General features: G+C 41.5%; 1 protein-coding gene across 1 annotated transcript; it reads left to right on the top strand.

Moving 5' to 3' along the window:
• Positions 1–27,843: 27,843 nt before the first annotated feature.
• On the top strand, positions 27,844–85,791 carry DKK2 (dickkopf WNT signaling pathway inhibitor 2). Its single transcript, XM_034772807.1, has 4 exons — positions 27,844–28,845; positions 79,037–79,187; positions 80,473–80,622; positions 81,192–85,791. Exons 1-4 carry the CDS (start codon positions 28,588–28,590, stop codon positions 81,440–81,442), a joined length of 810 nt encoding a protein of 269 aa, XP_034628698.1. The 5' UTR covers positions 27,844–28,587; the 3' UTR covers positions 81,443–85,791.
• The last annotated feature ends 56,352 nt before the right edge of the window (positions 85,792–142,143 follow it).

The raw sequence follows: 142,143 nt of genomic DNA, 5'->3' as shown, positions 1-142,143 counted from the left end.
GTGGTTATACTGCGCTTTTGTGATGCAAAAGTCACTTCACCACAAACATAGCAGAAGTTATCTGCACTGTTCACACCAGTACAAGGCATCTCTGCTCACTTTGGCTAAACAGAAATGTGTCCCTTTGCAAAATCAAACACTGACAAATAAGAAAGCACGACACTGTATGATTTCTAGAGCTGATATAGGGCAATTTGTTCAGCAGAGTGATGTAAGCTTCATTATGATTGCATCATCCATAACTTCTAGGAATAACCTGATGCAATTCATATCATGTATGATGCAATACCAGCTTCGGATTGCATCATTCATTGTTTTGCCTAAAAAGCAAGTACTGTCCGAACCCAGTCATAGATTTATTCATAGATCCAGTCAAAGATGTATTTGAGTCATTTCTGGTTTAAATTGAGATCCCTTCCCTTGATAACTCACTTATCCTCCGCCATTCCCAAGTCAAAGGTTGTATATACTGACCCAATAGCATATCTTGAAAACTAGAGCCAATCAACAATTTTAAGCATCATTTTCATTCACAGTGACCCAGTATTAGTAAAGTTTGACTACGTTTATTTCAGAAGCATTTTGGCTGTAGAGCAGTGTCATCAGAGAGCTGGACTAACAATGAGTCCATCACACATGAAAAATCCCTCAAAACAGGTACCTCCTCCTCCATCCTGTTGCGGAGATCACTTAAACAAGCAGCATCACTGCTAGGTCGGTTTTGTTAGGGAGACCCCATACTAAGATAAATGGGGTGGTGGAACAGTGCTGAGCCAAGAAGGCCCTGCCCCTCAGCAGCTGCCAGGCATGCTCTCTATGGAGGGCCTGCTTAAAAGGGAGTCTTGTGGGAGGAACATGGAGGAGGGAGTGGCCGGTTTTATAAAGATGTTCAGCTATAAAATCCCTCTTAGTAGCTGCTTTTGGCTGGAAGGTATGGAAAGGCCAATCAACATTTCAGGAAGGCATTTTGTTTTTTCATATGAGACGGACAGTCCTAAATTAATGTAATAAATGAACTAATTCATTTTTCTCCTTTAAATATAGAGAATTTTCATTTTATGATGAGCCTTCAGCTGGTATGCTGCTCCACCTCCCACTCAAGTGCTTGTGGTGTGGACAGGTGGGGTCTGCATAGGGTTGAACCATGGCGTCATCCCCACACACATCTGGGTGGTGGAAACAGGAAGCAATCTGTGCCAAATATCTTTTCCCCCAGCGGTAAGGGGGAAGCAGTGAGTTAACTACGACTCTGAATTAAAATTTGGCCGCTGCTGTGACCCTTACTCAGGTTGGTTTGTAATGTGCCAATCCAGCCCTTGGGAAATAACTCACCAGAATAAAACTATTACCCTGTGTTTACATTCAGTAGCATAGCTGGCTTATGTGGTTAGAGAACTGTGCCTCAGATCCTTGTAGGTGGAATTCACCATTGTGCAGACAAACTGCACAAGGACCATGGATCACTTAAGTCTGGCTTAAGTGAGGTTATGGGAAGCATATTTTTGAAATTAAAAATTGAGGCATCATTTTAAGGCATTTTTATGGTCATGAAATACACAAACAAATGTCAAAAATGCACTTTTAAAATGTGCGCTTGTGTCACTACTGCCAGCTTGTGACTCAAAGGGGCACATTTCTCTGAGTGGGGATTTTTTTCCAGTAATGTAGTATTTTAAATGAGTTTATCACAAAATACTGAACAAGTGCCATTGATGTTTACTCTGAATAACAGAGTAACTTTCATAGTCCCGGTGTTTCTCTTCACTCCGAACACTGTTCATCACACTGAACACTCATTCCACTGAATGTATGGGCCAGAACATATGATCGTTTAACTTAAACCTGCAAAATAAAGCTTTCTTGGGATTTAAGTGGTGCACAGGACTTGTGCTCAACATGCATGAAAGAAAACCATCTGTCAGAGTAAAGAAAGAAAATGTTACTTTGTAAATATGCACCTCTTCAATTTTTAGAAATGTGTTTAAATTCTTCATATGACAAGTGCAGTTGCTAGTTGGTCACTAGAGGGCGTTTGACTGTCTTGTTGCTAATGCTGGGGAAGGTCCAGCTAAAATGAATGCAGCAGAGAAGGCAGATGTAGCTGCATTGTAATTGAGAAATGTTAGATTTACACAGTTTCTGATCCTAACTCACTCACTTGGCATTCCATACAGTGGAAGGGAGCTTCAGCCCAAACTCATGGATGAGGCAGAGGTATTCTTCGTAATTTGTTCTGAATTCATTTTCTCCAGTTCTTCATTGCACATCAGTCTTAATGTTTCTGAGATCTTTCAAAACAAAACAGATGCCATACTGATCCCCTTCCCTATTAAAGCTGCCAAAACAAGCAGCCCAGATATTATGAAATATCAAGCATTTCTATTTGTAACCACTTAATCTTGTACACATGTTAAAGGAAGTCAGGTTCTTGAACAGTTATTTTAGATTTCAGTTTTCCATAGGCAACAGAGCCTAGAGAACTTGTTTGTTTTTAATATATAAACTATTCCCATTCTTTGGTGCTTTAAAACATACAGGTACGTATGGTTGTCTAATGCTACTGTCTTCACCTGATCAAGGAAAAAGCAAGAACTTCTCTGCATTTAAAGTATTTCCTCTGCTTTCATTGCCAAAAGCTTTTGGGATTAAAAAAATTTCCATCTCAATTTAAATATCAGCATGGATTTCTTTTTCCAATTTTCTGTTGCATTTTCTCATACTGTTACTGACTGCATTGGTCATTTATAAATATTTAACATCATAATATAACCTCCAACAAGAGCACTCAGATACTACTGTGGTTGATACAGTATAAAAAAGAGAATGGAATGGAATCAAATATTACAGATTTCCTTGAATTGAAAGTTCTGGGTCAAATGAAGAGGTGATACTTAATTGTTTGTTTAATCCAAACTTTTATTGATGTTAATAGGATTTACCCAAGCTTTGGTATCAGGGCCAGCTCCAGGGTTTTTGCTGCCCCAAGCAGCAAAAAGGAAAAAAAAAAAGCCGCGATCAACGGCACTTCGTCTCTACCGCCCAGGGCCGGCTCCAGGCACCAGCCTACCAAGCATGTGCTTGGGGCGGCATCTGGAGGGGGCGGTGCTCCAGCTGGCCGGGGAGAGCGGGGCCCTGGCCGGGCTCGCGGCGCTCCCGCCGGTCAGGGAGAGCAGAGCCCATGGCCGGACTCGCCGCCCTCCCCGCGGTGCTCTGGTCAGTCGGGGAGAGTGGGGCCGTGGCCGGGCTCGGTGCCCTCCCCTGCTGCGCTCCCCGCCGGGGGGTGAGGGGGGGAGGTGGGAGGCTTTTTTGCCTGGGGCAGCAAAAGAGCCAGAGCCGGCCCTGCTACCGCCGTCACTTCAGTCTTTGGCAGCAATTTGGCAGCTGGTCCTTTGCTCCAAGAGGGATTGAGGGGACCCGCCAAAGAGCCGGACGTGCCGCCCCTCTCCGTTGGCCGCCCCAAGCAGCTGCTTGCTGTGCTGGTGCCTGGAGCTGGCCCTGTTTGGTATTTTATCATTTTAAATCACCGTCATAATATATGTGGAGGCCTGTCTTAATTATATTCTAGTTCCTCCAGTTTCATCTAAAATACTGTGCTGGAAAACCTTGCAAGCCCACGGCAGCTCCAGCCACAATGGAAATTCTGTGTTGCTAGTGTACTTTTGGACTAGGCCATGCAGAGGGACTTGATGCCTTGCTGCTGGCCACAGATGTCACATCTCTCGTTAGTTTGTAAAGAGGCATGGAGTGAAATGACTGATGTGAAGTTGTACATGATGGGTGAGTGGCCAGTGAATCATGATATTTTTATATTATCCAAGCACCACCAAAAAAATAAATAAAAGTTTGACAAATACCTAAATAAGACATCAGAATTTGAAAAATTTGTGTTATCAAAGAATAATTTTTTATACTGGATAATATCTTAGGCATAGTTTTTTATAAAAGAGCTTATAATGTAAGGGCCTGCTCAACTCATCCATAGTAATTATTAAAGCTTACAAAAGAGTATTGGAAAGGAGATAAAGTCTTATGTTTTAAGGCTTAAGACAAACTCCATTAGGATTTAGGATGAGAGATTCATGGGGACAGAACACCCCACATCTGCCTAAAAAGGGGTTTCTTGCATATTTCTCTGAAGCATCTGGTGCTGGCCACTGTGGGAGACAGGATACTAAACTAGATGGACCTTGGGTCTGATCCAGTCTGGAAATTACTGTGTTCCTATACTGCATTGCTAGATCAGAACTAACTATTAAATTTACAAAGGCAAATGTATAGATTGTAAATCTTTACTACCTACCTACTTTTAGATCACAGTTGCTCATCTTGGAGACACAAAGCCTGATCGTGCTGTCCTTGTGTACTTAAAATGTCCACTAACATCTCAATGAGAGTTTTGAGTACCCAAGGAATAGCTGTTCAAAACTACAACTCCTTTTTTTTATCTGTTTAAAGATTAATATAATAAAGGTTCATAGATTTTTTTTTTTAAGAGTGTTATCATAGTGGACCTTTATGATGATGGCCAAATCCAAGGGTCTCTATTCCATCCTATTACTCCTTGACTTCTCGGTTTCTTCTGATCTCAATCACACACTCCTTAAAATATTATCTTTTCTTGGCTTTTGTGACTCCATCGTCTCCTGTCTCTCTTCCTACTCCTGTGATTGCTACCTCTGCATCTCTATCAATCATTCCTTTTCCTCCTCTCTCCTATTTAGATAATGACTCTCTCATTGAGTCCTTACTTGCCTCCTTCCATTTCTTCCTTTACAACCTCTTTCTGGGTGATCTCATCTAACATTTCTACTCCCGTGACCCACAAATTTACCTGTCCATTCTTGACCTGCATCCATTCTCTCCTCCATCTCAGCTTAACTCTCTGGCATCTCTTCCTGGATGTCTTATTAGAGACTCAAACCTTAGATGCAATGATTGACCACATTATGAAACGCATTGGTGCAGCCAGCAATGGCTTTGGAGAGCTTCAGCATTGACAGTGTTCCAGAAACAGACTGAAAACAAAAATTGGGGGGGAGGGATAGCTCAGTGGTTTGAGCATTGGTCTGCTAAACCCAGGGTTGTGAGGTCAATTCTTGATGGGGCCACTTGGGGATCTGGGGCAAAAATCTGTCTGGGAAGTGGTCCTGCTTTGAGCAGGGGGTTGGACTAGATGACCTCCTGAGGTCCCTTCCAACTCTGATATTCTATTATTTTTACCATGCCATTGTTATAACCACACTCCTCTAAGACAGTGATATGTGGACTACTGATCAATGCTACATAAAATGCTTGGACCAATTCCATCTATGGTGGATAATGGGAATTAAATGGCAAGATTTTGTTCCAAACACAGTGATCCTTGAGTGATGCACCAACACTCTCACTGACACCTTTATAGTGAGAGCGCAGCTGAGATGGTGCAGTCATATGGTCTGTATGTCTGAGAGTAGCATACCAAAGGTGGTTTCTTTTTACGGAGAATTGGAGACTGGAGTTGCTTTAGGGGCAGACCAAGAAAACATTACAAAGACACTCTCAAGGCCTATCACCAGTCTTTCAGTGTTGACCTCAACACCTGGGAGTTCTTAGCCTATGACAAGATCCGATGGCAGCAGCTCTGCCATCTTGAACTGAAAGATTTTGAGAACTTGTAGATTCTTGTAATCAAGAAGATATGTGAGGTGTAAAGTTAAAACCAGTGCACATTCATATACAATTGTCTTTACTCGTGGCACTTGCAGATGGGGCTGCAAGTCCAAAATTTGTCTTTGGTCTCCTGTTCTTTCCTCTAACATGCTTTTTGCTCCCCCAATCTCTGTCACTTATGAAAACACAATCTTCTCTCAGGCATGTTAACTAGGATTCACCTTTGATTCCTTCCTCTCCTTTGTTCCATGCATCCAGGCTGTATCTAAATCTTTCCACTTTTCTTTCTCCGTAACATTTCCATGAGCTATCCTTTTACTTTCTCTATGGGGAGTCAAAATTCTTGTCCAGACACTCATTGTTTCCCATCTTGATTAACATAACCTCTTCCTCTCTGGCATCCTTCACAAGCACATTTCCCCCTCTAATCCAGTTGAAACACAGCTGCTAAGGTCTTCATCCTTGCTTGTCTCTCTGTCATCACTGCCCACACTGAATCTTTCCGCTCCCAAGTTACACCACATAAAGTTCAAACTCCTTTTCTGGACCTACAAGGCCCTTTGCTTTGTTTCTCTCCCCCCCCCCCCCCCCGCCACACACACACACTCTTTCTTTCTGTGTCTCCCACACCCCACCTCCTCTGTTCCATCAATGTGCCAGCCTTATCTATTTGATGGCTTCTCACGCAACCTTCTCTGTGCTTTCTTCTGTGCGGCCTCATATACATGGATTTCCTTCCCTGAACCAATATCTGTAGGTAGGGTAACCAGATGTCCTGATTTTATAGGGACAGTCCCAATTTTTGGGTCTTTTTCTTATATAGGATCCTATTACCTCCCCACCCCTGTCCCGATTTTTCACATTTGCTGTCTGGTCACCCTATTTGTAGGGCCATTACCCTTTTCTCCTTTAATCTCTCCCCAAGACTCACCTCTGCCACAATGCCTATAAAAATCAGATGATTGATGAGGGTGAGCCTTAGAGACAGATGGGGATAGATGATACTTTGTCTATTTATTATCATTTAAACTAAAAATGAATACGAAAACTGATTATATATGATTGTATCCCTCTCCCTCATCTTTCATGTGTCATTTGTCTTTTTAAACTTTGTAAGCTCCTTGGGGATGAGACTGTGTTTCTGTATGTGCCTACCACAAGGGGGTCCCAGTCCTGACTGAGACTTGTGGACACCATGGCAATATTAATATCAAATAATCTGATATAGAAGACAAAGATTTTTGTTATGCCACATCTCAGAAGTGTTTATAAAATTCATTCACTAAGTTTAAACCCTTTGAAAAAATTCCTTTGACAAGCCTTGCTTGTATTAAAAAGGAAAACAGCTGTTTTTAAAGCTGAAACCCTTCAAAACCATATTCTATGGCAAACAGTGTCATTGAGGGACATGACACCAATCTTCTCCCTAAGTCACTTGATAGAGCCAACAAACTGAAATCTGTTCAATCAGGATTAAGCAGACAGACTGCCTTTTACAGAAGAAAATCAAACTTGGGGTATTGAACTAACAAGAATTTTTTAGATTGTTTTCTTTATTTAAAAATACATCTGATATTCAAGTTTGGTGGCTTAAGACCACAATAAAAATCAGGGTGGGCTTCATCAGAAAGTCACATTTCACAGAACATTTGTTATTGATATGTTGGAAAAGTGTCAGACTTGTGAGGGGATGGGAGAGTACTTGCATGATCTAGTAATAAGAAACAGTTTAGTGTACTAGATTACTAAAGCATGGCTAATTTTGAAGCCAAAACCCACACATTCTTAACTTTCTTTCCCAGCTATAGAGCCAGTATCTGCATACACTGTACAGGATTATTCTTTGAAAGCAAACCCAGTGTTTAGCAAATCTGAAATTGAACAAACAGCACAATATATTGTTTTAAGTGGTAATATAGCAGAATCATAGAAGATTAGGGTTGGAAGAGACCTGAGGAGAACATCTAGACCAGGGATCGGCAACCTTTGGCACATGGCCCGTCAGGGAAATCTGCTGGCGGGCCAGGATGGTTTGTTTACCTGCAGCGTCTGCAGGTTCGGCCGATCGCAGCTCCCACTGGCCGCGGTTCGCCGTTCCAGGCCAGTGAGGGCTGCAGGAAGTGGCGGCCAGCACATCCCTTGGCCTATGCCCGCAGCCCCCATTGGCCTGGAATGGCAAACTGCGGCCAGTGGGAGCTGCAATCGGCCGAACCTGTGGATGCTGCAGGTAAACAAACCGTCCTGGCCCGCCAGCGGATTTCCCTGATGGGCCACGTGCCAAAGGTTGCCTGATCTAGTCCAAAACAGGTTACTTGTATTCTTGCTTTAAAAGTTCTGTGTTACTTGGATGTCTAATTTGGCTTGGGAAGTTCAAGGTCTGTCAAACTGACAGGAGTTATATTAAAGATCCTTTGGAGCTCTGACAATGAGGAATGTACTGTGTTTTCTCCCAGTTTACATTCTTCCCAGAGATCTGCTGTTGAGAGTGAAGTTTTGATAATCTCAAGAGCATCCTGAAAGGACGAGTTAATTTCTATGAACTCAGTACAGTTGAACTCAAACTGCTGTACAACATTCCAAGCTATCATTCTTCCCTTCCAGAAACATTCATCTTCTTCCTATATATTAAAAAGAACAGTAGTGCAACACATAAACTTGGGTGGGTAGGAGAGGGTGCTATCCAGAGGTAATTGTAATCTGGGTTGAATAGTTATTCCAGTACAGAATACAGTAATATACTTCTGTTCTGCTCTGTCTAAATGGGCTGCCGCATTCTGTACCAGATGGAGCTTTTGGATGGCTTTCAAATTTAGCTATGAATGGATCAATCTGCAGTAGTTAAGCCTTGAGATGTCAAATATATGGGTTACCATAGTATAGTACTTCATAACTGGGAGGCGTTGGGAGGAATAGTAGTTGCATAACACTACTTTCTGTGACCTCTCTAAAAGGAATGGGAGAAAACACTTTAAGGCAACTCTTTCTAACCCACTGCTGTCAAGTAAGTAACAGATCATGGTCCAGGGCACTGAAGGTTGCAGGTAGATGTAGCAATATCAGCCTAGATGACTGATCTTTATGCATTGTCCTGAGTATGTCAACAACCACCAAGATAATGCATCTTCCATGTCAGAGCCTGATCAAAATCTGAGTGACTGGAACATAAAAATTTGAGGATACCAGGTGTTGTAATTAACTAGCCACCAATTTCTCAGTGATCATCCCCCAAAATGGTAAGGTTAAAAACTGAGTAGCAATGTAATTAAGTTATTAAAGTCAAGCATTTTCTATAGCCTGTTATACAGGAAATCCTAGATGATCACGAGTGTCTCTCTGGTCTTGGAATTTATGAAAAAAGACAGTTATTACTTTTTTTCCCCCTGAGGGTCTTGACTCTTGGCCTTCCCTCAAGGAGAAACTTTTGATTTCCCTTAATAATGAATGCAGACACTAGCCAATGGCTTTAACTACAAGAAGCTGAGCTCTACTTTGATACCTACGTAGAAATCTCCCTGTGCATATAGAATCATTTGGCGACTGTGAAACTAGGCAAAACTTAGCCAAGGAGGAAGGTGCATTTGTTCTTTTCTGTGGTGGTATTGTCTCCATTGCTCCAGTGAGATTTTTTTTTTTCCAAATCTCCCCAATCTCCTTTTTTACACTCAGCTCTGGAATCTTGTGATAGATGGTCCACCACTCACAAGAGTATACTGGTGAGATGCAATAGCAGAAGAAAATAAACCTCTTAGTCTTCACTACAGCCACAAATAGCTTCACAAAAAACTCCATGTTGTGAAGTCAATCAAATCTTCAGCAATCCGCCACCATGAAAATTCTCGTTTCCTTTCCTCTCCACAGTTGATAGTCATCTGTAAACTAGTGGGGATGTTGAGAAGGAAAGGAGTATCTAGGGGAAAGGGCATAGTCAATTTGATGACTAGCTTCTGTAAAAAGAAGACAAATACTGGTAAGCAAATCTTAGAGCAGTAAACATCCTTTTTATTTCCTTTAGGGCCAATGTAGAAAAACTAAGTCTCTTTCAGGTAATGCAATACAGTTAAAATGGAACTATACACATTTGTGATAGTTAAGGATGATACATCTGTATAAGACTCTGACAGGCTGGACTGGGCCCTGAGAGAGCCTAGAAGGGGCTGAGACCATTCAAATCAGGGTACCGTGATAGGCCCTGCTGGACTGATTGAGGAGCGAGCCCAAAGATAGGGCTGTAGATCAAGACACATTATTGCAATAGGTCCAGCTGGACTTGTACCCCAGAAGGGGTTTGCTTTGTTTTTATTTCACATACAGACTGTGTGACTTGGCCGCAGGGCTGAGCCAGCAAAGACCCTCCACAAACTGGTAGAGAGTGTGTGCAGGCACATGCACTCGGCCAGGGGGCGCTTGCAAGGTGTGAGTGCAATCCCATTACAAAGATTTGGTGTAATTTACATGGAATTGCAAAATTACCATCAAACATTTGCCTATGTGACAGGGCAGAGAGGCCCCACACTGGCGCAGCAGGGCTTAAACCTTCCTTCCTGGCAGAGGAAGCCCCACCCCAGAAGCCATACTGTACAGCTGGCAGGGCCAGCTCCAGGGTTTTGGCTACCCCAAGCAGCCAAACAAACAAAAAAGCCGTGATCGCGATCTGCGGCGGCAATTCAGCAGAAGGTCCTTCGCTCAGAGCAGGAGTGAGGGACCGTGCTCCGAATTGCCGCCGAACAGCTGGACGTGCTGCCCCTCTCTGAAGTGGCCGCCTCAAGCATCTGCTTGGTAAGCTGGTGCCTGGAGCTGGCCCTGCCTGCTGGGCATGCTCCAACTGGAGGCTAGATATAAGAGCCTGCAAAGCTGCTCAGTTGGGGCTGACCACCGGAGAAGAAGGACACACACAGCCAGCTCCCGAGGAGAAACAGCCCACGTTCCAGGCTCCAGGAGCCAGCCTACCTGAACCCTGCATCTCAGATGGAGGACCCACCAGAGGGGAATGGACCGGAACCCACGTCTCCGGAGGAGACCGCGACATTGAGGGTAGGAAGTGACCAGGGGAACTTTAGGGACAAACCATGTTAGCGCAACACTGACGTTTGTCGTGCTGCGGCCAGATCCCCGCTGAGCCAACGGCAAGGGGAATCCCGCCATTAGGAGAGCCCTGGGTCAGGACCCGGTGGAGAGGGAGGGCCCGGGCCCCCCTACGTCTCTGGCCGTTGGGCCACACTATCCTGCTACAGAGGGAGAGACGACGGATGGGACACCACCAGGAGGGGGTGCTCTGCTGGACAAAGCTAATTTCCAGAAACAACCAGTAGGAGGCGCCAGGTGGTGAGTCCCAACCCCGTTAGTCTACAATAGAAAACAGATCACACTCAATCTTTTCTTTTTTGCAATAGCTCAGTATCAGTGACCATTTATCCTCAATCTGCAAGAAATTCTTTGAGTTAATGGCAGAAGAAACATTAAAGACCATTCTAATGGTATATCACCAACAATTTATTTACATATAGTTAGGGTTGAAGAAAATATAAAATTCTTACCCATATGGGGGCCCAGATCATATTCTTTCAAAATCCTTAATTTCTTGCTCCTTAGATTTCCTCTCTCTATTCTTGGGACTTTATAATTGTTTAGGTAGGTAACAAAGCTCTAACTCCTTGCTGGTGCCAGATACTTCTGTGCTGATTCAGAATCTACCAGGGTTGAAATGAATTGGGCAATCTGAGTGATCTGAGTGCCTACCCTCTTGGGATACAAGTTAATTTTCTGGACTTTGAACTAAAGTTCCAAAACTTCAGGGAAGCCAAAGAAGATCTAGCAGGAGCTGAAAGAATAAAAAACATGAACTGGAAATAGTCTTAAAAACCCAACAATTTCAATGTTTTCATTAATACATTATGTTTTGCTTTAAAAAAATCAGAAAATCAAAGTCAAAGATCAAAGTCTCCATTGCCATCTAAACAAAAGTTAACATTTCTTCTAGATTAAACATGTAAATATAGTTGCAGTTTCTCCTAGGATTAAAAAGCAAGGGTCAAATGGTGGCAATAAAGGGAAAAACATGTAAATCTGTTTGTTCTGCATTTCTTGGCAGCTGTAATTTTTCAATATTCTGGTACTTGTTATGCAGAAACATGGAGCTGCCCATGGTGGATATTAGTGAAAAAAGCAAGGGACCAAATGTACCCTGTTGTAATTCCACTGATTTCAGTGGAGTTATCCAGGGATGAATTTGGAAGGGCTCTTCCATTGAGTGATGCTAGGAGAGAAGGAAACTGGGCAGGGGATGTGGGAGGGGGTGAAGGAGAGAAGAGACTGGATAAACAAATCAGATGAGATGTAGCAATTGCACCCTCCCCCACCTCTTAGACTAGCCAGGCATTAGCTGATCCAGTTTGAAAGACAAGCTCTTCTCCTTAGTGACCTCCCACCCACAACCACGGGTGAGACAGACAGAAGAAAGTAGCTGTGGGAATGTAGCAGCAATAGCAAATTGTGTTGGTATCCTGTATTTGCACCCTCTGTCTAGAAGATAAAAACAAAAACAAACAATCTAAAGTAAGACCAAAGTCAGAATTTTTGGACTCCTTGTACTTGCTTCATCTGGACACTGCATATAAATCCCTTAAATATATAGTTTGACACTGTCTGGTGCCCTCTTGTAACTGCCCATCTAGCTGACTTTCAAGCAGTTTTAGCAAATGTGGTATAGAGATTAAATATCTGCATGGGATGGATGGATTAAACCTATTTTATCTGTTTAACGTGCTCATGACTGTAGTATCTACTCACCAAGGAATTTTCACTTTGGCACTTTGCTTTTGATTTCATGAAAATATACTTTAGTACATTCTAGATGGTTAAGCTCACTACAATATCAATTTAGTCCTATCCTTAAAGAAAACTAGGAAACAAAATTGAGCATGATCATACAGAAAGACAGGAGAAGTCTGTGGCAAACAAGAGACACTGCTAGATCTCTATACCTGAGATGTTTCCAGATTAAACACACTGTAGATATAATGTACTACATCCAGAAACCACTGTAATATATTTCAAAGCCTTTTCAGAGTTTTGAATGCTGGGCTTTTAACCCAGTATTTTTCATTCATTTTTATATGTCCTAGTTTCAGCTTAGAAAGGATGGGGAAGAGCCAAAATCCTAAGGATGACATTATCTCTCTAACCCCTCCTTCCCCAGAAGTCCCTCGAACTTAAAATAGGACTTAAATGGTGCATAGATAAGCCTTGTGCTGGCTTTCTGCACAGCAGCAAGTTTATCCCTATGCGAATGGCTGTCCTTACAGTATTGTTGGCCTTACGAGTGCAAGAAATAATGGAAACATCATAGGAGAACCTATTCTCATAGCCTTTGTTTTGCAGAACTACGGACAGTTTCTGGTTAGGTGTAATTAAGCATTTACACATTTTTCAGAACCTTTTTGAGATGACAGCACAACTTTTAAGCCAATTATTCTGATGTGCCCTGAGCAGTCCTACTTACCTATTTGCTCTGAAATGTTAATCCTGCCTATACCCCCCCACACACCCTCCGAGTTCTAGCTCCTGGATTTGTTCTTGAAACTGACTTAACATCTTACTGCATTCGGTAGTTCTGTGAAAAATAATGGGACTATTTATTTTCACTGTTAATTTTTTCTATTTTCACATTTTGCATTTAACTCTCAAAATTGCCTTATCTAGTTTTAGGCAGAAAATATAATGACCTTATGAGTTTACTTCATCTAAAAATGATCAGATGTGATTCCACAAATATCAGAAAAAAGTGTGAAAAATAACAGTTTTCTTAGTATGTATTATAGCTAGTTTCCTTCTAACCCATTTTCCACCCCTCATAACTTTCTGAAGCTTTCATCCTTGACATTTGAGTTTTATTTAAGGTTATTTTTCTTGAGGAAGTTTGAGCGACAATGGTTTAGCTGCTTGAGTATGAGGGAAGTTGGGGTATACAGACTTTCCCAACTATAAATAATTATTCAAACTCTGCATCTCTTGCAGCTGGGGATAGACAGTTAATTTTTGGTAAGGAAACTGCCTTTGGTAAGGCTTTGAGTGTTACAGCAAAATTAAGCTTTAGTTTGACTGTGTTACGATCTTTGAAAATTGCATGTGGCACATATACACCATATTTTGCTGCTAAAGTGCTGCTCAGGCATTCTCTGTGCTCAGAAGAGCATGTGTTCAGCCATAGTCCTGCAGAGGGGTATTTGTAAGGTCAGGGAAGGAGCAGAACATGCCACAGAACCACTGCTTCTTCCCTTCTGTTCCTGGTCCTAGTCTGTTGCTTCTTTCTTCTCTCTCCAATAGAGGTAGATGAAAGAATCCACTCTACAGTGATTCCAAGAGGCCAAGGATGAATTTCTTCCTGAAGTCAATGGGAGTTTTGCCACTTACTCTATAGAGCCAGGATTTCATCCCAAGTATTTGGGCTGGATCCCTCAACCTCCTCCAGCTGCCACCAGGTCAGCAATGCCAAGCAGCTGTAAACACAACTGAGCCATGATTTATAGATACATAGAGGGTTTTTTTTTTTTTCAGACCAGAAAGCACTACTGTGATGACTAGCCTGACCTCCGTATGGCTACTTTCCATCACTGGTGCCGTGTAAAGCAAAAAAGCTAGTTTCTTTAATAGTGAGAAATGCACGTTATACATCAAATTCATCCCTGATGTAACTCCATGGACTTCAGCGCTGTTGTACTTATTCAACGTGTAAAAATATTGTCTGATCTTTAAATTGAATTACCATAGCATAGTTTTCTTTGCCACATAGTACAATTCCTTTTAGGGAATAGAAACCTTTTTCTCTGTGACTGGTTATGTCACTAAATAAAAGTGACTAAACCTTCCTATACCCTTTTATCTGCTGCTTTCCGCTCTGGTATCTAATGATTACCGTTGAAGTAAGACAGACCGTTTCAGTTTTGCATCCCCATCAATGGAAAGGAACTAGCTAGTTCTGTACCAAAATCTTTCCTTTGGTTCCTCTTTCTCGCTGATAGGATCTGAGATAAACAGAGTAGTGGAAAGGGTAATAAATACAATTTGGATTCCACTTTTAATTCAATGAATGGGTGAAGGTATATTTAAGAATGTTTCGGGATAATTTTATTTAAATTAATTAGAAACCCAATTTTAATTTCTGAAAGCAATTTGTTGATACGGATCATTTATTTTGTGTGTGGGATGGGGTATAGTTAGAAACATTTCCTTGTGATTAGTCATAGATTCATGGTTAGTGACCACAAATGATAAAACTCCATGACTGGCTTAATTGTCCTGATCTTCCTTTCATGTAAATTGTAAACTTCTACTGACCAAGTTCATCTTTGGCTGATCAAAATGCCAAATCTTAAATAGTTTCCATGTATGAGTAATGCTTGTCCTGGAAAAGATCAATGATAGCCACAGGGTGGACATTAACACACCCTGTTTCTGGCATATTCCTGGCCAACAATTTTTGCCCCAGGGAAATTCTGATTCCCAACCCTGAAAGGTTAACAACTATTAACAAATGAGCTATGTAAATCCTGAATTGTAATTGGCCAAGCCAGTCATGCTACCATGCAGTTAGTTAATACTGCTACACTGTTCTGTACTGTGTTTAATCAAGGAGGTGAACTCATGTAATGAGCAACAAGAATAAAACTCAATACACACCTGTTTGAATAAGTCAACATGGACTTTTAACCCATTTTATAAATTACTGCATCCTTTCCCTCCCTTCCTATGTGGAACAAGGTGCTAGAAATTAGACAAAACTATCAGAACATAACATCTCCTGTTCCCTTTCTGGGAGCTACATTCTGTAGCTAGGGCACATTTGTGGCACGGGGGGAATGGAACTAGGATCTCCCACAACCCATGTGTATGCTCTGATTACAGGGCTAAAAGTTAAAAAGCAGGAGCCGCCACCACCATCTCCTACTCTTATGCCTTTTGAATAGGCTGTGATCTAGTAGGCATACACTAAGCACACCTATTGGATTGGGCCCCAGAGGCAAGATAGGTGTTACCTTCACCTAGTTTGAGGATTCCTCTGACGTAGGGTTGGCAACCCTCCAGGGTTGGTCTGGAGTCTCCAGGAATTAAAGACTAATCTTTAATTAAAGATTGTCATGTGATTAACTCTCCAGGAATATGTCCAACCAAAATTGGCAACCCTACTCTGAAGGGTAGTCCTGTAATAGGTCTCCAGACACCTATTATGTCCAGGCAGAAATTTAGGGTATGTCTACACTACAGGATTAATCCGAATTTATATCATTCGAATTTGGAAACAGATTGTATAAAGTCGAATGTTTGCAGCCACACTAAGCACATTAATTCGGTGGTGTGCATCCATGTACCGGGGCTAGCGTCGATTTCTGGAGCGTTGCACTGTGGGTAGCTATCTCATAGCTATCCCATAGTTCCTGCAGTCTCCCCCGCCCATTGGAATTCTGGGTTGAGATCCCAGTCTCTGATGGGGCAAAAAACATTGTCGCAGGTGGTTCTGGGTACAGCCTCACCCCTCCCTCCATGAAAGCAACGGCAGACAACCATTTAGCACCTTTTTTCCTGGGTGAACACTGAAGACTCCATACCACGGCAAGCATGGAGCCTGCTCTGCTCAGCTCAAGACAGCAGTCATGAACATTGTAAACACCTCGCGCGTTCTTGTGCAGTTTATGCTGAGCCAGGACCAGAAAAACGAGGTGAGGAGGAGGCGGCGACGGCAGCGCAGCAACAAGCGTGATATGGACATGGACACAGAATTCTCTCAAACTGCGGGCCCCAGTGCTTTGGAGATTATACTGTTAATGGGGCAGGTTCTATCCGTGGAACACTGATTCTGGGCCCCTGAAACAAGCACAGACTGGTGGGACCGCATAGTGTTGCAGGTGTGGGACGATTCCCAGTGTCTGCGAAAGTTTCGCATGCGTAAGGGCACTTTCATGGAACTTTGACTTGCTTTCCCCTGCCCTGAAGCGCCAGAATACCAAGATGAGAGCAGCCCTCACAGTTGAGAAGCGAGTGGCAATAGCCCTGTGGAAGCTTGCAATGCCAGACAGCTACCGGTCAGTCGGGAATCAATTTGGAGTGGGCAAATCTACTGTGGGGGCTGCTGTGAGGCAAGTAGCCAAAGCAATCACTGAGCTGCTGCTACGAAAGGTAGTGACTCTGGGAAATGTGCAGGTCATAGTGGATGGCTTTGCTGCAATGGGATTCTCTAACTGTGGTGGGGCGATAGATGGAACCCATATCCCTATCTTGGCACCGGAGCACCAGCGTACTCAGTACATAAACCGCAAGGGGTACTTTTCAATGGTGCTGCAAGCACTTGTGGATCACAAGGGACATTTCACCAACATCAACGTGGGCTGGCCGGGAAGGGTTCATGACGCTCGCGTCTTCGGGAACGCTAATCTGTTTAAACGGCTACAGCAAGGGACTTACTTCCCAGACCAGAAAATAACCGTTGGGGATGTTGAAATGCCAATAGCTATTCTTGGGGACCCAGCCTACCCCTTAATGCCATGGCTCATGAAGCCATACACAGGCAGCCTGGACAGGAGTCAGGAGCTGTTCAACTACAGGCTGAGCAAGTGCAGAAAGGTGGTAAGATGTGAATTTGGCCGTTTAAAAGGTCGCTGGCGATCGTTACTGACTCGCTCAGATCTCAGGCAAACCAATATCCCCATTGTTATTTCTGCTTGCTGTAAGCTCCACAATCTCTGTGAAAGTAAGGGGGAGACCTTTATGGCAGGGTGGGAGGCTGAGGCAAATCGCCTGGCTGCTGATTGTGTGCAGCCAGACACCAGGGCAATTAGAAGAGCACACCAGGAAGCGCTGTGCATCAGAGAAGCTTTGAAAACCAGTTTCATGACTGGCCAGGCTAAAGTGTGAAATTTCTGTTTTTCTCCTTCATGAAAACCCGTCCCCTTTATTGACTCATTCTCTGTAAGGAACCCACCCTCCCCTTTCCCCCAGCTTGCTTTCAAAGGAAATAAAATCACTATTGTTTAAAAATCATTTATTCTTTATTAATTGATTATAAAAAGAGGGAGAGAACCCGGGTGGGGTTGGGAGGAGGATCGACGGGAAGGAAAAGGCCACTAAAAAAAGGCTTAAAAAAAATGATAGCCTTTTGCTTGGGCTGTCCACTGGGGTGGAATGGGAGGGTTTACGGAGCCTCTCTTTCTCTCCTCCCCCCCCCCCGCGTTCTTACACATCTGGGTGAGGAGGCTACGGAACATGGTGAGGGGAGGAGAGGGGTTATACAGGGGCTGTAGCGGCACTCTGTTATCCTGCTGCCGTTCCTGAAGCTCCACCAGACACCGGAGCATGTCTGTTAGCTCACGCAGCAGCCCCAGCGTTGCATCCTGCCTCCTCTGATCTTCCTGCCGCCACCTCTCATCTCGAGCGTCCCTCATGTCCTCACATTGGTCCCTCCTGTCCTCACGTTCACTGGCTTCTTTCCTATGCTTTGAAACAGTGTCCTTCCACTCATTCAGATGAACTCTTTCACTGCGGGTGGATTCCATGATTTCTGCGAACATCTCGTCTTGCATCTTCTTTTTCCGATGCCTTATCTGAGATAGCCTTCGGGACGGAGGAGGGAGGCTTGAAAAATTTGCAGCTGCTGGAGGGAGGGAAAAGAGAGAATTTTTTAAAAAGATACATTTTGCAGAACAATGCTTATACTCTTTCACGGTGACCAACACTATTCACATTACATAGCACATGTGATTTCTGTGCAAGGTCGCATTTTGCCTCTTAATATTGAGTGCCTGTGGCTTTGCTGCTAGAGATCAGACGCAGGTCCGGGCAACAGAATTCGGCTTGCCTGCGGCCATGGTAAGCCATTGTCTTTTGGCTTCTGCGCCCTCCTTTCCCACATACCAAGCAAAGCCCATTGAGTGCTGCAGTTTTCCTGTTAACCTTCAGCAGCAGAAAACAAACTAACCTCCCCCCCTCCATCCCATTCTCTGGATGATCGCTTTATCCCTCCCCCCACCGCATGGCTGGTATCAGGGAAGATCCCTGCTAGCCAAACGCAAAAAGCTCTGGCCAATCCCTCCCCCCACTGCGTGGCTGGTATCAGGGAAGATCCCTGCTAGCCAAACGCGAAAAGCTCTGGCCAATCCCTCCCTCCCTCTCCCCCCCCCTTGGCTAACTGCAGGGAAGGATTTCTTTTCAGCCACAGGCAAACAGCCCAGTAGGAATGGCCACCTCCGTGCCCTTAATTAAATTCCCGTATTTCAATCAGGTTACCATGAGCGATATCACTCTCGTGAGGATTACACAGCGAGATAAAGAACAGATGTTGCTTGAATGCCAGCAAACACTGGGACCATACGCTGCCAGGCTTTGTCATGCAATGATACCAGATTACTTGCTGCAAGCATGGTGTGGTCAAGTGTCCTACCATGGAGGACGGAATAAGGCTGCACTGTCCAGAAACCTTGTAGCAAGACTTTTGGAGTACCTCCAGGAGAGCTTGATAGAGATGTCCCTGGAGGATTTCTGCTCCATCCCCAGACACGTTAACAGACTTTTCCAGTAGCTGTACTGGCCGCGAATGCATCCCAAGTCCTCAGGACAAAGTAATCATTAAAAAACACTTGCTTTTAAAACAAGTTTTATATTCCATGGGGTCATGGTCTTGGATACTGGCTTGGGAGGGTTGGGAGGGTACTTCAGTCAGGCTGAGAAAAAGATCCTGGCTGTTGGGGGGGACAGAGTGCTGGGTGCTCTCCGCAAGCTCGTCCTCTTCCTCCTCTTCCCCGTCCGCAGAATCCTCAGGTGTAGCTGATGAGATTATCCCCGCCTCAGAATCCACGGTCAGAGGTGGGGTAGTAGTGGCGGCCCCCCCCCCCAGAACTGCATGCAGCTCGACATAGAAGCGACATGTCCGTGGCTCTGACCTGGAGTGACTGTTTGCCTCCTTTGTTTTTTTGATAGGCTTGTCTGAGCTCCTTGACTTTCACGCGGCACTGATCTGAGTCCCTATTGTGGCCTCTCTCCATCATGCCCTTGGAGATTTTTTCAAAAGTTTTTTGACATTTCATCTTTTCGAACGAAGTTCTGCTAGCACTGAATCCTCTCCCCATATAGCAATCAGATCCAGTACCTCCCATACAGTCCATGCTGGTGCTCTTTTTCAATTATCGGCCTGCATGGTTACCTATGCTGATGAGCTCTCTGTGGTCACCTGTGCTCTCTACACTGGGCAAACAGGAAATAAAATTCAAATGTTCGCGGGGCTTTTCCTGTCTACCTGGCCAGTGCATCCAAGTTCAGATTGCTGTCCAGAGCGGTCACAATGGTGCACTGTGGGATAGCTCCCGGAGGCCAATACCATCAAATTGCGGCCACACTAATCCTAATTCGAAATGACAATATCGATTTTGGTGCTACTCCACTCGTTGGGGTGGAGTACAGAAATCGATTTTAAAAGCCCTTTATTTCGAAATAAATGGCTTCATTGTGTGGACGGGTGCAGGTTTAATTCAATTTAACACTGCTAAATCCGAACTAAAGTCATAGTGTAGACCAGGCCTTAGACTCATAAGGGACTTTTACAGCAACACTTTAGCTGCAGAGTAACGCTAGGTGCCTACAGGATTAGGTAACAGCCAAACAGGGGTTTTGTGAATTGTAGTGGTGCCTAAATCTGGGATTTAGGTGCCTGTGTCCCTTCTGTGGATCTGAGCCCCAGTTCTGTAAGCACTGAGGGCCCAATTCAAAGCCCACTGAAGATGATAGGAATCTTTCCATTGACTTCAGTGGTCTTTGGATCAGACCGTTCATGCTAGTCTGTCATGAGAATTTTCATTGGCGTTAATATAGAAAGTGAAAGTGCACAGCGATGTTCAAATATGAAATGCTCCTAGGCAGCAAAGGTACTATGCAGCAGGGGCATTTGGAAGTCAGTTTATTTTCCTTCCTTTTAGGTATCAAGTGTTACCTCTCCCTTAACACTCTTCAGTGAGCCCAGACAAAACTGGGAACTGCTTTATGACCATGACTGTGTTTTTCAATAAGAAATTAAACTGCTGAGTTGGCCCGAGTGGGAGTGCTAAGGGAGGCACTGGCTATATCTGGACTCTGAGAGCTGTTGCAGGGAGTGGCGGAAATTCAATGCAGCTGGAGAACCTAAAAAATAAAATAAAAAAAAGCACAAACAATACACCTTTATTTTATATAATGTCTTTCATATAATCTGTATCCCACAATGCTTTACACAGAATTAAAAGCAGATAGAATAGGTAATTTTGTTTGTTTAAGGGGAATAAAAACATAGGACCGGAAACTGAACTCAAGCTGGTATAAATCAGGAATAACTTAACTGAAGTCAATTGAGTTATGGTGTAACTAGTGTAAAAGGTGTGAGATTAGAATCTGGCCTGTAATATTTTTCACATATAGGTTGTCACCTTAGCCAGTTAAAGGTTCTTTGAGATCCCTTCACTCAGTTTGCAGCTCCCTTGAAAAAGGGCTATTTCCCACTTTTGAACTAATATATATCAGAAATGACTACATCAGCTGTCAAAATACAGACCAAATTTTAATACCCGTAACTAAGCAAAAAGTGTGTTTAAAAACTTCTTTTCCTTTTTGTCATTGAGTAAAATGATTTCCAGGATTTTTTTTTTAATTTTCTTCTTTTTTTCCAATTTTTCTTCTGCCAGTCTGTAACTGTTTCAGAACATCCTCATCTCTTAAAAAGTTTCAGAGTGACAAAAGGAAAAATGAAGAGGAAAGACATGAAAAAGTGGACAAACAAACAAATTGGCCATAATGAATGCATTCTGTGGCACACAGAGGAAGAAGGAGGGGAAAAGTCAAAATTATGAAAAACTAACATTTTAAAATACATAATGCTAAAATTCATTTCTTTGAAGTTTTGGGGTGGGGAGGGAAATAGGGGGAAAAAAATCATAAAACTGGAACATTTTTTTCCAAAAGTTTCTAGTTTTTAAAAAAAGTCCATTTGATGGTTGGATGAAAAATACATGACCAGCTGTAATTAAAGCAAACACCCTAATATATTTCTAGAACAAGTCTAAAAAAGTATTTTTTATGTGCAACAGTATGGTTAAAAGCATTCACACAACAACTAAAATGGTTTCCTAGTACCCAGAGAACAAGAGAGGCTCAGTTAAAGTTGCAAACATTAATGTCCAGAGACAAACTTGAGGGATAAATCCATCAAGGAGATATCTGCATACATTTTTAGAAATAAGAGAGCTTTAGTTAATCACATTTCAACTTCTGAAGCTGTCCTCTTCCTGAAGGGGAAAATGGAAGCTTACTTTTCCCTCACTAATCGTGTGTGTGTGTGGGTGGGTTGGTTGGTTTGTTTTTAAGGTTCACTGGCTGAATCGAAAAGCAAAATATGATCTGTTTCAGATCAGCCCAAATCAGTGTTTTTGCTTTCTTGGTGAAACAAGAACATTCACTGGTCAGGAGAGAAAGTGAAAATGACTCCATAGCCTGATCGTTAGGGAACTCCAAATTCTCTGTGGAAAATAGAAACTGAAAAAAATTATTTAATTGACAGTAAATTGGGTTTTCAAAAATAGCTTTGGAAAATTTTTGACCAACCTTATTGTTAGCCCTCAGCCTAGCTTGCATCTTGCTGGGATTCACTACAGTATTTGAGTTTTCAGCTGTTTCTGTGTAGAGAGCAATATTCTTAGTATTATAGGCTGAACTGGTAGTGCCACCTATACTTAATATTCTCCCAACACTTCCCATTATAAAACACTATTTCAATTGCCTATAACTTTACCAGACTTTTCCCATTGGGGCAGAAATTTTCCATGACAGGTGTTTGCTGTACGCTGATTCAGTTTTTTGTGGGAGAGGGGTAGGCGTGTAAGATAAATCAGTTCAACTGTTATTTAAAAAATACATTGTTTCCCCCATGTTTTTAAAACATAAAGTACAACTGTTTCATTGAGAAGCTTTAGCACCTCCATGCTTCGGAGCAGAGACTTGACAGGGGTATGTGGGAAGGGGCATGTCAGAAGTGTTCCTTTTGCTGTCCCTGTGGAAATTTCCTCAAATTTGGCCAAGGTATGAGCTTTTGAAAAATCTGTTTGCACATGCTCAGTAGAGACTATCTTAATCTGGCTTCTAAATTATCTGAAGATTCCATTCACATTGAGCGTGCACCATCCTCTCACAGTTCCTGGTGCTGACTAGACTGTGCATGTGCCATCCCCAGAGAGTGAGTGAGCATGCTCTATCCTTTGCATGTGGCAACACTCTGGAATTGAGCAGGGAGACTGCAGCCTCTCCACTCCACTGCTGCAGCAACTGAATGCAGTGGGGGAAGGAACGAAGTGGGGAGAAGAGGGCAATGCAGGAGCCAGAAGGTGAGGGGGCAGCAATGGTGAGGGGGCAGGAAACTGTATGTGGGATAGATAGAAGCAGAGGAGGCTGGAAATGGTAAATAGGTGCAGATGGTAAGTGAAGCAGGAGCTGGTGGGGTTGAATAGGAGCAGAAGGGAGGGAGAAAGGACCCAGGACAGAGAGGTGGATAGGAGCAAAGAGGGAGACAGGAGCTATGGGAAGGGATGGGGGTGTGGTAGGAGCAAAAGCTGCACCCTGAGCAAGTGGAGAGCCCCTTAGCCCTCCTGCACTTAGAGTGAAACCCAGAACTTGCATCTTCACTCCTCATGGAGAAAACGAACTGTCAAGGAGAGACCATGCAGACCTTTTCTCCAAATCCTGTGAGATGCTGCAAGGCAATCCTCACTCCAAAGAATCTCATGTAAGAAACCTATCATAAAATAGTCCTAGCCTTTTGGACTGCTGGATTCTCAGTTGGTTTTCCCCCATCCTCTGAACAGTGCTTATCCTAGGTCACATTTATTTCTGATTCATCCCTCCACTGAACTTAGCCAAATACATCCTATTTCCATTCTACTATCTATTATACCCCCTTTGCAACCCCACATTTTTCTCTTTTCTTTGAACCTGTACCCAGGGGCGTAGCAGCTAATGGGAATCTTGTCATTTGGTTCATGTTCAGGCTACGTACATGATATATGCATTTTTTTTATTTAAAGACAAATCATGTTTAGAATGCAATCCAGCTAGGTGCTCAGTGCCTCCTCTGAGATATTCAGCACCCTCAACTGCCACTGATTTCAGTGAGAGCTGTGGTTACTTGGAACAGGTAATTAGATTGTAGCTTTTATTTTCATGGACTCTCTCGGTATTTCTTTTTCTCTCTCAGCCACTGTTTTATAATCCCATAAGAGGCAATATTCCAAAAAACTTGCTCATCATTGATTTGTCTATTTCTGTTGATCTTTAATTAAAATAAATAGAAAATGTATTTTTAAAAACATAAATACTAGTGAATGCTAATATGGGGGTTGATCCTGCAACCCTTGCTCAGGCAAAAATCAGGTTGAAGCCAGTGGGAATGTTTCCTAATTGAGGACAACAGATCCACAGTCCCAATAAATTAATTCATTTATGGCCCTATTCTCTTACTTCTGAAGTTAATAGGCAAACTCACATGTACTTCAATGGGAGAAGGTTCGGACTCTTATTGAGTGCTTACAATGTGTTCCTAGTTATACAAAGCATAGAGGAGACACTGTCTGTCCCTCAAGGTGCTTACAAAATAATTAAATTGTCAGTGAAGGATCACATTTTCCATCCCACATGACTGTCTAATATAATTACCCATAGCTTTCTGATCAATAAACCGAAAATCTGGTAGAAGTTATGCCATCAATTTAAGTAAGGGGCGGGGGGAAGGTTTGTTTACTTGAGTAGAGTTCTAACTGATCTTGTATACCATGGGGGGGTGATAACTGAGATGGGAAGCGGAGCCTGCAAAACCTCGCCACTTTATCCTTCTGCTCCTTTGTCACAAGGCAGTGAGCTTTGCAGACTGAGACTAAGGGAAGGCTGTTTTGTGAAATCCACTGTGAAGACTGGAAAGAGGTGTGACTTCCATGGTAGTTGTTCTCTGTAGTATCTCAGCTCCTGGTACATCTGTTTGAGAACTCTTCTGACTGCAGGAAAGAAATGCAGGACGTCTCTCACTGCAGTGATAAATTAGTGAGCTATGTGTCCGTCCATCTCAGTGCGATTTATGTTTGAATGGGGGGGCTAGTATGCCTGTGTGTGTGTCTCCAAGGGTCTCAGAGCTGATCAGGTGTTTCTATCTGACAGCGTTGTAGGGATCTTTCTGTGTGCAGTCTGTTGAGATCTTACTTCACTAGTTTTCTCTGAAATTCAAGTTTCTTTCAAATGCTTTAAAATTTTTATTACAGAGAAGGATCTTTTCAACACAGTAAATTGCCACCCAGTTCCCAATCAGACTGGTGTTTATAAGTGAAAAAGAGGCTCATCCATATGCGAACTGAATGAGTCCCTTCATGAGAAGTAGCCTTTTGCTTTTGCCCTGATAGATGATTGCCCTTGCTTTCTCTCACAGGTTTCCAATGAACCAGATCACATGCGGGAAAGGTGTGTGAACAAAACGGGGGTAGGGAAAAAATTATTTTCTCCTTCCTAAGGAAATTTCAAAGCACTTCCCTCCTTCCCTGCTAGGAACTTTCCTATAGAATTGCCTTCCATGATTATACACAGATGCAAATGCAAAAATCACCCTTCATTTCCTAACCTTATCCATGGCTCCAAAAAGGTGCAAAAGACAAATGCTGTTAGCAAGGAAAACTCTGTCGGATTGTTAATGAAGTTTCATTTCACCTTCATTCCATCCCCACTAGGCTAAGATAGGGAAAATGTGAAACTTATAAACCTTTGTACTGACCATAATAAAGTCCATTTCATCTTTAAAGTACAAAACAAGGACTTATCTGACCCTGGAATCAGACTCTAAACTACTCAACACAATTTATTTTAGGACCCTGTGGATTTAAGATCCAAGCTCTATAGTTGATCTGCTGCTTCTGAGAAATGAAACTAATTTTAAATCCATCTATACTAAAAATGAGTACTGAAGCTGATAACCTCTTTGGATAAGAAAAAAGATTTAAAAAAAATTTCTCCATGTAAAATTGGGTTTAAAAAAATATCAAAGGCTTGAGTTGAAGTTTTTATAGGTTCACTTCCCCATTACCAGGAGCTCCTTCTAGATTACCGCAAAGCCTAAAATTGGGACACGTTGGCAAAAACAGCCCTCTGTGTTCTTTTAAAAGCCTGTACAAGGCTTTGTTTCACATGAGGTCATTGCTGGAGACACAGCTCCTTATCTCCTTCAAAAGGATCTAGCCACAGCTTCACAGCCAGGCAAGAGAGCTCACAGAATTACAAGAATAAAGGATGCTGGTTCGGGGGGCTTTCCTCTCTCTGCCCTCCCTCCTCCTTGCATGCCTTAGTGATTTCCTCTCACACAACTGCTGATTTAACAGGGAGAAGGGAAATGAAATTTCATTTATTCCTCTCCCCTACCCATGTAAAGGGCTATAAGAAGTGGAAATGATTGATTCTCTTTCAGATGAGTAGCCCGGTGGAAGGAAAAGAACACGTGAAAACCCAGTTACTGAACTCCTCACCTCCCAAAATGTTATTGCTTACACTTAAGTGTGTAAATAAGCAACTTACAAGAAAAACTGTTCTCTTCCCTCCTGCCATTCACTATACATACACACACTCACTAAGGAATCAAGGGTTTGTAACTACTCCACAGCAGTACAGATGGTGAGTCTTTTGCAGTGAGTCCCTTTCAGTTAATAGGAAAAAGGTAAAAGCCGGATCTAGACAAATCCTGCCAGATCCTGCTGATTTTTGCACCCAAGTCCCCAGTTCCATTGCCTGTCTCCAGTTGTTTGCAGTGCTGCAATGCAGAGATGTGCCATACTCTCAAATTTTTTAGCACACTGGTAGCAGTTGGATGGGTTCTTAGGTGGTGGGATTTGGGGAACCAGCATGCCCAAATTACCAGAATCCATGTCCCAGATCCAGAAGTTTGTGGCACTGCAGCACTGAGATGTGCTGTGTTCAGGAATTTTTTGGTGCACTGATAGTAGTTGGATGTGTTCTTTATTTGGATAATGGAATTTAGAGGCTTGGGCACAAAAATTGGCAGGATACAGAAGGATTCATATCCTGGATCCATGTTTTTTGTGGAGCTAGTGCCGAGATGTCTCATTGTGGAATTTTTCTGCACACTGCTAATGATTGGACATTTTTTATTTAGACAGTGGAATTTTGTGCGCCTGGGTATAAACATTGGCAAGATCTAGCAGAATGCAGCATTTGCTGGCAGGATCCAACTTTTACTCGCATCCCAGATAATTCAGGCTACAATTTTTTTAGTAAATTTCACAGCACAGATGGGGGGGGGGAGGGGAAGTCACAGCAAGGTCACCCAGTGACCCTCCCAGAGCCCTTGAGGGAGCCTCTCCCACCAGCATGACCCTGCTGGAGCCCTGTCCCATCTTCCCTACAGCTCCTTACCAGCAAGAACAAGACCTCAAGTGACTGGTCCACCCTGTAATCCAGACCTGGCCAGTCCCTGATGCCAAGAGGAGCTACCGCTGCAGTTTCAGCAGCTGGAAGTTGAGTTCTACTGCAGAGTGCAGAGCGGGACCTGGCCAACATGTTACACACAGCATGACTCAGAGCAGAACCTGGGGGCAGGTGGGCTGATTGGGCCACGCTGCAGCATATTTGTTCCTGTCCAGGTTTTTAAAAGTCAGGGGCATGGCCTTTTGCCCCCCTCACCTGTCTCCACTGCCTATGGAGCTGGGCCCAAACCTGCAGGGGAGAGCCACCACCGCAGCACAAACTCATCATGGGCTTTATTGAAATTTCTGATTTATTCTGAACACCATGCCTTAGTGCCAAAAGCTTAGCCTTACAGATAGTCCAGTGAAAAGGGATATGTGTCCTTGAGTGTGCTGACCCCTGAAACACTGTGTATGTACATGTGTTCAGGAGTGTGCTGGTTGCTCAGGGGGACACAGACAGATACAGCCTGCTGTGTTCCTAAAGACGGGATACTTCTCCTGTCTCCCAGCCAAAATGGGAAGAAAGATCTGCTGTTGGGAAGGTGGGTGCAGGGTGCAAGGGGAGGATGAGAAGAGAGTCAGTTTCACTCCTTGTCACTCTGAACTGGGGGCGGAGGAAAGAGAAATCCATTGTGGAAAGCTATAAAAAGTAAAGGGGGCAGTGGGAGACGAGAGCAAAGTGAGAGACTGTCAGAGAACAGTGAGTGTGTGTAGAGATCTGTGCTAAGGACTTTGTCAGTGAGTTTGTCTAGATGTCTGTCTGTTTCTGCCTGTGTGATCCCGACTCCAGGGCTTCAGTCCCCAGGACTCACCCTGTCTGCTTGTCTGCCGGATGCCTGGAGCCCCTCACCCCAGCACCAGCTAGTCTGTAGGAGGAGAACGTGTCCTTTTCACAAACACTCTCTACAGAGGCTGAGGCAAAAGAAAGAAAAAGAAGACGGGAGGGGAATAAAAAGGAGGGAGAGAGAAACAAAACTAATCCCAGCCCTTGACGGTGCTACTTGGATTGGATCTGGTTTGAGTTTTCTCCCTGCTGACTTGTGTAGCAAGAGAGGAGGAGTGGGGGGAAATAAGTAACTGACTCTTCGTCTGAAGTTTGAGCAAACCTGCGGGGAGACTCCACTGGTGGGAAGCTTTCCTGGGTGCAATTGCCTCATAGTTTATTGCTTCCAGTCACTAAAAAATTTTCTGAACTTCTCAAGAATCTGGAGGAAAAAGCCGTCACTTCACTTGATCTGAGTGTTACTCATTTCCTATAGACTGTACTTTTTTTTTTAGGGGATTCTTTTTCCTGTCTCTCCCAGGACAGCGGTTTCCTGAGCGTGTGGCATTGAAATCTATTGAGTTGTTTTGTTAACAAACTTTGGGAGAATTTTTTTTCTTTTATCCCTCTGCTGTTTTTTAAATCCTTTTTTGGTGGGGAGGGGAGATGATGCTGCTGATGTGGAATAAGTGCTCCTGCTGTCTCCTCTTACTAGCCGTGATCCTGATGGTGGAGAGCTCCCAGCTAGACAGCTCCAGCTCCAAGGTGAACTCCATCAAGTCCACCCTGATGGGGGAGGCTCCAACGCAGGCAACCAACAGATCTGCAGGCATCCACCAGGGACTGGCACTTGGGAGCAGTAAGAAGGGCAAAATCCTAGGGCAGATGGGAAAACCTCCAAAGCACCATCATCGGCAAGGAGAGGTAGGACACATCTCTCTCTTTCTCTCACTAATGTGTAAATGATTATTTTTGTGTGATCTCTCTCCCTCTCTACTTCACATAGGTCTAACATTCAACTTTATTATTTTTTAAAAAAAGTCAGATTTGTAGTCCCTCTCTTCTTGATAGAGCTTTCCTTCCAAAATGAAATGAATTCACTTCTCCAAGACTGTCAAAGACAACATTGTTTTTAGAATAGATGTAAGAGGGGGATTTATAAGGTTTTAAACTTTTTTATTTTTCTTAAGTATCAGAAATTGACTCAAGGAGTCAGTAAGCTTAAATGATTGCCTTGAGCATTTCTCTGCTGGAATTGCTCATAAAGACAGCTGGAAATAAAACCATTAATAATAATAATAATTAATAAATAATGAAAAGAGGATGTAGTTGCTTGCTATTTATTTTAGTAAGTCAAGTTTGAACAGATGATGCTTAAAGAGAAAACGATGTTGCTAGTGATAAAATGAAACCCTTCATAAAAATCACAAGTAGGAGATTGAGCAGGAGAAATAATCTTGCATGAAAGTGTACTAATGAGGGTCAGAAGGCTTTTTAATCCAATATTTTAGCAAAATTCTTGTGCATAGTTATGTGCTTAGGGTGAGGTAGGAAAAGATTTGCATATTTCACTCTGGGACACCCCACAACGTTTGCAGATGTTTTCTTTGGTCATGGCCATGCTATGCTGGGGACAGAATGACAGCTCTCAGGATGGGGAGGGCAAAGTTGAGCTGAAATAAAAAGGAGTTACAGTTACAAAAGTAGGATGGGAACCCGATTTGGCTGTGAACAACAACTCCTTCCTCCTCCTGCTTTGGATACACTCAAATCTGACTGAAACATTTCTGCATTTGTGTTTCCTGGATGGCAAATGATAAAGTAGCATTTTAAGTCATCAGCCCTCTATTGTCTTTTAGGTCTCCACTTGAATGGCACATTGTAGTGATTGTAAAAATGGTATAGATAGAGCATGCATTATTTTGCTTTGGAAAATATTGGTTTTCATACGATCAGACACTAGTAGCACCTCCAGATACAGCTGCTTTTCATAAGCAACAGACAGTGTTGCGGCAAGGGAGCTGCCAACATTCAGCACTGGAGAGGAAACATACTGAGTGCCTGAAGGGTCCCTGTCCTGTTCACATCTTTGTTTAAAGCAAGGAAGAAGCTGCAAATTCAAGTGATTCATTGAATTCACTGAATTATTTCACAGCAGCTCCCTAATAATTGGATGTAGCTATTTTGTTATGAGTGCATGCAAAACTAGCAATTTGTGATTAGGGTTTTATTTTAAGCTAATTACATGATTTTTGAATCTCTGTAGTTTCCCTTCTCAGACACCACAATTGTTTTATAATTCACATAGAATTCCTTACCTCTGAGCAAAAGTTTAATAGCAGGTGCTGTAGCAAAGTCTCATATTACTAGGATTATTGCATTCTTGTACTACTTTTACATTTACTAGGAAACAATAGAGTATAACTTATTATAACTCACCGTTGACAAAATAAAGGAGCACTGTACATTTTTATTATTCATTCTCCTTGCTTTCTTCACTGTGTTTAATCACCAAGAGGCAGATTTTGCCACTCATTCTCGCACCCCATAATATCTTGCTCTCTGAGCAGTCCCTTAGTTTCTGTGCTGCTGCTCCCACAGTAATGTACTATACAACAAGAGTATGGAAGACAGGATCTGGCTATTTGGTATTAATATGGCCACCCTTATTCAGGATAAGATGTCTTTAGCGCTAAAGACATGTTGATACTATTCATCTAGTCCCAGTGAAGTCAGTGGAACTGCTCAGAGTAAGATTTGCAGGACTGGGCCCTTATTTGCTAATTTGAACTGTTCGTTCATATATAATGGCTCTCAGTCACTAGCACGAATTAGTGATGCCCTACTGCAAAGCACACTGAGACACCTTTATATAATTATAAATGTCCTTAGTGGGAAAGAAGATGCCACTTAGTTTACATGTCCTGTTTTCATATAATTTGCACTACAAATATATCTCTTCAGCCAAAATCTTGCTCAATTTACTCATGTGACTAGTGTCAATATTTCAATGGATTCCGTGGCTGAGAAAGGCAAACAAGATTTAGCTCCAGGAGCCCCATTCCTGCACTCTTTACTCAGGAAAAACTCCCATTAGAATCAATGGCTGTTTATCCTGAGCAAGGAATACAGGACCGGCTCCTGTTGAGAGGGTAATGTATTCATTATATTTTCTCATTAATGAAGCTTCATCCTCATTTGTGGCTACATCGTTAGGTGTGGGGTTGGATAGCCATGAAAATTGCTGAGATTTACAACCAGTAATTCTTAGACATTATTTCTTTCTCTCGTTCTTGAAGATAATTAACACAACACTTCAGTAAAAAAACAACAACAAATCTTGTGATGATAGTTCATTTTTTTTGTTGACATTTATGGTTTGAGTGGGTAAGCTGCTGAATTTCTAAACAGTGGTATAGTATATCACAAAACAATTAAAACATGACATTTTAATAATTTCTTAAAATAGAGCTTTATTAAATTAGTACTCTTCCTTGATTTGTTTAGACAATTGGACACTGTAGTGGGAACTTGATATGTTTGTTAAAAGAGCAGCGCTTCCTACATTTTTCTCGCTAATGTTTTTTCCATAGCGGGACTGATAGTGTGATAAAAATAGCAGTACCTATTATTTCCTTGGTATTAAAATGTTGAGACTTCTATTTTATGTAGAAATAGAAAATGGCTTTTCTAATAATTAGGGCATAAAGTGCAAAGAAACTAATAAAATTTAGGTTTTGGTATTATGACAGCTATGGAGTATGGGCTCAATTATTTGCTTGTGTAAACTGGCAGAGCTCAACTGAAGTGAAGAGAACACTTCCAGCAAAGAATTTGGTTCACTCTGAACAAGAGAACGATAGCCAACAATTAGTTGTTGGGGTGTGTGTGTGTGTGTTTCTTTTTTTGGTTAGACCAGTATGCCTTTGGAGCATTTCTTACATTTATTTACATCCTATGATGATCTGCGTCATCAAGATTAGGATTGACTCTAATTTAATCAATTTAAAGAAATGAATGTGTTAATAGTCCATGATTTCTCTGGAATATTGATATGTTTCCTCTAGCAATTGACACTTAATAATGCTTTCACTTAGAAGCGCAAGATCATCCCTTTCTTTCTCAGGCAAAGCTCCTATTGAAGCCAATGGGAATATTCGTATGAGTAAGGCAAGCAGAATCTGGTCTGAGATTATATCTACGCAGCAATTAAATACCTGTGGCTGGCCTGGGTCTGCTGACTCGGGCTCATAGGGCTTGGCCTGCGGGGCTGTAAAATTGCGGTGTAGATGTTCAGGCTTGGCTTGGATCTTCAGCTCTGGACCCCATAAGTGAGGAGAATCCCAGAGCCCGGCCTCCGGCCTGAGACCCCACAGCAATTTTTATCCTGCAAGGCGAAGCCCTCAGAGCTGAAGTCAGCTGACCCGGGCCAGCCATGGGTATGCCTCAGGTCTTTTATTCCAGTGTAGGCATACGCATACGGGGCAATCAGGAGGAATATGATTTTTGAATAATTCTTGAACACAATTATGCCTATACAATGAGCATTATTTCTTTAAAAATAGCTATAACATAATTTAGCAGTTTTTAAATTACAGAGAGTGAGAGATCATAGAATTGCTAAATTATTTGGATTTTGGCTGTCCTTTCATTCCTCTTCTCATTTTATGGTTGTTTATCCACTTTCACAAAAGTGCAAAATGTACAAGCAGTCGCACTAGGGAAAATATATAGACATATGGGGCCATATGCACCTCCATTTACTCAGTAAGGGCCTGATTCTGTGTTACTGACTCACATGAGTAATCCCACAAGGAAAGGCAGCAGAATCAGGCCCTAGGTTAGTTGCTGCTCCGTGAGGCTCAGTGAAATCAATGGCTGCTTTTCCTGAATCAAGTGAGCAGGAATAGTGTAAGAATGTGCTATTCTAAGAGGGCCTGGTGACATGTCATCACCTCCACTCACTATTCTTTTTAATTTTGGTTTAGACGTGTGAATTCTAGGAACAGCTACCATTCTGGCTTCTTGAGAGAAAGTTTATGGAGTTATAATCTTTTAAAAAAAATTTAAGGTTAATGAAAAATGCCACATTAGCAGCACTGCGAATTGAATTTTTCTAGCCGCGTATCGTGTATAGTTTACACAATTGCAGGGCAAGCTTTCCCATGCTGTCCCCCACTGTTCTGAAATGATCACTTTTATGGGCAAAATTCTTACTCCTGGTTGAAAGTAATGAAGATTCCCTTGACTTCAGTGAGACTATTTGTATGCTGTCTCCGTACCTCACTTCACTGCAATTTGCATTTACCCCTCTTCCCTAGAGACTCTCCACTCTCTGTGCTTCAGCCTTTCCGAGTTCCACTGTAGGTATAGGTCCCTCCCGTTTTCTGACTCCATCCTCTCTGCTGTGCTCTATCCACCTACTATCTGCAACTACTTTCCTTTACTAGTGCATGGGTCCTAGTACTCCCCACACACACTTTTCCCTAACCCCAGCTACAGGTCCCTTCTCCCACTGCAGCTGGCCAAAAGAGCAGATGCTGAGTAACTGAACTGGATCTCCGCTCCTCAATGGGCCTACCCTTTCGTGGTGGTGGTGGGAGTTGTTGAGGGAGTGAGCAATAGCTTTCAGTTGGGCGAGAGAAAAGAACGAGGGGTTAAGAAGTTAGAGGAAAGAGCAAGTGAGAAATTGAGTGGGTAAAAAAAGGCTAGTTAAGGGAGAAACAGAGTGAGGAAAGTGGAGAACATAAGACGTTGAAACCAGCAAACCTTTGAGTTCAGATGGGGTTTTTTTTGTTTTGGTTTTGGTTTTTGTGTGTGTGTTTTGACTATAAGCTTTATCTGAGCTGAATCCAAAATGGCAGAGCTTTGTACAGCTCTAACATTCACCAGCTCATTTACATAATAGTGTTTCTCAACTGGACATAATTACCAGCATGAACTGTGACATCCTAGAAAATGCTAGGATGAGATTTCTTAGTAGCAGGAAAGTAAAACAGCATGAGATTCAGTAATTGACCACAGTATCCTGAGAACACAGCAATAAAAGGTACCAAAGACACCAAAAATGTAACCACAGTATCTTAAATTGCTAACAACCAAGACAGCACCAATTATTTAACCACAGGATCAAGAATAATTTAACTGCAATACCCAGCACTATATCCAGCCATGATAATTGTATGTAAGTAACCAGAATTGCTAGCATCCATAAAGGCCACCAAAGAAACTATTCTTTGCCCTCATCTTTAGTTGTCTGGAATCTGGACACTTACTGGCTGACTGTTAGCAATCTTGTTAAGTGGCCGAGGAAACTCTTCTTTCTCTATTGGAGAACTGGGCAGGAATTATTTCCTTTCTATGTCTCACTTTGAGCCCCCTTTAATTTTTAGTTAACATCTTAATTTGGAGGAAGAACTCCTGTAAAATAGTATTATATTTATTTATTCTAATTTGACTGTTCATATAACAGTAGCATCTAGAGGCCTTCAGCTGAGATTGGAGTGTCACTGTGCTAGAAGCTGCATAAACACATATCAAAGGACTATTCCTCTTCTGAAGATCTAACAGTCTCAATAGACTACACAGACAAATGGTGAGAAAGAGTTTGATAACATTTTTTTCCCTCTGAAAATATTTTTTTAGCACCTACCCGAGCTCAGTAAGCTGAAGCTTTGTATGTGCAAATGATGTACAGTTTTAATTTTAGATAAAACTGAGCATTTGTATCTGTTGATAGCATGCTACATCTCTATCATATTCTGTTAGTTGATTAAGCATTCTGGGTCTTATTACTGACTGCCTTACAACTACGTATCCCAGGACATATAATACAGTAGGTATTTAATTCTGCCCAATAGGGCCCCTTGAAACCAGTTCCCGAGTTTGTTTTTTCATGTGTCCCTTTACTATTTTTTAAGCTTTGCCACATCAAGAATTAAGGTTTTATTCAAAAGATTTTTATTTTAAAAACAGAGGCCTGGCCTCCTCTGTGTAGACATTAAAGATCTGTGGCCAGATCCCAGGGCACTTTTTATAAGTAAGCTTTGCCCTAGTGACCTTCATCAAACTTTCCTCATCCCCACAGTACGTGTGCCATTTGGTTGATGTTTTCCATGCTTAATAGTGTGCATCATGCCCATGGCAGAAGTGTCAGATGTGTAAAGATTGTAAATTGTCTAAGGATCCTTAAGCATTAAAGGAACTATCAAAGAAAGTAAAGTCCTGTGTACATTTAGGCTGTTAATCTTAGAAGAGCCTCAGGGGGTCCTTTGAAATTTTTTTAAGGGCTAGATTGTGCCTTTGGCACCCTTAGATTGAAACCAGCTTCCCTGAGCTGTGACTCCAATGACATGGAGAGTCCCACACAACTGCCAAAGTCCTTCGAAGGAAAACTTTCATAATTTTGTTCCAGGTGATGTTTTGTCTGCAAAATTCTCCTTTAATTTTTACAGTGAAAACACGAATGTTCGTGTCTTCATTGCAGATCAATCCTTGATCAAAAAGGGGCTTAATTTTCCTCAATGACACCTGCTTTGAATGAAATTTAATTAGGGCTGTCGATTAATCACAGTTTACTTATGGGATTATCTCAAAAAAATTAACTGCAATTAAAAAATTTATCGCAATTAATTGCACTGTTAAACAATTGAATACCAATTGAAATTTATTAAATATTTTTGGATGTTTTTCTAAATTTTCAAATATATTGATTTCTATTACAACACAGAATACAAAGTATACAGTGCTCACTTTATATTTTTATTACAAATATTTGCACTGTAAAAAAGATAAAATGAATAGTATTTTTCAATTCACCTCATACAAGTACTGTAGTGCAATCTCTTTATCGTGAAAGTATAACTTACAAATGTAGATTTTTTTTGTTACCTAACTGCACTAAAAAACAAAATGATCTGAAACTTTAGAGCCCACAAGTCCACTCAGTCCTACTTCTTGTTCAGCCAATTGCTAAAACAAACAAGTTTGTTTACATTTACAGGAGATACTGCTGACTGCTTCTTATTTACAATGTCATCTGAAAGTGAGAACGGGTGTTCACATGGCATTTTTGTAGCTGGCGTTGCAAGGTATTTATGTGCCAGATATGCTAAACATTCATATGTCCCTTCATGCTTCAGCCACTATTCCAGAGGACATGGTTCCATAAATAAATTACATTTGTGACTGAACTCCTTGGGGGAGAATTGTAGTCTCCTGTTCTGTTTTCCCTGCATTCTGCCATATACTCATGTTATAGCAGTCTCGGATAATGACCCAGCACATGTTCATTTTAAGAACACTTTCGCAGCAGATTTGACAAAATGCAAAGAAGGTAGCAATGTGAGATTTCTAAGGATAGATACAGCACTTGACCCAAGGTTTAAGAATTTGAAGTGCCTTCCAAAATCTGAGAGGGACAGAGTGTGGCGAATGCTTTCAGATGTCTTAAAAGAGAAACACTCTGATGTGGAAACTACAGAACCCAAACCACCAAAAAAGAAAATCAACCTTCTGCTGGTGGCATCTGACAAAAATGAACATGCGTCGGTCCACTCTGCTTTGGATCATTATCGAGCAGAACCCGTCATCGGCATGGACACGTCTTCTGGAATGGTGGCTGAAGCATGAAGGGACATATGAATCATTAGTGCATCTAGCAGGTATATATCAGCTACAATGGTGCCATGCGAACACCTATTCTCACTTTCAGGTGACATTGTAAACAAGACATGGGCACCATTATCTCCTGCAAATTGTAACCAAACTTGTTTGTCTGAGCGACTGGCTGAAGTAGGAGTGAGTGGACTTATCAGTTCTAAAGTTTTATATAGTTTTATTTTTGAATGCGATTGTTTTTTGTACATAATTCTACATTTGTAAGTTCAATGTTCATTTGTTTTTTTTACAATGCAAATATTTGTAATAAAAAATATAAAGTGAGCACTATACATTTTGTATTCTGTGTTGTAATTGAAATTACTATATTTGAAAATGTAGAAAACATCCAAAAATATTTAAATAAATGGTATTCTATTATTAACAGAGCAATTAATCACAATTAATTTTTTTTAATTTCTTGACAGCCCTAAATGTTATCTTTGCTGCAAATGAAGAACCATTTTCCCCTTAAATTTCATGAAAACAGGGCAGTTTTCAATTTCAAAATGAAACTTGAAAACAGTGGAATTTCAGTTTTTCAACTTCATAGAGAAAATTTCACACAGCTCTAGAACTAGCTATAAAAATTCATGTTACAAATATATAATGTGTCATTACATTCTGCCTTGGGGAAGGAGACATAAATGGACATTTACAATTATACCAAATGGCCGAAATACAAATCAACAGTGCTTTCTCTTTTTTTCCCATCATAATTATGGTTCTCACAATAATCGTTGTTTTTGTGGCAGGCCCCATACCCATCTATGATTTATTAGTTCCTTTGGGTATATAGACACAGGAGTCATTGATTCTGAAACGATCATAGCTAATGTCATTAATGAAAATAAAAGGCTTCCTCATTTAACTGCTTTGGACTTTCTATGAGTAAAGACTGGAGGAAAGGAAGATAACATTTTTAAGCCCTTTGTCAAAAAATCACTTAACCACTTGCTTCAGTCCCATGGGACTTGCTTACAGTCTTTGATATGATAGTGTTCATATGACAGTTATGAATCTTTGAAAACTGCTCTTTGCACATATGTAGTGCAAATAGTACAACTTTTAATACATTTTAGCAATGACAAAGGTGGACTGTTCTGTAAATGCTCAGGGTATGAGGTGTTGCTCAACTCCACAGGAACTCTGCCTCATTCTCTCCACATAATGTAAGTGTTAACCAGGCTGTGTATGCTTTTAAAAGTAGACCCATTAGTCCAGTGAATGAAAGAATAGGCTTCAGATCTATGCATTTTATAGTTTCCATTGAATGAGCCAGTGGTCTGCAGGACTTGTGACTGCCGAACTGAAATTTTGACTTTTTTTTTAACGTAGGGATATTTTTAAATGAATGATAAAGAATACAAGCAATGGTGTGTGTATATACTCTGCACTGCAGTAGCTAGCTTACATCCCTAAAACCTCATATTCATCCATGATGTTTCCTGTATATCATTAGGACCACAGACCTGGAAGTCACAAACCTTATGGGAAAAGATTCCTTAGATGATGCTCTTTTAGAAGAGGAATTCTGAGCAGGGTAGTCTCCAGACACCCTTCTTTTATTACATCATGTTAGACTTTGAAGGTTCCCCCCATTCTGTTCAGTTTAATGAAATTCCCAAAGAGCCTAAAACTACATGGGTTGTAAAACAATTAATCTTAGGAAGAGAATGAGAAAAATCTGCATAACACAACTAGTCTGAACCCGTATGTCAAAGCTAGATGGGTACAGTTTGGATAGCTGCAATGGAAACATTTTCAAAAGTTCCTAAGTGACTTAGAAGCCAAAGTCCCATTTTCAAATGATTGTCAGTGAGGCTTAAGCTCCTAAATAAGTGCTAAGTCACCTCTGAAAATGAGGCTTAGGCTCCTAAATAATTCAGATGCTTTTGTAGAGCAGCAGGTCTGCTCTGGCTGCTTTCTCTCATAGTTTTCTTATCTCATATGTATTCATGTAGAATATGTTGGGGTTCTTTTATTTGTTCTGTTTTGTTATCTGAGCTCAGTCCAAAAATATTTACAGATTGGTGATTAAAAAACATTGTTTCTTTTACAACAGAGAAGCAAAGATGAGTTTAGGAGATCTTTTCCCTCAATTTCTCCTTCAGAAGAGGCTGCAGGTCAGGCTAAATGAAGCTGTCTTACAAGCCTCTGTTCCAGTAGTGGTAGACGGACTGCACAAATATCATCTGCTACTTGGCTTCTCCTCTTCTGGGTTGAAGATTGGGGAGAACATGCCAGTTTCTATCCAGCTGCTCTTCATTATGGAGCTAGGGAAATGAGACTCTCTCATTTTCTCTTGGCAGAGTGGTGAAAGGCATGTTCTTAGAAAAGCTAGTTTCCCTCCCGCATCTCTTCATGTGGGGGAAAGGCTCCATGGAGTAAATGTTGAGCCAAGATCATCAACTTTCCTCTCTTCTTATTCGGTAGAATCAGGCTTGGTGAATCTGCTGTTCCCTCCTCATCCACCTCCCTACAAACTGCTACTCTTCCTGAGAGAGTAGGATCAGCTGGAGAGAATCGGGTGTCAGTCCTGGCTTCCTCAGGGGGAGTGGCTCTGAGGACAGGACTGAGTTTACTTTCCTACTGGTTCTCCTTCTAGTGGAAGTGTAAATGATCAGATAGAGGATTCTGCCTTCTTTCCAATGGGGCAAAGGGGCTAGATTCTGGAAGGTCATTCACATGTATTTCCTTCACTGGAAGAAATCTGATGAAGAGACGGTGCCCCATCCATCTCTCACAGGGGAGATGATAGCTCATGGGGTTAGGAGAGAGTTGGCTCTTGGATAGGGGGATCTGCAAGGAAGGATACTTGTCTCGTGGATGGAAAGGAGCACACTGAAGTGACTTAGGGAGGGAAGAGTAAATTGTGCATTGCAAAGGAGGTAGCCCACATGGGAGCTGTGTCCTTCACCAGTGGAAGAGGTCTCTGTCTGGGGTCAGAGAATACATTCACCTCAGTTATGTATCTGGGGCATGGTTATAGGGTGACATACATGGGAGGCAGGCCTCTTGCGGGAGAAAGAAGGTGGTATTAGTAGAGAGTTAATATTAAACAAGGTCATTCAGAAATAAACAGACCAACTTCATTGTACTGCTGTACATGAGGTCATATTACATATTTGTGAATATGTGGATGCCACTAAGTAGAGGTAGCAATTATTCTGGAATCCTAGACATTTCCACATTTTAGCACAGACAATCTGAAAAGCCATATTGGAGTGGTATGCAGTGTTGGTGAAGCTGTGTGGGTCCCAGGATATTAGAGAGACATGGTGAGAGCTAATATTTTTTTTTATTGGACCAACTTCTGTTGCTGAGAGAGACAAGCTTTCAAGCTTACACAGAGCTCTTCTTCAGGTCTGTGTAAACTTGAAAGCTTGTCTCTCTCACCAACAGAAGTTGGTCCAATAAAAGATATTACCTCGCCCATCTTGTCTCTCTCGTATTGTTTTGTCATTCTTTCTCTTCAGTTTATCACCCAGTCAGGCGCAGGAACGATACCATGTGCTTTAAGTAACCAGGCACATGGCACAAAGAGTGAAGTAAACCATTTGTGATCAGCTAATGGAGCTGAAATTGTTCATAAAGACTACTGGATGAATACTTACGATTAACAAATGAATTAGTAGCAATCAGGATCAGTTTATGAATGACTCAAAGAATATTATTCACCATAAAATAACTCAGCTAGCTCCTGTCAGGGAGTCAGGACTGGGCAACACATGGGAGTTGTATCTGTATGGAAACAGCAGATCCTGATGTCTCTGGAAGGGGCCAGGAAAAAAGGTGGACTGCTATTCTCTCTCCCAACAAACTCCAGAGCAGAGCCTGATGGTGTACACAACATCATGTGCATCTTGTTAAAGACAATCTGTTCACTGAGGCCAAAGTTCTGTCAAAATTTATGTTTAAAAATCCACTTTTTATATAACGTTTTAGTGGAAGGGTTAAACTGTTTAACTTGGTAAAAATGTATCTGCAATTGTTTAAATTAATACAGTGCTTTCAAAACGCTCTTCAGGAATGCTTGTAAATTTCTGTGCTTGCGTTTTTTTTTTCTCTCCCTATTGCTATCTTCCAGAACCCCCTTCACAAGGAAATGGCTTTTTAACAAGAAGAATCCTCTTGAAATTACATTTCCAAGGGGGTCCTTGCCACAGCAGCTGCAACAAATTGCAACTGAACTTTAGTCTTTTGGTTCTCATTCTTAAAATGATAGGTGACCAAACAAATATTTGTATTATAACTTATTTATTGAGCAATGTTTTGTGCTATGCTGAATTGTCTAACCAGAAAAATCAAGCTTTCTGCACAAAAATAAATATTTCCAAGCCCTTATACCAGTGCTTGAATTGAAGGTGCCTGAGGAAATATTCCTGACACTAATCTTATTTGGTTCTGTTTGATTTAGGTTCTTATATCATGGCCATCAATTACTGTGGTATTTGAGTGCCTTTCCGAGGGCCAGATTCCAATACCCATACTCATGCTGGTGCAGCATCTTATTCCCTGAGTATTTCCATCCATTTCGGAGGGGCGGGGGCTGTCTGAGAGGTAAGATACAACTCCGCATGAGTAAGGGTGGCACAAACATTCCCAGAGTGAGGAAACTAAACAAAAGACTGTCTATTATTCAGCTCCCCACTGCTGAACCATCCCAGCCAGGGATAATTATAAGAGCAAGATGCCTCTGAAAAACAACCCTTTTGTCTTTAGGATACCAAACTGCATTAAATGGGAAGCATTTTCAGAATACTTTTTTCCAGAATCCCCTACAAAAGTTTTATGCTTGTCTTCGTGTTGCTCTGTTATAATACTTACATGGAAATTTTCTTCCTTTTGAGTCTCCCACAACACTTTGCCGACACAAGCTAATTAAGCCTCCCAAATGCCTGTGAGAGGGGTAACTCCCATTATTCCCATTATGCAGATTGGGGAGAGCCTTAATCTTGTTGACCCTCAGTTTCCCCATCTGTACTTAGTTTGTTCCCAGGGATGTTGTGAAAGTAAATTTATGAGGACTAGATACTGGCATTTAGATCCTTCCCTATTCATGGCTGCGTCACATTGCCCCAGAGCAACTCAAGAAAATACTGCAGAGAACCTTGGATTTGTAGAGGCTGATTCCCAGGTGCTCCCAGCCAGTTCTGTCACCTGGTGTGTGGATAGAGCCACGGCAGAGCCTGCTTCTCCTCCCTGCTACCCCCCTCCCAATTTTGAGGCAGTTTACATGTATGAGTCACAAGGCCCTGTGCTTCCCTAAGGCATGTGATTGACTTGGCCCTTGCACGGAGTGCACAAAGGGTTGGGGGAGAAGAGCGCTTGCTAGACCCAGGGACCATAAGAACTGTAAACATTTGAGTTGCTCAAATGCATAAAAGGTGCCACATAGGAGAAAGCATTATTATGGTTTCAGCTGTGGATATGTAAAACTCTCAACTACTGATTTGGTTGCCTAAATCCACCTAAGTGTCTAACAGGCACCCACATTTGAAATTGTTGGTCTAGATAGCATCCTCCACATGTCAGTAGCAAAGCCGGGAATAAACCCTTAAATTGCTGCACAGGTGTTGCAGGTCAGAATTTAATTGGCAGAGGCTGTATATGAAGGAAACCTAAATGTTATATACCTAAACCTGTTTCACACTTTAAAATAAAATATACAATCCTAAATTAAAAGACAACATAATAAATATAGAACAATATAAGGTTTCTTGATCACTGGATTACAATTCAAAAATAGGAGAAACAAACTGGAATGCTGAGGGGCAGACAGTTTTTGGTGGTTAAAGAAGGAATCTGTAAATAAGGCACCTGGGTTCTTTTTCCCACTCAGCTCTGTTTTGCTATGAAACTTTAGTACATCAGGAAATCTTCCTTTGTCTCAGTTTACTCCTCTGTAAGATGGATATAATCACTTTTAACTTTGCAGAGATGTTGTAAGGCTTAATTAATATTTGTAATGTGCTTGTAGAGACTCATGTGAAAGGCAACTTGTAAGTAGAAAATCTTATTTTGAAATTTACATTAATTGCTTTACTGAATACCGCTAAATAGGAATTTGCACACCATAATTCAAAACTAGAGATTCCCATTAACAGTGAGAAACTTTTTATCTGTATCCAAACTTTGCAGCTCAGGCCCATCTCTACTTGCAACATGTTTGCTTTAAAAATAATGCTTTTATGATATTACAGTGAAAAGGACCAGTGCCTTTGTATAAACACTGTTCTCATTAGTTATCAGTGAGGGCTAGATAGGAAAGTCTTTAACAGAGGCAGACATGTGCATTGCAGGTGTGAAGGGAATGCTCAAACTGTTTATGAGCACACAAGTCCTATGAACAAAAAGGGCTGAGAAGGATGTTGTAATTTTAAGGGGAAATATGTTTTAAGGGCCCATTAAAAATAGAGTGAAAAGGGAATAGCAAATGAGCTGCAGATTGTCTGTGTAACAGGGATTGTCATTAAGAAAATCCTTTATTATTCTAAACAGGCATGTACTAGAGAGAGGTCAAAATAGTTTAGATACCATTGGACACTGGGGTATCCACTAAGTCATTCAGGCTGTTGTCTGAACTGAAGCAGTTACTCATAACATTCCCATTGAAATAAACAGGGAGACAGTGTAAGATAATGCTGTCCTAACACTTCTAAAGTGTGTGGGTAGATATAGAAATGGGGGGTGAAACCCTGGCCACATTGAAGTCAATGGGAATTTTGCCATTGACTTCAATGGGGCCAGGATTTCACCCCTGACATTTGGCCTCTTTTAAGGTTTAAGAAGCCCTAATTGCATTACAGGGAGGGGGGAAAACAAGGAGAAGTAGGTGCCCTCTCTTGCATGATAGTTGTAGTTACAAGGCAGAAGCAGGCATAATGCTTCCAGGCATGCTGAGGCTCACCTGTAGAGGCACACTCTCAGCACTTCTTCACATCTGATGCACAGGGGAAGTTGACCATGGACACAATCTCACACTACCCAGATACTCCTTCTGGCTTCCCAGGGCTGGAAACAGTTCTGTGTGTTCCTTTGTGTGGACCATGAGTGAAATTCACCCCGTGTACAGAGCTGACACAAAAACTATGCACTATTCTAATCCTGCTTAAGCTCTTGGTCCCCTCCGCACAGGGGTGAATTTCAGGCAGGGAGAGCAAGTAGCTAAATTGTATCTGCTTCCTGGGTCAGGCAAGGGGGAATTGGAGGGACTCCAAGCAACTTCTTTCTTCCTTAGTTGCCCTGCAGGGAAGTCAGAATTTGGCTCTTTGGGTTATATATATATATATAATTTGGGAGCCACCAGGGCAACATTCAAATGATGCCATGAAAGAGAACTGCTGAATGAGACACCATTCATCTGGCACACTTGCACCTAACAGGCCTCAAAATTAACCCTTAATCTGCTTTCCCTAAAATGATTTAACATTTTCAGTGAAAAATTGGATTCGGATGCAGGGATGTTGTGAGCAGAGCTGCAAGGAGATCCCTTCTGGATCCATCCTATCTAAAACAATTGACACCTAATGAGATCTGCAGAAGCACTGGTACATATACAAGTATCTGAAACATGAGTTTTAATTTTGGCCTTGCTGAAGCATTGGTACCATACTTTTCTTCAGAGAAGTGTCTCCCAATGACCATGGCTATAGCAGTAGCAGCGGTAATGGCTGAGGAAGGGCTCTCTAAATCAGATTTAGTTGAGTCTGTGAGAATGGTATGAACAACAGCGGCTGAGGCCAAATTTCTGGTTTTGATTTCCTCTCTTTCCCTGTGTACTATCTTCAATGCCTTTTCTGGTCACCTTTCAGTATTTGGTATATTGTATGTGTGTGCTTGAGGGTGTGTGTGTGGGGGGTGTTTACAGGGAAAGCATTGAAATGTGGAGTTGTGAGCAAAATAATTAGAATGAAGCCTATTAATTTTAATACCTGTATGGAGTGATGGCACAAGGCCTATTTTGAGAACTTAAGTGGCGTTTTGGGCCTGCAGAAGGCCCATCTACCATCTTTGCACAGGGGTGAATTTTGGTCAAGATGATCCACTGTTTCTAATAAGGTGATCCATTCTCATGGTGGATACTGAAATGCTTAGAATACACGGCAAGAGCAGAAGAGATAAAACATGAATTTGTAGTTGCTCATCAGACTCTCGTTGCATAACACACTTCTGTGCTGTCATGATGACAGTATGTCCTACTACTCTTGATTACTATGTGTCATCATATCGAACATGGGGGACCTAATACCACTTACCTTATTCACACAAGTCTTCCCATTGCCTTCATTGGAGTCTTTGTGTTTGTAAAGTGAAAAAACTCAGCCTTTATTCAGTAAAATATCATACTGCTTTTACTTGATTTCCCTCCAAAAAATAAACATAAAAAGGTGGGAAATTAAGGTAAATTTCTGATACTTGAAGAATTTCGGATACGTTCACCCTGATTACAGTTTACTTTCACAATATGTTTCACCACAAATATTTGGCAGAGCAAAATAACCCAGATATTTCCCTCTTCCTTCCTGTCTGTCTCAAGTGCCCTACATAAGTGTTTTTAAGGTTTACTCTTAATCATAAACCGAAAGGGATCATTAAGTCTGGCAAGAAAGACGACCCTGCAAATGACAGATTATAACCACAGTGAACCCAAACATTTTTATCTCTGGCAAACTGTTTGCCACAACTCTACAAAATACTAATGTGAATGGGACCAGAATGCAAACGCTGAAACTAATAATGAGGGCCCTAATTTAGCAAGAGTAAAGTTAAGCATCTGCCTAACTTTAAGCATGACCATAGTCCCACTTACTTCAGTGGGAATATTCATGTGCTCTGAGTTAGGTATGTGCCCAAGTACTTTCCTCAACTGAAGCCTAGGATGTTGGTATCCTGTTATAAATATTTTGATATCAGGTCCATTTGGGGCCTGCTCTCACTTTCATTGAAATCAGTAACAAACCTCTCATGGACTTCAGTATGGGCTTGTTGTCCAAAGAGGCTGCTTAGCTTCTAAATGAGATTGTTAACTTTTCCAAAGAGAAGATTACTGCAGGGGATGGGGAAAAATGAGTGTGGCTAAAAAAAAAAAAAAAATAGGAGAGAGAGAGAAAGAAACAGAGTAATGGGTTTAGGGCCAAATTTGCAGAAGTGTACACCACACACAGCTGGGACCGGGTCTTTAGAAGAGTTCTGCTCCTGTTTAGGCCGTTAAAGGACATGGTAAGATTTTCAGAAGCACGCAGGTTTTCAAGTCATTAGACAGTGGGAGCTAAAGTCTTTTAAAAATCTCTCCCTGCAATTTCCTATGCTGTTCGCTGGCAGTAGTGATGCTCTTCCTCCCAAAATTTCTGCTTACAGGTGAGGATGAATAAACTTTCACAAAATAAAAAAATCATAAACAGGTCCTGTAACTCATACTGAGCATGCACAGTAAATTATTTGTTGCTCCGAGATGCAGCTATTAAGCCATTTTTGCCCCCAGAAAAGATTTCACATTTTTTTTGTGCGGCTCTTGCAGCCCTTATATGTACATAACTCCTTTGAAGTCATTTAGAGTTCTCCAGGGACAATGGCTGAAAAAAATCAGGCCTTACAGCAGAATAAGCATAGTTTTCTCATAAGTAAATAGTAGAAGTGGTCAGCACTTTCCCCTGTTTTTGATGATCCAACCCGTTATAGCTATAAAACATGAAACATTTTTGAGACAGTGTTCGTAAAATAGTACATATTCACACATTCACTGACTACTATATTAGTGCAAATTATGTTTCTTTACCATTTCTCTTTTGCAATCAGTTTGTTCCCAATATAAAGGTTACACCATTGTTTAAGTCACTGCTTAATTTTACCCAGATACTCCATGGGCGTTGCACCCATTTAAACCAGGGATGAATTTGGTTCATTATCCCCATTTTTCAGAGGGAAGAAAAGAGACACAAAGAACAGAGGCCAGATAGCAATTCAGTATCAGAGTCAGGAATAGAACTCAAGAGGGCTTTCTTCTAGACCCATGTTAAGTTTACTAGATGAGGGACTGAAGGAACCTAATAAAAGTTACTTTGTATTTTAAATGAGGTCTTTGCCCATTTTGATGTTGACTCAGGTAAGTTCCCTTACTTACTATGTGCACGCAAGAGATTGCATGTGATCTGAAAAATATTGCGTTCCCTTCGCTCCCTCCCCCAGCTGCAGTTTCCTGTTACAAGTTATTTAATAAATATTATTAATAATAAAAATATTTCCCCCCTTTGTCCTACCCTTCCAGCTGTAAACTCCCACCTTGTTTGGAGCCATGATGAATGCATATGTTTAAAATATTTAAAACAAAACAAAAAATAATCTTCTCCCCCATCTTCTACCTCCCAGCTGCAGTTTTCCAGCCCCATGGCAGTTTCTCAGCCCTTAGATTGCAAAAATAATTCACTGAGAAATCTAAACTGTAACAGTGCTTCTCCCAAGTCAACAGCCATTGCTTCCTCACACTGTTTCCAAAATAAACCAGTCATGAAAAATGATGAAGACAATGAGTCAAATGGAGCCTGATGAAGCAGTTTAAACTGGGTGCAAGTGTAATGGGAAAACTGATTTGAAAGTAATCCTCTAATGAGCCTGGCTGTATTTTTGTCACAGGCTCTGACAAATATAACAAAATCCATGACTTCTAGATTGTTTGATCAAAATCCATGTTGTCTGTCACCCCCATCTGGCTTGCTTTGAAGACATTAAGCTCTGGGTTCCCCGCCCCCACAACACAGTGAAGAGCATGCCAGCTGGCTTAGCAGACCAACCAGCCGTCACGTCGGGGCTCTGCTCCAGAGCACGTCAAACACTCTGTGACTTGGTGATTTACCTGGTGATTATTAGAAGGTTCTCAGAATAATCCATGATTCTTGATAAAAAGTGACAGAAACATATATACAGTCTTCTCTATGGCATAGATTTAAAGGAGCTTGTCTCCCAGAGCTGGATTGTCTAGTGAATGGCTCTTAGCAGCCCTAATTTTAGAATGTGCTGAAACACTGACAAATGGTGTGTGTGTGTGTGTGTGTGTGTGTGTGTGTGTGTGTGTTTTCTGCTGCTTTTTCATTAAATGTATTGATGACCATAGCTTAACTCCCCCCCTTCCCCTGAGCCTTCCTTTTCACTGGCATGCCATACCGTCTAGACTAAGATTTAACAAAATGAGTGCCTAAATTTAGGTTCCTACATCCATAGTGGGGAAACTAAATAAGTGGCCTGATTTTCAAAATGAGCTCCCTGCAGCTTCCAGTGACTTCAGTGGTTCTTCAAAAAAAACAAAAAAACAAAAAAAAAAACAAAAAAAAAAACGAGGAGTACTTGTGGCACCTTAGAGACTAACAAATTTATTTGAGCATAAGCTTTCATGGGCTAAAATCTAAGGACTTATGAGTCTCAGATCTTGCAGTGCCACAGGTGTAACACTGCAGCTGCGCTGCTGTAAGGTCTCCCATGTAGCTGCTCTATGGCGATGGGAGAGAGCTCTCCCACTGCTGCCATAATTAAACCACCATTCACAACAAGTGGCAGTAGCTATGTTGGCAGGAGAGCATCTTCTACCAACATACCACTGTCCACAGCAGTGTTTTTGTTGGTGAAACTTTTGTCAGTCAGGGGGTGTTTTTTGTCAGCCCCTGTACCAACAACAGTTTTACTGACAAAAGTACTAGTGTAGACAAAGCTTAACTTCCGGCAACTGTGTTCAAAATCTCAGCCATACATCAACACTCACCATGAGCGCCCCAGAAGCAACGTTTACTAAGTTCTTTTCTTGTGATGAGTTATACTAAAGTGAGCTACAGAATGGCTTGGAGGCATGAGAGTTCTAACTGTAAAATACTAAGGACATCACAGTATCTCCACAGTAAGGTGGGACGCTGTTAGCTGCAGAGGCATATCAAAGCTGTATCTTATCTGACTGTGCAGCCCAGCCCAAAACCATCCAGGTGGAACTGAGAGTGAGAGTCAGTAGCAGGCAGTAGCTCAGCCCACAGCTGATTGTTGCTGGCCGACTGCCGGCCAGACTGCCTGGGAGAAAGATCAAGGACTCAGAAGTGGGAGGAAGACAAGAGTCCATCTCAGAGATGTGGGAGTAGCTCAGAAGAGATGTCTGTGTGGGGTGGGAACCAGGATTCAGGCTCCATTTAGGCTTAATTCACTCCAATTAGCTGTGTGGGTCATTTCTCATTTTTGAAGGGATTTCTCGCTTGCTCTCTCAATAGATTTTTTTAAACTATAGATCTATAAATGTACAATGCCAAATAAGAACAGTAGCCTAAATCCATCTCCATGTAACTCTACTGTCTTCAGTGGTGTTACGCTAGGGATGAATGTGGCCCAATATTTTTTTTTTTTAAATCACAATTGCTGCCAAATAAACTACAAAATTAGTCTGCTGGCTATTTTCACTGACCAAGGCCAAGGAATGGCAGTCAGGAGGTAAGGCATTCAAGAAAAATAGCCCCAGTGACAGGCCTGTTTAATCCATTGTCCTACTTCAAACCCTTCTTCCTCTTTGCACTAGTTAGCAAATTAAAATGATGGAGTTGGTTTGAATTTTCAGGATTTTGTGTGGATCAGAGATTGGCTTGAACACCCCAATATGGCAATTTACATGAGTATACATGAAGAAAGTAAACAATTCCAACTGCAGTAAGCAAAGGAAAGAGCCACATTTAAAAAAAAAAAAGTAGTTTCTTTCTAAAAAGGGTCTTATTTAGTTATATCTAATACAGTGAAACTTGCACCAAGGTCCTGTTTTAAGTGATCACTTTAAAAGTAGCAATTTATTTGTCCTTTAACTAAAGGCCACTTGACTAGGCATTTACTGTTTGCTGGTCTCTTAGGTGAGCTGTTAAGATAGATTTTACCATATTAATTCCAGTAATGGGGTATGTTATCCAGACCTGATGTTCTTCAGCAACGCAAACAATTATCACACAGTAAGACTGCATGTACTGTAACACTATACATATTATACTTATATTGCAATATATTTAGTACATGTCATGTGTATTTTATATATATATATAAGCAATCTTCTTGTTCTCACGGTAGTGCCTAGAGGCCTCCACTTAGGTTGGGGCCCTATTGTGCCATGAAGAGTGTACATTCCAAAGCCCATTGAAGAATTTGAGACTCCTTCCATTGATTTCAGTGGGCTCTGGATACCGCCCAAATAAACTAGACAGACAAAGAGTGAGAGGAAGGAAGTATTATCATCATTTTACCCATGGGGAACTGAGGCACAGAAATATGAAGTGACTTACCTGAGGTTACATAGGAAATTAGTAGCAAAGCCAGCAGATAAACCACATTTCTTGAGTGCTAGTCCAGTGTTTTAACCACAAGACCATCTTTCTGCTGGATTCTAGAGATACATAGGGATGCTGCTCTATAATAGTTCTTACATTTCCAGACAGGCAGCGTATTATGGTTGCAAATTTTTTCTGCATGACAATTATGTGATTTTTTTTTTTTTTTTGGAATGCAATAAATATTAGGAGGATGATAAAAGAGAAGATCAAACTGGAGGAGATGGGAAAAGACTGGAGTAGAATCAGAGAGAGTCCAAATGAAAAAATATACAGAAAATGAGCTGTTTAAAAAAAAAAAATCCATAAAAATAATTTTCAAAGTGAGATTTTTCCTAAATGATCAATTTATATTTTGGGATTTTTCTATGGGAAAAACGAAACAAATATTTTCAATTTTTGAACTAATTTTTGTCAAAAAAATCCCCACCCTCATTTTTAATACAAAGTTTTAGTTTTGGAATACCAAAACCCCAGTAGTTTAACCAAAAACCAAACAGAAAAACAAAAGATTGTAATTGAAAAATTTTACTGAACATTTCAGTTTTCAGACCAGAAAAATTCAACCAAAATGAAAATTTTCCACACAAATGTATTGTGATTCAAAGCCATTTTCATCAACAAAATGTTTTGATGAAAAACTTTTGCCCTCCTCTGCTTTCTATAGCCTTGTAAATCAGCCTATAGAATTCTGTAGCAGGAATATCATTCTTCTCTAACTATGTGGTATACGATGGATTAAAAATTTTGTAGAAACAGTATCATTTTGTATTTACTTTCTAATCAATACCCTAGTTCTGCTGTTCATGCACAATTGACATTCTCTGTCTTTTCAATTTGGCTCAACATTTTGGATGAGAATCCAGCGTTTATCTTGAATAATTTTTGAAATATCCATGCAGTAGCTATGATTAACCCAAAGCAGGTGAGCATCAGTTTGAGGAGGATCAGAGCCATAGTTTGAGCCCTATGTGTGCAAAACACATTATAAAATTTTCATATCACATGGTATTTTTAGATAGGGGCTGTATCTCAGAAACCCTGTGCTGAGACCTCAAATTTGGACTCTAATCCTACCCTGGGCCCCAGAAAGTACAGCAATTTTCAAGACAATCTGAATAAGTATGTGGATTTAAACAGTAAGCTAGTCTCAGCCTTTATATTATTGTAGTGCTATGCTATCACACTGTTACAATTTTATTGTATGGAGGGCAGTTCTGTCCCTTATACAATAAGGCAACTGTTGGTGCTGATTTCAATTAACTTATATTTTAGGTATTAGGGGATAGTTTAATTCAATGCTACAGCTATTGTTCCTTTTAAAAAAGGATGAGACATGATTTAATAGGCAAACAAGGAGTTTGTTAATTTTTCCCTTGTCTGCAGAGATGTGCATGTTGTATAACACTTCAAGTCTGAGGATTTTTCCACTTTAACCCCTGTTCCGCACATTAACACTCTCTCCAGTGTGGTTACCACCGCCTCACTAAGCAAGATATTCTTTGCATCCCATTGACAATACAGCACCAGGACAGACTGCTGTTCAGTGACACAAGGCACTTCTTTTCTGCTAGGGCCTGAGTGGATATTTTGACTCCACAGCTTTCAAGCCTCTGTCACCCCAGGACTGGGAATCAAATTCAGGACTTCTCTGTCACAGGATGCATTGGAATGAGCCAGAAAGTTGAAAAATTATGTGGGACTTTGTATTGCTTTCTGAGAAGTAAATCTAGTTACAACCTCTACATAGCCCTTCACTAGAGTACCATGCCTGAGCAAGGAATTCAAGCTAATGTTTTCAAAAACACCCAAGTCCTGTTTTCAAAAGTGAAGTAGGCATGTAGGAGTCTAAATCACGCTGACTTTCAATTAGACTTACGGTATATTCCCAAGTTTCAGAGTAACAGCCGTGTTAGTCTGTATCCGCAAAAAGAAGAACAGGAGTACTTGTGGCATATGCATCCGAAGAAGTGGGCTGTAGTCCACGAAAGCTTATGCTCTAATAAATTTGTTAGTCTCTAAGGTGCCACAAGTACTCCTGTTCTTCTTTTTGCGGTATATTCCCAAGTGCCTAACTGCCTTTTCAGAATGGAAGTTAGGCTCACAAGTCACTTTAGAAAATTTTACCTTCATTCTTGCCTTAACATCCATAAAGACACATATTTGCTGACCAGTTGCTTTTTTGGCGGTATAAGTCACTCAACCTTTAAATCAGAAGCATGTGATCCCCCTCTAGCAGACAAATATTTTCCATCAACTTTTTGAAGAAAATAAAAATCTAAATCAATAACCTCCAAGGTTGAAAAGAGTCTATACACCAAACATTGGTAAAGTCATTCCACAGTAAAATAAATGTTCAGCAAAGGGGTCTTTCATTTGAAAATTGGATCCAGATTTTGCATACTGGGAAGGGTGAGCAACCGTGTCAAACACAGGGGCAGGACTCTGGGTCTGTAAGCAGCATTGCCACAAGGTGATACTTAGTGTTCTGCACATGCAGCAATGCAGTCCTGAAAAAATTAAGCAATTTGTTTGTATATCAGAATTGTGGTAGTATGAACAAAAAAATATAGTGTTTTCCAGCTAGTTCAGAATGATATAATTCAGGACAGATTTATTTGGCAACACATGGTTTTGAAATTGAAGATTTCTTTTCTTTGAAGAAAGATGGAAAAGTCATTATGCACCAAGTGCATAAAATTAATCACGCAATGAGATTTTCATAAAATCAGACATTCTGTTCCCTGTGTATCTTTTATTCTAACATCACTTTTGCTTCACTGAATTCACTATTTTATTTCTTGTAAATTGAATTTTCGTGTTGAAAAGCATTTGCTTCTAAAATTAATCTAAACTCCTTTATACTAATTACTATTCTGGCATAGTATCCACTCTAGAGAAAAGGAAGGAAATGTAGAATGTTCTTTTACAACTGTAAAACCAAATGTAGTGCCTAATAAACAATTAAAAACCAGTGGTAAACCAGGTGCAGGAACAATGTTCAAGCACACATATCTATTTTAAAGCTATGTATCCATATATCTAAATCGCAAAGAAAAAATAAGTTACATTATTGAAAATCCAAGGACCTGATTCCTTCTGATTTATACCAGTTTCACCCCAGTGTGCATCTACTGATTTCAAAAGCATAATTCTCAGCTTATGCCACATAAGTGAAAAATGGTTGAATACGAGCAAACAAATATATATTTGGAATGAGTGAAATTCCTAGGAACTGAACCCAAACCTTGTTGCTTCAGATTGAGGTGAATTACATGTTGAAATAGATTTAGAAAATGTTCATTTAAAATGCAGAATGATAGCTAGAAGAGGAGATAAATAAATTCATGACTAAAATTATTCAATGTTTATGAAGAAGGAGCAAATAACTTAAGAGTAGGTGTGAGGGGAGAATTTTCCCACTACAGTAACTCACTTTTTTAAAATATAAATTCTTTTGTATTAATGATGACACATGCACTGCAATTTCAGCTAAAGAATTTACATTTTATCTGGCTTACACAACTGTAATCATAGCTGTGACAAAGTTCCTCCTCTATCTTGGTGGGTCCTGTGCTTATTGGTGGATTTTCTTGCCTCAGAGATTCACCATGTGGGTTGGGGGAACAGCCCAGAAACCTTCCCCTCTGGAAGAACCCACAGTCCAGGTCAATTGGGAGGTTTGGGGGAAACCCAGGCCCACCCTCTACTCCAGGTTCCAGCCCAGGGCCCTGTGGACTGCAGCTGTCTATAGTGCCTCCTATAACAGCTGCATGACAGCTACAACTCCCTGGGCTACTTCCCCATGGCCTCCTCCAAACACCTTCCTCCTGGTGTCTGATAACACTTGTTCTCCTCAGTCCTCCAGCAGCAGCACTCACTCTCAGCTCCTTGCACCTCTCACTCTCAGCTCCTCACACCACAAACTGAAGTGAGCTCCTTTTAAAACCCAGTTGCCCTGATTAGCCTGCCTTAATTGATTCTAGCAGCTTCTTCTTAATTGGCTCCAGGTGTTCTAATTAGCCTGCCTGCCTTAACTGGTTCTAGCAGGTTCCTGATTACTCTCGTGCAGCCCCTGCTCTGGTCACTCAGGGAACAGAAAACTACTCATCCAGTGACCGGTATATTTGCCCTCTACCAGATTCCTGTACCACTGGTCTGGGTCTGTCACATAGCATTTAAATAGATCTACATTGTTTGTTTTAATTGGCTTACAAGGTGATTAAGAAATTTGTTTGAGCTCCCTCTTCAGACATATTTCACTCACCAATATGTTTCACTTTTAATATTTTATTTCAAAATATCTTTGGAAGGGAATTTAGAACCTTAGCATTAAAATACAACTATATTCTGAATAGGGACTTTGTAAAAATGGCATCATGGGCTTTCATGTTTATTGTCTTTCAGTCACTCCATATAAAATGTGCTCAGTTTACAAATAAAGAGATGCTAAATCTAACTGCTGGAGCTGCACATTCACCCTGGGAGCAGAAAGTCAAGCTGTGTTCATTTTGGCTCACACATCATCACTAGTAATAAAGATTCTACAGTTGGAATTTGGTCAACAATTCTGTTGATGATGCACAAGTCAGAAGAGAATCCAGTTCACTCTATCTGTATCCAGCTGTATTGGCTCTGCATAGCTAACAGGAGTAAAAAGTAGTAAAACATTTATTTTAGTCAGAAAAGTCCAGAATCCATATGACTCCAGACACAGACAGGGAGCAGATCTATTGAGTATGCATCTGACACTTCTATATAATCACTTGTCTCAGTAATCCACAGTTTTAGATAGACAGACTGAAAAGTACTGAAGTCTGAGTAGCAGAAAACAGTTGCTCCTTACATTGAAAATTTTTTAGCAATTACTTTTTCAACTCATTAGGCAATAGTTTTTCCTTTAAATTGAAAACTCCTGTTCTTATCATCCCCCTTTCAAACCCAAGAGTGAAGTAAAACACCTCCCTTTAGGAAATATTTGCTGGCTCTTCCATTTGATTTGTGCTGAACTGTTTGTACAAAATGGAGTTTCTGCTGAGCCCCAGTAGCATCTTCAAGGCTGTGAGGCATCCCGGGATTTTCTTTGACAGCAGCAATAGGGTTTCATATAAAGTGCCACTTATACCAGTACCTTCAGGGGTCTGAGGTGCTGCTGCCACTTAGTCTCCTTTGAAGAACAACGGAAGCAGGAAAAGAAGATCCTGGGGCAATGCTGAGATAGAATATGCCTGTGATGGTACCTGTAGCTCAGCAGGCTATCTACTTCAGAGGAGCAAGACTAGCACATACAAGACAGAAATAACTACCAAGGCACAGAGAGGGTCTGATTCAAAGCCTATGGAAGTCAGTGGGAGTCTTTCCATTGACTTCAGTGCACTTTGCATTAGGCTCCAAAAGAGAAATAATAATTAATAATAATATAATAAATAGAGCTTTGCACTTCCATAACTATAAACAATACCACTTAACTCTTAGGGCAAGCTGGTGTAATTTGGCATAGTTCTATTGAAGTCAGTGGCACTTTGCCAATTTCCACCAGCGGCGTATCTGGCCCTAAATATATAACTTTAACTTCCCTTCTTGCTCCCCAGCATAAATTAAAAAATGAACTACTCTGTCACAACCCCAGCCCATCTAAGCTGTTTTAAATTTAAAAACTCAATAAAATATCCCTTATCCTAGAGCAACATAGACCCTCAGATAGTACAGAGTTTAGGCTGTACAATGGAAAGACACCCACTGACTTAATGGGCTTTGAATCAGACCCTCTCCGTATAAGGCTGTACAAATAGATAAATAGACACATAATTGTAATCAATGGTATCCACCAAGCTTCAGTGACTAGTTTAATAAAATTGGAGGTGGAGGTCTGTTGAAATTTGCCTTAAGTATATTCTCCCAAAAACAAACTTTGGAGCCAATTTTTAAAATCAGGATATAATGGATGTGCCTATAAAGACACGTGTACATCTCAGCCTAACCTGTTACTAAATTTGTGAGTGCAAATGCCCCGTGTTTGAAAAGGTGGTCTTCAATTACAATACCTCTTCCCTATCATCTTCCTATTCAGTAAGACAAGGATACCAACAGTCTAAGTTACAGAAAAGTGTCTAGGCCTACACTTGTCTTTTTTTTTCTTCTTGGTCATTCATTGTATGTTGTCGTAACCAAATGACCAAATCTATGCAGAATATCACATGCATTTTTAAAAAATAATTCAATTAGATAGTCAGCCGTACAGCATCTTTTGTGACATTAGAATAATTTGATAAACAACTGTGGGGAAATATTCTTCCAGGGGAAATCGAAGACCCTATTTTCCAGTAGTGTGAATGCTACTATATTTGGAGAGTAAAACAGTATAGATTATAGTGCATATGGTAGAGATCTGAAGAAAAAAATGGCTAATTTCTTCTGTGGAAATGGAGCACAGCTTGAGTTATTGTGGGACGCAGAAGGAAATCATGACCTTTTACAGGGACACTTTAAAATCCCTACACCATTTGCTAGTTTTCTCCTGTCGCACCTACTTAAATTTTCAAAAAGGCTTTTTAATGTATTGAGTGTGCTCTGGATCATACTTTTTTTTGAGCACTTGTGACAGCTTTCAGAGATTGCTGGTGGCTCCCAGCAGATTGTAATTCTAGAAACAGGAGCCTGATGCTAAGCATCTCCACCTGTTCTCCATTATTTTTCTTCAGAAGAAAACAATGCTTGGATAATATTACAAACTAATGGAACCCATTTTCACTAAATAGGTACATTTGGTCATATGTGATTTGGTGGACCATAAAAGAAAAAATATATATATAATAAGCTGTTTTCAAAAGAGAGAAGCAAATAAAATGAAAAGGTTCCTAACTAAACATGTTAGATCAGGGGTGGGCAAACTATGGCCCAGGGGCCGCATCCGGCCCTCCAGATGTTTTAATCTGGCCCTCAAGTCCCTGCTGGAGAGCAGGGTCTGGGGCTTGCCCCACTCCGCGCAGCTCCCAGAAGCAGTGGCATGTTCCCCTCTCCCCAGCTCCTATATGTAGGGGCAGCCAGGGCACTCCACACGCTCCCCCCCGCCCCAAGCGGGAACCGCGGCCAATGGGAGCTGCAGGGGCAGGATTTGCGGCCACACCTCCGCGTAGGAGCCAGAGGGGGGACATGCTGCTGCTTCTGGGAGCCACTTGAGGTAAGCGCCGCCCGGACCCTGCACCCCTGACCCCCTCCTGCATCCCAACCCCCTTCCCCAGCCATGATCCCCCTCCCACCCGCCGAACCCCTCCATCCCAGTCTGGAACAACCTCCTGCACCCCCAACCCCTCCTCCCCATCCCCACCCCAGAGGCCGCACCCCCAGCCGGAGCCCCCCCTCCTCTTCCCCCCCCCCCACTCCAACCCCCTGCCTCAGCCCAGAGCCCCCTCCCGCACCCTGAACGCCTCATTTCTGGCCCCAGCCAGAGCCCGCACCCCCAGCCAGAGCTCTCACCCCCTCCCGCACCCCAACCTCCAATTTTGTGAGCATTCGTGGCCCGCCATACAATTTCCATACCCAGATGTGGCACTTGGGCCAAAAAGTTTGCCCACCCCATGTTAGATTAAACCAGGTCTTATGTGTAGTGTATACAGATGTGCAGTACATTCAGATCCCCTGCTGGAATAACTGAATTTTCAGTCTGGTGCATTGACATATCCTAGAAAGACCTTGGTTGGACCGAGTTCATCTCTATGTAAATCCACTGCAATCAATGTACTTCTATATCAGAAATGGATGTGACCTCTTCAGGCACTTAATGGAAAATACGAAATACATGTTTGTACAATGCAGAACAATGCAGCCCTCTTCTATCCTGGGGCTCTTAGGCTAAAAGAGAAATACTAATAAGAGAAATACTGATAGAATCATAATACTACACCTCTACCCTGATATAACGCTGTCCTCAGGACCCAAAAAATCTTACCGCGTTATAAGTGAAACCGCGTTATATTGAACTTGCTTTGATCCACCGGAGTGCGCAGTCCTGCCCCCCTGGAGCACTGCTTTACCGCGTTATATCCAAATTCATGTTTTATCGGGTCACCTTATATCGGGGTAGAGGTGTAGTTAGAAACAAATCTACCCTTATGATATATGTATTGTTCTTTAGGATTATTTGTTATTTATAATATGCCAGTACAGCGTAGCATGTTTATATGAAACTTTAGTATAAAACAATGATAAGTAACAAGGTGGAAGGAATTTTTAATATCATGGTAAGAGTCTGTATTGTTTTCAGTGTCCCCCCACATACATACACAATCTGTAGGAGATCAGTTTTCAGATATGGGCACAAAGCGCATGCCCAGAAAAATAAATCACCATGTTACTCTGTGACATTTTGAGGTTCACGCAGGCTAGTAAGGGGTTTGGTCAACATGTGCCTTGCAACGTTGGGTGTCTGGTGACTATGAAGCTTTGCCTCATCCTAGCTTTGCCCAACTTGGATAGTCCTTGCAGGCTGACCTTAGTATCCTTCCAGTCCCTATCATTGGACCCTCCCAGAAAAAGTATTAGGTTCACTGCCTATGTAGAAATAGTATAACATTGTAACATGTTAGCTTACTAGAAGCACACACTTTACTGAACTTATCCAGCACTGATAATTTATCATGAAAGAAAAATAAGTTTATTAACAAAAGAGTGCGGATTAGGTGATACCAAGTAAAAGAAATAAAGGTAGCAATGGTTACAAGCAAATAAAAAGTGAAAACATGCATCTAAAGGTCTAGAACTTGATCTATCAAGATGCAGTCTTTGTTCCAGATGGTTTTTCTCTCACCAACAGTCTTCTTTCCAGCTTTTTACTGTCCAGCTTGGATCACAGGAATCAAATTGCTTGGTTTCTTTGTCTTCTTAAGGTAAAGGATAACTTAGGGGTTCACTTCCCTTATCTTTGCAGTTCAGTGAACCTTTGAATACATTCTTCTGAAGGGTACCTCTAGATAAAGTTCATTAGTTCATGCTCAATAAAGGATCCATGAGGTTTGGAAGATAAGGATCCCTGATGGTTCCTCCTCTGCTGGTAGTTGCTACTATGCAAATTATCTCTTCCTGCTGCAACCTCTGATGGCAAGTAAATAGCCCATTTCATGTTTGCGGTGTCGTCCTCTTTCATTTGTCTGAAGCAAACCTTTTATCAACTCCCCTTGACATGCCCAGTTTAAACACTTTTAGTCACAGGGTTAGTCTACACTAGAAGACTACAGCAGCGCAGCTGCACCACTGTAACGTGTCTGGTGAAGACACTCTAAGTCAATGGACGAGAGCTCTCCCGTCAACGTAGTTACTCCACTTCCGCAAGAGGTGGTGGCTATGTCAGTGGGAAAAGCTCTCCTGCCGACATAGCACTGTCCACATTGGTGCTTAGGTCAGTGTAACTTATGTCATTCAAGGGTGTGGATTGTTCGCATTCCTGAGTGATGTATATTATACCAAAATCAGTGGTAGTGTAGACAAGCCCACAGACTTTAAAACATAATATTAGCAAGTGTCCATAATTTCACATACAGTGTTTTTCACATATTTTACAATGATATTATTGACCAGTGTGGCATAGGTGCCAACTTTCTCCGGCGCCGGTGGGTGCCCGCGCCCCCCTGCCCCTTTCCCCGCCCTGGCCCCGCCCCGACTCCACCCTTTCCCCACCCCTGGCCCCACCCCCATTCCAACCCCACCCCCAAAGTCCTTGCCCTACCTCCACCCCCTCCCTGCCCCTATTTTTTTTCGTGGGTGCTCCAGCCCCGCTCCTATGTGTAGGGGCAGCCAAGGGGCTCTGCTCTTCACGCTGCTCCTGCCCCAAGCGCCGCCCCCGCAACTCCCATTGGCCAGGAACTGCGGCCAATGGGAGTTGCAGGGGCAGTACCTGAGGACGGGGCAGCACGCAGAGCTGCCTGGCCGCATCGCCGCATAGGAGCCGGAGTGAGGACATGGCCACTGCTTCTGGGAGCTGCTTGAGGTAGGCGCCGCCCGGAGCCTGCACCCCTGAGCCTCTCTCCATGCCCCAACCCCTGCCTCAGCCCTGATCCCCCTCCTGCCCTCTGAAACCCTTGGTCCCAGCCCAGAGCACCCTCCTACACCCCAAACTCAGCAGCGGGGCCATGCTGCTGCTTCCAGAAGCAGCATGGAGCAGACCCCAACCCTGCTCCCCGGCTACAGCGCCGGAACAGGGCAAGCCCCAGACCCCACTCCCCAGCAAGAGCTTGAGGGCCAGCTTAAAATGGCTGGTGAGCCATAGTTTGCCTCCCCCTGTCATAGTGCCTAAATATGGATTTGGAGGCTAACCTTAAGCACCCTTTTAAAAAAAATTTGGCCACAAATACCCCACAATAAAAATATTCAGGGGTCAGAAATATAGTTAACGATTCAGTTGATGATGCATGATCTGAAATTCCTCCATCTCACTCTCAATTATGTTTACTCCACTGTACTAAATAGGAGAAAAATCGGAACACTTATTGAAGTCTGAAATTAAGGTAGATCTATGCTGAATATACATGTGGAGCAGATCCAGTGAGTCTGAAAGTGCCGTTTGGAGAGTGACTTTCCTGAATGCAATCACACTTTAAAAACCATTTATAGAGTTATAAATATCAGTTCTTAAATGATTATAAACCCAGTTGAGTTACAGAAGTGACTGCTTTTTTAGCTCTGGAAGGTTTATTTTGGATGGAAGAGATGGGCTTGTTCTGATACTGTCAGATTATGAATGACAGCTCTGTAGCTTCCCCTGCTGTATGCAGTAGGACCCAACCCTTTTGCAAAGATTAGTGGATGTGCTATTTCAGAGAAATTAATAGATAGGAGCAAGTTTTCCTGTACACAGAACTGCTTCTAAAGAGAATGTTTTTTCAATGTTTACCATGAATCATCTACCGTTCTGAAATAACTCCTTAGAACTGAACCATTCCAACTAGTAAATAAGATTACATTTCCTGGCATTCTTATGTTGCAGCATAATCTACACTACAGGCCTTTGCTCATGTGAAAGATCTTTACTGAGGAAATCCATTGAGACTCCCATTGAAGCCAGTGGGATTCTTTACATCAGTTAGAGCAACTTGCATGAGTAAGGGATTGCAAGATCTTGCCTTTAGCCTTTTTATTTTCAAAATTAATTCATATTTTTGTTCTGATTTTGGCTGGGGAAATTCCTTTATTGGCCTCATAGAGTAGGATTAGCCTACGGATGACTCACTGCTCTCTGCAGGAAGGGAGAGGGGGGGCGGGTCTGGAAGGAAGGGCAAAGAAGCCCAGGAGCTCAAAGAGGTGAGATTTCTCCCACCCGGTGCTTAGGAAATAGGTTAAAACTTGGGGAAAGTTTTGTGCTGTGGGGACACGAAATTGTAGAAGACATTGTAAATAAAGCACACTGTGTTGAACCTGCGCGGGAGTGTGTGAGGACTGCTTGCACAGTGAAACACATGGGGAGGGGGAACCCACACTGTGACAGCTGGGAAGCCACAAAATTTCCATTCATTTGTATCAATTTTCTCCAAACAGGACAGATAACAGTGGTGCTGGATATAACATCTAAAATAAACCATTTCCCCAGAGTTTCGGCATTTATCCAGTCATTAAGTAGTGAATAACTTTACTATTATTCATGAAGCACAATAAACAAAACAATGATTTGGAAGACTTATGACCAAAGTTTAAGTCTAATGGATTCTCATTAAAACAATGTTGTTGCTTTTCTTTTGAACCTTTCAAAGGCCTTCCTTGAGTTACATCTGATAAGGGTACTACTGCACATTCCTCAGTAAATCTGTAACATACAGCTGGGGGTGTCTGTCTGTGTGTGTGTGTGTGTGTGTGTGTGTGTAGCATTTGAAATAAATGGATAGGTCCTTAAATATTGTGGTTCAGGCTCATCTCTGTTACAATTTCAAATACACCTCTACCCCGATATAACACGACCTGATATAACACAAATTCGGATATAACGCGGTAAAGCAGCGCTCCGGGGGTGGCGGGACTGCGCACTCCGGCGGATCAAAGCAAATTCGATATAACACAGTTTCACCTATAATGCGGTAAGATTTTTTGGCTCCTGAGGACAGCATTATATCGGGGTAGAGGTGTACTATGATTTAGCCACTGACAGGAGAAAAATGAGAAAACACATGGGGTTTGCGTGTGTACATATAGACAAGATATTACGTGAGAACATGAAAACCAGGAGTGAAATCCTGGCACCACTGACGGCACTGGCAAAACTCCCATTAACTTTCAGTTGAACCAGGATTTCACCATAGGTCTGTATAAATAACAGAAAGACGCACAGAAGTGCATCCGGTCATTTCTGTTTTGTTCCAGACCACCATATCTTCAGTCCCACTATTCTACATAGTAGGTCAGTATTCTTGGTGTGATATAGCGCTGCCATTCATACTGCCAAAGTCAGCACTGCTATATATATCTATGGCTATATCTATATTTAATACTATTTACAGGGTTTCATAACTAGGTCCTAAAAATACAGACAACAGGGGAAATAATATTCAGGTTACTGCTTTTGAGGCCTTTGGTTTTATCTTTTTATTGTCTTTCCTATGCCAGTCTATAATGTCAACTAATGCTTTTAGGTTTTCTGGAGAAACATGAAATTAAGTTATTTCATTTAGGACCAGATTCTGTTACCCTTATTCATACTGTAGTATCCCATGCCGTGAAAAGTCCCACTGATTTCAGTGTGAATTCTCACGGAGTAAAGTATTACTCTACGTATGCCTTTAGAAAATTCAGACCTGACTCTCCACTACTTTGCAACTTGTTAGTCATTTAGGTCTATTCACATGCTACCATCCTGATCTGTTAGTGTTTTGCATCCCGTTTGCACAACCGCAAATGACTACACAAGTTGAAGGGCAGCAGGGAATCAGGTCCTTGCTTTTCTGCTCATACAATGAGTCAACAGTGTGATGCTGTTGCAAAACTAGCAAACATGACTCTGGGATGCATTAACAGGTGTGTTGTGAGCAAGACATGAGAAGTCATTCTCCCGCTCTACTCTGCGCTGGTTATGCCTCAACTGGAGTATTGTGTCCAGGGATGGTCTAGCCAGCATTTGGTCCTGCCTGAGGGCAGGGGACTGGACTCGATGACCTCTCGAGGTCCCTTCCAGTCCTAGAATCTATGAATCAAATTTCATACAGATTAGTATGCAAGATTCATGTATCCATCTGGCAAAATAATTAACATAACATAGAACTGTTAAATTCTATTGGGTCAATTGTCTGTGAACTAAGACAAATAGCTATTTGCAGCTTCTTTTAAAAATCAGTATTTTGCCATCCTCGGGATTTCAGTTTCAATTGATTTAATGTATTGATTTAAAATATCATTGATTTTTTTGTTGTTGTTGCTTTGGCAGTTCAGGCGGGAGTCTGAGTGCCTTTTTTTTTTTTTTTGCTTGGGGCGGCAAAAATGGTAGAGCCAGCCCTGTGGCGCGGCAGGGGGTACGTGCTCAAAAATTTTTTACTGATAGGGGTGCGCGATCAAAAAAGTTTGGAGACCACTGATCTATAGAGTAGGTACAGCATGGTTAGCAGCAGAATTACCTTCCCCACACTGCTCCTTCTCTGACCAAGAAGGAGAACATCTATCAGGCTAGAAGTGGGTCACACTGTGAGTCCATTAAATCTTTAGGCTTGTTTATAAGGGCATACACCTTATTTATAAAACCATCTATTGTTTTAACTCTGCAGCATATGGAACATAAATGCTATGGCCTGAAGCCTCGAATCTCCAATCAGGAAAATCTTCTGGTTGTCAATGGGAATTTTGCTTGTGTCAGAACAGAGAGGCCCATGTAGGGGATATTTTCTCTGCATTTTTCAGGTGGGGATTTCTGACCAAATTTTCCAAGGTTTTTAGGCCACTAAACATGCAGGTAGTTGCTTAGTGGAATTTTCAAAAATGCCCAAGAAAGTTTGGCACCTAACTTCCATTGATTTCATTGACACTCCCATATGGTGGGGTGGGGGGAGGGAGAGAAAGTCATGACCAGAGGACCTCCTCCACACACAGGTTTGGCGGTATGATGTTAGGACTGTGTTGCTATATATGGTAGTTTAGACTTGTAGGAGCACACACTGTACCCGTTGTGTGACATTTACTATGCTAGATTCACACAAAGGTTTTACTGTATCCATTTTGTAATACTCCATTTGTTTGAGTGCAAATTATCCTGTGGTTTTTGTATTCACCTGGGCTATTTGATGGGTACATATAAGAAAGAGAACTGGTTGAGATAGAGAAATATCATTCTCATAGATGAGGAAAGACATCTATCATTGCTTCACTGCTCCTCACTGACGGGGTAATGTCAGTTCAGTCCCCATCTGTCCTCTTTCTTTGCCTCCTTACAATGTAATTATGGGGAAAAAGTCTATCTCTCCAAAAGGCAGAGCACAATGTAACTATAATAGAAGATCATGAACAGATTTATGCTATGATCCAGTGCATAAGTACACGTGTAACTTAAGCATGCAAATAGTCCCATTGCAGTCAAAAAAGCACTGCTTTTTTTGTATTCACCTGGGCTATTTGATGGGTACATATAAGAAAGAGAACTGGTTGAGATAGAGAAATATCCGAATTATATCCGAATTCGTGTTATATCGGGTCGCGTTATATCAAGGTAGTGGTGTATTTGCACACCAACAGTCATTGGGTTAGAACAGAGCGCTTACTTGGCTTTGCAAATGCATATGGTTTCTCTCTGCCCTTGACATACGTTTTGCAAGGATCTTTCTGGAGTTACAGACTCTGGGTCTGGTTTGCATTCTGGTCCTTTTTGACCATTCCTGTGGCATTAAACAAGCCAGAGAGCATCCAGATCTCCCTGTCTGGCAGTGGAGGACTGTCCATCCTTTTCCTTTAGATTCTGGTGTAGGGGGATGCCAGGACAAGCCTGAAAATGGGAGGGGACCTGTCAGAGGGAGAAGAGGGTATGGCCAGAGCACATCCTGAGAGGTGCAGCTCAGAATCAGGTCCAAGGTTTGCCTGAGTCTATAATAAGTCTGCAATATACCATATAAATATGTTAGTGTTCATCTGTTTTTATTCACATTTTTGCCTTGCTGTATTATTTTTATTTTCTTGTTTATGCAAAACTAAATAAGAACAATGTAGGTTAGTCATACAACACCATCATCATGTTTTTTTGGGTTGCTGTGAAGGGTCCAGGCTATTTTGCATAGTGCCCCTTTAGTCTTAATTGGCCTTAGGAGAGATTGATTATTGTCCTTAATGTTGTAGTATTGTGACATGGACTTCACTGTTGTTAGTGCTGAATCAACCAGAGACCCAGGTGATACCATCATGTGACATTTCAAGGACCTCTACCTTCAACTTCTTCATGCAAGTAGTCCTGTTTGAAGTCAATGGGACTATCTATGCGTAAGAATTGCTGCATTGGGTCCCAATATTATACTTCACACTGTAGTAATAAAGATGAAAGCCCAGAGTTGCATTCAGTGACTTAATTTTGAGTCCCATTCTGCAACCCTTACTCATGCTACCAACACTGACTCACTTGTAAGGATTGCAGAAGTGGGATCTGTTTTAACATATATTCAAGTCCCCATCTATGTCTAGATCCTGAATTCTGCAGTACCATTGTGCAACAAACTGTAAATTGTGTGATATCTTGCTTTAAATATAAAAATGGGCATTTTAATCATCATAAACATGAAAATGATTAATACAGTCTGTGCAAGTGCCCTATGTTATTTATTTTGATATTAAAATCAGACTGATTCCTGCTGTCCAGTGTTTTCAGTTTTTAATACGCATCTGTGCTTTGAAGATTGATATCTGAGATTCAGTCCCTGCCAATTTTCTAGCCAGGGGAATAGTACAGATTTCACATAATAGATTTTGCATTGTCAAGTCGAATGTAACAGAGAAGGTGAAGGTTTTTGGAACTTTGGGTGATGACAGTTGTGGCCTTTGACCAGGGCCGGCTCCAGGCACCAGCCGAGCAAGCTGGTGCTTGGGGCGGCAGCTTGAAGGAGGTGGCATTCCGCCCAATCCTAGGGCGGCACGGCCGTTTTGGTTTTTTTTTTTGTGGTGTTCTGCTCCGGCTGCCCTGTAGGAGGCGGCGTCACGGAGGACGGGAGCGCCGTGCAGCAAGCCCAGCAGGGCAGCCCGCGTCTTTCCCTCCCAGCCGACTGAAGCAGAGTAGGGCTGGGGAAAGGCAAGAGGAGCTGGGGAGCTCCAGCCTGGCAACTCCCCAGGCTGCAGGCCTTGATAAAGGCCAAAGGCAAGTACTGGGGCTAAAGTGTAGCTTGGGGATAGGCAGAGGCAGCTAGCCTGACCCCCTTGTCAATGATGAGTGGCCATGACAGACTGCAGTTTGCCCTAGTGAGAGAGGGCTAGATGATGACTGGCAGTAGCCATTGAGGCAAGGTGGGTGTAGAGGTGTGGGGGTTCCCCTGGGAGGGGAGACCCAGAGTGTGAGTGTTGTGTGCGCCCTTTGATTGGATTCGATATGGAGCCCACTGGATGTATTTAGCTATTAATACACCAATTTAGCACTGAAGCTTTTGAGAAAACATCTTTTTTCCCTTGGAGGTATAGTATATATAGTCTGTATAAACTCAGGCGATTCTTGTTAAATATGCAGAATAGTTAAGAGACTAGGATAAGGACACACAGGATACAAAGTGCTGGCCTTCCACTGGGAGCCACAGTTCCTTCCCTGCTCCCCAGCAGTAGTATTTTAGGGCTGGCCTACAGTACCAGCATAAAATTGGTACCTTCTGCCCTGCATGCTGGCTCAGATGCACTGGCTTCTCCGGCTGAAAACAAGGCTCCATCCATTCCCTGCCCCTCCTATCCACTCCTCATCCACTTACTCCAGGGAAAGAGTAAGTAAGTGTGTGTGTGTGTATGTGTGTGTGTGTGTGTGTGTGTGGTCTGCTTACTCTTATCTACCCAGCCCAAAGGTCCAGAGAATTACATAGAGAGGGTCCTTATACTCTCTTACACCTCTAGATGGGTGTGTAATTGAAACTCTAACATGCCTGTTGAAACACGATACCTAACCTAGGGCTAGAAAATGAATGGGTGTGCAAAGGGAGAAAGCACTAGGAGCCCATTCTTCCAAAATGAAGCAGGGACTGGTCACAATGGCTGTCCCTATACATGTGGGTGCACACTGCACCCAATTCTTGGTAGTGTAATTGATACCACCCCTTCTTGTTCCTGAGGCCTCACTGAGACACAGTGCCTCCAATACCTCACCAGAATGGCATTGGCTACACACTTATCCTACCACAACTCACATGTAGTGTTGCCCATAGCATTTTATTAAGAACTGGGAAAACCTGGTTTGTCAAATTCAGAATCCACTGAATAGTTATATACTCTAGATTCAGAAGAGAGCTCAAAACTTTATGGTCCGAGTTTTATTTGGCTCTGGGAAAGCATGAGGTCTGGACTGCTGCATATTTTAAAAATTTTATCCCCCTGGTAGTCCTAGAAATAAGCTGAGAATTACGCTCAAACATGAATATTTATTTTCTGCTTAACACAGGTTTTCATATAGTAAGGAATACATGGTTTTAAAAATTGGTTCCCTGGGATAAACGATGCTTTAAATTAAGGGGAAGAAGGTTTTATGTAACTCAATACGTTTCATGAAACTCAAAACTTTTTTTGAAACATTCTAGAGATTTCATGTAACTCCCTTCCCTAATTTGGAGCAATTTTTTTTCTAATTTATGATCGTCAACCTTATCATCAGGAAGCTATTCACCCACAGAAATAGATACATTCTTGTAAGTCCCATTTAATGCTAATGATAATTAAACAACTACAGTGATTTCCATTCACCAACACAGCAGGAATGTGATTTTTCCCTATACGTTGAACAGGAAATGACTGTAGTTTATCAGATACTCTGGTGTCTTGTGATATGGACAAATGTCCACTAGGGATTAAGCTGAGATCACCAAACTCATTTTCACTTGTGACCTAATCAAGATTTTAACCCTGGTCTCCAGAGCTGAAGCCCTAGTACAACACCTGCATACAGCTCTGTCTATGCATAGCATGCAATTTGTTAGTTTGTTAAGATTCTTTTTAGGGATGGGCAAATTTGTGCTCTTGAAAGTTCAACTTAAAGCCAAATATTATTGTGCTCATGTTCTGCTTAGAAGAGGCAGTGAAAAAAGGAGCAGAAAAGGGGGAAAGAATAACTATAAAGATGCTATCTTGGATACACTGGGTAGCACAGGCTTCCCTTTAGCCAAAACAAAAAACAAAAAAAAAGCATAGGCGTTTTTGTTTTTAATTAATCATGAAAAATAAAGACTTGAATGTGACTGGACTGCACAGCCATATGGGGAAGTGTGAGGGGGTAAGAACAATCACACCTGTGTGGGGGCTACCTGAACATTGGAGTCTGGGGCATAGAATTAAGAAGGTGCACAGCTCTCCCCTGAAGCAGGTCAGTGAGGAGACTTGGCTCCAACCCCCCATCACCTCAGCCAATACAGGAGGTGCCATTATTTGCTATCAGAATAAGACAGAAATAAATTACTACTCCTTGGGGCAAGGAGAAAGCAAGCGGGGAATTGTCTCAATGGGCTGTCTCTGAAACACAATGTCTGCTGAGGCTCTTCTTGAGTCACTGCAACTTATTCACAGTCCCTTGCTAAAGTCCAAATCTAGCCCTAATAATTTACATTAGAGGTGAACTATGGGTGAATTTTGTGAACCCAGATAATAATTTGAAAAGTTTGAAAAACTTCAAACTCCAGTACACTTACTCATATATAATTATCTATAATGAAAATGTCTTCAAGGACAATAAAACTGCTAATTTTACAGTGCATATTGCTGCACTTCAACAGAAACATTCACACAAATAACAGAGAGAGAGAGGCAACCTGTAGTCCGTGTAATCGGTGAGTTACTAGTATGTGCCAGTTTGGGATTCAGTTATCATAAACTAGCCCCTCCTACCTTGTAACTCACTATTTATTTCTTATTAGGAGTGAATCCAGAAAAGAGCCAGTTGCTGTGCTACTATTACTGAATACTCTGGTATGGAGTTGCTGTGGTGTGTCACTTGAAATCAGTATGACAGCACAGTAGTTGGAGTGGGGGGAAAAACACCAGGGATGGTTAGACTTTTAGGATTCTTTCCTGCAATATTAAAGAGGGAACAGAGTCAACATTTGCACCAGTCCATGAGGAAGACTTGAGAATATATAGGAGCAATCCAACTTGCTTGGTATAAAAAAAGCTTGGTTACAAAGGCAGTTTGCTTGAATGACTTTTGGGGCTTGCCTTCTACACTAATGCCATAGCAAGGAGCCGGGAAAGCAGAAAACTGAAGGAAAAAGGAGATAAAAGTGGACTAGTGTGGTGGAAACAAATGCTGCATTGCTTGTTGACTGTATTGTCAGGAAGAGCGTCCCTGCAAAACATAGGCAGATATGGAAGAATTATTTCCTGCTAGTTCGCTTCTCCTAAAACTGGCTTACTTGCAGATATGGTACCTTTTTCCAGAACAGAGGGAGAAATTGTTATGAATGAAATCAGAGGGGGCAGACAGTACCATCATGTTCACAGCTGCCAGCAACTTGTGCACAGTTACTGGGTTTTTTAAATTCTTGTATCTTAAGAGAAATCCTAGATAGCAGATCAAGTTGGCAACCAGTTACTACATGCCCATGAAGGAGAGTAAGGATATAGGGAGGGGATAAGACCCACTTATTCTCCTAGTGGGCTACATGGACCTACACCCGGAATGGATGGGCAGGGAGTAGGTGGGGAGGGATGAGAAATAAGGAAAGTCTTGGCTCCACACCTCAGCACACTGTCCAACACAGCGTGGAGGGCTGGGACGGGGAGGGGGAATATTCTGGCACAGTAATGGGGTTGGGGAACAGGGAGGAACTGTGACCTAAATGGGTGTCTGTGTGGCACAAGGCTTGTGGGGTTATGGGTTGGGGGCAGCAGCTGCCCTCACTCAGGGATACACCAACGCACACAATCTGGCCCTGTGTGTGTTGGCTGTACTGCCATCTTCACAGCATTATAAAGAGAGGGCAAGCTGAGAAATTAAGGGAGTTATTGGTGCAAGAAAAGAATGAGTCAGTGCCCCCCTTCGTGGCATAGCACAGTCAGCCCCCTTGGCTGAAGGGGGCTTGCTTCAGCTGGCACAGACTGAATGTGGCCCATCTCTTAATCCTCACAACACTGCAGAGAGGTGGATAAGTGCTATTACACCATTTTACAAACCGGGGAAGAGAGGCTACATGGCTGAGCTTGTGACTACTCACCAAGGGCCCAATCTGGCTTCCACTGAAGTTAGTGGGTGTTCTGCTTCAGTGAGAGCAGGAACGGCCAATTCCGCAGCCAAAATTAGCACTCAAGGAATTCCTGGCTAGCCCCAGCCTCTCACTGAACCCGTGGCTTCTCTCTTTCTCTCACTATCAAATTAAGGAAGAAAATGAGAGCTGAACAAATGATTCGCAGCCAATAGTTTTCTTAGAGGAATTAGCCTCATTTTCTTCTTGCAAACATCTGAGAGCAAATCATGATTTCCACAGTGGAGGAGCTGATTTCCTGTCTGCTTGCACACACTGCTTAGCTTTAGCAGAAGCGTCAACTATAGCGTTGTTCACCAGCAACTGCGCTTATGTGAAGTTGAGAATTGGTAGTACAGAGAAGAAGCTGCATAGTCAATGAAGAGTTGTCACAAGCTCCGCTCTCATGCACAGATTTTGTGGCCTCGGATACTCGGATAACAGGCAGCACTAAGGAAAGCGGTACATAATAGCCATTTCCTACCCATATCCCGTTTCTCATACGGCCGCAGCCTGTTAGCCAGTGCTTAATTTGAAATGAAAGAAGTGGCAGGGCTCAAGCAATTTTTTTACTTTTATAACTGATGCAGCAAGCCTGGAGGTGCCAGGGCAATGAACTACCCAGCCTAGAGGTGCCAGGGCAATGAACTGCTCAGCCTAGAGGTGCCAGGGCTCAGCCCCGGCACAAATTAAGCACTGCTGTTAGCAATAGTTATTCCACAACAATGAGAATGCTCGCGCCCCGCTCTGGCCACTTCAGCTAGCCTCATACAGTTTTCTTAAGGAACTTCAAGTGGAGGATCTGCTTACTGCCCTCAGAGGAAGCAGCAAATAGTGAAATAGTGGAATTCCACATATGATATGCTGGACTAACTCTATGAGCAGCATGTAGCCACGCAATAGTCCTACCTGCAATGCTCCATTCATTCCTAGAAAGACAGCAGCTAGAACTTGACAGGGGCAGAGTGGCTCCTTGTTTGCTGCTTGTTTGAGCTTCCTTCACACACAGGAACTCAAATTCATTTAGGAGTGAGGAATGAGTTGGGCAGAAAGGGGGCAGTTCAGGGCAAAAATATCAAAAATGTTCAGAAAAATGTATGTCCTCTAAGGTATTTCTTATTGTTTTGTGATGCGGCGTTCACCCCATAGCAGTTCTGAACAGGGGCGGCTCCAGGCACCAGCGCACCAAGCACATGCCTGGGGTGGCAAGCCGCGGGGGGGCGGCCTGCCGGTTGCCGTGAGGGTGGCAGTCAGGCTGCCTTCGGTGGCATGCCTGCGGGAGCTCCGCTGGTTCCACGGTTTCGGCGGCAATTTGGCGGCGGGTATGCCGAAGGCACGGGACTGGCGGACCTCCCGCAGGCATGCCGCTGAAGGCTGCCTGACTGCCATGCTTGGGGCGGCAAAATACATAGAGCCGCCCCTGGTTCTGAAGAGGTTAAGGTGGCAGGATAGGCCAATTAACCATATAGGCGTACCATCTGGAAAGACAGTCTTTGCTCACCTGACTGGCAGAGCAATGTAAGAGCCTGCAAGGCTTTATAAAGGAGAAATTGCACATGAAGGAGCAGCTGCTCCCAAGTATGGTGAGTCCTGTGACAGGAAACCAGTCACCAGCCACAGGGAACACATAAAAAGGGCCCTGTGGATGATCCACATGCATTTGTGGGCAGCTTTTGAGAGGGTAGCTGTGGGTGCGGGCTGGGACAAGGAGATCTGGGCCCAATGTCTAGTGCCCTATTTGACTGGGAAGGCACAGGTGGCCTATATGGCTTTAACAAATGTGCAAGTGAGAGATTGAGTTGGTAAAGGTGGCCATCCTGGATAGGGCGAGCCAACCCACTGAAAAATATAGAAGAAATTTTGAACTATGAGATGGATGTAGGAGTCCAGCCCTGGGCTTTTGCCCAGAGGCTGAGGGACTGGACCACCCATTGGCTGAGGGAGATTATGGACACTTTGATCCTTGAACAGATTCTACAGAGCCTCCCCAAGAACACCCGAGTATGGGTCAGATGACACCAGCCTGCCACACTGGACATGGCTGTTAAACTTACAGAAGAATTCATAGAAGTGGACCTCCCCAGGAAAGATGGCTGACTCTCTATAGGGAGTCGAACCAGGGTAGTAGACAGATTGCCCCAATTTGTGACATTGGTCACAGATTGGAGCCCATTTCCATTTGAGATGTGGTATGGTGCCAGGGGGCCCAAGCAGTGGAAAATGTAACCCAATCTGGAGGAAATAAAACCTGAGCGGGGCGGAGGAAGGGGGGGAGAGGAATACTGAAACTGGAAGGATATGGATTGGTAAACACTGGACCTAGGACAACAAACCATCAGGAAGGGAAAGAAAGTGGGGTCTCCTGAGAAACAGGGGACGGATAAGAAAAATATGGAAATAGAGGGAGAAGAAACAAATACCCCAAGCCTGGTAGCCAGGGTCGAGAGGTCATCAGGTCCCCCCTCCACACACACACCAGAAGGACAGAGCCCAGATATAGATTGGAGGGTTGGGAGAAACAGGGACCCTGAGCAACCAGGTGAAGGAAGGTAGGCCCTAGGCCCTACCACAAAGTAAAGGGGTTTAGGATACGGAGGCTGATCCCATAGTTTGCCCATGATATGAGGACCTATGGGCAGAAGCAGAATTGTGGGGGTGACCTCTGCCCATCAAATGCAATTTCTGTGGGTGAAGAATGGATGGACTCCACAAGGGGACCCCAGATAACCATCCTGGGGGTGAGGAGAGACTCCGGCAGAGTAACACCTCAGGCAAGGGAGGAAGACCTGAGGAAAGAAAAAAACAGGACCTGCAGCAAGAAGGGGAGATCAGTGACAGAGAGCTGGGAACCAACAACCAAGTCAGTACTCTTGTCACTTGAATACCAATTGATTCCCCTCAGGCTGGACCTGACCAGGCCTAATTAGTGGATTAGAATGGACTGGGGGAGCACTAGTGAGCAAATTGCCCCATTAATGAAGGAGATATAAGAAGGCTCAGTAAGGAAGCACAGAGAAGAGAGGCAAGCTAGTAGAACCAGAGCTAGGAAGGATCTCTGGGTAGAGAATGATCTTTTCCCTCTCCTCTTCTTGGCAGAGAACTGAAGAAAGATTGAAACTGTAAATGCCTATGGTGTATGGATCAGTAAGGTGGTGGGATGTTTAACAAGTGAAGGTCTCGGAGTCCGTGTAGACAGAGCTGAAGACAAGAGAGGGACATTACCCTATCACAGCTTGTACTAAAAGTGGAAAAATAAGGATTAGTTTTACCACAAACTATGTCCTGATGTTTTCAGCCAATACTGCTGATGTTTTCAAAACTAAAAATAATCCACTTTTGAGGTTTTTTCCATGGGCCCCTTTGTGATTTCCCCTGAATATTCCCATGACTCATTCTCAGCCCTTGGCATTATGAATGCAGCAAAATCACTGTTTCAGGGGGTCTTTTTTTAGACTTAACCATCCATACCTCTCCATGACGTGGCTGAACAGGATAGTCTTTGAGGACTGATCCACCTGAATGCCATGACACAAACTGAGAGATGCACTTCCAGAGACACCCGTTGGAAAGCAAAATTCAAACTCTGGTTGCAGAGTCCTCTAACCCAGCTGTAATTCAACAAAGTCTTTGAAATGTGGTTTCTTGCCACCAAAATCAGCAATATCTATTATGAATAGGCTCATAACAGACTGAAACTGTGGGCAGGGGTGGAGAGGAGGAGAGCAGCAAACCCTGTAAAAACAAAGTGTCTGTTATTAGATTTAATAATGCAACTTGAGCTTCCAACTTCCTGTCGTAGATCCGATCTGCATTATTCTGTGGTTTTATTGGAATGACCAAGTCTAATTTTGGGCTGAAAACATGAAATGAGTGTATCTAAATGAAGCTGCAGTGAGTGCTAAATATTATCTATCAGTTTCATTGAGGTTCCTGTATAATCAGAGATGTGCTTAGTGGATGAACATTTAGAGCCATTGAGAGCGACATGGTGCCCCATAGCTGAGGAGTCGCAAGAGCTATGGTGAGCATGTTGCTCTTTTTGCAGCGGGTCTATCTCTGCTGTCCTAGTTGGGGAAGGAAGACTTGAAGGATGAATTAGGGCCCTGCCTCTTCCCTTCCCCTTTTGGGTTAATTTGCACCCCCAGGGACGCGTGGAGGATGCAGTCCTTGCAGTTCCCCAAATGCAAGAGCTGTGCTCATCCCCTGTCCTTGTGTGGGGTGGAAGGATCCTGGCTGTCTGCCCCCTGCATACCCATGCAAGGACAGGTACAGGCAATCTACCCCTGAACGGTTACTTGATTACCTAACCTCAGCAGTCAATGTAGTGAACCATGATCAAGGTCAATCAAGCTCACTGCTTGAATAAGTTTCAGCCTTTACATTTTCCACAAAAAATGAACTCAGCTCAGTAGAGCAGCTGTGCTAATTTACCATTGTGTGAAAAAATAGATTTTCCATGATTTGTATAATTCAGTGCTTTAAAGTTTTATTTATAAACTGGCTCAGCCACTGTTGATAATGGTAAATTTCGTAACACAGTGAAAAATTCCATCTCAGGCTTTAAATTATTCCCACTCATTTGACACATCACTGGCGAACAGCTGGCTCTCTCAAAACCAGTATCTCCAGGCAGATTGTTACAGTGAAGACAAAACTCTACCATAAAAAAGGATAAGGCTGTGAAGTGATGCAAACCAACAGAACCCAGGAAACTGAAAGCTGATGCCAATGCTTTGTTCATTTCCCTCACTGTTATATTTAAAACAAAAACAAACAAACCAACAAAAAAATGAGATGCAAAAAGTTTTGGTTAACTTCTTAATTAAAAAGATACTCTTTGGATTACCTTCACACTACGTAGTGGCATTTCCTGCTTAACTGAAATCAGGAAGTACCCTATTGGAAATCTCACAAGAAAACCAGTTAGTTCTTTAGGGCTTTATAGCCAAATTCCCAGATCAAAGGGGCTGGGATAACTTCAGATAAGTACTTACACTTTATTAAGTTTTGCCAAACCAAATCATGACATGCCTGGTGGAGGGGCTGATTTATGAGGGAATTACAGCATGATTAAGCAATGACTAAAGGAAGCATAACTGTCTACAAATACTGAAGAGGGTAAACACCAAAGGAAAAGATTTTCCCTGGTCCTTGAGTAGGAAAGTGGACACAAAGGATCCCTTTACTTTCCTCTGCAATTCCCATGGAGAGGCAATGGACAGTTGCAGTTCCTGTGCTCAAGAAGCATGATACAGAGTCCACTCAGGTCAAGTTGGAGTTTTCCATGACTTAATAGGCACTGGATTATATCCAGTAAGCCCAGAGATTGCTCTCCTCATATATCCCTGAAAACAAGTGCTTGGAGATAAGAAGGGGGCCATGGCTCCATCCCCCTCGTTGCAGCAGCTTGTAGAGCTAGATATGCTAATTGCATACTTTTCCTGCATGCTGAGAGCTCAGAGTGGGATTGTGCTCCCTGATATTCCTAGGTATGCACTGAAAGTCAAGCCAGATTGGTTTAGGGAATCAGATGCCCCATACGGTTTAGGGAAATCAGATATCCCATTCAGTAAGGAGTAGGATGAGGAAGCTCCTGGTTAAATGCATCCCCCTCATTTAAATTACCAAATTCCAGTCAGCCCCCCAAGCACCTTCTCTCCCTCCACTATCCATGAAGCAGCAGTGTCAGCTTCTGAGGCATCTACAAAGGAGAAGGAGTAAATGCCACTGAGTGAAGACTGGTAAATTCAAATGTTCAAAAATAGCCAAGTGTTTATTTGTTATTACTACATGTTCATATGTGAGAAAATGGCCTTTTTAAATACTGCACATTGTGCAGGGAGCGAATTCTTTGATTGGGAAATGGGCTTTGGGGATGTCTACACTGATGTTTGCAGCTCAGGTAGGCGTAATTGAGCTAGCTGTAATCTACCTAGATTTAAACAAATAATTGCGTTAATCATTTGGACTGTTTTCAGTGTAAATTTTGGGGAGGGGGAGAATTATTTCAAAAATTCCTCAACATTTTTTGACAGTTGTTGGGAAACTATTTTTTCTCTCAGCACTAGTTCTGAGAGACATGTTAATATCCCAAATCCAAAAAGTTAAATAGAAAACTAAATAAAACATTGAATATAATTTTAAAGTATGTGTGTGGAAAGTCTTGAATTAATTAATGTGAGATAACATAACAGTATATATTTGCTTGTGTAAGTAGTGCATATTAAATTATCCTTTCAATCAGATACAGCAGTGATGCACAATGACAGCTGCTTGGGAGCCAGTGGTAGGATTTCTGGAATGGGCCAGGGTCCTTATATGGGTCTCATGGAAGCATTATGTCTGATCTGGAAGGACAGAGCTTCTTTTTCTCTCTCCTTAGGGCCATATTCTGCTATTCTCACATGAAAAAGTGTCAAAGAGAGGTCTTAGTGGAAGAGAATTATGGTTTTGATGAGTACAGGAGTGTTCCATGTGTTCCTTCCTTAGTGGCAGTCAGGCTAGGAGGATGTTGATACTATTTGCTTTCAAAGTATCCCCTGATAGGTGTCAGTGGGAGCAGTGTGCATGCAAAAGAAGAATTTGTACCAATGTAGGAGTATTCAGTGTAAATATCATGAGCTTATGGGAAAGGTCTCTTCATCCATGTTCTTGACCATGACTTTGGAACCTTTCAAAGTAAAGATGCCACCGAAGTATTTAGCCCAGATTTTAGATAAGATCCAGTGTAGAGGACACTTTGAGAGTTTTACTCTCTTTCAGGTGGTCTCCACCAAAGATAAAACTGCTTATTCCTTACTTTGGATTACTGGGGTTTTATGTATTAATTACAGGCCTCAATAATTTGGAATACATTAAAAAACACAGGCCAGATTCTCTCTTGCACCAAGATATGCTTGATCTAAGAAGGAATAAGGCTACTAAGGAGCTGGGGTTATGGCTTCCTGATTCTTAAGTTGCCACAGCTCCAACATCAGTTAGATAGGCTGCTCTAACTTATAAAAGCTGGCCATAGGTCCCTGAATGACCATATGCCAGCTGTAAATTGCCATAGAGAAGCACACCTTCATTTAAGGACACATAAGGAGCTAATAGAGGAGGTATCTGAGCCTCTAGCTATTATCTTTGGAAAGTCATGGGAGACGGGAGAGATTCCAGAAGACTGGAAAAGGGCAAATATAGTGCCCATCTATAAAAAGGGAAATAAAAACAACCCAGGTAACTACAGACCAGTTAGTTTAACTTCTGTGCCAGGGAAGATAATGGAGCAAGTAATTAAGGAAATCATCTGCAAACACTTGGAAGGTGGTAAGGTGATAGGGAACAGCCAGCATGGATTTGTGAAGAACAAATCATGTCAAACCAATCTGATAGCTTTCTTTGATAGGATAACGAGCCTTGTGGATAAGGGTGAAGCGGTGGATGTGGTATACCTAGACTTTAGTAAGGCATTTGATACGGTCTCGCATGATATTCTTATCGATAAACTAGGCAAATACAAATTAGATGGGGCTACTATAAGGTGGGTGCATAACTGGCTGGATAACCGTACTCAGAGAGTTGTTATTAATGGTTCCCAATCCTGCTGGAAAGGCGTAACGAGTGGGGTACCGCAGGGGTCTGTTTTGGGACCGGCTCTGTTCAATATCTTCATCAACGACTTAGATATTGGCATAGAAAGTACGCTTATTAAGTTTGCGGATGATACCAAACTGGGAGGGATTGCAACTACTTTGGAGGACAGGGTCATAATTCAAAATGATCTGGACAAATTGGAGAAATGGTCTGAGTTAAACAGGATGAAGTTTAACAAAGACAAATGCAAAGTGCTCCACTTAGGAAGGAAAAATCAATTTCACACATACAGAATGGGAAAAGACTGTCTAGGAAGGAGTACGGCAGAAAGGGATCTAGGGGTTATAGTGGACCACAAGCTAAATATGAGTCAACAGTGTGATGCTGTTGCAAAAAAAGCAAACATGATTCTGGGATGCATTAACAGGTGTGTTGTGAGCAAGACACGAGAAGTCATTCTTCCGCTCTACTCTGCTCTGGTTAGGCCTCAGCTGGAGTATTGTGTCCAGTTCTGGGCGCCGCATTTTAAAAAAGATGTGGAGAAACTGGAAAGGGTCCAAAGAAGAGCAACAAGAATGATTAAAGGTCTTGAGAACATGACCTATGAAGGAAGGCTGAAAGAACTGGGTTTGTTTAGTTTGGAAAAGAGAAGACTGAGAGGGGACATGATAGCAGTTTTCAGGTAAAAGGGTGTCATAAGGAGGAGGGAGAGAACTTGTTCACCTTAGCCTCTAAGGATAGAACCAGAAACAATGGGTTTAAACTGCAGCAAGGGAGGTCTAGGTTGGACATTAGGAAAAAGTTCCTAACTGTCAGGGTGGTTAAACACTGGAACAAATTGCCTAGGGAGGTTGTGGAATCTCCGTCTCTGGAGATATTTAAGAGTAGGTTAGATAAATGTCTATCAGGGATGGTCTAGACAGTATTTGGTCCTGCCATGCGGGCAGGGGACTGGACTCGATGACCTCTCGAGGTCCCTTCCAGTCCTATAATCTATTAATCTATGAATTTCACCCCCTTTTAGCCCCTTCTTGGATCTGATAAATTCTTCCCCCTTTCCCCCCCTCCTCCTGAACATACCTCTCACATTTAGTTTTTCTTGCTTTGGTTTCGCTAATATGATGTGAACTATATGAATTAAGAATTATTGTGCATTACTACTTTATTTTAAATCCTTTTTTTCTTGAGCAGGCATACCCTTGCACTAATGATAAAGAATGTGAAGTTGGGAGATACTGCCATAGTCCTCATCAAGCTACTTCTGCCTGCATGATCTGCAGAAGGAAAAAGAAGCGTTGCCATAGAGACGGCATGTGCTGCCCTGGGAACCGCTGTAACAATGGTACTTAAGCACTCTTCTTGTTTTCCTTTTATATATGACAATGACTGGTTTAATAGCATATATTGACAACATATGTAAGCAGAGGACATGTGTAGTAGTAGTTCTGTTTGGGTTACCACAATTCCTTCTTCAGACCAATAGGAAACATCTCAAAAAACTTATAACAACACAGGGCTTGTATAAATATGTCATATTCTTTCTTCCTTGTGATTAGAAGAGATTCCGTGATTTTGCTCTGCTAGTAAGAAACCTAATACATGATTTTCAAAACTGTGTGGGCAACTGTATGCCGTGTTTGGGTGCAGTTATTTTGATTGCATGCTCAAACTGTATTTGTATGTGGCAATAGGAAGTTCGATGCATAACTAGCCATTTAGAGTTTGGTCATGCAGTGACTGGTCAAATTCACGACTCTTGTGTTAATGCAGTGCTGTTGTGTTTCACACTAATACAATGTCAAACACAGCAGGGGAATGTTTACTATTTTTTTAAATCCCCCTTTTCATTGAATTTTCTGTGATGTCATAGTACATTTCTATTCATTTAAGGTATTGTGAACCACCTCTCTGCCATCTTTTAGATTTTTAGGTTTTTTTAGATTTTTAGGGTTTTTTTTAACAAAACCTATATTTCATGACTAAACTATGGGTGGCTGACAGATTACTTAAAATATGGATTAATTCACTGATTCAATAGCAAACTAGATAATCATTCTTTTTCAGTAAATGTAAAGAAGCAAAATCATCCGTGGTGTTAGTCCACTAAAACAATGCCTTGGAAGTTATAATGTATTCTTGTTATTGTTTATATTGCTGATGCCCCACCTGAGATTGGAGATCCTGTGGTACGAGGATTTGGAGTCCCTGCTCCAAAATGCCTGGAATCCAAATAAACAAGACAGACATACGGTGGGAGGGGAAATACACAGGCATGGAGGGGGGAGGGATAGCTCAGTGGTTTGAGCATGGGCCTGCTAAACCCAGGGTTGTGAGTTCAATCCTTGAGGGGGGCACTTAGGGATCTCCAGTAAAATCAGTACTTGGTCCTGCTAGCGAAGGCAGGGGGCTGGACTCAATGACCTTTCAAGGTCCCTTCCAGTTCTAGGAGATGGGACATCTCCATTAATTTAAATTTAGAGAGGTGAAGTGATTTGCTCAAGGTCATTAGCAGAGCTGTGAATAGAACCCAGGCCTTCTGAATTTCAGTTCAGTGCCCTATTGACTGGACAACACTGTCTCTCAGCCTTCTAATAGGCCTTCCCATTTCTAACATCTCATTCCCATAGGTATTTGCATACCAGTAACTGAAAGCATCCTTACTCCACACATCCCCGCTCTGGAAGGACCACGCAACAAGAAAAATGGTCTTTATTCTAGCAAGGACTTGGGATGGCAGAATCTAGGGAGACCACAGTCCAAGCTGTCACACATAAAAGGTAGGATTGCTTTTGCAATATAGTCCAGTTCATTCACCTCGCTGTAGAAAGACAAGATACAGCAACGCAGACCAGGCTGACTTACAGTAATCTGCTATGAAATGTTGGGAGGTCTGGAATTGTCATCATCTGTATATCTCAGGAATTCACAGACCACAAATGATATTATACCAATTTGCTTGTATATGTCAGTCATAGCCTCTGTGCTCCGAATAGCATTTGTTCCTTTACTGTAAGCCATGTGTCAGATGTAGGTGGGAAAGTGTATTATCCATTTGTGTAATCTGTGCAGGCCCCATCTTACTTATCTTGTAATGATCATGCAATATGTAACACATGCCTTTGTGACCGTGAGGCTTCATTAGTTGAATTTCTCCTTATCAGGCCTTACAGTAGATTGTATTGATATCCTCCTTGCACCTCTCTAACTCCCCCCAGGCCTTGGTGTTTATGTACTTCAAATACCGATGAGTATCATATCCTCTGTTTCTTAGTCAACATTGAGCCAGACTATTCTGAATCTATACTTTCTGTCTCAGGCACTGAAATATTTTGTTTGCTTTTCTTAGGGCATGAAGGAGACCCCTGCTTACGATCATCAGACTGCATTGAGGGGTACTGCTGTGCTCGCCATTTCTGGACCAAAATTTGCAAACCTGTGTTGCATCAGGGAGAGGTGTGTACCAAACAGCGCAAGAAAGGCTCTCACGGCTTGGAGATTTTCCAGCGATGTGACTGTGCTAAAGGGCTGTCTTGCAAAGTATGGAAAGATGCCACTTATTCTTCTAAATCAAGACTTCATGTATGTCAGAAAATCTGAATGAGGATTGGAAAAATGTTACTAACAGACTGTGAATTTGTGTATTTGGATTGCAGCGTGGTCGGAAATGAGGATTGTAAATAAACACAGAATGGTTAAAGTAATGATTGTGGTAGGAATAGAAATCACCCCAAACTGCATTTGTTTTGAACAGGAGGTGAATGCGATGGCGGCTGGAGTTTTTCCATTATGCAACTTCTTTGTGTAAATAATTTCGACAGTTTGTGGAAAATGCTATTATAAAAAAGCACAATGGAAATTATTGACATTTATCAAGCTGCATGGTCCCCTGACTTTTCAAGCGTTCAGTATTAGGGGTGGGATAGGTTTCCATCATGGTAATAGACTGTTAAATAAATTGTATACAGCATGTTCCAACACAAAGCAGTGCTTTACAGGAAGACTTTTTCTGTCAACACATTATTGGCTACTAAAATATTAGCGATAAATCGCAGCTGTTAGAGATGGGAATAAAAGTTACTGTGAATGTCCATACACCTTGTTAATCAGGGCTGTCACTTGAAAAAGGGAAGCACTCCTGCAGGGCAAGAGTGCTGGATTTTGCAGGCCCCAGTGGGAGTGGCAAAATCTCACCACACAGTGATTTCAAAACACCAGTGGCAGTTCTTCTGATCAGAGGCATTTAAACAGGGTTTTTTTTTGTTTAAAATATATATATAATTCTATAAATATTTAAACTGAAATGCCTTAATCGGTTCATCAGTTACTATAATTAATAGCTTGCATTTGTCTCGGTATACTGCTAGAATACATGGGCTGAGCAGATAAAGCAAAATATGTGCATGATGCGTCCAGAATGATACCCATTCAGTTGCTCGTAGACCTACTAAATATAGTTTTTTGTCAGAACATGCTTGCATTATGGATAGTTCCATAAAGGTGATATTTTGAAAAGTTATGAACATCTGAATATGGAAGGTTATAACAGAAATTGTTTTGCAACCTTAACTATAAGAGATGCTACCTGCATCTGCTACAATTAGGTTGTATGCTAATAAATTAAAAGTTTTATACTATAACAGTAACAATAGGCTGTTAGTGTAAATCTGGTTCTTCCATGATTTGGAGAAGCTAAAATGGATTGGATTCACCTTGCACAGTCAGCAAAAAAATTAAAAAGTTGACTTTTGCAAGCATCTCATCACCTCTCCTAAAGAACAGATAGTGACATGTGATGCTATCATCTATGACATGCTGCGAGCCATCATGTGATGTGACACAACAGGTCAGACTGAAAAGAGAACAGGTTCTGGTTGAATGCATGCTAAAAGTTTGGATATTGTTGTGAACAGTGGATTCACATTGACTACAGTGGGTAAAGAAATCTGTTAACATAACTACCCTGTTCGTGAACTGGCTAAAACGAAGGATGTCCACCATCTGACTTCTCTCTTAATGTCTTTACACCTCCTCTTACTTTGCTTACTTATTTTAAAGAATGTTATCTGTGTAAACGTAAGTAAAGAGACTGGAATTTCTTTTTAAAACCTCTGATTATATAATTAACTTACTGAAATATCTGTTTCCACATTTTATAAGACAATGGCTCTCCCCTTTGCTTAATCAGTTCCAAACAGCTTGTGTACAGCAGAGTAGTTTACTTTAATTGTGAAGACCAACTTTGGACTTTTCTCCCCGTCTCCCTTTATGGCACCTTTCCCCACCCTTGCATTTCTGCACCAGTGCCTTTTGTACAAATAGTGGTTCATATACATCTTCTGACTCAAACTTTCTTACTGGAAATCAGATCTGAACTATGCTTCCTGTATCTCTGATAAGAATCTAAATTCCAACGTATATACCGGATTAAAGAGAATGATTTATAGGATAATATTTTTCATATGCAAGCCAGTTTTTATTGTTATAAAGGGAATGGTATGTAGAGATAGGCTCTCGTATTCCTTAAAAAGTGATGATCCGATTCCAATCTCACTGTCACAAGTGCTGCATTACTGCAACTCCAGTGACTTCAATGGAATTACTTCAGTGCAACTGAGAACAGAAATAAAGTCTGGAAAGTGAATCATTTCAGCAGAACAACTGAAATACAGAGGTCAATTCTGAAACCCTTTCTTACGCCATAACAGCACATGCATTAAAGATCAGTCTCACTGACTTCAGTGTGTCTACTCGATGTAAGTAGGGGGTTGCAGAATTGGCCCCCCTAGTGATTTGCATCTTACATCCTGACTTCTGCATAACCTCCCCTTCTCCACACAAAACTTAGTATTTGGAGTAATTTATTTACAGGAAATTTTTAATGAGATGTATTTTCTTATAGAGATATTTCTTACAAAAAGCTTTGTAGCAGAATATATGTGCTGCCTGATGACTTTGTAATTTAGAAAAATAATGTATAATAAGATGAAATATATTAAATGTCCTTTTTCCCAAAAATATTTACCCACATTCCTTGCCTGCTATTTAAGTGTAGGTCTTCACTGAATAGGGTGGATTGGAAGATGTACTCAGTATTGCCAAAACATCATGAGTCGGGCCCCAAAATATGTAGACTGGCTTAAAAATCATTAGATATTTTTAAAAATTGGGATTCTTTTGAGTTGTCAGCTGGTTTCTGGATTTATAGGGTGCATTTGTTTCATATTTTCATATTATTTTACAGCACTAAGAGAGCCAGAAACTTTTTTTAAAGCTGAGGTTTTCAGGCAGACTCTTGACTGCTGGAGTTAAAAAAAAAAACACAAGAAAAAAAGCCTACCAAATATTATGAAACTTTCAATAAAATCACAAGAGTTGGCAACACTGTATACTACAGGCTGGATGCTGAAGTCAATAGGAGTTTTGCCATTTACTTTAATACACATGCCTAAAGAACAAAAAAACATTTATTTTAGCTGCTCATTCAAGAAGCAGAAATTTCTACTTTTCAATTAATGGTATCTGTTCACTAATATGTGGTGTATATGCAACTGAGAGGAGAATTTGCCCCATAAGCTATCAAGAATAACTCCTTTTTAAACAAAAATATCCCCATCTGCATGCGAATAATATTCAGAGTCTAGGAAATCAAATAGAACAGCTGTTCAGATACCCAATGATCACCGTGGTAAGAGAACACAGATAGAAAATAGCCAGAGATTGTACTCAAACAATATAGCATATTGATATTAATCACAGCATGATTATTCTTGAAAACCTGTGAGGAAAAAAGTAGAGAAAACTGACATTTACCAAGGAAACTTCTGTTTCAGCAAAAAAACCCATTTTCCATCAAAAATTTTTGTTGGATATTTTTTTTTAACCAGCTGTAGTCAGTAGATGAGGCTGGGAGAAGGGAAAAAAAATTCCTCAACAGTTTTGCTCTTTCTGTTAATGGCCATTGTCAGAGTTGCTGAGCAGCGGCATATTTCCTCTCATCCTCCTAGTGCCCTCTCACTGCTCTGCCAGTCAGTGGCTTACCTGCTCAGTGCAGCATAGTAGGAGATGAGAGAGGCATAGGAAGTGATTGAAGGAAGGAGGGACAGGACCGAGGTGATCAGATGCTTGGAGTATGGATTCCGCTGCTGACACTCCCTACACAAAGGCCTAAGGACAGGGGAGAAAGGGAGCTGCTCCTGTTGCAAGGAATGTGCAGAAGAGAATCTGCTGCATGAGATCCCTGCAGATTACCCGTAAGGGTTTACAATACAAGAAGAATGGAGTGGGATGGAAGTAAAGCCTAGAGCGGGGAACTAGGATTTTCTGGGTGGGAGGCACAAACTAGGAAAAATTCTTTTAAAAAATGACAAGTCAACTCTGCCCCCGGCCATTTCCCCCGGGTGTTGCTTTCTTGCCTCGTCAAACCTCCGTGTTTCTACAGGTTGTGGATGTGTCAAAACTTTTCAGAAAAACACTCAGTTTGAGCAGAGTTAGCATAGACAACAGCCTGTTGGTGGCCTAGGATTCCCAGTCCACCTCCTTTTGCTGAAAGGCAGCTGCAAAGGAAGGAAGAGAAGAAAGCAGGAGGTGACTGCTGCTGCGCTGCAGAACTCCATCTGTTCCCTTAGCTATTACTCTGAGCACCACTGCTGTGACTGACCCTGATGGATCTGCAACATAGAGTGGATCTCATTGGAAACTTGTTTATGCTGGCAGTTCTGTGTTATTTTTGGAGCTGCTATTGTTATTGCACAAGTGTCAATGACTTATTTACAAATGTCTGGTACAAAAAAAGTCTTTGTTTTGTACAGTACCAGCTTGCTCTATGACTGTTTCGAAGTAGTTTGGTGCATGATGCATTTCCTAAAGTGGAGGAATGAATCTTCATGTAGAAATTAACATTTTTAAATATACCAAGATCATTTTTAAAGAAAAAGACAATTTAGAAACTTAGATGCTACCCTGTTTCCCCGAAAATAAGACATCCTCCGAAAATAAGGCCTACTTACAGTTTTGCCTCTCGTTGTAATATAAGGCATCCCCCCGATAATAAGACCTCCCCGATAATAAGGCATCCACCGATAATAAGGCATTTTTCATTTCTGAAAAATAAGACATCCCCTGAAAATAAGACCTAGCGCATCTTTGGGAGCAAAAATTAATATAAGACACTGTCTTATTTTCGGGGAAACAGGGTAGCAAAAAATCCCCCACCACATAATTAACATAAAAATACTTTTCAAAATGATAGGCAGATTACAGATGTTAGCCCTGGGCTCCTAGGTACACCTGGAACACACATTCCCCTTTCTTATTGTCAAAGCGGCTCAAGTTGTAATTAACAAACCAAAAATGTTATGAATTTAGGCCCCCTTTGTTTTCTGGTAATCAATTCACAAAGCCTTTCTGAGATTGCATATGTTTTTCATCCATTTTTGCTGACTTATTTGGGCTAGTGGTTTTTAGACTCTGGATGGTTTGCAAACTGATTGGTTCACGACAACTAACCAGAAATCACAAATTGTGAATAGCCTGGTACTGGTTCCACTCCCTAACTGAGTGACTGACATTTTCACAGGAGAATAATAAATGTAAACAGTCATGAATAACACACTATATACACCACACAAATACATTCACGAATGCCAATGACTGGTCAAATATTTGGAAATAACAGCCCCATGAGTGGTGGCAAATTCAGATCAAGCCATCTAGTTGCAAATATGTTTAAACCTCTTTTCCTCATTATTTGAGCAGTTCTAGCTATTGTAGTAATATAGTTATATTTAAGATGGAATAAAAAAATTCAATGTATGTGCTTTAAAAATGTGTTCAGTCAGTTTGTTGGGGGGAAGATGAAAAGTGGCTGAATTTTAACCTTTCAAATATGGCATGCAGCTAGCCAATTGTCAGGGAGGAAGAGTTGCTTTGCATAGTCCAATAAACTAGTGGTTTAAGCCATTTACAAGTTATTATTGTTTGAAAGTCAGTGCTGATTACCATTGCTACTGAATATAATCGCCCTGCCTTTAAACTGAATGAAGATGGGTGTTCATACAAAAAGTGATATAAAGACAACAAATCCTATAACTTCACTAAAGACAATGAAATTACACTAATTTTTTTGGTGTAATTCAGTGGACAATTAAATAAGCATATGTGCTCTAACAGAGGTTTTCCTTAGGTAGAAATCTGTATCTTTGGAGCAGGAAAGTCTGATTTCTGTCCCCCTACTGCCATGAAGTTCTGAGTGACCACAGCATGCATCATACTGACAATCTTGACCTATGGATTTGTCAGGTTGTTTTTAGTTTCAACACACTTCTGGACTTTCTTGTTCTGTCCAGGGTTGAAAATGGGAGCACCAAAATAGCATGAGCAAGGCTGTTCTCATAGTACTGACAGGAAGTAGAATCTTAGTACAACGATTCCCATTGGCAAGCCTGTTTTCATGAGATTTCCAGCTCGAAATTTTCATTCAGAAGGTTCAGATACTTTAGAGAAGTATCCAGAATTCTGGGTATTTATCCAAATCAAACTCCTACCATCAAACCTTTTGAGGTTCGCCTATCACAAAGCCTCTACAGGATATGCATTGTTGTACAATTTTGAATATAGTATGCCTCCAAAACCTGAAAGTTAAAACATATATAATGCTGGTAGTAAAAGTTAGAATTGACAGGCAACCATTTGGCAACGTGAACTAGTATTGTTTTCACAGTCAGTGCATAATTTATCCATTCAAGGAAAAAAATACACTCCAGTGTAAACAGGCACAACTCTAGCACAACATAACCCCAGTTCTTGAGTGAAACCTAAACTACACAAACATTCCAACACCATCTGTATATATGCTGTACTTTAGTATACCATTTGTCATCTACAACTAATGCACTTTGCCTTTTGTGTGTTTGTGGGGGTGTGACTATTTCTTGAGGCAATACGTCTCATGACACCATAAATCTGTGTTTGTGATATCATAATTTCTGTGCCGGGAATGATTTTGGTACCACCATCAGGGAAATAATTTATTTGAACAAGCAAACAGAAGGAGTCTCTTAATGAAGAGATTTTTCGGTACATACAAATATTTAAATACATTAATAATAGATTTAATAGGCTTAAAAATGTTTTTTGAAGGATTATTAAAACTCATGCTTCAAGGCTTCAGCCAATCTAATATAAGGTGTTAAGATTCATAGAAGGCAAATTATCCCACAACTGCATACTGTAGGGTTTCTTGCATGTTCTTCTGAAGCATTTGGTGCTGGCCACAGAGAGAGAGAGGATACTGACTAGATGGAACTTGTGTCTGACCCAATATGGATATTCATATGTTCCTATGTACTCTGTGGCAAGCTGTAAGGATCTAAATTATAGAGCAGGGGTGGCCAAACAGTGGCTCCTGAGCCGCATGTGGCTCTTTTACAGTTGAAGTGCAGGTCACGGAGCCCTGCATGCCCCCCCATTCTCCACCTACCAGACTGTGTTGGGGGGAGCTTGGGGCTTCTGCCCTGCGGCGGAATGATGGGGCTTCAGCCCCGGGGGAGGCACCTGTCGGGACTCGGGGTGCACCTGCTGGGGCTTGGGACTTCAGTAGGAGCAGGGTTGAAACCTAGAGACCCCGCTCTCCTCAGGGCAGAATCCCCGAGCCCCTGTACCTTGCCACAGGGCAGAAGTCCGAAGACCCAGCTGGTGCACCCTGCTCTTAAACTTCTGAAGATTATTGCATATGGCTCGGAGGGTCAGTAAGTTTGGCCACCCCTGGTCTAGAGCAATATCCCCCTGGTTTTTGTTTCACCTCAGTGCAGCAAACTGAAAATGTGATGATGGCTTTGCGTTTATTGAATTAAATATGAAAAGGAATAATACAAGTTGTACCTATCAATTGTTATTTATTTTCATATTACATTCCAGTTATACTACAATGTCCCCCAGTTTTCATTTTGTCAGATTTTTTTTCAACTAGAACATGTAACCACTGTATGGGGTGCCCCACACCCATCCCTTAAGGGGTTAAAGGTGGCTAGGCAGGCCCTTTAACCACTTAAGCTGCACCTGGAGGAGGAGCCAGGGAGCAACTAATTAAAGGATTAAGCTCATCTGGGCAGGACCAGGCAGAGCTTGTAAAAAACAGATAACTGAGAGCAGACAGGGGCTGTAGGAAGAGATCTGCAATTACTCTGTGGCTAGGGAGAGTAGGTGCAGGAAGCAGTCCATGAAAACAACAACAACAACAACAACAACAGCAGCAGCAGCAAGGGGAGGATAGTGCAGACCTTAGTTGCTGGTTGTGGGGTCCCTGGGCTGGAACTTGGAGAAGAGGGTGGGCCCAAGATCCCCTAACAGCTAGTGGAGAAGTAGCACCATTAAGAGGCAGTGAATTGGAAGCCTGTTTGGAATTGCTGGTACAGAAAGACTTTGGAACACAATCCCCACCATCAGAAGGGGAAAACTGCAGTGACCTAGCTGGAAGCAAGGCTGAGCTATGAAGACTGGGGCTGAGCCTTTTGAGGGAAAGAGACCGAGTGAGCACCTGTAAGAAGGGGCATAAAACTGACCAACCTACTCCCCAGCTGTGACTATAAGGGGAGAGTTTCTGGTGGTGAGTAGGACTCCTTGTTATATAAATTGCTAGAAGGGGAGCAGGAGGTTTTGAAAGCAGTGTAGGGAACATTCTGGTCTGCTCAGATCTTTGGGAGTTTGCGCCAAATACATTCAATGCTAAAGTGATCAGCAGTGAAATACTCATGTTAGCATTGTTGTCATTTAAATTCACTGTAGAGACAGTGAGTTGAGTGCTGTAGTTCATAGCTCTCTCAGAACTAAAGCTGCTAAAAAATCAGAGACTATTTTGCAGGTATCTTTTAAAAAAATTAGTTTTCTATTTTATTTTTTAAAATATCATTTCATAGGCTTTGACTTTTATTTAAAATTTAACCAGCTCTCTTGGTTGAAAAATAAATTTTAAATTAAAAATTCTTTGGGTCCACCTCTGGTTTTTATTTGTTTTTTTTGGTCAAAATAGAGTTTTGGAACAAAAAATTGATTGAAAATTTTGAAATTCTGGAAGTTTCCTCCAGCTGTATTCAAAACTATTGTTTCAGACTGCATGCAGACTTAGGGAGACAGCATTGGTTTATGCTTTGTTTCATATTTTTAAGGTTACCATCACAAGCACTAGAAACCACTTTTGAAAACAAAAAAATTAGGTTCTGGAGCATAACTCTGCTGCAATGAATGGATTCTAATTCTAGGAAAAACCTGGTGTCTATATATTACACTTAGTGCTACTAGGAGTTGAAGTTTGTACTGCAATGTTACAGTAGTTATTTTTCAAATGTTTCAGGAAATGAATATTATTTGTGAGGGAGTGGAAGGAAAAGGTAGATGCATTGAAAGGAGTCTGTTCTAAGAAGTGTAAGGGGCATCATGAGCAGGAAAGGGGGAAAATATTATGCAGGAATAACGGCACTGTGATGCAAATAAATTGTAATAACAAACACAAGGCAGACACTGCTACGTATGGAGTGGTATCATTCTATTAATCTCTTCACAAAGACACAGTGGCCAGATTCTCAAGGTACTTAGGTGCTGCTCTGCTCAGCACTGCAATGTTTTCCCCCAGGTGGCCTGCCAGTTAGTGCAATCCTCATCCCAGAGCTAGACAGTCAGGATCCCTAATTCAAGGGAATAGTTAGAAGCCTAAGAAAGGGATCCTCAAAGCCAACAAGCTGAGCAGGGAGCCAGCTAAGCCACCAGGAGAGAGGCAGAGAGAAGAGAGGCCTAGGGTACGTCTATACTTGCCTCCGGGTTCGGCGGTAAGCAATCGATCTTCTGGGATCAATTGATCGCGTCTTGTCTAGACGGGGGAGCCTGCCTGCCGCGTGTGGACCCACGGTAAGTACCATGTAGTTCAAACTAAGATGCTTCGACTTCAGCTACGTTATTCACGTAGTTGAAGTTGCGTATCTTAGTTCGAACTGGGGGGTTATGGTGGACCAGCCCTTAGTCACTAAGTGGCTGACCTCGTATGCCAGGCTGACAGGCCTGAGAGAGGCACCTCAGCCACAAACCCTCTTCTGGAATTGGGCACCTAAACCAGGTCAGCCACTTAAGTTGCCTGTGCCCTAAAACTCTTTCTCCTGCTGCTGTTCAATACCTCTCTCTATCATCCTACGTTTCCCGTGATCCCAGATATCTCTTGTGCATGTGCTGTGTTACCCCGCACCCCCATCTACTAGTGACTTGCATCCACCCTCCTGCTGCAGAGACTGACAGGTCTCAGGTCTGAGCCATACTCAGAGTACTTATAGGATTGGGCCCCACTGGGGAGATAAGCATTCCCCGCACCTAGTTTGAGAATCCCACTTCAGGCCCTCTGGGGCTTTGGTTTGAGTTAGGATTCCAAACAGCTCAAATAGCTGTTGAACTGGAGCTGGCAACTGCCCACTGGCAGAAACTTTGGTCCCTGCGGGGACTTACCTACCTACATGGTTAAGCAGCAGCGGAGTGACAGTTTTTTGAAAATGTCAGTGGCACCTAAATACTTCTGAGGAGCTGGGCCTGTGTCCTTGTCTCTTAGTAAAACAAAGAGCAGGAACTTCATACTTCTGGTTTAAAGGAGGGCCTGATCCACAGCCCGCTGGGGTCAATAAAAAGACTTTGTTCAGTGACTTAACTTAGATAACCCATTGGAGCCCTAAATATCTTACAAACCACACAACTGGAAAATGAAGTAGAGAGATGGTGATAATCCTTCAATCAAACAGTAAAGGAGGCAAAACACTGATTGGTAGAACCACTGACTACTTTATTTTGGCTATATGTAGCCTTAACAGTAACATTTTCAGGTGTATCCCACAGTCTCACTTGACAGCAGTTAACTGTCAGTTAACAGAAATCCTACTAGTTGCCATTGCCTATCCTGTGAAACCAGATGCCTTTGGTATAGCTCGGATTACAAAATGCTCCTAAAGCAATATGGTAATTTAAATTACATTTTGCAGACAGGCGAGGTGAATATGCAGTAGACAGAGATCTCAGTCAGCATTTTTTAAAATAAATGATTCATGACAGTCATATGCTAAAGATGTTTTTCAGTTTCAAGTTTTAATCTATTGCGTGGGAAATGCAGCAGTCTAACTCAGACCTGTTGAATGGAGACCATGAGGATGTGAATTAAAAATTGTCTGTCACAAGGGGGGGTGGGGACAGATGCATACTTGGCTGGCTGGCCAAGCGTGGAGCAGGAGTTAATTAATCTGCCTAGATTTCTTTCTTAAAGAAGGGAGAAGGAATATAGCTCTTTGTCAACTTAATTTTCAGTCTCTGACCTTTCACCTGAAGCACCCTGGGTTTGAATCCAGCATCAACCAAAGGGACTGGAACTTATTCTGATGATGTGACAGTAACATTTTCTACATGTGCTGAGTTTGGCAGTATTGGCTTCAGTCCCAAAGAACTAGAGCACAAATCAACTTTGGTCCAACTGGCAGTATTTGCTCTCTCAAAAAGAGGCCCCATATGGAAATAAACCAAAGAGAACTTTTTTTTTCCCCCTATTGACACGTAGGCTCTCCAAGGGCTTGGTAACACACCAATGAAGTTAATGAGAGCTTTGCCATTGACCTCAATAGGAGTAGGATCAAACCCAAGTAAAGTGGCAAGATGCATTGTGGCAAGGTGTGTGGGGAAGCCTGTAGTGTTCTGCACTCCACTCGACCTGTGACAGGAGGAGGATGGACACTTTTAGCCTTATCAAAGCTTAAAACAAGCTTTCAGAAACACAACATTTATCACCTGGCAAAGCAGAATGATTTCATTTGTGGCCACCACAACACAGTCCACAAGGAGATGTGATGAATAAGCTGAGATATTCTGTTCAGCAGACCTGTTGACTTTTCATATGTGGGAAGAGTGAACTGTTCTAGTGTTAGAAATTATGCATCTGCGTGTTTCCAGACAGCCTGCTGTAATATCCTCTAACCCATGATGATACAATTTCAGCACAATGCCCTAGAGGCTTGATGCACAAGATCCTGTTTATGTTAAACCAACTCTCACATTTGATACCCTGCATGCCAGGCTGAAGATTTACCACGTGCTCATAGTGGCTATGAAAGAAAGTGTGTCTATTGCTGCTTCTTTCACGAAGTTTTGCAACTTAGGAAATCACTAAATGCTATGAACTATTTGAGTGAGATTTTCAAAACTAACCTCCATTTGGCACACACACATTCAGGGCACATTGCATTATGGCCTTTGAGCCTAGGTTGGGGGTCATACATTTCCAGGGGTGCTATTTCTATCAATCACTTCTCTTCAGCCCATCACTGTAATATCTGAGTGCCTTCCACAGAGAACTGATAGCAGTCGCTAGAAGACTTTATGGACTTTCTAGCACTTTTTCCTTTTTGAAATAAAATCTCTGCTTGGGAATAGGATTTTAATGTTATTAATTTACTTTTAATTTTTTTCAGATTTTTTTTTGCGGCAATTTCTTTTCTTGTTGGTTGGCTGGGGGCTTGGGGCTGAAGGGGAAGTCTGGTGTGAGAATGTCATTCTTGCAGTATAAAGCCAATTTGCCTATTCTCCTCCTGAAACTTTGTTTCTTGTATTTCTTCAAGTTCTGCACTTTGGGACAAACTCCGCTCCCGGTTATGCTCAGGCAGTTTCATGGCACTCCATGCAGTTGTCTCTAGCACTGGTTCTCAACCATGGGCACATGTACCCCTGGGAGTACACAGAGGTCTTCTGGGGTTTCAGCAACTCATCTAGACATTTGCCTAGTTTTACAACAGGCTACGTAAAAAGCACTTGCACAGTCAGTACAAACTAAAATTTTATACAGATAATCCCGTGTTTATTCTGCTCTATATACTATACACTGACATGTAAGTACAATATTTATATTCCAGTCTATTTACTTCATAATTATATGGTAAAAAGGAGAAAGTAAGCAATTTTTCAGTAATAGTGTGCTGTGACACTTGTATTTTTATGTCTGTGTAAGCAAGTAGTTTTTAAGTGAGGTGAAACTTGAGGGCACGAAAGACAAATCAGACTCTTGAAAGGGATACTGTAGTCTGGAAAGGTTGAGAGCCACTGGTCTATGGTATAAGAGCAGACTTTGGATATGTGTACACTGCAGTTGGGAGGGGTGATTCTCAGCTCAGGTAGATATAAAGATAGTAGTGTGGCTGGTGGCTCAGGCTAACTACCCAAGTACAATCCTGCCCAACCCCATATCTCATACTGCCTGGATCACCACCTATGCCACCATAACCATACTACTGTTTTTAGTTCACTACTTCAAGCAGAGCTCGTGCATGTATGTCTACGTGAGCTGGATATCACACCTCTCAGCTGCAGTGTAGACATACCCTTTGTCCTGTGTGTACAACCTAGTTTAGAGGGCTTCTGTTTATTCAGTGGATTAACCAAATCTTCCAAACTGGGGGGAGGGATACAATTTCTGTGACCCCTAGTAACAATTCCTGAAAGACTTTTAAATGCCCGTTAAAATCTATAATTTCCCAGGATCAGATCTAGTGCTAGCATTCTTCATTTTTGATCGGCCATGCCAACTTGCTGTCAGTGATGAGAGAACTTTTCCCCACAAAATCCTTTTAGTAAATCTAAATTCTTCCACCATGAAGACATAGATATAAATTTGCCCTGTAGTACTTTTACCCATAAAGAACAGTTATCATTTCTCGCATCACATTTTTGTCCTGCAGTAGAATGCTATTCACTAATCATGTCCGTGTACTTGGTTTAGGGAGATCAAAGGAGGAATTCCATAATGAGTGCTTGATTAAAGAGTGTAATTTAACCTATTTTGTAATCAGTTTTATTTTGGGGGAGGTATTGTCTAGTAAAAATAAATGCATTCTAGAATGACTGGTAGTAAAATGGAATAAGACGAGGTCTCTGAAATTGTTTGCTAGTTTCCAGGCATTGCATGTGCCTTTCATCTCCTTCAATACACTGGAGATGCTTACAGAAGAAACAGATCTACAGTATCTTCTGAGTACATGATGTGGTTCAAAATATCCTCAAACAAATAGCACAGCACAAACAGTTTCAACAAATTCAAATGAAATCGAGCTTGCATATAACATAGCAAGGGTTATGTCCCCAATTTCTCCCATAACTTAAATTAACTAGCTTTCCTTATGTATTTGAATAAGCTGTTGACCTTGTTTGAATTTGGAATTCTAGGAAGAGAAACTTCTCCAGAGCAACCTGATTTCAAATATTACTGCTCCTTTGCTGCAAAATGAGCTGCTTAACAGACACAATTTAATTTAGGGCCAGATTTTCAGAAGTGCTCAGCTCCTGCTCCAAAAATGCCATGCTCTGTGAATGACAATGTGAATCTGGCCATTTGATTTAGGTCTTTAAATGAGATCTGGCTGGAGCTGAGCTTTTCTGAAAATCTGGCCTTTAAGCTTTTGTTCTTTCCCTTTAATAAGGCGATCCAGCCATTTTATTAAACAAGATACCCCTATAATTGATTGTGGTTGTCCATGACAGAGACTTTTTGTAACTGTTTTGAATTTGTCTAAATGCTGATATACTAATGTAGTGGGTAAACAAAGCCATCCATCTAACTTAAAAAATGCTCATTTCTCTTATGATGAAAGCATGAGTTGCCAATGCATACAAGCAGAGTAACAAAATGTAATATGTAACATGGATAAGAAAATCAAAATAGAATGTCACACGGTATCGCACTGGGTTTCAAAAGCAATCTACTAGCAGTCGATACATGAAAAAAGGAATAAAAGCAACCAATGAATGGCTTCATCTAAAGGCTATTAAAGTCAATGGGAGTCCAAAAGGCTTTGGATCAAACAACAAAAACAAACTACAGTAATTGAAAAGAAAGATAATATTTATTAGAGGTCCATATGATAAAGCACCAACTTGTAGCTTGACTACCCCCCGGTAATGAGGCCATCTCATACTTATGCCCATAAATCCTTTATACTACATGACAAATTCATTAACGTACAAATTGGCATGTAACGTATGCCACGTATTCAAGCTGGCAGAGCAGCTGTAAGAGCAGCTTATTTAGGGACTGCTGCACTAGGAAGGGAGAGGTCAAATGAGATCCTGCTGTGGCCAACGCTCTCCCTGCAGCATCCTCCAGACCCAGAAATGTGCAAAACGCTCCTCTGTCCCCTGCCATGTGGCTTTAAGAAAAGAAACTGCAAGGATGCATGAGCCAGAAGCCAAAGCCAGCAGAGAAGCATACAAAGCAGGGACTGATGGATTTTCCACAATTTTGACTGGATTGTCTCTGCCCTGTGCTGACTGTGGTTTGCGCCAATCCCATGCTGCCCCTGTCTCAATTTCTTCACCTCAGTCTCACTCCACATTTGCCTGCCACTAATACCTTCCTCTTCACCCCTGCTCTGACCCCTCACTTCTTTCCTTTTCCTTGCCTTGTCTTTCTGTGTAGCTAATCTGACAAATCCACTCTCCCACCCTCAAAAATGGCAGAACTAATGTGCCAGTTGTCACCATCCCATTGATAGCTCTGCTGGTGTGTTCTTATCCTTTCCCCCTACTCCCTGCCTGTCTTGTCTATTTAGAATGTAAGCTCTTTGGGTAGGGACTTATTACTAGTGTTTGTACAGGACTAGCACAATGGGACCACAATATTGGTTGGTCCATTGGCACTACAGCAAATAACATGCCTTACAATTATCTGTCAGAGGAAAAACTGCAAGAAGAAACTCATGGGGGGCTTCCTTTTCATGGGCCGCCTCCCACTGGACTTTCTGTGGGACGGATGATCTCATCATGGTGAGATCTATTAAAACAGTCTCACAAGGTCAGTGGTGCAAATCTCATATCTTCAGCAACTTAAAATAAGAGTGGACAAAGCTGTACAAATAGCACAGAGTACAGTCCTTCACTGATAGGGAACTAGATGACCTTATAAGTTATTTCCATATCTAATGTCTAAAATCCTTTGATTTGTATCTCCTAGAAATTCAGGGAGTGCAGTAGCAATATTCAATCTCTTACAGACATAGCATGTGGAAGACAGAGTCCAGACTTGGATAGAATCTCCTACTTTTTGCTGTTTAATGTTGTTTAAACTGAATTGTTCCATAAATGGTTAGACACTCTTGATAATGTGACTATAGTGATGGATCTTGGACTTGTAACGTGTCACAGATATCCTCATTTAAATGCAGTGACTCATTCCTTAAAATGTGATGTAAAGTCAAAAATCACCCAAATTCTGCAAATCTTTGGTGAAAACATCTGCAGAATTTGCCAAACATTTCTGCATGCTTCTGATTGACCTGAAATTAGTTAGTATAATTCTCCACTATGCATTTTTAAAAAAAAACTTACTATGTAGTCTGAAGTGTCTCTGCCATATTCTGGAAACATGGGAACATTCCCCATAATTAATTTTAAAATCAAAATTTCCCCACAGCATTTACCAAGTTTTGCAATATTTTCCCAGTGATCTTACCCATTAACTTCTTATCGCTCACTTACAGCTTTTCAGGACTCTCACTTGCACCGACCATCATTCTTCCATAAGTTCCTGTGCAGCAAAGACCAAGGCTTCTGGTTGTATCAGGAAATCTCTGTGCTTATCCTTTCTGCTATTGGAACACTGCACCATTGCTAAGCTACTAATAAAACCTTGTAGTAGAATCCTCTTTTGTAAGTCCATTCAATTTAACATTCTCAGTCTTCGGGTTTCTTGATTTATCCTTCCTTGGACTGTTTCTTTGTCCTTCATAAGGACACAGCCCTTTTGATGTTACCTGCAATATCCACAGACTGTATGGGTTTTAATCTCTTGTCTTGCTTCAGGTTTCGGAGCTTCTCACACTTTTGCCCCCCATGCATTGATCAAGGGTTCCCTAGTGAAAGATCTAGATGCCTGTTTAACTACCGTACTCAGCATTTTGAAACCATTAGTCAGGACTTGGATTGTGGCCATCAGAATATGGATATTTTGGGGCATGCAGTTACTCCCATACTTTTTTCACCCCCTGCATCTGGAAGACCGATAAGATTAAACAAGATGCTGGGGGACTTATCTCCTATTACATTTAGTTATGAGGATAAGTTAATAGCTGATTCCTGGCTATTCAGCTGAGCAAAGCTGAACTGGATTCAGGGATCTGTGACATTTTGTGTTACCACAAAATGGCATTTGAGCAACATGTCCTGAGATTGGCGGGATGGTAGACTGTGCTGTCAAGCTCTCTACTATATTCTGAACTTCCTTGACATAGTAGGCTTGGCCATTGTCATTCTAATAAGTTAGCCCTGTGACAATCTATATTAGCTGCAAGTCAAATGCATGATCCAGGCAAACTTCCATTACTAAAACCCATTAAATCCCAAGGCTTTCACTGTCATAAATGACAGCTGCATTGTCATAAATATGCATCCTGTGCTGCTGAGTAGCCCAACTGTAAAACTCATCTGTAGGCACTATGCGTTCAACTCGTCGCTATTAATTCACTGGGGTCCTTCCCTTCATTTCAGATTATCTCAAGTTTCTTCTCCCTAAAGTGATGTAACACTTTCTAGGGAGACTAGAAGAAGACTGGAGCTTGTAAAAGGAATAAAGACTTCCAGAGGAAACTTCAAGCCAATCTATGCCTCTTCTGTCTGTAGCAGATTTGATACTGTTGTCGTGGTCTGTTTAACGTTCTCTCAGAAGCAAAACTCTTCTAAAGCTTCTTTCGCATCCTCAGATCATCCATCATACTGGGTTATTTTTCTATGTAGAAATCATGACGTGTTCTTTCTATGTATAAAAACGTACAGTGATTCCACTTCCTTCAGTGAATTGTGCTTAGTTACATTCAAACAATTAAACCCTTGGGGGGGGTGAATGTAAATATCCAGTGTTGTTGTTGCATACGCCTACATCCTCGCATATTCAGGCTTTTATCTCAATACAATCACCCATCCTTTAAAAAAAAAAAAAAAAAAAAAAACCGTACACAGGGCCAGAGCCTAAGCTGGTATAAATCAGTGTAGCTCCATTGACTTCAGTGGATTTAAGCCAGCTGTCAATCTGGCCCATGATATCCTCCTGATATGTGGTGGAATTGAGGGGGATGAGTGTCCCAAAAATGTAGTCAACAGGTGAACCTGAGATTGATCCTGCCTTGACAGTAGTGATAGTGAATACTTATGAGCAGAATGAAAATGAAAACCGGCCTATTCTGTTAATTAGCCATGATGAAATAGCTCACATGTATCTTCTGCCGTATGCTTTCCTTGCCTGACAATGCTTTCCTTGCCTGACAAGAGGTAAGCTACTGAACCCAGTGGCAGTTGTCAGAGGACCGAGATATGTAGGGTGGAGTCCAGGTGGTGACAAAAAAACAGTGGAAAGCAAGATGGCTAATAAGGGCTGAGCAAAGAGAAAAGGGTGAAGGAAAAGAAGAGTGACAGAAAATGGAAGGAAAGGGGACAAAATTGGAGAACTGCACACAGGAAAGAAAGACAGGAGAGCTAGAGACAGATGTAAGACATCCTGCCTGAAATAGGACCTGTAGTGAGTCGGTGTGGCTCCCCTCCTGCCCAGAAGAGGGAGCCCACGTGCAGGTACCAGAGTGGGTGGGACCACCACCCCCTGTCCCCGCCCCCCGGAAGTTAAGGGGCGGGACAGGAAGTATAAAGGCCGGCCGCCAGAGCTCAGTCGGCGGCCAGCCACCACAGGGAGCAGACGTGCGGCCGGGAGCTCCCGGCCAGGAGACCGTCGAAGACCGAGGCCTGGACCCTAGCTGGCCTGAGCTACCCCGGGCCCGCTACGAGGAGGAGCCGCCGGAGCCCGTTCACGCCCGCCACTGGGAGAACCCCTGGGAACCGGACCCCACTAACCCTGAGGGTGAGACTGGACCCGAACCCCTTCGCCCCTGCTGCTATCCAGAGGAGCCGCCTGAGGACCATTGGCCGGACTTCCCGGCAGAGCTACCAGACTTGCCGCCGAGCCCGGGCAGAGAGGAGCCCATGGAGATGGACTGGCCCGATCCCGGCGCAACGAACGAGGTAGGCTTTGAGGGGGATCACGGAAGTAGCCCGGGGATAGCCGACCCCGGTCCGGCTGCAACTGAATGTGAGCCTATGTCAGTGTGTTGCGGTCTGGATACCCCACTGACCAGCAGCGGCAGCAACCGCTGTTAGGGCCCCGGGCTGGAACGCAGTGGAGTGGGTGGGCCTGCGTTCCCCCCTGCCACCCCCTGCACGGGTGGCAGGCTTCCCCCTCACCCAACGCTCGGCTACAGCAAGCCTAGGCATACCTTACCTAGGTGGTGAACTATTTGCTCGCTCAGCCCCTGCAACAAGGGCCTGAGTCTAGCTGTGTTTGCCCCGCCCTGATCCAGGGCCTGGGCTTTGAACTATTCGCTCGCTCAGCCCCTGCAACAAGGGCCTGAGTCTAGCTGTGTTTGCCCCGCCCTGATCCAGGGCCTGGGCTTTGAACTGTTTGCTCGCTCAGCCCCTGCAACGAGGGCCTGAGCCTAACTGTGTTTGCCCCGCCCTGATCCAGGGCCTGGGCTTTGAACTCTTTGCTCGCTCAGCCCCTGCAAACAAGGGCCTGAGCCTAACTGTGTTTGCCCCGCCCTGATCCAGGGCCTGGGCTTTAAACTCTTTGCTCGCTCAGCCCCTGCAACAAGGGCCTGAGCCTAACTGTGTTTGCCCCGCCCTGATCCAGGGCCTGGGCTTTGAACTGTTTGCTCGCTCAGCCCCTGCAACGAGGGCCTGAGCTAACTGTGTTTGCCCCGCCCTGATCCAGGGCCCGGGCTCTTGAGCTTTGACTGTGGTTGCTCCGACTCTGCACCAAAGAGCCGGAGTTTCGGGACTAACTGACTGCTTGTTCCCACAGTAGTGAGTCGGTGTGGCTCCCCTCCTGTCCGGAAGGGTCGAGCCCCGGCTAGGACCTACTACAGGACCTCTTGTCAGTTTTGGGGAAGAAAGGACTAAAAATTGAATAGGAACTCAACAGCAATAAAAATGGTGGGAAACTGTACAGCTAAAATGAGCCACCAAAGAAAGGCTATTCATTTCCATTAGTGGAAGGGAAACATAGTGACAAAGGAAAGAAAATATTGATGTGTAGATATGTATGATGTGGATACACAGAATCACTGGTAAACAAAATGCTAGTCTCAAACTATCCTTTTCCGAAATTTAGTGAGATGCAAACTCAGTGTTATGTATCATGCTTTGCTCATTGAACAACACCACAAACTTTAAATAGTTTTAATTAAACTTAGCATTTTGGGATGTTTAAAACACTCATCCATTTGAGAGAAAAAATGGGAAAACAACATAGGGTGAACTCCTGGAGCTATTGGCGTCAATGGGAATTTAAAATTCCTTTGAAATAAAGGGGCAGACTCTTTATGCACTATATTGTCTCTGGTTATGATGATTTTAGGGTAGTATTTGACCACCAGGGGGCCCCCATTAATGAAATTTTCAAAAATATTGAGGATTACAACTTTTTTATTTTTTAAGAGCTATAAAGTTAAAAACTAATGCCTCTATCCTGGAGGTTACTCTGGGTTTTTAGATAATTGTGATTTCCCCCTCCCCTCCTCAATAGACAGTGGGATAAGGGAGAGGGGACTTCACAGAATTGAAACAAATTGCAATGACAAGGCCAAGTTAGTAGCTTGTAATTCAGAGGAATGAAGTGAAATCATTGGAAGGGCAAAAAAAGACAGTGTTTATACAATTGCTTTGTTGGGATAAACATACATCTCCAAGGTGGCTGCATGATTTCATTTCGAGATGGAGAACAATTCCTTGGGTCATCCCATCTCTGTTTCTCATAATAATTCTACTAGTGTTCTGTCCAGTCTAGGTTTAAATGTGTCACTTGGAGGGAGTTTCTAACCCTTTACTTAGGAGAATATCCCATGAGCTTATAAATCAATGTGAGGTAGTTTTTCCTGGTACTCAGACGTTCTTAATTTTATTCTGTTCTCGCTTACATCCTTTTGTATTCTCCAAATATTTCTTCTCCTTGGTGATATTAATACCAATCAAATATTTTTAGGTTGTCACCCATAGTCCTCACTGAACCAGTCTACATTTAATTCTTTTAATCTCTCCTCATATAGTAAGTCACTCCCTACTGCCCCACAAACATTTTGAATGTTCCCCATTAAACTCATTCCAACCTGTCAATCTTTCTAGAAGTGTCCAGAAATGAACAGAAAACAGTAAGGAAAACATGATCGTATAAATATTATTGGATCTGATTCTTCCTCATGCATAGGAGTCAATCATGTTTTGGGATGGGAGTTTAATTAATTAATTTAACTGAAAGCATGTTAAATTTTCACCATGAATCTCTCCTAATGGCTCTTCAAAATTCAGTAATGAAAACTTAGAGCAAAAACCAGGCATTAGTAGTAAAGTAGAGAAATATAAGTAGATGCAGCACTTGCCCCAAAAGCTTACAATCTAAATTAATCATACCATATACTAGGTAAATGTTCAAAAAAGTAAAGGGGTGCAAACACCCTTATTTCCATTACTGTAGCATCTAGGAGTCTTAGTCAAGGACTAGGACCCCACTGTGCTAGGTGCTGTACAAAGACAAGAACAAAAGAAGGTCCCTGCCCCAAAAAGCTTACAATCTAAGTATCAGACAAGTAACTGCTGATAGGCAGATGGGAAGAGTAAAGGAAACAATGAGACTATATTGGTCATCCTGATTGGCAGTGGTCTGAGCCCACCGGCAGCCTAACTGTTGCCAAGTTTTTTTTGTGGTAAGCATCATGGCAAAGGAGGGTTTTAAGGAGAAATTTGTAGGAGGATAACATGGAACTGTAGATAAGATCTGTGTTGGGAAGGGTTGCACATACAAGAGAGTTATCCAGGAGGAAAAAGATTTCTCTTGACTCTTAAGAAATGGGAGGGAATTCTAAACATGGAATGGCGTACTAACACCTGGGAGAGAAAAGGTAAAAGAGTAGTTATATGGAGGAAGGTTGTGAGAGAGGAGGGAGTGAGCATATGCTTTAAGGGCATGATCCCAAATCCATTGATACCAATGGAAGTATTCATCAACTTCGGTGAGATTTGGATAAAGCCCTAAACACATAACTTGTATACTATGGGTGAAATTCTGGGCCCCTTTGAAGTCAATTGGCATTTTGCTAGAATTTCATGCTATGTCTATATATTGTAAGTTCAATAACAAGTTGTACCTAATACAGCTGACTACTGTGATTAAGTGCTTCCAAATACTGGGCCTGATTCTGATCTTGCCACGCTGATTTTACATTAGAATAACTCAACTGATTTAAAAAAAACCAAGCCTATAATTTGAAAAGAAAAAAACACTTCTTCAAACCACTTCTTTAAATGGGTACGAAGGCAACTGTGTATCAGAACGTCAATTATCAAATGTCTCATCAAATACTTCTTTATCATACCACCTACATTTAAAATCTTCTGTTGAAAGATCCCAAATATGTGTTAAAGCCACAATCGGTCAATAAATTGAAGTCAGTCCTCACTGAGATGGTTTGAATGTTGTGCAGTTATGCATTGAACACAAAACAACTCCATTTGGCACAATAATTTCACTGGATTTCTCCCCAAAGGAGCAGATTCACTCTCTCTAATTCCAAAAAAAGGATGTAGTAATGAAATGAACTATCCTAGGCCAGAAAATGCAGATGTGCTCTGTGCTATTGACACCCAGTGCTGAGTCCATAGAGAACTACAGCCAGAAATGTCGTCCACACCCAGAAGTCTCTCTCAAGAATTAGACAAGAACTGTACCCACTCCCCACCAAACACACACTTAAAAAATTTTTTACTGGTCTTGTTATTGCTTTCCCCAGTTTGTACTTTCTCTCTTAGGCAGCCAGTTTACCTGAATAACAAAAGCCTTAAACTGTTGTTAATGTTAAAAAGCAAATTTCACAGAGGCTTCTTAAAATGTTTTTAAAGTGTTCTAGTTGGGCTACCATTTATTCTGACACTTCACACATTGCTTGTCCCAGACTAAGACAAACCAATGAGTTGCTGGGACAAGAATCTTAAAGCAATCATTTCAAATACTAAGGAAATAGCTTCTCCATACACAACTACCATGTCCTACTTTCTCATTGGCCTATGTGAAGGCTAATTTGTGAACCCCTAACTCACAATAATGAGCAGTCATTCTCACAAGCAGTTTATAGAGTCAATAGAACTACTGGGAGTAGCTAGTCAACACTATCAGTAAAATGGGTTCACAATAATGCCATTAATAGTCCTACCTACACTGGATGGGTTAAAGGCATACATGTTTAACTTCTGATTATACTGGACCTATGCTTCAACCTACACACACACTTCAGCAGTAGCTGGCATTCAGTTCCATGGCACTACCTCAGGAGTCCCTTCCTTCCTTCTCCTTTTTTAAAATAATTTCACTCAGCTCATGGGCTTAAGTGATTTGCTGAGTTGCTGCCATAGACTGAGAACTCCCTAGGACAGAGATTGTGTATTCAACGGTGTGGAGTTGGAATATTTTGGTTGGTGTCAGATTACAGCACAAATAGTCACAAACAATTCTCTACAATTGCGGGGACAAAAGGGAGAGGAGGGTAAAATGCTGAAGTTGAGGACTTTTTGTTGAACAGCAGAAAATACAATTGTCTGTCTCGACCTATAGCATGACTGCCACTATCAGATGCTGTTTCTATGTTTCCTAGGACAACTAAAACAACATTATTCACTTCCATAGCAACACAAAACTATTATGTCATGATGCAAAATACATTCAGTGCATGTGGGGGGCAAAGGTTGAAACATGACAACTTTAAAGAATAAAATCTTTGTCCAACTCTACTAAGCTATTTCCCCACAGTAATCTGCATGCTGTAAAATCATACTAGCACTGCCTGTGTGAGCACATTGCATTGTCAATTTTGCTTCCATACAGTAACCAGGACGATTGTTGGCTTTTGATTTGTGAATTTTTTGCATTGCTTGTCCTGTGCAGAATGAGAAACTGTTCTTTTTTCCCTTATATATGTGGCTTGGGAGGGCTTTTGTCCTGTTCAGTGCTTCAGTGTAGGCAAGAAACTATGTTTGAAACTGTAGATCTATTTTGTGTTCCAGTTTAGGATCAAAGGGCTTGGAAGTAGTATGTTTAGAACAGACACTACTAACTGAATTTTATTCCCAAAAGGGGGCGGGGAGAGTGAATTTCTGGAAATGGGCTTTTGTCCTGATTGCACTACCTCTGTTTAGTGAGAGGTCTAATGCAATCTGAAATATCATTAATTCCTTAGAAGATATTTCCAGTATAGGACTGTTGATCAGCTGTTCAGCCCAATTTGGGACTACATTATTTGATTTTCCTTTTACAGTTTTTGCTGACTTTCACTGGTGTGTTTCACCCAAGCTGTAGCTGACAGGACTGCTATGCAATCCTACATACTCTGCAGATTACCAGACCCAGCATTGTCTGTCTTTTCAGAAGTGCTGCTAGCTCCAGACCTTTCTCCATTGCAAAAGAAAGGTGAAATTGGTCAGTATCAAAGGCATGTTCCTCTAATCAGTGTCTTCAGAAAGTGTCTATAGAACATAATGATATTTCTCTAGTGAAACCTAGCTCCATCTATTTTGCTCCTCACATACCTATATTTAAATTGTTTGAGAGCCTTCCTCTACATGCTAAGAATACAAAATAACAATGAGTGGTGTAGATCTTCTCTCTTCCAGACCTCACTCCCATAACTTTAATCATTCATGAATGTTTCAACTATTTTCCTCCTTCATGGGCTTTGTCTGTGGTAAGTACAAATACAAAGATTCTTTTCATTTTGACTCATTAGGTTCACAAGCCATTTAAAAAAATTAATTTTGTCTCAACCAGACAAATTATTCTAGAGCCTGGGTTGTAGATCAAAGGTGTTAACATGGCAACAAATTCTCATGACTCTTCCAAATTTACACCTTGCCGTAATTGTCTAGTACATTTTCACTATTTTCTCTATAGTTTTACGTGGCTAGCACACATATCATGCTCCCCTATAGGTTGGTAGTTACCAAAAAAATCTAGAAGCTTGGTGACCTTTAGGAGATGATGTTCTCTGTATTTCTTGGTGGACATGTAGAGGTCATCAGGTCACCAGCAAAATTATCATAAAATTTATCTTCTAAAGAAGACTTGACTTAAAGCAGTCAGTAACTGAATGGTCTTGGAGAATGAAATCATTCCTAGAGATGTCCCCTACAAGAAGTGTTGTCTTAATTACAAAAATATCAAGCTATATCACAACTGTAAAAAGCACAGTTAGATAACATCAGATGCACTATTACTTTGAGGTTACCGTGGACCCAGACAAGTGGTGGTTAACAATCTGAGCTGAACAGAAGTCCTGGTATAGTTTAATCAAAAGTAGCTGACATGAAACTGAACACAATTTATATACTGGTCACAAAGCCATGGCCATTATCATGATAGCTAGCTCAATTCTGCAGAGTTATATTCTGATTCAATAACATATTGTAATGACGTCAAGCCCCAAGTCAGAATAGAGGTACATTGGTGAGGCAGTGTGGGGAAACTTGCCAGGCTGACCTATTTGTGAAATACAATTATCTCATTTTTGATGGGGAAAGATCAGGGCTACAGAAATAAGTATTTAAGAGTAAAAGCTATTATCTCAAGAACCTGGGGATTTAGCTGGAGGAAAAGTACAGTCACTGGAATGAACACTGACAAGTAAAATGTTTAATCCCCAATGTTTTATTTCCCAAAACATAACATATTACCTTGAATACTCCATAAATAATATTAATGGAGAGATTTTGAACTAGAAATATCTAATGATATATGAGAGGAGGCTAAAACAGGTTTCACTGAGGCTCTTTTTCCATCTTGGTAACACTATTAAATGTTGCTTTTAAAATGTAAAGCTATTTATAATGATCTGTTTGGATCAAATCCTATAGAAGATCTTGGGTTTCAAATTTACAAATGCCATCTAAAGCAGCAGCTTGGGAAACAAATATTTATCACTGAACTATCAAGATTACTGAATAGAGAGATTGTTTTGGATTTGTATCCTGTGATATGACCTGAAGCTCTAAGCCAATGGATAATTGACTCAAGCCTCAGTTGTGCTTTAACAAAAAGCGCATAAGCATATGTACGTTTTGTGAGAAAGTATGTTCAGTAGAAGTGGCTAACAGAGCCAATAGCCCAAATGTAAGATCAATTTAAGTGGTGATTCAGTCATGTTCTAATACAATACCATTCAATATAAGAGCAACAGTTTATAGAAATACCTAATAATCAAAGTTTTGTCACATCTGGGATGTTGATAAGTATTATCAGCCTCATTTTGCAAGTTGAGAAACTGAGGTAAAAAGTTACTTGCCCAAATCCACACAGGAAACTTTTTTTTTATTATTATTTTGGTCAGAGCTTCCTACCTCCCAATGATATGCCTTAAATAGAAACCTCAACTCTAGAACAAAAATGATGGATCAGATCCTCAACTGTCATAAACCAGCATAGCTCTGACCTCAGTGGGGATTTGACCTTGTAATCTGAAACAAAAAGAAAGTTTCTACCTATTCTTGGCACAACAGCCAATTATAAATCCTCCAGCTCTGTTGGTGGTTCATATTTAAAGATCAGTTTTAGCATGATCAATATAAACAAGAGTTTTCTTTGAGAGTTATTTCATATGCTGTCATTAATGTTTTAGGAAGTATGTACTTGATTGTGTTTCGTATACTGTTTCTTTCAAACATTAGTTACTCACAAATATATTTTATGAAGCTGTTTATCTAACATACCCTATTCAGTGTACTGAATAATCTTGAATCTCAAATGTTTGCTAATTATACTTACACTCTAGCTTATCCTGTGATTTATTCTTAACCTCTAAAATAAGACATTGTATTCTGTATACTATTTAAAGACATAATTGAAAGAAAAATGTGTAGAATAAGTCAGTGTACAGCCTAAGACTTTTTAAATAACACCTACTTAAGCATGTGTTAGAAAAGAATTGACTAGGTTCAGGGCCGGTGCTACCATTAAGGCAAAGTAGGCGGTTGCCTAGGGCGCCAAGATTTGGGGGTGCCAAAAAGCGGTGCCCCCAATTTTTTTTTTACAGTGTTCCTGGGCTGGGCGGCCGGCGGTGCGCTGACATGTGTGGCTCAGACTCCCTCTCTCAGTGCAGCGGCCACTCCACTTTTCCCGCCTCCCAGGCTTGCAGCACCAATCAGCTGTTTGGCGCCGCAAGCCTCGGAGGGGAGGAGAATTCTAGCTGGGGCAGCGTGCTCAGGGAGGAGGCGGAGCAGAGGTGAGCTGGGGTGGGGAGCTGCTGAACGGCTCCCCGGGCTGGGGGGTAGGGAGGGGGCGGAGTGGGGGGAGCAGCCGCGGGGGGGGGGGGGTGTCTCAGGGGGGGGGGGGGGGGGGGGGGGGAAACGCCCCCGGGGGGGGGGGGGGGGGGGGGGGCGCAAAGTGGAAGTTTTGCCTAGGGCGAGAAACTTCCTTGCACCGGCCCTGACTAGGTTGGTCACTTCTTGAAGATACATTTTTTGATAAACTGAAATTTATATACATAAGAAAATCACACATTTTAAATCTAAAATTTAATTGAGTTAATTCTTTTGGTTAAAATGTTGCATCTTGGATCATATAAGGCTTTAATGTCATGAATAAAGCCTTACGTTAATGGGGCCATAGCTTCAGTACTGAAACATCTTTACACAAAAGGGAATTTCATAAGAACCAGTTATGAAAATTAGATTATTGCATATCGAAATATCTAGATTTTAGCATCGTTTTTGATAAATCTTTGAACCTTGTGGACCAAATTCAGAATTGATGTGTACCCCTTTCACTAACTTGAACTTTCTGGACTTGGTTTTCCTCTCACGGAAGTTTTGCACCAGTGTAACTTGATACATATCACAACACTCTCTTCAATAAGGGATCATGCTTAAAAGCCCAGCAGAACCCTTCAAAGATTTTCCGAAGTGGCTTCTTGATTTCAACTCCAAAATTGCTTAAAACCTGTTTACAAATGAGTGAATGCTTGTGCATAGTAAGGCATTTATGCATACAAATCAGGAAGCTAGGATACAGTACTTCCCATTTATACATAGTGTGTGTGCAGACTAAGAGGATGACTTGAAGCAACCTGAAAATATGGCCCAACATCATAACTATGTTAAATGTAATGTTTAGGTATGTTAGAATAATACTTTCTGCATTTTGTGTATAATACACGTCGCAGGCTTAAGCTCTTTAAACTCCTGAAGTTTTGCCTAGGTGAGGACTGCAGTGTTGGGTCCTTTCTTGTTTAATTTGATAATTGCTCTTATAAAATGGTAACCAAAATGTTAGTTGGTGTGGACTGACAAACTGAAATATTAGACACTATGAATTAGCATTTATAATTTAATTATCAGGATGTCAGGTCTTTATCAAGTTTCTCAGAACCTATGATCCAGGATACAAATTCATGATGGAATGAACTTGTAGAAGCTACATTTGTTAAACTCCTGTGGTACATAAATGAGCGTCTCAATGCTACAATGAAATGGATAAATTTGTGGCAAGAAGACGGATTTCAAAGTATATCCAATCATGGCCCATAGACTTTAATTCACCAGAGCACTTAAGTGTTTGCTTAACTTTAAGCATACAAGTATTCCCTCTGAAGTGAACAGAACTAAACATGTTTAAAGTTAATCATAGATTCCACGGCCAGAAGGATCATTGTGATCACCTAGTCTGATCTCCTATATAACCAAGCCATAGAATTTCCCTGAATTCAATTCCTGTTTGAAGTAGAGCATATCCTTTAGAAAAACACCCAATTGCAATTTTATTTTTAAATTGCCAGTGAAGGAGAATCCACCACAACCACTAGTAAATTGTTCCAATGGCTAATCCTTCGTGTTAAATTCATACTGGAAATACATTGTACCTTTTTATCTAGCTTCAACTTCCAGCCACTTATACCTTTTTGTCTGCAAGACTGAAGATCCCATTATTAAATATTTGTTCAATCTATGTACTTGCATGGAGATCAAATCACCCCTTAGCTTTCTCTTTGATATGGCAGTGTTCTGCAGTCACCCTTTCTAAAATCATGTGCATAAGAGAATTGACCCAGTATTTGATAGTCAGTGGGCACTGTGCCTATATGCTTTGCTGAATCAGGGTGTGGTGGAGCAGATCCCACACCTCAGTCAGGAAGGTGTTCAAGATCTCTTCTGGTAACAATCAATCCCAACCCAGCAGGCCTGCCAAACCTGGAGATGGACAGGTCCTTAAAGGAGGATCACTACTCAATGCAGGGCAGTACTCTGAAGGAGCAGAAGTGCAACTCAGAGTTCCCGGGCACCCAGAAGAAGGGGTTGCTGACTGGTGAAACAGCTTGAGAGCCTTGGCCATTCAGGCCTCCTTAGAAAGGAGAGGTGCTAGTACTTTTTCTCTAGCTTCCTGAAGCTAGCTTCCTTAAAATGCTGCTTTTTTGCAGACATATTGATTCATTGGTTTGGACTGCTTTAACTCCCTCTGTAAGGTGGCAGATGCCTTGAACATCACAGCTGGAGGGTTGTGCCTCAGATTCTGAGACAGGAGCAGCATCTACCTTCTCCTCAAAGGGGTGCTAAAAAGGTATAGCCTACTACACAGGGCAATACAGAATTTCTCTGAATTGCAACAGCCCATGGCACCTGCTGCCATAAGTGCTGTAATTGTCAGCTGTAGTTCAAAAGTGAATCTACAATCAAACACACATCCATTATAAAAGCCAGGGCCGGCTCCAGGCACCAGCCGAGCTTTGCCATTCTGGCCGCCCCAGGTTTTTTTTTTTTTTTTTTTTGCTTGGGGCGGCCAAAAAGCCAGAGCCAGCCCTGATAAAAGCACAAGATTGGGTGCCAGTTGGTGTCTGCTACACACCACCAAATCACACTAGGGAACAGGCTGACTGCTTCTTTACACACCTATCTACAACGTGTAGGAAAAAATGTCTGATCATGGGGGACTTCAATTTGAGTGACACCTGTTGGAGGTCTCATGCTGCCAATAAAACATCCTTGGAATTTTTAAACATTATAGTCTATTCTATATACATTCTAAACACTCTCCTAAGTCAAAGTGTTGCAGCCAATACAGAGGAATTCTCTATTAGACCTTTTCCTAACAAATAAAGTGGACTTGATCACAGAACTAAAAGTTAATAGTAGCTTAGGTACAAGTGATCATGACTTGATCCCATTTATAATGTGCAAGGAGAACAGTCCTGACCAGTAATACATATACTTGGTATTTTAATAGGACCAATTTCACAAGCTAAAAAGAATTGAGCCAAATCAGCTGGGAGGAAGAATTTAATCAAAAATGTGAGTGATGGGTGGGAATAATTTAAGAACACCTCACTAGATGCCTCAAAGGCAATGATTAAGGAGGAAGGCTGTGCTGGTTTAAAGAAAACCCCCACACAACCTGGTTTAGAGCGGAAGTGAAGTATATATTTGTCCTCTTTTGAGCACTGTAGTTAGAAAGCTCCCTGCAAATGGAACAGGAATTCCTAGGGTTCTGATGTTTCTAAATTTCACTTAATTTTCAAGCTGTTCTAGACTATTCTATGTTTTGATTACTTTAAAAAATATTTGTATAATTTGCTTGTTACTGGATTGTTTCACCCTCTCCTCTCATTTTGAGTCTTCTCATCTACTTATCAGTGTTTCTTATGACTATTTACTTGCTTCACCATCTTATTAAGCTTCCACTTTCAATTTTTGATTAAGGAGAACATGGAGGACATGTGGGGCCTGATTCTGGTCTAACTTATACTACTTAAATCAGGAGTAATTCCACAGAAAATAATGGAGTTAGTGATGTAAAGAATTTGGCACCAGTTGTATAGTTGTGGATAAAATTTTTTGTACAATTCCCTCTGTTTTGCAGTCTTCTGGTTCTCCTGCCTGCTTATCTAAAGCCTGCTCATTACTTGAGGGTTCAGACAACATTTGTGCTTTCAAGAAATCTAGCTTTTCTTGCTTTTTGTTGTGCTTTTTAATCAGATTTTTCTTTTCTCCATCACCTTGACAGTATATTAGATATACTTGGATTAACAGTATCTTTTACACTTATACATGTAATGTTGTTTTGAGCTGAGAACTTTAGATTTCATGCTCCATTTTGGACAACAAGGCCCTCTCTTCCTCACCATGTGCTCACTCTTGCTAGAGCTTAAAATGTTTTGAACACTTTTACCCTTTTTGAAAGATTTTCTATACATTTAGGGCCTAATCCAAAGCCCATTGAAGTCAATGGGAGTCTTTCCATTGACCGTAATGGGCACCCATAGTGGGTGCCCATGGTAGAACTGGTAGAAACTTTCATACTTGTAAAACAATTTCTAATTGAGACTACTATAACTTAAGATACATTTTTCTGCCTTGCAAAGGACTTGTTTAAACTTGTTTAAATCATTGTAATCTTTGGCTCTCACAACTTTAATAAGACCCAGGTGTATTAAACCAGATTATTTGACACATGTTAAGGTTCATGTCTGATATCAAATTAAGTATCTGGATGATTTATGGAAGAGTTCACCTCCCTTTCCCCCACATGAGGTTTAATACTAATCTTCAACCAGATCTTCCAACACTTTCTGTATTTAGACCTTCCCCACTTGAAACTTTCAATGTTGTTTTTATTATCACAAGAGGCTGATACCCAACCTAGCATCTGTTATTAGTCCCCTGTCTTTTCTCTCTCTGGGAGAAAGTCTGAGCCTAGTGTATATCAATGTGATTACTGGATTCTGATAAATTCCTAGGAAAAAAGCATTGCTTTCCTCTGTCTCATGGAAATATTAGATTACACTATTACTCTATGCATTAATGTATTTGGCTATAAAGGAAATTGTTGAGTAGTTTCTTAAAAAAACCCAACCCCCAAGAAATTCCAAAAAGCATCAGTACACTCGCCATTAGCTCATACCCACAAGGATTGGCAAGATCGCCTGTATTGGTATTGACAGATCTTTGGCTAGATTGGTATCGAGGGACACAGGTGTAAATTACACCTCCTTTTGCCAGCCTTGTCCCCCACACCTTGGGATATTTCACCCCAAGAGAAGGTAGTTGGTGTTACATGCCATTTCTACACTCTTGGGGTTTGAAGTGGTAGAAGGAAACTTTAAAACACATCAAGTGTTCATCATAGGCTCCTATCAGTGGAAGCTGCCTGGGTAACATGCTAAATCAGCATATAATCCCCAATCTGCTTTTCTTTCCATTTTCTCATATTACTGCCACTTTTTGGATTGCACTGAACCCTTGTGGTCCTTGGGCATTTGTGGCCTTATTTCTATATATTTCTTTTGCTCTTTTTGGCGCAGGGGTTCTTTCCTTCTCTTTCTAACTTCTGCCGTCTTTTAGTTATGGATTACCACTGATTTGTTCCCCTCATTATTATTGTTTTGACTATATTTGCCCAGTTGCTTGCTTTTCACATGTATGTGGTCAACACCCTAAAGAGCAGAGGTTTTGTGGCATCTTTATTTCTAACTAATATATTCAGTATGTCTCTAGAGCAGTTTGATTTTTCGGCTGCCTAAAGTATCTTGCATGATGAAGTATCATCTGGGGGTAAACTGCATAATCCTTGTGGCTTTCATCTGGCATCCCTAAAGAGTGCAGATCAAAGTCGAGGATCTACCTTTTGATAAAGACTCTTCTTGGCAAAATACAATGTAGTCCTTCACAGAATGAAAGATTTCAGGGCCACTTTGCGCACACTGTGAATATACACTCCCCCTTCCAAGAGAAGTACCAGCCCTACCAGAGGCCTTGCTTGCAACAATACAACCGCCCACAGTTTAGGCTGTACGAGATTGGGAGGAACCGAAGCAGACCTGCTAGATGCAGACAAAACCAGCCGGAACAAGCCATCTTCCAACCATCAGGAAACAAGCCACAATTTTGAAGGCTTGGTCAATGGTCTGAGCGACCACTCCTTAATACCAATGCCTACCTGTCCATTTGACCATCACCTCCAATGCTTCCACTATGCTTGGCATCCGATAACACAGGACCGCTGGTTCCTGGAAATAGTACAGTCAGGCTACTCCATCCCTTTTATTTCATGCCCTTCTACCATTCCCCCTTCCCTGTCCCTCTTCAGGGACCCATCTCACAAGCACCTACTACGAACAGCGGTAACTCACCTCCAGTGCAGTTAAGGTGCAGTGGAACCAGTTCCAACAGTGGGAATAAATCCCTTCCCTCTGTGTTTTAAGAAAAGTGGAGGATGGTGACCCATCCTATACCTACAAAGACTCAACAAATTCATATGCTCCCAAAAATTCAGGATGGTCATGTTGGGCACAATAATACCTGTGCAGGAACAAAGGGACTGGTTCTCAGCCCTCGACCTACAAGACACATATTTCCATATCTCAATACATCCAGCATACAGATGATTTCTACGATTCACAGAGGGGCACAACCACTTCCAATACGGTGCTACCATTCGGTCTCTCCACAGCACCGAGAATGTTTTCCAAAACTCTTGCAGCGGTTGTGGCCCACCTATGTAAAAAATGGATTGTATTTTTCCCGTACCTGGATGACTGCCTTAGCAAGGGCCGATCATACGAAGAGACACAAACGGCCACACAGTCTACCATCGCCCCTTTCCAAAGGTTAGGACTGCAAATTTTCAAAAATCCACTCTGATAGCCATATAACAAATAGAGTTCACTAGGGCTTACCTGGACTCGATTCTAGCCAGAGCCTCACTTCCGCACACCAGATTCCTCCTCATTAAAAACCATAGACACCGTGTCTATCTGCCCAAGGGTCGAAGCCAGAACATGCCTACAACTTCTGGGCCACATGGCAGCCACCACATTCGTGGTGAAATACACCAGACTACACATGAGGTGCTTCCAAACACAGTCTCCACATGATAACTCCACGCACAAAGGTGCTGAACTCGCTGCAAAGGTGGACAAAAAGGGAGAACGTATGCACAGACATTCCCTTTCACCTAAATCCTCCTGCTCTTATGCTCACGACAGACGCCTCCCTGATAGGCTGGGGAGCACACCTGGACCACCACACAATACGAGGCAGATGGTCCACAAAGGAAGCCCATCTGCACATAAACCTCTTAGAATTCAGTGCAGTCAGGTATGCATGTCTTCACTTCCTCACACTCATAAGAAACAAATCAGTTGGAGTCTTGAACATGCATGCTATATTGTCCATCTGCATCAATAGACAAGGGGGCGCATGATCACACTCCCTAGGCATAGAAGCCATCAAATTCTGGAATTGGTGCATACAACATCACATAGACATCACGACTTCCTACCTGCCTGGGTGTCAGAATACTACCTCTGACACACTCAGCAGACACTTCTCACAAGAACACAAATAGGAACTAAACCCTTCAATTTTACGCCAACTATTCTCCCTATGGGGTTCCCCATCGATTAGATTTATTTACCACAGCAAAGAACCGCAAATGTCATCTGCGTGAGACATGTTGGGGGTGCTTCTGGAGTGCTGTCGTGGTAGTATTGCCAGAATAATGATACACTGGGATGTAGGAGCAATAAACAAAATCTGGCTCTGCACCATCTTTTAAAGGGGAGAAGGGTTATCCTGGAAACTTGACATCAGGGCATGGAGGTCACACAAGAAAACAGGTCAGTAATGATCAACCTGCAAAGTACTCTGGGATAGCCACTGGAAGCCTGCAAAAAGTGGTGCCCAGCAATTGCGTGCACACAAACAAAAGACTGAACTGCTTCAATTTTTGAAGCAAACCTAGTCCACTCTGAAAGAGGACTCCAGAGTTTGCAAGAGATGCAGAGGTAATGCAAAGTGATGAATTGCATCCTGTGTATGCAAACATTTTAAAAACCAGATTAAGTCCACTTGATCTTTTTAAATAAATAAATAAAACTCCATGCAGCCAAGCACTTACACTGGAAATTCTTCAGGCCAGAGAGCATCTCTTTTTCTTGTTGTGTACAGTGCCTAGTGGCCCATGACTGGGGCTCCTAGCACTACAGTAACACAATAATAATAAACAAACAGAAGTTAAGTGACTTGCCTAAAATTTCAGAGGAAGCCAGTGTCAGAGCTGTGACTAGAATAGATCTGGGTTAATTTTGAGCCTTGCGCCCTACCCACTGGAGTTCACTGCCTCCCCCCTTCAATACACTGAAAGACATGGACTCCCCTTTCTATTGACAATAATATGGGAATATTTAGTCTATACAGCCAGAGAGAATGAGAAAGCAATGGCCATTAACAGGTGTTTGGATGGTACGCAGCTTGACAGTGGCAATAAGTATTCCCCAAAATGATGTAGAGAGCATGTGCCTTCAGAAAGCACCAGACACCACTATGCCAGTACAACTGTTGGTATTGGTCCATGTGAAAGTCCTATTAAACATGAAGAAAGTCAGCTTTGTATCCCCTCCTCTGACTTTCCTGCCTCCTGGGTGCAAACCCACAAATGATCTGTCCCTTTCTGCATGGAAAAGCCTTAACTGACCCTTACTCAGCTTCAGCTTTTCCCTGCTGTTTCTATATTGCACTTATACATTGTCAGATATTACTGTAATGAACATGGCATAAACCTGTTAAGACCAAATAGAATATCCTCTGGCACAATATATTGGAGGAAATAGGGGGGGCGGCAGAATGCAAAACAGATTTTTACTGAATTTAATGTACACAATAGCCACAACAAGGAATATTGAACTCATTCAGTTTCATATTCTATAGATTAAAATCCTCTGGATTTATATCTGACACTTCTGTAGCATTTCCTGATTGTAGTAGAATTCCGCTCTTCTGTGTTACAAAACTCAGCTTGTCAGTGCACAGGGCCCTGGTTGATACTCCTCCTAGCCTTCACGTTTCCTTTAGAACTATGTCTCCTGCCTTGCTTTCAGTGTTCTAAATATACACCGGGGGGAGGGCAGATTTTCAAAGGTATTTAGGCAGCTGAAGATGCAGAAAGGCAGGTAGGTTTTTTTCAAAAGCACCGAAGCAGGTTAGATGCCTAACTCTCATTGAACCAATGTGAACATCTTTGTAAATCTGGTCCCAGATCACTTGAGTTAGGAGAAAGTGTTTCTTTTCCCTCTTCACTCAACATGGCTTGCTGGTTTGAAACAGCTTAGGTCAATGTATACTGGGGCAGTGGTTCTCAATGAGGGGTACACATACCCCTTGAGGTACGCAGAGGTCTTCCAGGGGGTACATCAACTCATCTAGATATTTGCCTAGTTTTACAACAAACTACGTAAAAGCACTAGTGAAGTCGGTACTAACTGAAATTTCATACAGACAATGACTTGTTTATACTGCTCTATATACTATACACTGAAATGCCAGTACAATATTTATATTTCATTTGATGTACTATATATGTATATGGTAAAAATGAGAAGGTAAGCAATTTTTCCATAATAATGTGCTGTGCCACTTTTTTGTGCATTTGTCTGATTTTGTAAGCAAGTAGTCTTTAAGTGAGGTGAAACGGGATATAAAGACAAATCAGACTCCTGAAAGGGGTACAGTGGTCTAGAAAGATTGAGAACCACTGTACTGTGGAATTTTTAGTGCACAGCAGTAGGGTCCACAGAGTCATGCAGCAGGCCAGAGCACTGTAGATTTACACCACAGTTTGCCACACACTCTCCGTATAGACAAGCTCTAGGCGGTCAATACCCCTTCAGTTTAAGAGGAGACAATCCAGTTCAATCAAAGACATTCCACATTTCACGAACTTGTGGCGATGCCTGGGAGGGGCAAGAAGGGTCACATGCCCCTCCCCAGATGCTTTGGGGGGCAGGCACATTCAGCAGGGAACTGCAGCAGTGAAAGGAGCAGAACGTGTGGCCACCGCTCCCAGGTGCCAGCACCCCATGCCGGCAGCTTCTCCAACGCGGTTGTACTGGTACCGCCCCCCAGCCCTGTCCTCTGGCAGGGCTGTGTAGACCCCAGGGGAAGGGCTGGGGGCAGTACAGCAGCACCAGAGGAGCTGTTGGCATGGGGCCGCCCTCCTTTTGCCTGAAATCAGTATTTGGCGCAGCAGGAGGACAAAGGGGAGGGGACGGAGAGAGTGTGGGAGCCCAGGCTGGGAGCAAGGCAGGGATGGGTCAAGTGGGGAGGTAACTTCGTGTCCCTCCCATGAGTCGCCGATCTTGCCCTCTATATTCATTGTTTAGTATATCCAGTATCATTCTTCTCCGTTCTTGACTGCAATGTTCCCATCCCATGTTAATTTCTATTCCTTTTACTATTGTCATTTGTTCCAATGTAAGCTGTTATCAATGGGAAATCCACAGAATTCATTGGGATATCTAGCAATCTTATTGTGATATAAGTAGCCCTAGAACCAAGAAGGAAGCAAACCATCCAGTTTTCTTTGTCTGATGCTGGGCTGTTGCTCATGTGTATCGTTAGGTGTTTGGACATGAAATTACCAGATTTGTTGTTAAAATGGGAATTTTGCATTGAATGATGGGTGTGCATGCAAAACTAGCTCCTGCAAATGATCAATTGGAAATTAAATACTTAGGCCTGGGATTTAATACTTTATTAGCATTCAGTAACATCATAGCCCCTATAGGGCTTCAGTGGGACTATTAATGGATTAGAATGCTGCAAAGGTCTCAGAATTTGGCTCATAATTTTTTGAAGTTTTTCTTGAGGTGTCAGTAGCATTTTAACTGCTGTGGAAATCTTTAAAAAATGGAATTCTTGAAGTTAAACTTTATCTGCAGCACAGTTTCTATAACTTTAAATGTTAGCTTTATAAAAGAAACTGTCAATTAAAGTTTTAGCAGCATTGTTTGAGTTTTGCCAAACATCACCATTAAAAACAGCTGCCTAGTTTAGAATTATCTATTTCTAGTCATGCCTTTCATTCTGCTGACAAAGTCATGTTAGAACAATGTTCTGTTACATTGTCATCAGTAAGTCTAATTCTTTACTGGTAAGACTTTAAAAATGAGGATTGCACTGCATATATCTAAACTATTACAGATGATATTTTATCTGTTCACAGACTGCTCTTCACATTTCACTAATCCATATTCTAGTCATGTAAATATTTTTTAAAAAATTGTTACCTTCGTATATTGAAATAAGAGAGGTTTTCTTAATTACATGTTTCTCTTCAAGAAATCAAGGGCAGAATTTTCATCACAAACAGTTAAACCACCTGCACTTGACATTGTCTAGATCTCATCCCTCTTTCATTTCCTCTGGATTCCTGTAGACCATCTTTCATTCTCCCCTCCCCCCCCCAACCCCAGATTGGGTGGGGGAAAGAAAGGAAACTATTATTCTTTGAAATCAGGGTTGACTTTCCTACAATATCAAACATAGCCCAGTGGGCTAAGACATCATATGACTTGAAATAGTTTTCTATGTTGCCCTTCTAGCTAATCTAGGTAGTAATTGTACCATCCATGTACAAATACGTATCAGTACATCATACTTATTCTATGTCCATGGAAGTCCAAAACCTCAGAGGAACTACTGCCAGGGAACCATTTTTATGAGTGGTGGAATGAGAAGCAGAGAGACTATAGAGGGACTCCTTGGCCCATTGAATGTCATTTCAGAAGGGCATTCTCAACAGAAACATGGTGTGTATGGGGAGAGAGGTTGTATGTGGGTCAGGGGAATGACAATAGCATGACTTCTAAGGAGATATCTCCACTGCATCTGGGAGCAAGCCGGGCTTACTCCAGCATGCTAAAAATAGCTGTATGCAGTGCAGCCAGAGCTTGGGGCAGGAGCGGCCTGGAGAGCCCAAACTCCAGCCCAACCTGCAACTGGATCTCTGCTTCTTGCTGAGATAGATTCACAAGCTGCCAAGATCTTTAAAAGCAAAAAACCTAGAGCAAAGGAGAAAGTGCAGATGTAGCACTCGGAAGACAAACAGGAATCTTCTGGGGTGTAATAAAAGAGAAACCTATCCAAATGCTTATGATAGATTTTCAAAAGAGTTGATCATTACCATAGAGCAAATTGGGAGCAGAGTTAATGTTGGTCTAAGTGCTTTGAAAATCCCACACTCCAAAATTATTTCCACTCTGATAGAAAATTCGTATCTGATTGTAGTGAGCCGGCCTGGCCCCCGACGGCCCCTGAGGGAGAGGAGCCTGAATTGGCACCCAAGTGGGCGGAGCCACCGCCACCTGTTCCCGCCCCCCGGAAGTCAAGGGGCGGGACAGGAAGTATAAGAGCCAGGCCCCAGCTCTCAGTTAGAGCCCAGCGGCCGGAGAGGCCAGACGTGCCGGTGCGAGCTCCGGCTAGACCGAGCCTTTCCAGAGCCAGGTACCCCGACGCGGACGGACCGAGCCTCCCCAGAGCCAGATACCTGGACGCCAGCCGACCGGACCTCCCCAGAGCCAGGTACCCCGACGCGGATTGGCCAAGCCTTCCCCAAGCAAGGTACCCCGACGTAGACTGGCCACCCTTGCCCCGAGCACGGTACCCCGAGGAGGAGCCTGAGCACCCCCCTGACTGGCCACCGGAGGAGCAACCCGACCCAGACGACCCTCTGCGAACTGAGGAACCCATGGTGTGGGACCCCGCTGCCGAGCCCAGCGGGGAGCAGGTACAAATGGAGGGGGAAATGGAAAGCAGCCCGGGGGTAGCTGACCCCAGTCTAGCTACAACAGAGAGCGAACCAATGTTGGTGTGTTGCGGTCAGGACCCCGCCAACACAGCGGCAGACTGACTGCCGCTCTTAGGGCCCCGGGCTGGGACACAGTGGAGTGGGTGGGCCTGTGTCCCCCCTGCCACCCCACTTAACGGGTGGCAGCTTCCCCCTCCAGCCAGCGCTCTGACACCGCTACGGAACTATTGGTTGCTGCCCTGAACTATTGTTTGTTGCCCCGCCCTGACTAAGGGCCTGGGGCGTCCCGAGTTTGTCCGTGCTCAGCTCCTGATACCCAGACCTGAGCCCACCCCCCTTGAACTATTGTTTGTTGCCCTGCCCTGACTGAGGGCCAGGGCCTACTAACTCTGTTTGGGGCTCAGCCTGCAGGAAGGTCCTGAGCCCCTGAACTATTGTTTGTTGCCCCGCCCTGATTGAGGGCCTGGGCCTACTAACTCTGCTTGGGGCTCAGCCTGCAGGAAGGTCCTGAGCCCCTGAACTATTATTTGTTGCCCCGCCCTGACTGAGGGCCTGGGCCTACTAACTCTGTTTGGGGCTCAGCCTGCAGGAAGGTTCTGAGCCCCTGGACTATTGTTTGTTGCCCCGCCCTGATTGAGGGCCGGGCCTGAACCCCTGACTGTACTGCTCAGCCTGAAGGAAGGTTCTGAGCCCCCTGGACTATTGGGGGTTGCCCTCCCCTGAATAAGGGCCTGGGACGTCCTGAGCTTGTCAGGGCTCAGCTCCTGATCCACGGTGCTGAGCGCCCGAACTATTGTTTATTGCCCCGCCCTGAGCTAGCGCGGGGGGGGACTTGACTGACTTTGTAATCCCCAGCTCCGGCAGTGAGGACCGGAGCCCGGGCCTGAGTTACTGCCGGACCCTGACGGAGAGCAGGAGCTCATTGCAGAGGCCGTGTACCTTTGGCCTAGCCCCTGCCAGAGGGGCGAAACCCTGAGACCGATCCAGGCCGTGTAGTGAGCCGGCCTGGCCCCCGACGGCCCCTGAGAGGGCCCGACCCCCGCACCGGACGTTTACACTGATATACTGATATCTCAATTTTGGACACAATTTTCAATTCATGAGGCAATTTTACCCATTATAAACTTCATCCCCATTAAATAAGTATAAATATTACACATCATTGTATATACTATATGTATAAACACTGAAGGATTTTTATACTGAACATGTTAAGAGTACCCTACCACCCAAACCTTCAGTATAAACAAAGTGATCGGAGACAGCATCTTCAGTCTCCCTTATTCTGCATCCATATGGCTTATGATGACCTATTAGCATTATGCCAGTTGTACTTTAGTCCTTTAAACAGCCCCATGGCTTGGAAAATCATCAAATGCCTTCCGTGGAAAAAATATACAAAACATCCGAATGCTCACTGCTGAATATGCTAAATGAGCTAAATAATGGGAAACACATTTACAGTGTATTTTAATGGTAAGCCTATCCAATTTGTGATTTAAGAGGTCAAACTATTGGTTATTTTTGCATTCCTGGTAATTTAAGAAGCAGCAGACTGGGAAATGTGTACTCGCAGGCCTTATAAAACTGCCTTCCTTATTTTGAATAATAGGCATCTATTGTAAAAGCTGTGCTGGTGGAAAAGCCCCTTTCCATCTTTACATACTCTGGCTGGACAGCCCACTGCCCATGAGGCCTACAATGAAAAATGAGCATTTAAAGGGCAGGGGAGGGGTCGATGAGCTACAGAAAATCCCACCACCCAAGTCTCTGGAAAATTTGAATCGGTCCAAAAGTTAGGACCAAAAAAGCTGCTGACACCATATGGTAACGTTCTCAGTGAGATTACTGCACTGTGCGCATGTTCTGAGAATGAGTTTCTCTCAGGAGTCTGAGCCAATGCCTGAGCAGTGGGCAGACTGAGGCTGGAAGAGATGAGAAAGGAACACAGATAGCGAACTGAAAGAACTTCTGTTATGGGAGTCTCTCCTGATGTAAACTGGTGCAGCTCCAATGACTCTTATACCAAAAGTGATTTTGTGCATGGACCAGTCAAAAGCTGAGGGCCTGATTCTCCTCAGATTTACCCTAGTTTTACAATAGTCTAATATAATTCTACTGACTTCAGTGTGACTACTTCTGATTTACCCAGGTATAACTGAGTGCAGAATCAGACTCCCATGTGTCTATAAATAAACAAACATGTTTTTTTATGTAATACAGTATCTGCCTAATAGCTGCCATTAGTCCGGGAGAACTAAAGAAACTGAGTTTAAAGAAATGCCCCTTCATTTAAGTAACTTGATTCTTCCATAGCAGCCATTTTAGTTTCTCTGATTGTAAAGAAGAAATCATGGTACCCACCTTCATAAAATCAACTCAAATATTAGATAAGCATATTCACTGTGTTCTGAAAGTCCTTTTTTTTAAATGTTTAAGGTGTAATTAGGAGGCTGAGGAAAAGGCAAAGCCCCCTGTAAAAATACTTTGCTGCCATCTGAGAAGGGATGCTGCTTCAGGAAGGTTAGACTGTAGCCTGTGAGAAATTTTCAGGCTTTGACTTTTTTCTCTATGCATTTTGGGAATCTTCAGTAACAATTTAATTTCATAATGCCATATTGCTATTTTATTAAATCTTCACTGAAGATGCAGTGTTTTCTTCTTCTGACTTATGGCGCCTAAAGTCCCCTCTTACCAGCCCATTACCATAGACTGCAATTCTGGAGCAAAGATCTGGTTCTAGTCTGCCACTAAATATGGACTATATTGTCACAGCTCTTTTACTGAGTTCCATGGGACCAACCGTAAGGTCTTGCTCCCCCTTCATCCCCTGCTTGTGATTAGCCAGGGGGAGGAAAGCAGGGGTACTTGCCAATACTCCCACCTACAAGCAAGTGGACAGGGAGTGGAGGAACCGTGGCTTCATTTCCCCGTCTCATTTGTCAGACTAGCTGGTAGAGCATACAGCAAAGAGTCAGCTGCTCTACAAAAAGTGAAATGATTTACTCCCCAACCAAAGTAACTGGGGAGGTATTGTGACTGAGTCACAGTCCATTCTCTGGTCTGCTCTTGGAGTAGTGCAAATGCTAATTACCCCTAACTGAACATAGATTGTAAGGTTACAGTCTAGCCCTGTCTGACCTTAGTCAAATCAACTATCTGCAAAATGGAAATAATACCAGTATAGTCACACCTCATGGGACTTTTTGAGGATTCATCTCTTCCTGATACCATAGAATTTCAACATCCTTGGAGAGGAGGTGCTGTACAAGTGCAAAGTATTAATTATTGTTTATCCGGCTAAAAGTTTGTCAAGCTACAGGAGGTTTAAATTATTTTGGTGAGAGCTTGTTTTGAGCTTGTCAGGGTCACAATGTGTTATTTCACTGTGTACTTAGTTGCTAAATATACTAGCTGAAATAATCTCAAAAGTATAACTGTGGTGTGTTGAGGACTATGTTGGAATTGAAAGTTATTGCTTAAGAGTGAGGTGCTTTACTAGTCCTGCTTGCAGGCTAGTGGGCTCTGTAGCAAAATGTGTGATTGGAGTGCATCCGGAAAGAACCAGCTTAAAGCAAAGTGGGGTGAGTCATGGCTCTCTGTTTTAAGGAGCAGCCTGTTTTGTTTCTCTCTGTTTTGGGATTCTTGTGTTCTGAATTCTAAGAAATAGTGTTACTTTGAAACCTTCCAGCAAGATTATTATTTTATATTTTTATATAATCTCTTTGTGTGCTGTGAAAAACAATAATTACCTGTTTAGAAGGTATGTTAGCTAGCTCCTCACTTCATTCTCACTACTTTTTCATTCATTGGTTCTTTCATTCTTTTCTTCAAATTGTGCATCCATCATAACTAACTATGCAATTAAATATTTCTACATGGGGGTTAAGAAAAACAAGAAACCTAGTTAGGTTGCATGACACTCCAGTTTGAATGCCCTCTAGTGGAATAGTTTCACTGTCAGTAGATTAAATCACAAAAACAGACCAGTTTGTTCTACAATCAAGAAAAATTATTGCTTCCTGAAAGGATTCTACACAGTCTTGCCAATTGAGTTTATGCTCCCATCCATCCCCAGGAAACCTCTGTTATCCATTGGAGAACCAGGCAGAATCAGGTGTGTGGGTTTGTTTTTGTTTTTTTAAAATGGTGTCTCACAGCAGTCTAACATCTCCCAAAGCTGTTAATTCCTATATGCTCTCTATATACGATAATTAGATATACAAACAGAGGGTAATGATATCTATTTGATAAATTGCAGAACTATGTGATAGAGTGCAATTTCATGCACTTTTGATTGACTCACACCTCCATTCTGCCCACTTTTTCATATCCATATCCATTCCACACCTCTGAACAGCTTCAATCAGTTGCTATGTTTAATACCCTACTGGAGAACATTTCTCCTCAAAGGTCAAAATTTTCTAAATTGACTTTGGGTGTCCAATCTGAGATGCAGTAAAAAGGGCCTAGTTTTCAGACAGCGCTGAGAGCTCATGCATTGAATATCAGATCTCTCTAAGATGCACAAACTGAATTACCTAAAACTATTTGTCATTTTTCACATTTTTGGCCCAAATGTGAAATTCCCACCTTTAACCCCACTTTAAAAAAAAAAACTATACTAAAACTATACTGGTTTAAGGCCAATATTCAGTCCTGCACCGGTGACAGATTCAGTCCCAAAATCTTGAAGGCTCAGAAATAGGGACTCTTTGCCACTGCAAAAGGAGATTCCCAAAAGTACATGTAGACACAGCACTTGCTTCTAACCCTGGTAGGAAGCAAGGTTTCAGATTGTAAAGCTGTGACATGTTTATGTAGATAAAAATTAACTTACATTTTTAAACATGCTAAAATGACTATTAGTTATATTGTATTTCTTTTATTCCTTGAGAAGTCTATAAAGTTGGATTCATGGTAACTAATCTACCTAGAATTACAGATGGGGGTATATAAGGACAAAAGTTGCATATAAATATTATAAACTCTTTAAACCATTTCTACAGTACTTTTTCTGTTACCATATCAGGTATTCTGCATATTAATGACACTTGTTTGAGAGAAACCTTCGATTGACAAATCCATGAGTTACAATCATATACTATGGTCATTCCACAGTCAAACTGATACAGATATTTATACCACACCATTGTGTGTTTTGACAGATAACTAATACAGATACACTAAGATAGACTGGAAGGAGCATGGTCTACTTTTTTTTTTAAGCATAAGATTAAAAACAAAATCCCTAAATTTCAGTTATTTAAGTGACACCTACTTGCTGCATGGCCTTGGACAAACCATTTAATCTCCAAATTTCAGCATAGCCATCTGTGAAATGGGCACAGAACTACCTAGTCATCTGCCTCACAGGGTTGTTGTGAAGATCACATAGTTAAAGATTGCAAAGATGTAAAGTCCTGAGCATTCCTTCAGTGAGAGAAAAATGAAAATCTGAAAAGTGTAACATTTTTCAAATCAGCGTTTTCTAAAACATACATAAAGAACATAAGAAAGGCCGTACCGGGTCAGACCAAAGGTCCATCTAGCCCAGTATCCTGTCTACCGACAGTGGCCAATGCCAGGTGCCCCAGAGGGAGTGAACCTAACAGGCAATGATCAAGTGATCTCTCTCCTGCTATCCATCTCCACCCTCTGACAGAGGCTAGGGACACCATTCCTTACCCGTCCTGGCTCATAGCCATTAATGGACTTAGCTGCCATGAATTTATCCAGTTCTCTTTTAAACTCTGTTATAGTCCTAGCCTTCACAACCTCCTCAGGTAAGGAGTTTCACAAGTTGACTGTGCGCTGCGTGAAGAAGAACTTCCTTTTATTTGTTTTAAACCTGCTGCCTGTTAATTTCATTTGATGACCCCTAGTTCTTGTATTATGGGAATAAGTAAATAACTTTTCCTTATCCACTTTCTCCATATCACTCATGATTTTATATACCTCTATCATATCCCCCCTTAGTCTCCTCTTTTCCAAGCTGAAGAGTCCTAGCCTCTTTAATCTCTCCTCATATGGGACCCGTTCCAAACCCCTAATCATTTTAGTTGCCCTTTTATGAACCTTTTCTAGTGCCAGTATATCTTTTTTGAGATGAGGAGACCACATCTGTACTCAGTATTCGAGATGAGGGCGTACCATCGATTTATATAAGGACAATAATATATTCTCAGTCTTATTCTCTATCCCCTTTTTAATGATTCCTAACATCCTGTTTGCTTTTTTGACCGCCTCTGCACACTGCGTGGACATTTCAGAGAACTATCCACGATGACTCCAAGATCTTTTTCCTGACTTGTTGTAGCTAAATTAGCCCCCATCATATTACACATATCATTTTAACAGAAATCGTCTAAAGGAAGAAATAAGATTTTTAGTTTTGTTTTTTGTATTTTGGGAATATTTATTTTTCATTTTGTCTTTAATACAGATTTGGCAAATACATACTCCCTCTAGCATATGACAGGGAAATTATGAATGGCTGGGTCATATAGTATAATTTATAACTCTGTCAATCAGTACCATGGATATTTTACATGTTCGAGTCTATGGCAGCTTTTTATTGACATGAGAAAAAACAAATGCGAAGGTAAAAGGAATAAACAAGACTAAGAATACCAATTGTCCAAATTATTTTCTCATAGAGTGATCTGGAACTAGATATTTGATTGTTCTTTGGATGCATTCCAGACACACAACCTGCAGGACCATAAACACGTAATGTTTTATGCAGTGTCTACGATGTCCATTGTTTGTTTAAATTGACCGTCTCAATCCTGACAATGTGGTGGCAGAAGTTTGCAAAACTTTGTCATACTGATGCCTCCACCATTTTTTCACTGAACTAAAAATGCACACATGCAAGTAACCATCAACATTTGCACCCACTTGAAAAATGAGTTTAATCCTGTGCATGAATGCTAGTAGATGCATGTGTGTTTTTTCTTAGCTTTTAGTCATTCAAGTCCTATTCAAAGTTATGAATAAGTGGGCCCCAATTCAGCAAATTTCACAATTGGGCATATTATCCCCTCATTCTTACACTGGACTTGATCTTGCACAACTGAAGTCAATGGGAATTATGCCCATGACTGATGGGAGCAAAATCAATCCATTGGCATTCATGAGATCCATATACAGAGATTGTTCTCTGTACAAAACTGTCCATAACTTATGAGTCACATACTGTTCTTGGATAAAGCATGTGCCTCCCATTGACTTCATCAGAGGGCAGAATTTGGCTTTGTCGTTTTTATGTTTAAGACAATAACTTTTAAAGAAACTAAAATATTTTGTTAAACTGTAATTTTTTCAATGATCTGAGCTATCAACTTACCCTCTATTAATCGATACTCAAAACAATTAGATAATTTTAGAAAGGATACATTATATTTTTATACATAACAAAGTTGAATTCCTGGTAATAGCAAAGCTCAACTCAAAATTAACTACAGAGTCTGACAACAGCGTCCACTTGTCTGTCCAAAAAACTATATTAAAAGAAAGTACAGCACTTGACTTTGCAACTTTAAAAGTTAGGAAATTAAGGTTGTCCATGCAGCACTTTACAACGCACTGTTTATAAATAAATAAAATTTGCCTCAAAGAAATACCTGACTCTCACCAATTTCACCTTCTAACTGGAACAATCAAAAAGACTGAATTTTTGATTAGTTGTTTCAGTAAAAAGGGGTAATACAAGCTGGTGCTACAACTCCACCTATTATGAATGTAATAGGGAAAGCTGGTAGTGGCCCATATATTTAGGTCAATTAATGTTTTCCATTATCCTGACATCCTTTTTTGTATGAGTAAGAATTGCAGATTGAAGTCAGTTTGTTGGGGAGAAAGAATGTCAGTCGTGTACTTGAAAATGTAATAAGCTTAATTTTTCTCCATTGTTTGCAGAAGGCCTTTGAAATTTGGTAGGGAAAAAGCCCGGTGAAATGACTTTTCTTTGTCCCGTGAAATTCCATACAGGTTTGGCTGAGATATAAACTTTTTAAAATTCCCTTTGCTCTTCTGTTGCTAACGTATCAGCAAAATTTTGGCAGCATGTCAAAATAACAACTGAACGTGAAAATTCTAATCTGAGACCAAGCAGCAGACATTGCACAGGGAATCTCAGGAGGATGCAGTCTTTCTGCAATGTATGGGCAGAGATTTGAGTTGACTGACTATTTACAAATTCTGACAGTTGGGGGGGTAGGGGGGACTCATTTTGATTAGTAGCAGCTGTTTATGTGGCATGGCAACTTGTTTTTCAGGTGTCTCTCTTGGGATGACTGTGTTTAAACCCACAGTCATCCCAAGGGACACACCTGAAAAACATGTTCTCATTGTGCTAAATGAATACTTTAAATTAAATCATTTAGTAGCTTAAACATGACACATACCTGGCATCACTTTCACACACCTGGACTATAGAGTTAAGTGATCATGCAAAATTTCTAATAGCATATAAAGGAATCACTGAAGATATCCCGTATTAATATCCTGGGTCAGGCAATATCACCCATTACCATTGAACTTTTTTCTTCAAGCTACAGCATCTAGCGAAGGGCTCCAAACTTCTAAACTATGGGACCTGATCCTGAAATCCTTTTTTGTATGAGTCAGAATTGCAGAATGAAGTCAGTTTGTTGGGGAGAAAGAATGTGTCATACACCTGAAAATGTAATAAGTTTAATTTCAAATTCAGTAAACATGAAATATTTCATAGACTTTTCCATATTGTATTTTATAGCTGCACTTCTCATCCCTATTATAAAAACACTCTCGCTCCACAGTTACTATAAGTGTAGACAGTTTAGCAAAACTGCCGGTGTTTGCCAAAAGAGTTACTTCATTTTGGAATTCAGTTCATAGTTTAAAAATTAATATTTACTTTGGCCTGTATTTCGTTTTTGTTTGTATTTTTCCCTGACAATCTAAGTAAAGCTTCTATGGAGTCACCTCAAGACAGCATAAGATGCTGGCTTTAAACGGCAGTGGAAAAAGAGTGTAACATCAGTGATAACTAGGTGTGTCTTGTCAAGAACTTTCAGTTCTTTCTTTCTTTATTTATTTTTAGAATCAATTCCAGGGAGCTTCTATAATATGTTTGGATTTATTGCCCCAGCTACAAATTAAAAAGTTAAGTTAAAAAACTGCTCTTTTTTGATTGACCGTTACAAGGGCGACTCCGCTAAGGTGGGTTTTTTTTTTTTTTTTAATTTCCATGTTGATATATTGGAAATGATTAAGTACTTAATGAGAATATAAAAACATTATTAATTTGTTTCTAAAATTTTGAAAAATCATCACAAATTATTAGAAGTCTGGATATAATTGTGATTCACAAATCAGTATCCTGAATCTAGTAACATTATTACAGGTTTCATGAGTTCTCCATGTGATTTTTAATTTTTAAAACACTTCAATCATCAATTTGTCAACCTTAAATATGTTATCAGCCTATTAATCCACAAGTGTAATTCATGTAGCATTAGAACTAATGCATTGCTTTTCATGCAAACTTTGTTAAAATAGGGTTAAATCATTTTGATATTCTCACACATAAATTCCATTGAATCAATAAAACAGTACCAAAGACAGGGCTGGAAAGAGGTAGGTGAAACTCTATATTAAGCATGCAATCTATTTGATTAATTGAAATGAGATCTTCTGGTCACATTACTTGTTCTGTAGTCACACAAAGCAAGCATCTGCTTCTGTATCATCAGAAACACAGGAGAAAGTATTTAGGCATTAACCCTTTGATACCTGTGAGGTGGCATTTCCTGCTGAGAGTGTGAATGCCTCTCTCATTAACAAGTACAGTAAAAGCTCCTGACCCACTGGCTATGTGAGGGTTAATGTGTTTCTCATGCATATGATTGCTGTCTCAGTTGTGAGATCAGTTATAGTCCCTGGCCAAAGATAACAGCTAAAACGTAACAGATGCTGGTTACTCCACAGTTGAGGTGGAGTATTTTCTTTCATCCTCACTAGTCAATGATAATGACCCAATCCTCTGTTCACTGGAAATGTCAAGGGTGTGAGCAGGTGATTACAAACTGAAACGAATGGACTGTTTTAATTGTGTTCATGTCTACAGACACCATGATGTTTAGCATTAGTGTCCAAAATACATACATACATACACACACACACACACACACACACACACACAGTAAATCTAAATAAAATGAATGAAATAAAATCACTTTTATTTCTCAAATGTACAAATAGCAGTGATGTGCAGTATGTACTATTCTAATATTTAGAACATCTTAATACTGCTTAGCACTTAACATCTTCAAAGCCATTTAAATCCACTGGTTTAATATCTTTAGGGTCACATGTTCTCAGGCTAAATTTGAGTGCCCAAGTATTTGTGTATCTAGGGCAAGTAGTTAGATGTTTTGAGGCCTGGTCTACACTTAAAAGTTTTGCCATGGTGGTTCTACAAGCACAAAAGTCCTTTTGCTGGTAGAGCTTATTTTTTTTTCAGAGAATGGTATAAGATATACTGGCAAAAGAACTTGTATAAGCTGCGTCTCCCCTATAGCTATTCTGGCAAAACCTTTCTAGTATAGATAAGGACAGCTATTCACTTTGAATGCTCACATATGTGAAAATCAGAGTTGCGGGTGTTGCCTGATCTTTAAATTATGTATTAATTATATTTATCACTTTGATGTTTGCCAGGTTCTTTCCCCAAGATCAGGCCCAGTATTATTCAAATTATTATATAATTGGGAATCCTGATGTGCAACTCTCACACTCGAGGATCTTTTATATTTACAAATATAGTTTATTAATACATTTAGCACAGTCAAAAACACCCCAACTCAGTAAGGTAGATAGAGATACTGCAGAATATATGTGTGCACATCCCTGGACTCACACCATCTCCTGTAGAACAACCTGAAATGTTAGCTATCATCTTCCTCATCACAATCACCTTCCCCATCTTCACCAGTGGCCATCATTCTGGCACCTCCCAAGGACTTCGTCTCTCTTTCTACCGCCCCTAGGCTGGGATCCACTTTTATAATATGTTACGCTGACACTGCTATATTTGATGCATATTCAGTAAGGGATTTTTTCCTCTTTTCCTTATTTGTATTTCCTCACTTTACTAATGTTCGAGTTTCTTTTTCCTGTAGGTTAGTATATCAATGATCTCAACTTATTATCATATATGTCCATTCATTATCATGGCCCTTTTGTGGTTAGGCATCACATTTGTTATTTCTGTCCTAACTGGTTCTTTCCAAGGTGTGGTTAAGTTTTTAAAAGGGTATGAACTTAGGAAAGACCGTAGGCCAACCTGCTTTAACACATCCTCTATGTTAAAGGTCACAGCCATACATGGACCTTATGCTTTAGCTCGTCACCATCTATCTAGGTGAAAGGACCAAAACATATGTTTGCTAACTTTGCCTTAGCTCCTCACCAGGATGTGGCCTGCAGGTCTTGTGTTACACCAAAATATACTCTAATATAGACCTATAAACCTATTGTAATAAAATAATCAAACCCATAAGAAAAGAGATATAAGCAAGCAGGCTAGCCTTAAATGTATCTCATGTACCTGTTACATACGTCAGTTCGTTGCCAGGACACTTCTGTGGTTGAATTATTTACCTGTGGTCAGAACTTCCTTTAAACTCTATTTTCAGTTCCCCAAATACTTGGGGGGTTTTGTTGGGCCATTTATCTGTTGAAAGAGCATAAGGCTTGAAAACTTGAAACCTATGAAAACTTGCTGAAGCTAATATTTTACAGGATGCAGCCCTATAGGTTTCTTGCATCACCACTGAATAGAAGGCAAAGCAGAATAGAAGGCAAAGCAGTAAATATAATAAGGCAAACAAGCCCACTGGACTGCACACGTCATATGCAAAATCTTGGGTAACGAGAAGTGCAGAGCTACATCTCACCAGGGCCACTGGACTGCTCCAACCGCTAAGATAAAGCATATAGTTCCTCCACAGTGTGCCCACTCTATGGCTCTGCTTCCTCCCTCCTTTTTCCATCCCATTTTTGGAGACTTGCTTTGGATGGGGTAGGTGAGAGGGAGATGGCAGGAGTGAGCACACTACGCTTCCCAGAGCAAGAGACAACTCAGAATCCAGCCCTCCGAGCCTATTGTTGAAAAGCTGTCCCAGAGCATGTAGCAAGGTACTAGTCTGAAAATATGGTTGGTTAACATATGGATCAGATAGTGGTTTAAAGACACTAGTCACATGGGAAGGCAATGAGGAGGGGCTGCACCACAATATGAAGTTCTGACTCGGGAAAGATTTCTGCAGGGCTCTGAGGCAGGATATGCTGGAGTGGGGGCTCTGCCATTTTTACATGGGGCAGCATCTCTTCCCAAGAAGTGAGATAACTCTGCCTCCCTGCTTCCTTTGGACAGTCTAGCATTGCTTCTGGAACTACTATGCCAGTGCCTGTATTCCCAAGCATAGCTGCTCAGGATGAGGGAGGATCTTTGTTCCAGATGTCCAAGGGTATTTAGGCACTTAAAGATGCAGATAGGCTCCTTAATGGGACTTTCAGAAATGTCTATGCTGTTTAGGCATCTAAGTAAGTATGATTTCAATGGGAACTAGGTGCTGCTTTTGGAAATCTCACTAGGTGTCTCCCTGCAGTGGTGTGTGCCTTTGAAAGTCTGGCCCCTTGTGCCCACTCACCCATCTTCTGCACCCATGCAGACCAGCTGGCCTCTGGCCCTAGGAATGTCAAGATAATTGCTAACAAAGCTCAGGGTACGTTATAGGGATATACTGGGCTTAATTTGTGCCAGGGTTGAGCCTCGGCTTGGCAGTTCATAGCCCCTGCATCTCTGCACTTGCCATGTCAGTTTTTATAAAAGTAAAAAAATTACTTGAGCCCTGGCACACCTTTCATTACAAATTAAGCACTGGATATATACCACATTTTTAAGGCCTGATTCTCCTCTCATTCATACTGGTAAAAACCAGGAGAAATATCATTGACGTCAATTGAGTTGTATTGGTATAAAACTGATGAAAATGAGAGAAGAATCAATCCTGTCTATGTCCTTTAAAAGATCTTAACTCCTTTCTCTATACGGCAGGCTAGTGTGCATCCCCAAGAATAGACCACATTGCTATAGATAAAAAATAAAAAATTGTCAAGAACCCTAGACCCTGCACAGCAGTTCAGCATGAAATTAATGGGTATATGTTTATAATTGTGATACACTGGGAAAACACAGTTTTTAGTAGGGCTGTCAAGCGATGAAAAAATATTATGATTAATCACGCAATTAAAAAAATGTATTGTGTGATTAAGATTAATTGCACCGTTAATAATAGAATACCATTTATTTAAATATTTTTGGATGTTTTCTACATTTTCAAATATTGATTTAAATTACAACATAGAATACAAAGTGAACAGTGCTCACTTTATATTTTTGATTAAAATATTTGCACTGTAAAAAAACAAAATAGTATTTTGCAATTAACCTAATGCAAGTACTGTAGTGCAATCTCTTTGTTGTGAAAGTGCAATTTACAAATGTAGATTTTTTTTGTTACATAACTGCACTCAAAAACAAAACAATGTAAAATTTTAGAGCCTGCAAATCCACTCAGTCCTATTTCTTATTCAGCCAATCGCTCAGACAAACAAGTTTGTTTACATTTGCAGGAGATCATGCTGCCCGCTTCTTGTTTACAATGTCACCTGAAAGTGAGAACAGGTGTTCTCGTGGCACTGTAGTAGTGGGCATTGCAAGATATTTACATGCCAGATTCACTAAAGTTTCATATGTCCCTTCATGCTTCAACCACCGTTCCAAGGGACGTGTCCATGCTGATATCAAGCAGAACTGGTCAACAATCCAAAGTAGTGTGGACTGGCGCATGTTCCTTTTCATTATCTGAATCAGATGCCACCAGCAGAAGGTTAATTTTCTTTTTTGGTGGTTGGGTTCTGTAATTTTTTAATTGGAGTGTTGCTCTTTTAAGAGTTCTGAAAGCATGCTTGACATCTCTTCCCTCTCAGATTTTGGATGGCACTTCAGATTCTTAAAGTTTGGGTTGAGTGCTGTAGCTAACTTTAGAAATCTCACATTGGTAGCTTCTTTGTGTTTTGTCAAATTTGCAGTGAAATTGTTCTTAAAATGAACAACATGTGCTGGGTCATCATCCGAGACTGCTATAACATGAAATATATGGCAGAATTCGGGTAAAACAGAGCAGCGGACATACAATTCTCCCCCAAGGAGTTTAGTCACAAATTTAATTAACACATTATTTTTTTTAATGAGCATCATCAGCATGGAAGCATGTCCTCTGGAATGGTGGCCAAAGCATGAAGGGGCATACGAATGTTTAGCGTATCTGGCACATAAATACCTTGCAATGCTGGCTACAAAAGTGCCATGCAAATATCTGTTCTCACTTTTCTGGTGACGTAAATAAGAAGAGGGCAGCATTATTTTTTGTGTAAATGTAAACAAACTTGTTTCTCTTAGCGACTGGCTGAACAAGAAGTAGGACTGAGTGGACTTGTAGGTTCTGAAGTTTTACATTGTTTTGTTTTTGAGTGCAGTTATGTAACAAAAAAATCTACATTTGTAAGTTGCACTTTCATGACAAAGAGATTGCACTACAGTACTTGTATGAGATTAATTGAAAAATACTATTTCTTTTATAGTGTAAATATTTGTAATAAAAATGTACACTTTTATTTCAATTACAAAACAGAATACAAGATATATGAAAATGTAGAAAAACATCCAACATATTTAATAAATTTCAATTGGCATTCTATTGTTTAAATGTGATTAAAACTGCGATTAATCGCGATCAATTTTTTTCAGTTAATCACGTGAGTTAACGGTGAGTAATCGACAACCCTAGTTTTCAGTAGCCCATACTGCTAACCATGCAATATGATCATTCAATATTCGCTATCTCAGGCTGCAATATACAGTAGAAAAGAGAGCTGCTGAAAGGAGCTGGGAAGTATTTTTGTTGTTTTCTTTTACTATATTTGTCCATATTCCCAGTTCAGAAATACATAAAGAATAAAGTAGCCTCCCACACTTAAATTAAAACGTCTATTGAAAGGCCATATAATTAGGTACAACTTCTTGTGAAGCTCTGGCTGTCTCAGTATTGTGTGCACACAGATCTCAGGTCTTGTACTTCAGCCTTAATTTCTGTTAAAACACGTATCTTGGTCAGCTAACACAAAATAATGAAAGTGTACATACAAATTAAATAATGTTAAAAGACCATTAAGGTTGTACAGTTAAAATCTGAAAACAGCCAAGAAATCCTAAAGTTAAGAAAAGTTAACTACTATGTTATAGAGCTGTATACTTTACTGTTTGTTGTATAATGAACAACAACTTATTAAGCTACATGTTTAGCCAGAGAAAAAGAAAAAGAAAATGTTAAGTATTTTACAAGCAAAGTAGCAAAATTAATACTGAGGCCCTTGAGGCAAGGGCCATCCTTTTAAGTGGAAAGCACCTACCACATCATGGGTATGATCATAAGCAAAACAACAACAAAACAGTGTTTGGAACCTTAACTTTTGCATTCCCTGACTGCCTTCACATTGCATTACCAAAATGTTTTGATTAAAAGCATTGTAATGTAGCTGACGTATTGTAAACATGGACAACTAATTTCTGTAACAAAAAAGGTCAAATATCATTGCATCTAAAATGTAAACAGATGTGCAGCTGCACTTCGGCTCAGATTTGCAGGAAACATTCTCAAGTCACACTCCCTGCAGTAAAGGAACTTACCCTTGCCTACCATATTCACCTCAGTGATGCATGACAAGTGAGCTCAAGGTTTCATGCGGAGGACTTTTAAAATGCTAATGTTTTGTTCAGCACAGGCAATGTCTTTCTCTTTTTTGATATATATAATGTAAAAGTATGGCTATCTGTGCTTTACAACCAGAGTCCTTTTTCTTCTTCCACTTCTGTTTCAAACATTAACAACTGCAAACAGATTTACTTTCTGTGTAGGATTATAAAGTAGCAGTACAAATCACTTAAGTCAAGATGTACATATAATTCAGTTATACCATATTTTCAGAAGCCCCTTATTTTCATCTGAAATGAAAGAGCAAAAGTGTACAGCAGTATAGAGAAAGCAGAGCCATCAGTGTTCAGATGACATTTTTGTCTTTTTCATTCAAAGGAGGCCTGCTTCCGTAGACCCAGCCGAGACAATGTATTGTCCTTGTCCTAGTCTCTGACTGAGATAGGGGTTTGGCTAATGCTCAGGTAGGGTGGGGTTAGACACCATGCCAAATGGCAGCAATAATATCACTTGCTTTTATTGAAGAAGTGTTTCTGCCTTTTGCTAATGAAGTTCACAACTTGAGGACTCTTCTGGATTCCCTAGGCGTAGCAATAGCTGGACATGCTTTTATTCAGCTGCATCTGTCAAGAAGCATTTTTCATAGCTATGAACAATGCTGCTGTCGTTGTCTGTGCCTTCATTACCTTTACAATGGCTTACAGACTCATGCTCTAACCAAGGCTACCCTTGAATGTCACAAAAAAATTAGTTAGTGTAAAATGTGGCTACCCACTTAGCTTTGCTTCGCAGGTGCATCATTTTTAGGTTTGATTGAAAATTTTCCATTGAAACTGCATTTCAGCAACAACATTGGGTTTTCAGTTAAATTACCTTCTTTGCCAAGTGCTTTTTTTTTTTTTTTTTTTTTTTTTTTTTTTGGCTAGATCTGCTTTTGTGTGCAGAAAATGTTGATTGGTATTGGGGGGGCGGGGAATTGCGCATCAGAAAACCAAAAAGATGTAGTCCACCTATTAAGCTCAGCCCTTGGAGGGGAACAGGAGCATGAAACACAAAACTACTGCTCGAAGGCACCAATGCAGCATTTCAGAATATGAATATTTCAGTTTTTGGCCAAAATATTTCATTTTTAATTTTTTTTGCCAAAAGTTGAAACTTTCTGTACAATGTAAACTTCATTTTCTGACCAGCTTGAATTATTTTATACCAGTTTTCCATAGACTTCATTATCTGCCAGTATGTTACTGGTTGTAATTCAAGGTTTTGGTTTAAATCTAGAGCCTTAACATTTCACCATTTCTGAAAGAAGGGGCTGCCACTTTTTTCATAGAAATTCAAAATTACTCAGTGGAATTGAATCTGCTAGAAAGGAAGCCTGCTGCATAATTGGTTGGGTTTTTTTTTTGTTTTTTTTTTGTTTTTTTTTAATATGTTCAAGTTAAATAAAGAGAAAGTTACATGGGAACGGGGAAGTACCAAATGTTATAACCAATAACAAGTAAGAGAGAAGAACTGCCATCTTCTCCAGTGTTTCCCCTTCTCTCTCCAGCCATTATGGTTGGGGAAGGGGAACCTTAAACCAGGAACTGAGTATAAAATTGTGCATTGATGTCTGCCAGTATTTGTAGAGAGCTTCAAACAACTCTGAGAGGTCTGAACTTTTCCATTCATCTCTCTGCAGACAGAGGATACATCTACACTACAGCGGGGAGTCGATTTAAGATACGCAAATTCAGCTACGTGAATAGCGTAGCTGAATTCGACGTATTGCAGCCGACTTACCCCGTTGTGAGGACGGCGGCAAAATCGACTTCTGCCGCTTTTTGTCGGCGGCGCTTACTACCACCTCCGCTGGTGGAGTTAGAGCGCCGATTCGGGGATCGATTGTCGCGTCCCAACGGGACGCGATAAATCGATCCCCGAGAGGTCGATTTCTACCCGCCGATTCAGGCGGGTAGTATAGACCAGACCTGAGAGGCCTGTTCTCTCCATGTGCATTGTCCTGATCATCAGCATCCATTGGGATGTTTTGCTAACAGTACTCAGAGATGAACAGTGTGGGACCAGAAGCTAGGCTTGCTCAGTGAAGGAGATGATTTCCAGTGATCCACCAAAGCCCAAGCCTATCAGACATCCTGAAAGACTTTTGCCTAAAGCTAGCATCTTGAATGATGGGATTTTATTTATAGGCTACAAAGGGCCATTTAATTGTCATTTTACATTATACACACTCCCCCAAATTATGATGGGAGTATTTTTAATAAATCAGAACCATATATAATCAAATTTGGTTGGATATAGTACTTCATTATTTATGGTAGACAGATATGACAGCAAGATCTTGCAGGCTACACCACCTTTTTTTTTCTTTCTTTCATGTCCTCCATGTGTCTCGTTCCTGTTTAAAGTGTCAGCTCACCAACAGTTTGGTTTCACTGAAAGCGAAAATGCTAGACACTCTGATTATGGAAAAAGTTGTCCTTAAAAGGACTGAATATATTGAAAAGTACTTCTTGCTTTTTAAAATATTCTTTCTTCGTTTAAAAGCAAACTTCATCCAAAACCATCTCCATTCCTAAATGAAGACCATTATTGGTGGTCTTCAAAATCTATTTTTGATAGAGCTCTAGGGTGGCAAACATAGTAGTGAACAGACTTCCCTGGTGGTGGTGGTGGTTTTAATAACATATGTTAAAGGTATTATTTCACAAAAAATACATTTATTATGCAGTTATCTCAGCTTGCAGGCATATGGCTCTCCAGTCTGTATAAAACAGTACATAACTATAACCCATAGAGACTCCAGGTTTATTTAGGTCCCCTGCCTCTAAGCAAAAATAACAAAATAGCAAATGTGAATAGAAGGTTGCTTAAATGTAATGGTCTTTAAAAAATCCTATAAGCAAGCACAGCACTTGTCTAATTTTAAATTCCATGGCTTATTATCTTTACTGAGATGCTAGTAAAAGCTATTTAAATACATTTTTTTCAACACACTAGTTTCAACCATGCTCTCTAAATAAATCATGCAACCATATAAAAATGTTTAAATGGCCAGATGTCATCTGATTTAGTAAGAAACATCTGGTAAGGAACCTGTCCAGAGAAGGACAATTTTTTTCCCCCATCTCTCTGTCTCTCACACACCACCTAGCCTCAGAAACACAGGCCTGCCCCCTAAGGATCTCAGCCAGTCACATATTTGATGTTTCTGTGTTTGGATATGGTATTGTCCTAGCACTTACTTCCATATACACATGTATCTACTTTTCCACTCGGCAAACTATCTTTAGGAGTTGACTGTATTTGTTTTATTCTTTATCTAAACCGTGCTTGGTCAAGGAACCAAAACAAATGTCAAGCTTCTGAAACTCAAGAGGTGTGTGTAGAGGGAAACTTTTTTTGTAAAGGCCAAATAGAGTTGCACTCTTAAAACTTGCACATAACTTTCCGTTTTCCCATTGTTGAAGCTGCTTCACACACAGTGCTTAGTGCTGTTCTTGGGAGAAAAAATGTGCATCAGCATCCGTTGTTGGTTTTCTGTACAGATCATTAACATTTTTCTATAAAAATGAAAATAAAGTTATTCAAATTTGATTTACTTGGAAAGTTGTAGGAAAGTCTGACATCGTTTCCTTGAAAAGGGATTCAACAACTTGAAATTATTACACTGTACATTCATTCTGGATTAAGAAATAAGGCCCAGATCCTATGGTGCTATAAATCAGGGTAACTCCATTGAAGCTGATGGACCTATGCTAATTTACATCAGCTAAGGAAGAAACAACACAAATGATTCCCAGGCACCATCAAAAATGCTGTGGGGAGCCTGTGGAGGAGGGAGGGGGAACTATTGACATTTTGTGAAATAAAACTCTGTGGAAATGCAGTATCATTAGCAGGATAGTGTAAAGATGTCTACACTGATGGAGATACTCTGTTGTCCTGTTATGCTATATTTTGATTTTTATGATGATAGAATATAACCACGACTTTGATGCATAATTTGCATAGAGTCCATTTATTTGTATGAAATCTACTGAGTGAGCCGAAGTGGGACAACCACATCTTTTTGAAAGTAAGTCCCTAAGTGTTCAATGGAGTTCTGGCATTTCTCTTCTTTGGTGTGTAACATGGGTGAAATTGTGTTCAAAACTAAATAAACAAACACACTCCCTAGCCAAGAATATCCAATAAGGTATTTAGTTAGCGTAAGAGTGTACTGTTGAACAAGCACAACCAACTATAATGGCTAATGCTTTGCTGAAATTATTTCCTCCAATTTTTCCACCTTGATTTCTCTTTCCTATTGGGTTTTTCCCAAATGCAGCCCAACCCATTGAGCAGCAGTAAACTGCACATACTTAAGAGACATAATTCTGTCCCTTGGCAGACACCTTGTATCATCTTGCCGCTTATATCTAATCAATTATATATTGGTACTTGCTTTATACCTTGACTGGATAAGCACACAAATACTCATGCATGATGCTTTGAAATGTCATTTTCACACTCATCCCTGTCACAAACCTCTATTGTATGTGTGTTTACAGACAGCCAACGTGAAATAGGTGTGAGGAGGGCTGAAGAAAACTCACTAATACACTTCAGTTAATATTTATATACTTTTTCTGCTGTAATTTGCCCAGTTCTAGGTCCTGATCCTGCATCAGAATCTGTGAATTCTCTTGTGCAATTTTGTGGAATATCTCTGCACCCTTGTGGAATCATATTTACTTCAATGCAGCACTGGGGCTTTTAGTAGCACAATGTTCTGGATCTCTCATCCATTTGTATAGCCATCTTTGTTGTACACCTGGAGCCAAAGCCTGCAAACACCTGAGCTAGCGTGTGATTTGAAATCAGTGGGAATACTCAGGGAAGAAAGTTACATAAGGTGTTTGCAGCATCAGGGCCTTAGACCATAAATTCCTTTATTTCTTGCACAGTCCTGAGAATTCTGTTGGTAACAAATAAATAATTACCATGAATACCTTTTGAAAAGTAGAGGAAGGAAATGAGCACCCATTTTTAAACCCCTCTTATTTTGTTTGTTTCCTTTAGGCCAGATTGTGCCTGGTGCTGCACAAGTAGGGAAGAGTATAGAACAAGGCTCTCGCTCACCTCCTTCAGACCTTTATGCCACTTTCGGAATGTGTCTAAAACAAGCACTCTGCTAGTCTTAGTACTGCCACTGTCTTTGTCCTGGCCAAGGACAGGTGGACTGGTGTGACAGGGAATGTACACCTCACTATGCAAAAGGGTGTTGGAGCTCCAGCTTAGAGGAATGCTGTATGAGTTCTCCTGCTGCAGCATAGCTCCTCTTCCACAGCTTCACTATGCGGCTATCAAGCTGCTTAGAGTAATTCATGCGCTAGAATGCCAACCTCACAGCAGACTGTCAAGGAACAGGGTGCAAACCCCAAACTGGTTCTCTGTTCTGTAATTAGATTTCACCAACCAAGTAACAGGTGAACTCCTAAAGCATGATGACAGCCTTAACATGGAATCAGAGACAGTCCCCTTGGGCACTCCAGTCTATCATGCCACCCAGGCAAGCCGGCCTTTGTGATAAATGGCCCCTTGCACCAAAAATCACAATATTCAGATTACTCCTAGTCCCAAAGGACCAGTTACTTACCCCAGGTCAATTGTACTTCAGATCTCATACCAGAGAAAATACTTGTAGCCAATCCTATAATACTAAGTAAAAGAGATAAGTTATTTACAAGGTTAATGCGTGTAAACATACACAAATGAGATAGTCTTAGATTCCA

This window comes from Trachemys scripta, chromosome 5 (assembly GCF_013100865.1).
Source record: "Trachemys scripta elegans isolate TJP31775 chromosome 5, CAS_Tse_1.0, whole genome shotgun sequence".
In the NCBI taxonomy this organism is placed as follows: domain Eukaryota; kingdom Metazoa; phylum Chordata; order Testudines; family Emydidae; genus Trachemys; species Trachemys scripta.
This window is presented reverse-complemented; position numbering and strand designations above follow the sequence as displayed.

Excerpts from the sequence above, each read along its gene's own strand:
- DKK2 (XM_034772807.1), top strand. The coding sequence starts at position 28,588 with ATGATGCTGCTGATGTGGAATAAGTGCTCCTGCTGTCTCCTCTTACTA. Across the intron at positions 28,846-79,036 it reads ACCATCATCGGCAAGGAGAG|GCATACCCTTGCACTAATGA; the intron begins GTAGGACACATC and ends TTTCTTGAGCAG. Across the intron at positions 80,623-81,191 it reads CAAGCTGTCACACATAAAAG|GGCATGAAGGAGACCCCTGC; the intron begins GTAGGATTGCTT and ends TGCTTTTCTTAG.